The following is a 126,766-nucleotide window of genomic DNA, read 5'->3' on the forward strand; positions in this document are numbered from 1 at the left end:
GCAAAGGAGAAATGCTCACTAACAGTGACGTAAACAAATTTGTACACAAACATTTGAAAAAAATAACCTTTTTGGAACATTCCTGGGATTTTTTATTTACGCTCATGAAACATGGGACCAACACTTTACATGTTGCATTTATATTTTTGTACACACTATATATACAAAAGTATGTGGACAGCCCTTCAAATGAGTGGATTCGGCTATTTCGGCCACACCAGTTGCTGACAGGTATCAAATCTAGTACACAGCCATGTAATCTCCATAGACAAACATTGGCAGTAGAGTGGCCTTACTGAAGAGCTCAGTGAATTTCAACGTGGCACCGTTATAGCTGTCCCGGTAACTGTAAGTGCTGCTATTGTGAAGTGGAAATGTGCAGGAGCAACAACGGCTCAGCCGCGAAGTGGTAAGCTACACAAGCTTACAAAATGGGACTGCAGAGTTCTGAAGCGCATAGCACGTAAAGTCTGTCCTCGGTTGCCACATTCACTACTGAGTTCCAAAATGCCTCTGGAAGCAACGTCAGCACAATAACTGTTCGTCGGGAGCTTCATGAAATGGGTTTCCATGGCCAAACAGCCGCACAAAAGCATAAGATCACCATGCGCAATGCCAAGTATCGGCTGGAGTGGTGTAAAGCTCGTTGCCATTGGACTCAGAGCAGTGGAAACCCGTTCTCTGGAATGATGAATCACACTTCACCATCTGACAGTCCAACGGGTGAATCTGGGTTTGGTGGATGCCTGGAGAATGCTACCTGCCCCAATGTGTAGTGCCAACTATAAAGTTGGATGAGGAATAATGATCTGGGGCTGTTTTTCATGGTTCGGGCTAAGCTCTTAGTTCCAGTGAAGGGAACTCTTAACGCTACAGCATACAATGACATTCTAGACAATTCTGTGCTTCCAACTTTGTGGCAAAGGTTTGGGGAAGGTCCTTTCCTGTTTCAGCATGACAACACCCCATGCACAAAGTGAGGTCCATACAGAAATGGTTTGTTGAGATCGGTGTGGAAATACTTGAGTGGCCTGCACAGAGCCCTGACCTCAATCCAATCGAACAGGTTTCGGATGAATTGGAACACAGACTGAGAGCCAAGCCTAATCGCCCAAAATCAGTGCCCGACCTCACTAATACTCTTGTGGCTGGATGGAAGCAAGTCCCCGCAGCAATGCTCCAACATCTAGTGGAAAGCCTTCCCAGAAGAGTAGAGGCTGTTATAGCAGGAAAGGGGGGACCAACTCCATATTAATGCCCATTATTTTGTAATGAGATATTCACATACTTTTGTAGTGTAGTGTGTGTATTTATATATACAATTTGATTTGTCACGTGCCCGAATACAACAGGTAGACCTTACAGACCTTACAGTGAAATGCTTACTTACAAGCCCTAAACCAACAATGCAGTTAAAAAATAAAAGTAACAAATAATTAAAGTGCAGCAGTAAAATAACAATAGCGAGGCCATATATAGGGGGTACAGAGTCAATGTGCGGGGGTACCGGTTAGTCGATGTAATTGAGGTAATATGTAAACTCAGCAAAAAAAGAAACGTCCTCTCACTGTCAACTGCGTTTATTTTCAGCAAACCTGACGTTTATTTTCAGCAAATGTGTAAAATATTTGTATGAACATAAGACTCAACAACTGAGACATAAACTGAACAAGTTCCACAGACATGTGCCTAACAGAAATGGAATAATGGGTCCCTGAACAAAGGGAGGGTCAAAATCAAAAGTAACAGTCAGTATCTGGTGTGGCCACCTGTTGCATTAAGTACTGCAGTGCATCTCCTCCTCATGGACTGCACCAGATTTGCCAGTTCTTGCTGTGAGATGATACCCCACTCTTCCACCAAGGCACCTACAAGTTCCCAGACATGGCCCTAGCCCTCACCCTCCGATCCAACATGTCCCAGACATGTGCCAAGGCTCTTTGCTGGCCATGGCAGAACACCGACATTCCTGTCTTGCAGGAAATTATGCTCAGAACGAGCAGTATGGCTGGTGGCATTGTCATGCCGGAGGGACATGTCAGAATGAGCCTGCAGGAAGGGTACCACATGAGGGAGGAAGATTTCTTCCCTGTAACTCACAGCGTTGAGATTGCCTGCAATGACAACAAGCTCAGTCCGATGATGCTGTGACACACCGCCCCAGACCATGACAGACCCTCCACCTCCAAATCGATCCCACTCCATAGTACAGGCCTTGGTGTAACGATCATTCCTTTGACAATAAATGCGAATCCGACCATCACCCCTGGTGAGACAAAACCGAGACTCGTCAGTGAAGAGCACTTTTTGCCAGTCCTGTCTGGTCCAGCGATGGTGGGTTTGTGCCCATAGGCAACGTTGTTGCCAGTAATGTCTGGTGAGGACCTGCCTACCTCTATCAGTCCAGCCTCTATCAGCCTATTGCGGACAGACTGAGCACTGATGGAGGGATTGTGCGTTCCTGGTGTAACTCAGGCAGTTGTTGTTGCCATCATGTACCTGTCCCGCAGGTGTGATGTTCAGATGTACCGATCCTGTGCAGGTGTTGTTACACGTGGTCTACAACTGCGAGGATGATCAGCGGTCTATCCTGTCTCCCTGTAACTCTGTCTTAGGCGACTCACAGTACGGACATTGCAATTTATTGCACTGGCCACATCTGCAGTCCTCATGCCTCCTTGCAGCATGCCTAAGGCACGTTCACGCAGATGAGAAGGGACCCTGGGCATCTTGTTTTTGTGTTTTTCAGAGTCAGTAGAAAGGCCTCTTTAGTGTCCTAAGTTTTCATAACTGTGACCTTAATTGCCTACCGTCTGTAAGCTGTTAGTGTCTTAACGACCGTTCCACAGGTGCATGTTCATTAATTGTTTATGGTTCATTGAACAAGCATGGGAAACAGTGTTTAAACTGTTTACATTGGATTTTACAAATTATCTTTGAAAGACAGGGTCCTGAAAAAGGGATGTTTCTTTTTTTGCTGAGTTTACATGTAGGTAGAATTATTAAAGTGACTATGCATAGATAGTAACAGAGTAGCAGCAGCGTAAAAGAGGGGTGGCAATCCAAATAGTCTGGGTAGCCATTTGAGTAGATGTTCAGGAGTCTTATGGCTTCGGGGTAGAAGCTGTTTAGAAGCGTCTTGGACCTAGACTTGGCGCTCCGGTACCTCTTGCCGTGCAGTAGCAGAGGACAGTCTATGACTTGGGAGCGAGGAAGTCTTTGACAATTTTTAGGGCCTTCCTCTGACACCTGGTATAGAGGTCCTGGATGACAGGAAACTTGGTCCCAGTGATGTACTGGGCCGTACACACTAGCTCTCAACCTGCTCCACTACAGCCCCGACGATTAGAATGGGGGAGTGCTCGGTCCTCGTTTTCCTTTAGTCCACAATCATCTCCTTTGTCTTGCTCACATTGAAGAGGTTGTTGTCCTGGCACCACTGCCAGGTCTTTGACCTCCTCGCTATAGGCTCTCATTAATATTGGTGATCAGGCCTACCACTGTTGTGTCATCGGCAAACTTATTGATAGTGTTGAAGTCGTGTCGTGTGTGTGTGTGTGTGTGTGTGTGTGTGTGTGTGTGTGTGTGTGTGTGTGTGTGTGTGTGTGTGTGTGCGCGCGCATGCGCACGCATGTATTTGTGAATAATGGGTTGAGGAAGGTGATGATATAGGTTTTAATTGAAGAATACATCTATCTTCACCTGGCTTGTAACTTTACCACTCTCCAAAAGACAACATTTGTACACCAACATGTAAACCATTGTCTCTCTTTCACATGCAGAGGTATGCTTAGGAAAGGCCCCAGTTGGATTGTAATGTAAATAGTGGTAGAGTGTTTTTATATTTGAGAGAAGAACTGGTGGTAACATGCCAGTATTATATGCAACTTATGTGCAGCTCCATTTGAACATGTGAAACCCATCTTTCAACACTCTCAACTCTTTTCTGTAACCATTAGGATATTACAAAAATAATAATATCTGTTACATCTTGGAATCTGTCATTTATGTACTTTTTGAAATGGGAATATGTTTTATTCAAATTGTAAAATGAACTCAAGCTAAGTATGAGTGACATTGAACCTGGGCGAAATGAAAATACATGTATGTGTATTAGTACAGCATGCAAGAACATTTTTTTTCAAGGTTTGAGATTATGCCATTGTAATAATAATAATGCATTTATGTTAATAATAAACACAGAGCAATATTCGCTGCAGATAATGGAAGAGAACCAGAGAGAAAAACCACATAGTCATCTGATTTGGTTGTTTGACAGCTCCTGTGCTTCTCAAAGCCAAGAAGCTGGAAGAAGTACATCATCTTCCAAATCAGAGAGGACATTATGTATGTGTTTTATTGTGATTTAGCTAATGTTATATCTACAGCCATGTTGCCGTCCTGTAAAGAGACAACAGTAGGGTGTTCTATCCATGTGAAATACACTAGTTGAGATATATAACGTGATGTCATACATCATTATGTGTATGTTTAATGTTTAATCTTGCAGTATCTTCTACTAGCGGTCCTCACTGCCTCTCTGTCTGTCTTTATGGTTGACTGTGCAACCTGGACTCATGGGTAGACGTAACATAGTAAATGCTATTACAAAACACTTGATTAGTGTGATAAGTTACGTTTCGTACGGTATGTGGTAATTTGTGGATGTCCATTATCCAATCCATATGACATGTTAAGAATTACAATTCGTATTCGTACGATATGTTACGAATATGCAGTTTGTACGTATTGCGAATGCCAATTGTTGTGGCTAATGTTAACTAGGTGGCTAACATTAACTAGGTGGCTAACATTAGCTAGGCAAGGGGTTAGGAATGTTAAAGGGTTAAGGTTAGCTAACATGCTACTTATTTGCAACGCCCGACCATCCACCCCGACCAACCGCCCTACTTTCATACGTAACCTTCTGTCATATGTAACCATACCAAACTTAACATATCATACTAATTTGGGTATCCCGAATTTACATCTACTATGTTACGTCTATTCTATGAGACCAGGCTGGACTTAGACTTTCTCTGCCATCACCTTAAAACTGTTGCACTTTTTTCTATTGTCCTTGTATTTGATGTGAGAGGAAGGGCTTGTTTTGGCTCTTGAAGTATAATCCATGGTACAGTAAATATAGTTAGTTAGCCCTAATACTCAGAAGTTATCCTCATGTTTCAATATGCATTATGTACAGTCAGATGATTTATATTTCAATAAATGATTTAATAGTGTCTCTTGTCTGGAAATCTGTTTTCCTTTCTTTCCTTTAGTATCTGTTTGTCACACACACACACACACACACACACACACACACACACACACACACACACACACACACACACACACACACACACACACACACACACACACACACACACACAGTTCATCAAAGCAAATTCCTCCTTTGGTCGTCTTTCCTTCCAGTTCTCTGCTGCCCATGACTGGAACGAATTGCAAAAATCTCTGAAGCTGGAGACTCACATCTCCCTCACTAGCTTTAAGCACCAGCTGTCAGAGCAGCTTACAGATCACTGCACCTGTACATAGCACATCTGTAAACAGCCCATCTATCTACCTACCTCATCCCCATACTGGTATTTATTTATTTATCTCCTTTGCACCCCAGTATCTCTACCTGCACATTCACCTTCTGCCGATCTACCATTCCAGTGTTTAATTGCTATATTGTAATTACTTCACCACCATGGCCTATTTATTTCCTTAACTTTCCTCATTTGCACTCACTGTATATAGACTTTTTGTTTTCTTTTGTTCTACTGTATTATTGACTGTATGTTTTGTTTATTCCATGTGTAACTCTGTGTTGTTGTATGTGTCGAATTGCTATGCTTTATCTTGGCCAGGTCGCAGTTGCAAATGAGAACTTGTTCTCAACTAGCTTACCTGGTTAAATAAAGGTGAAATAAATGTAAAAAATAAATACATTCCATGGTAAAAAATGGTGGTTAAACTAAACATTTTAATAGAGAGATTGGTATTATAGTTTGGTAGGTAGGAGAAGGGGTCAGAGGTTAGTTTCCCTGGAAGACATCACTTCTGATTTTCGAAGGCTTTGACCAGGGTTAGTGCTATCCGGGATTCTTGGGACGTCCCTACTCTTCACAGTACGTGTACGTACGCCCACGACCACAAGCAAATGGCTCGCTTGTTGGTGTGCTCGCAGTATATAGCAACAAGTTCAGTTGTGCATCAAGAATTCAGCATAGCAAGTGTGTATGTAGGTCTGGTTATTAAATGGGTAAATAGTTTAACACATTCTCCATTTCATGAATTTATTCACAGGCAAATAGGTATATGCTCTAAACCACTCTGGTGACAAACAAATATTGTTGCCCTGTCTACAATCGTCCACATGCCTGGGAATACCCATTCAACTAAGTTAAAAACATTTTGAAAATGTAAAAAAACCAATGTATTATCAGCTAGCTAGCTAGTGCAGGCTAACTCAAATGAGCTGCTAAGGTAGCTACAGTTGAAGTCGGAAGTTTACATACACCTTAGCCAAATACATTTCAACTCAGTTTTTCACAATTCCTGACATTTAATCCAATTAAAATTCCCTGTTTTAGGTCAGTTAGGATCACCACTTCATTTTAAGAATGTGAAATGTCAGAAAAATAGTAAAGAAAATGATTTATTTCAGCTTTTATTTCTTGCATCACATTCCCAGTGGGTCAGAAGTTTACGTACACTCAATTAGTATTTGGTATCATAGCCTTTAAATAGTTTAACTTGGGTCAAATGTTACAGTTAGCCTTCCAAAAGCTTCCCACAGTAAATTGGGTGAATTTTGGCTAATTCCTCATGACAGAGCAGGTGTAACTGAGTCAGGTGTGTAGGCCTCCTTGCTCGCACACGCTTTTTCAGTTCTGCCCACAAATGTTTTATGGGATTGAGGTCAGGGCTTTGCGATGGCTACTCCAATACCTTGACTTGGTTGTCCTTAAGCCATTTTGCCACAACTTTGGAAGTGTGCTTGGGGTCATTGTCAGTTTGGAATACCCGTTTGCGACCAAGCTTTAACTTCCTGACTGATGCCTTGAGATGTTGCTTCAATATATCCACATAGTTTTTCTACTTCATGATGCCATCTATTTTGTGAAGTGCACCAGTCCCTCCTGCAGCGAAGCACCCCCACAACATGATCTTGCCACCCCCATGCTTCATGGTTGGGATGGTGTTCTTCGGCTTGCAAGCCTCACCCTTTTTCCTCCAAAGATAAAGATGGTCATTATGGCCAAACAGTTCTGTTTTTGTTTAATCAGACCAGAGGACATTTCTCCAAAAAGTTTGATCTTTGTCATAATGTGCAGTTGCAAACCGTAGTCTGGCTTTTTTTTATGACGGTTTTGGAGCAGTGTCTTCTTCCTTGCTGAGCGGCCTTTCAGGTCATGTCAATATGGGACTCGTTTTATTGTGGATATAGATACTTTTGTACCTGTTTCCTCCAGCATATTCGCAAGGTCCTTTGCTGTTGATCTGGGATTGATTTACACTTTTCTCACCAAAGTACGTTCATCTCTAGGAGACAGAACGCGTCTCCTTTCTGAGCGGTATGACGGCTGCGTGGTCCCAAGGTGTTTATACGTGCGTACTATTGTTAGTACATATGAACGTGGTACCTTCAAGCGTTTGGAAATTGCTCCCAAGAATGAACCAGACTTGTGGAGGTCTTCAATTTTTTTTCTGAGGTCTTGACTGATTTCTTTTGATTTTCCCATGATGTCAAGCAAAGAGGCACTGAGTTTGAAGGTTGGCCTTGAAACACATCCACAGGTACACCTCCAATTGACTCAAATTATGTCAATTAGCCTATCAGAAGCTTCTAAAGCCATGACATCATTTTCTGGAATTGTCCAAGCTGTTTAAAGGCACAGTCAACTTAGTGTATGTAAACGTTTGACCCACTGGAATTGTGATACAGTGAATTATAAGTGAAATAATCTGTCTGTAAACAATTGTTGTAAAAATCAGTTGTGTCATGCACAAAGTAGATGTCCTAACTGACTTGCCAAAACTATAGTTTGTTAACAAGAAATGTGTGGAGTAGTTGAAAAGTTTTAATGACTCCAACCTAAGTGTATGTAAACTTCCGACTTCAACTGTAGCTAGCTATCTAGCCAACTTTACATACTGTATACTGTACTCCTGGTTTCAATGATGTTTCTAGAGACAATATCTCTCTCTTCATCACTCAATACCTAGGTTTACCTCCACTGTATTCACATCCTACCTTACCTTTGTCTGTACATTATACCTTGATGCTATTTTATCGCCCCCAGAAACCTCCTTTTACTCTCTGTTCCAGACGTTCTAAACGACCAATTCTTATTGCTTTTAGCCGCACCCTTATTCTACTCCTACTCTGTTCCTCTGGCGATGTAGAGGTGAATCCAGGCCCTGCAGTGCCTAGCTCCACTCCTATTCCCCAGGCGCTCTCTTTTGACGACTTCTGTAACCGTAATAGCCTTGGTTTCATGCATGTTAACATTAGAAGCCTCCTCCCTAAGTTTGTTCTATTCACTGCTTTAGCACACTTTGCCAACCCGGATGTTCTAGCTGTGTCTGAATCCTGGCTTAGGAAGACCACCAAAAATTCAGACATTTTAATTCCAAACTACAACATTTTCAGACAAGATAGAACTGCCAAAGGGGGCGGTGTTGCAATCTACTGCAAAGATAGCCTGCAGAGTTCTGTCCTACTATCCAGGTCTGTACCCAAACAATTTGAACTTCTACTTTTAAAAATCCACCTCTCTAAAAACAAGTCTCTCACCGTTGCCGCCTGCTATAGACCACCCTCTGCCCCCAGCTGTGCTCTGGACACCATATGTGAACTGATTGCCCCCCATCTATCTTCAGAGCTTGTGCTGCTAGGCGACCTAAACTGGAACATGCTTAACACCCCAGCCATCCTACAATCTAAACTTGATGCCCTCAACCTCACACAAATTATCAATGAACCTACCAGGTACCTCCCCAAAGCCTTAAACACGGGCACCCTCATAGATATCATCCTAACCAACTTGCCCTCTAAATACACCTCTGCTGTTTTCAACCAAGATCTCAGCGATCACTGCCTCATTGCCTGCATCTGTAATGGGTCAGCGGTCAAACGACCTCCACTCATCACTGTAAAACGCTCCCTGAAACACTTCAGCGAGCAGGCCTTTCTAATCGACCTGGCTGGGGTATCCTGGAAGGATCTCATCCCGTCAGTAGAGGATGCCTGGATATTTTTTTTAAATGCCTTCCTAACCATCTTAAATAAATATGCCCCATTCAAGAAATTTAGAACCAGGAACAGATATAGCCCTTGGTTCTCCCCAGACCTGACTGCCCTTAACCAACACAAAAACATCCTATGGCGTTCTGCATTAGCATCGAACAGCCCCCGTGATATGCAGCTGTTCAGGGAAGCTAGAAACCATTATACACAGGCAGTTAGAAAAGCCAAGGCTAGCTTTTTCAAGCAGAAATTTGCTTCCTGCAACACTAACTCAAAAAAGTTCTGGGACACTGTAAAGTCCATGGAGAATAAGAACACTTCCTCCCAGCTGCCCACTGCACTGAAGATAGGAAACACTGTCACCACTGATAAATCCACCATAATTGAGAATTTCAATAAGCATTTTTCTACGGCTGGCCATGCTTTCCACCTGGCTACTCCTACCCCGGTCAACAGCACTGCACCCCCCACAACAACTCGCCCAAGCCTTCCCCATTTCTCCTTCTCCCAAATCTGCACAGCTGATGTTCTGAATGAGCTGCAAAATCTGGACCCCTACAAATCAGCCGGGCTAGACAATCTGGACACTTTCTTTCTAAAATTATCTGCCAAAATTGTTGCCACCCCTATGACTAGCCTGTTCAACCTCTCTTTCGTGTCGTCTGAGATTCCCAAAGATTGGAAAGCAGCTGCGGTCATCCCCCTCTTCAAAGGGGGTGACACTCTTGACCCAAACTGCTACAGACCTATATCTATCCTACCATGCCTTTCTAAGGTCTTCGAAAGCCAAGTCAACAAACAGATTACCGACCATTTCGAATCTCACCATACCTTCTCTGCTATGCAATCTGGTTTCAGAGCTGGTCATGGGTGCACCTCAGCCACGCTCAAGGTCCTAAATGATATCTTAACCGCCATCGATAAGAAACATTACTGTGCAGCCGTATTCATTGATCTGGCCAAGGCTTTCGACTCTGTCAATCACCACATCCTCATCGGCAGACTCGACAGCCTTGGTTTCTCAAATGATTGCCTCGCCTGGTTCACCAACTACTTCTCTGATAGAGTTCAGTGTGTCAAATCGGAGGGTCTGCTGTCCGGACCTCTGGCAGTCTCTATGGGGGTGCCACAGGGTTCAATTCTTGGACCGACTCTCTTCTCTGTATACATCAATGAGGTCGCTCTTGCTGCTGGTGAGTCTCTGATCCACCTCTACGCAGACAACACCATTCTGTATACTTCTGGCCCTTCTTTGGACACTGTGTTAACAACCCTCCAGGCAAGCTTCAATGCCATACAACTCTCCTTCCGTGGCCTCCAATTGCTCTTAAATACAAGTAAAACTAAATGCATGCTCTTCAACCGATCGCTACCTGTACCTACCCGCCTGTCCAACATTACTACTCTGGACGGCTCTGACTTAGAATACGTGGACAACTACAAATACTTAGGTGTCTGGTTAGACTGTAAACTCTCCTTCCAGACCCATATCAAACATCTCCAATCCAAAGTTAAATCTAGAATTGGCTTCCTATTTTGCAACAAAGCATCCTTCACTCATGCTGCCAAACATACCCTTGTAAAACTGACCATCCTACCAATCCTCGACTTTGGCGATGTCATTTACAAAATAGCCTCCAATACCCTACTCAACAAATTGGATGCAGTCTATCACAGTGCAATCCGTTTTGTCACCAAAGCCTCATATACTACCCACCATTGCGACCTGTACGCCCTCGTTGGCTGGCCCTCGCTTCATACTCGTAGCCAAACCCACTGGCTCCATGTCATCTACAAGACCCTGCTAGGTAAAGTCCCCCCTTATCTCAGCTCGCTGGTCACCATTGCATCTCCCACCTGTAGCACACGCTCCAGCAGGTATATCTCTCTAGTCACCCCCAAAACCAATTCTTTCTTTGGCCGCCTCTCCTTCCAGTTCTCTGCTGCCAATGACTGGAACGAACTACAAAAATCTCTGAAACTGGAAACACTTATCTCCCTCACTAGCTTTAAGCATCAACTGTCAGAGCAGCTCACAGATTACTGCACCTGTACATAGCCCACCTATAATTTAGCCCAAACAACTACCTTTTTCCCTACTGTATTTTATTTATTTATTTATTTTGCTCCTTTGCACACCATTATTTTTATTTCTCCTTTGCACATTCTCCCATTGCAAATCTACCATTCCAGTGTTTTACTTGCTATATTGTATTTACTTTGCCACCATGGCCTTTTTGCCTTTACCTCCCTTATCTCACCTCATTTGCTCACATCGTATATAGACTTGTTTATACTGTATTATTGAATGTATGTTTGTTTTACTCCATGTGTAACTCTGTGTCGTTGTATGTGTCGAACTGCTTTGCTTTATCTTGGCCAGGTCGCAATTGTAAATGAGAACTTGTTCTCAACTTGCCTACCTGGTTAAATAAAGGTGAAATAAAAAATAATAATAAAATAGCTAGTTAGCTAAGTGAATTAAATATGACCAGCTACCTAACTAAATATTAACTAGCTAAACACAAACTCAAAATGCATGTGTAGGTAGCTAGCGAACAACCATGTAAACGGGTGAAAGGATAGCAGCTCCAGCTGTTAAAGAAGGAAGAGAGTAGGCTATTCTGATATGGCAGGTACTTTTGTGTAGTTCAAAATTAAATTAAATCAACATAAGTGTTATATGTTGCATGACCGGATACTACAGGTGTAGACCTTTACAGTGAAATGCTTACTTACAAGCCCTTAATTAACAATGCAGTTTAAGAAAAAAAGTGTTAAAGTATTTACTAAATAACTGAAGTAAAAAATAAAAAATAAGAAAAATAGAAAATAACAAATAATTAAGGAGCAATAAAATAACAATAGCTAGGCTATATACAGGGGGTACCGGTACAGAGTCAATGTGTGGGGGCACCGGTTAGTCGAGGTAATTGAGGTAATATGTACATGTAGGTTGAGGTAAAGTGACTATGCATGGTTAATAAATGGAGAGCAGCAGTAGAGTAAGAATGGGGGGTGGGGTGGGGATAATGCAAATAGTCTGGGAAACCATTTGACTAGCTGTTCATGAGACTTATGGCTTGGGGGTAGAAGCTGTTAAGAAGCATTTTGGATCTAGACTTGGTGCTCCGGTACCACTTGCCGTGCTGTAGCAGGGAGAAAAGTCAATGACAATTTTTGGGCCTTCCTCTGACACCGCCTGGTATAGAGGTCCTGGATGGCATGAAAATTAGCCCCAGTGATGTACTGGGCCGTAAGCACTACGCTCTGTAGTGCCTTGCGGTTGGAGGCCGAGCAGTTGCCTTACCATGCAGTGATGCAACCAGTCAGGATGCTCTCGATGGTGCAGCTGTATAATTTTTTGAGGATCTGAGGACCCATGCCAAATCTTTTCTGTCTGCTAAGGGTGACTAGGCATTGTCATGCCCTCTTCACAACTGTCTTGGTGTGTTTGGACATGATAGTTTGGTGGTGATGTGGACACCAAGGAACTTGAAGCTCTCAACCTGCTCGACAATAGCCTCGTCGATGAGAACGGAGGCATGCACAGTCCTCCTTTTTTTGTAGTCCACAATCATCTCCTTTGTTTTGATCACGTTGAGGGAGAGGTTGTTGTCCTGGCACCCCACTGCCAGTTCTCTGACCTCCTCCCTGTAGGCTGTCTCATCATTGTCGGTGATCATGCCTACCACTGGTGTGTCGCCGGCAAACTTAATGATGGTGTTGGAGTCGTGCTTGGCCATGTAGTAATGGGTCAACAGGGAGTACAGGAGGGGACTGAGCATGCACCCCTGAGGTGCCCCTGTGTTGAGGATCAGCGTGGCAGAAGTGTTGATACCAACCCTTACCACCCTGCGGCAACCCGTCAGGAAGTCCAGGATCCAGTTGCAGAGGGAGGTGTCTAGTCCGAGGGTCCTTAGCTTAGGGATGAACTTTGAGGGCGCTATGGTGTTGAACGCTGAGATGGAGTCAATGAATAGCATTCTCACAAAGGTGTTCCTTTTGTCCAGGTGGGAAAGGGCAGTGTGGAGTGCAATAGAGATTGCATCATCTGTGGATCTGTTGAGGCGGTAAGCAAGTTGGAGTGGGTCTAGGGTTTCTGGGATAATGGTGTTAATGTGAGCCATGACCAGCCTTTCAAGCACTTCATGGCTACAGATGTGAGTGTTAGGGGTCGGTAGTCATTTAGGCAGGTTACCTAAGTGTTCTTGGGCACAGAGATGATGGTGGTCTGCTTGAAATGTCAGTGAAGACACTTGCCAGTTGGTCAGCGCATGCACGGAGTACACGTCTTGGTGATCCGTCTGGCCCTGTGGCCTTGTGAATGTTGACCTGTTTAAAGGTCTTACTCTCATCGGCTACGTAGAGCGTGATCACACAGTTGTCCGGTACAGCTGATGCTCTCAGGCATGCTTCAGTGTTGCTTGCCTCTAAGCAAGCATACTGTACAAGTTATTTAGCTCGTATGGTAGGCTTGTGTCACTGGGCAGCTCGCGGCTGTGTTTCACTTTGTAGTCCTTAATAGTTTGCAAGCCCTGCCACATCCGACCAGCATCGGAGCCGGTGTACTACGATTCAATCTTAGTCCTGTATTGATGCTTTGCCTGTTTGATGGTTAGTTGGAGGGCATAGTGGGATTTCTTATAAACGTCCGGGTTAGAGTCCCGCTCTGCGGATGTTGCCTGTAATCCATGGCTTTTGGTTTGTGCATATATGTACGGTCACTGTGGGGACGACGTCATTGATGCACTTATTGATGAAGTCAGTGACTGATGTGGTGTACACCTCAATGCCATCGGAAGAATCCCGGAACATATTTCAGTCTGTGCTCGTAAAACAGTCCTGTAGCTTAACATCTGCATCCTCAGACCACTTTCTTATTGAGCGAATCACTGGTACTTTCTGCTTTAGTTTTTGCTTGTAAGCAGGAATCAGGAGAATAGAGTTATGGTCAGATTTGCCAAAGGGAGGGTCGAGGGAGAGCTTTGTACATGTCTCTGTGTGTGGAGTAAAGGTGTTCTAGAGTTTTTTTCTTCTGGTTGCACATTTAACATGCTAGTAGAAATGAGGTAAAACAGATTTAAGTTTACCTGCAATAAAGTCCGCTGCCACCAGGAGCACGTTGGTTTGTGGTGGTGAATAGAAAGCTACGAAAAATATAGATTAAAACTCTCTTGGTAAATAGTGTGGTCTTCAGCTTATCATGAGATACTCTACCTCAGGCGAGCAAAACCTTGAGACTTCCTTAATATATGATTTCATTCACCAGCTGTTATTTAACAATAGACACAGACCGCCACTACTTGTCTTACCGGAGGCAGCTGTTCTATCTTGCCGATGGGCCAAAAACCCTGCCAGCTGTATGTTAGCCATGTCGTCAATCAGCCACGACTCGGTGAAACATAAGACATTACAGTTTTTAATGTCCCGTTGGTAGGATAGTCTTGATTAGATCTCATCCATTTTGTTATCCAATGATTGCATGTTCGCTAATAGGACTGATGGTAGAGGGGGATTACTCACTCGCCATCGGATCCTTACAAAGCACCACGACTTACATCCCCGATATCTCCGTCTCCTTTTCATGCGATTTGGGCATTGTCGGGTGTCTGAAGTAAATATTTTGCGTCTGACTAAAGAAAAAAATCTTTGTCCAGTGTGAGGTGAGTAATCGCTGTCCTGATATTCAGAAGCTCTTTTTGGTCATAAGAGACGGTGGCAGAAACATTATGTACAAAATCAGTTACAAATAATGCGAAAACCCCCGCACAATAGCACAATTGGTTAAGAGCCCTTAAAACGGCATCCATTTCCTCTGGTGCCATATATAGTGTATATAGTGTTCCAGTCCCTTGAAAGAAAAACTGAGGACAAAGATAATAGCAACACATTCAGTGCTGTTTAATTATAATTAAGCCTGTATCTTGTGATATTTTCTGTCCTCAAATACAGAGAGATGTGACAGCCTGTCTGCAGATGAAGAGGTCCCAATGAAGAGCAGTGGGTTTAAGTCCTGGTCATGGGGACTCAAAGGGGTGTACATTTTATTTTATGCCTTAGCACTACACATCTGATTCAAGTGATCAGATACACATCATTAAGCTTCAGGTGGTATTCATGTATTCACTTGTGATGTCACAACCTACACATTCACATATGCGTGCACATGCATCTATAGTGGGGCAAAAAAGTATTTAGTCAGCCACCAATTGTGCAAGTTCTCCCACTTAAAAAGTTGAGAGAGGCCTGTAATTTTCATCATAGGTACACTTCAACTATGACAGACAAAATGAGAAAAAAAAATCCAGAAATCACATTGCAGGTTTTTTTATGAATTTATTTGCAAATTATGGTGGAAAATAAGTATTTGGTCACCTACAAACAGGCAAGATTTCTGGCTCTCACAGACCTGTAACTTCTTCTTTAAGAGGCTCCTCTGTCCTCCACTCGTTACCTGTATTAATGGCACCTGTTTGAACTTGTTATCAGTATAAAAGACACCTGTCCACAACCTCAAACAGTCACACTCCAAACTCCACAGAAGATGATAGCCTTTTCTCAGGAGTCCCAAAACATGAAATAACACAAATTACAATTTCCTACTCATGTTTAAACACCCATTAAGCTAGCTAATGTTAGCTAGTCAGCTAGCTTTCTAAATAGTGCTTTTTATAAATTTAAATGTATGTATAATTGTTTGTCTCTACATTAACTAACATATTCCTCTCAACTTTACAGTTTTTTGCATAATTCGTTATGACATTACAATTACTTACATATGTTACCATCCTAGTATTTTTCTCAGCCATCTTTGCTGAAGAAAGTCTCCCTTGTTGGGTCGCATAGCGTCAAATTCGTCATAGGATCCACTCGATATGATTGGTCATTGCCCAGCGTTCGGCGCTGGTTATTTGCATAAAGTTTGGAAATGCTGAACTTTTTCAGAGCCTCCCACGCCACGTTCGCACCGCCCAACGGTCCCTGCCCACTCCGCTTCTCACTGCTTTCCTTCTATTGAAAATTAAAGGTGTCCCCTGCTAATGTACACTAAAATGGGAAGCGATGTTTCACGTTGCGATGCTGCCCCTACTTTGCACGGGTCAAAACGTATCACCGTTTTACATTTCTACTTCAATGGGATGACATCCCAAGGATCCCACATATACTTTTCCATTTACCAGCTACTTATTCTTTGTTTTCTAACTCAACTTTGAATTTTATTTTGTTTTATCAGGAAACGCCCCGCTTCATCTACTAGTCAGTTTGTAAACTTGTCGCGTTTAGCCTACCAAAGTACATTACAGTGCATTTGGAAAGTATTCACACCCCTTCCCTTCCAGCTTTATTCTAAAACGGATTAAACAAATAAAAATCCTCATGAATCTACACACACTTCCGTAATGACAAAGTGAAAACAGGTTTTTAGAAATATTTTCAAATGTATTAAAACTGTAAAACAGAAATATCTTATTTACATAAGTATTCAGACCCTATACGATAAGACTCGAAATTGAGCTCAGGTGCATGCTGTTTCCATTGATCATCCTTGAGCTGTTTCTACAACTTGATTGGAGTCCACCTGTGGTAAATTCAATTGACTGGACATGATTTGGAAAGGCACACACCAGTCTATATAAGGTCCACAGTTGACAGCGCATGTCAGAGCAAAAACAAAGCCATGAGGTTGAAGGAGATTGTCCGTAGACCTCTGAGACAGGATTGTGTCGAGGCACAGATCTTGGGAAGGGTACCAAAAAATGTCTGATTATGGAACCACCAAGACTCTTCCTAGAGCTGATCGCCCAGCCAAACTGAGCAATCAGGGGAGAAGGGCCTTGGTCAGGTAGGTGACCAAGAACCTGATGGTCACTCTGACAGAGCTCGCAAGTTTATCTGTGGAAATGGGAGAACCTTCCAGAAGGACAACCATCTATGCAGCACTCCACCTATCAGGCCTTTATGATACAGTGGTCAAACGAAAGCCGCTCCTCAGTATAAGGTACATGACAATTCCCACTTGGAGTTTGCCAAAAGGCACCTAAAGGACTCTCGGACCATGAGAAACAATACTCTCTGGTCTGATGAAACCAAGATTGAACTCTTTGGCCTGAATGCCAAGTGTCACATCTGGTGGATACCTGGCACCGTCTGTACGGTGAAGCATGGTGGTGTTAGCATCATGCTGTGGGAATGTTTTTAAACTGCAGGGACTGGGAGACTAGTTAAGATCGAGGGAAAGATGAACGAAGTAAAAATACAGAGAGATCTTTGATGAAAACCTGCTCCAGAGTGCTCAGGACATCAGACTGGGGCAAAGGTTCACCTTCCAACATGACAATGACACTAAGCACACAGCCAAGACAACGCAGGAGTGGCTTCGGGACAAGTCTTTGAATGTCCTTGAGTGGCCCAGCCAGAGCCCGGACTTGATCCCGATCGAACATCTCTGGAGAGACGTGAAAATAGCTGTGCAGCAACGTTCCCATCCAACCTGACAGAGCTTGAGATGATCTGCAGAGAAGAATGGGAGAAACTCCCCAAAAACAGGTGTGCCAAGCTTGTAGTGTCATACCAAGAAGACTCGAGGCTGTAATTGCTGCCAAATGTGCTTCAACAAAGTACTGAGTAAAGGGTCTGAATACTTATGTAAATGTGATATTTCAGTAATAAAAACTAAAAACCTGTTTTTGCTTTGTCATTATGGGGTATTGTGTGTAGATTGATGAGGAATTTTTTTTATTTATACAATTTTAGAATAAGGCTGTAACGTAACAAAATGTGGAAAAGGTCAAGGGGTCTGACTACTTTCCTAATGCACTGTATATATACAAAATTATGTGGAAACCCCTTCAAATTAGTCTTATTTGGCTATTTCAGCCACAGTCGTTGCAAAAAGTGTATAAAATCGACCATACAGCCATGCAATCTCCATAAACAATAAATAAACATTGGCAGTAGAATGGCCTTACTGAAGATCTCATTGACTTTCAACGAGGCACCGTCTTAGGATACCACCTTTCCAATAAGTCAGTTTGTAAATTTCTACCCTGCTAGAGCTGCCCCGGTCAACTATAAGTGCTGTTATTGTGAAGTGGAAAGTTTAGGAGAAACAATGTCTCAGCCTGCTAAGTGGTAGGCCACACAACCTCACAGAACAGGAGAGTAGAGTGCTGTAGAGCATACAAAATGATCTTGCAACACACTACTGTGTTCCGAACTGCCTCTGGAAGCAATGTCAGCACAAGAACTGTTCTTCAGCAAAATAATTGTTTACTGGGATTTTCATGAAATGGGTTTTAATGGCCGAGCAGCCGCACACAAGCCGCTGGAGTGGTGTAAAGCTTTCTGCCATTGGACTCTGGAGTGATGAATCATGCTTCACCATCTAGCAGTCCGATGGACGAATGCGGGTTTGGCGAGTGCCAGGAGAAGCTACTTTCCCAAATGCATAGTACCAACTGTAAAGTTTGGTGGAAGAGGATTAATGGTCTGGGGTTGTTTTTCATGGTTCGGGCTAGGCCCTTTAGTTCCACTGAAGGGAAATCTTAATGCTAAAACATACAATGACGGTCTAGACGATTTTGTACTTCCAACTCTATGGCAACAGTTTGGGGAAGGCCCTTTCTTGTTTCAGCATGACAATGCCCCCGTGCACAAAGTGAGGTCCATAAAGAAATTGTTTGTCAAGATCGGTGTGGAAGAACTTGACTGGCCTGCACAGAGCCCTGACCTCAACGCCATCGAACACCTTCAGGATGAAATGGAACACCGACTGTGAGCCAGGCCTACTCGCCCAACATCAGAGCCCAACCTCACTAATGCTAGTCCAAATGTTCCAACATCTTGTGGAAAGCCTTCCCAGAAGAGTGGAGGCTGTTAGAAAAACAAAGGGGGGACCAACTCCATATTAATGCCCATGATTTCGTAATGAGATGTTCGATGAGCAGGTGTCCACATACTCTTACATGTAGTGTAAGATCTTACCACTCGAGGAGATTGGATCATTAGAACATGGACATTGGATGGAACCATTTTCCTGCAGCGGTAATTAGGCCTACAGCTGCCTGTATGGAATTATTGCTATGTTTTAATCTTTGCTGCTAATAAGCATTTACACACATTTATGAACATTAGCAATCCCAACTGTGCTAGGATGGCTATCAGAAACTTTTGACTAGGTTAGCCACATATGGTTAGCGACTACAAAAGTAAGAACTGTATGCTTTCCAATAGAGAATGATAGATGTCTCTAGTGGCCTAAAGTCTGTTTTAGCATGGGCAACACCATTTTAAAGTAGTAAAAGTAGTCGCCTGGGTGGGGATTCCTATGGGTTGAAGCCTCAATGACGCTGCCCATGCTGTCACAGATGCTATAATGGCACAGATATAAAGATGAGTCCTCTATCTATCTCTATGATGCTCTCCATACCTGTGCATGCTACTTCCTGGTCACCTCACCTGTCTGGAGGCGAAAGTAAAACACACATGTTTAGGCGAGGTGCTGGCTAGCTGAGTAGAACACTTGAAAAAGAAGAAGGAGAGCTGCACATTCTAGGAGCTCAGAGGTAATTATTGAATAACCTAATAACCAACGTTTCGACAGACAAGCTGTCTTCATCAGGATATAATGACAAACACTGCTATGTTTAGACCGAAGGCAGCAAGGGTCTTTAAATTCGAGATCCAGGCAGCCTCTCATTTTAACAATACATTGTCAAGGTCACCCCCTCGATGCTGATTTAACAAAGGGACGAAATAGAGTGGTTCGCTTCCATCTTACCTGTCTGCCTTGTACAAATGACCAGTGACTCATGACCCAACAGTGCCCTATAGTTTACAAATTCAGTGGACTACAAAAAAACAAACTACAGACCAGCTTACACAACATGACGACCAACCAAACCATACTACGACCTACCAAACCATACTACATGAACCTTGCCGCAAAACATAAAAATAAAAAATACCCCTATTCACTTTGTACAACCAAGTCTCAAATCTTAGAACATAATGCTGGTGTATCTGACATTGGTTATTGATGTAGTGTTGTCACTCCACTTCATATGACCGCCATGACACAATTTCATAAACAGAATACACTGAATACAGTCTCAGATAAGGCATCTAGGGAGCATGATAGTTTCCCCATACAAGGATAACATCCAGTAGGTAAGTTCATTCAGATGATGTATCTGTCATTATAAATGCACATTTTTAATTTTCATTATTGTTTAGCTGCCAAAATGATATTTTCAACAATCGGCATGAATTGTTTTTTTTTTAGAATGTGTGAATAACAAGTAAATCCACCAGAGGGCGGTATTACATAAGTCATTCTTAGATACAAAAAGCACTTCCAGTTTTATGCTTGAGAAACGGGGATCTTTTATATATTTGCTCAGTTTTTAAACCTACAATTCATAAAATGACTTTAAGTCACACATACGTTTGTTGTGTGTTTAATGTGTGTGTGGTACACATTGTTTACCCCAAAAAATAAATGTTGAAAAAGTATTTTTGGTTAACTTTTGAACATCTGAAATATACTTTGCCCAAATGTACTTTACTCCATAATGTTTACATGTTGTGAAGTCTCAGGTGCTAAAGCTTTGGAGCAATAGTTGTGAGCATGGCTGGAATTATCTGTGGGAGTTAGGGGTCTGCCCCCCCCCCTAGCGTACCTCCTTGCCCGTCCAAATAAAATATTGAAATATTGATCATTTGTTTGACCGAGACGTGATAGAAAGACAGAAAGACGCATCAATCTCAGATAAAGTATCAGAGCGAGGAAAACAGTGCCCCTCTGTCTCCGTATGGGTAGTCAGACGATGTGTCTGATCTGTCTGGACAAAAATAGTGTGGCATGTCATACTATTTCTGTCCAGACAGCATCAGATACATGGGTTACATATAGTAAGACAGAGGGGCGCTGTTTTCCTCGCTCTGATGCTTCATCAAATCAAACCTAAGTTTATTTCTCACGTGCGCCGAATACAACAGATGTAGACCTTACAGTGAAATGCTTACTTACAGGCTCTAACCAATAGTGACCAAAAATTAGGTGGAAACTGAGCTGCACTTCCTAACCTCCTGCCAAATGTATGACCATATTAGAGACGCATATTTCCATCAGATTACACAGATCCACAAAGAATTCGAAAACAAACCCAAAATTGATGAACTCCCATATCTACTGGGTGAAATACCAGTGCGACATAACAGCAGCACGATTTGAACTGTTGCCACAAGAAAAGGGCAACCAGGGAAGAACTAACACCATTGTAAATTCAACCCATATTTATGTTTATTTATTTTCTCTTTTGTATTTTAACTACTATCACATTGTTAAAACTCTCTATATAGACATAATATGATATTTGAAATGTCTTTATTCTTTTGGAACTTCTGTGAGTGTAATGTTTACTGTTCATTTTGATTGTTTATTTCACTTTTGTTTATTATCTACTTTATTTGCTTTGGCAATGTTAACATATGTTTCCCATGTCAATAAAGCCCTTGAATTGAATTGAATAGTTTCAGAAGAGAGGAAGAGACGAATTGAGAGGGATCATTCTCACCAAAATATGCAGACCTAAACTTGTCGCTTGCCTTCCCGCATTTGGGACAACAACTCCCATTGTTAGGGCGGATACATGAACATCTCGTCATTATATACAGATCTCTGGTTTCAGTGCACATGCGAATTGTAAAAAAAATCTTGGCTTGTGCACAGTGCACTGTTCTGATGCTGGCTTCCCCTAAAGTAAATTGATGTTTTGACAAAATTATAGAATTACCCCTGTCTAAATCAAATAAATCGAAATACTTCACCACAGAACATGACTTAGCCGCAGAGGAAAACATTTGTGGATTGTTTCAAATTACAAGTGTGTAGGCCTATGCCTATTTCATTGGGAAGCCCACAATTTGGGCAGCATGCGTGGCAATAGGCCTAGCTGACTATTGAGTTGTGGCTGTCACTGAAAAGCGTAAAAAATATGTAGAAAGATAATGTCCCTTGAGTATAACTCCAGAATGCGCTCAGCATTCTTACGCATTTGTTACTTCATTGTGTGAATTGCTTGACCTTTGTTTATTTTCATCAGTTCCCCATTTCATAGTTTGTCACCAGTAGGCCTAGTAAATGTACCAGTATTCCCCTTTTTTAGTTACATTAATTTATTTTAATGCATGTATTAATTACAGTAATTTACCATTCTCATTCGCAGAGTGGAAACATTGTTTGCAGAGTTAACAACCTGCTACACTTGTTAGAAATAAGTCATAACTATCATTTACAAGTTTTGTACACGTTTTAATTGTCTTTTGTTTGGAGTGCTCAATGCGAGCAATGAGCATGTCTGGTTTCTCTGTCCTGAAAATATGTTTTTTTATTTAACCTTTAACTAGGCAAGTGTAACGGCCGTTGGTGGAAGAAGGTGAGGACCAAGGTGCAGCGTGGTACGTGTTCATCTTTTTATTTGGAACTGAACACTGAATACAAAAAACAACAAATAGAACAACCGAAACAGTTATGTCTGGTGCAGACACACAAAAACAGAAAACAACTACCCACAAAAACAGGTGGGAACAGGCTACCTAAGTACAGTTTACAGAAGAGTATAGAGTGCAGTGATGTGTCCTATAAGGAGCATCAGTGGCAAATCTGATGGCCGAATGGAAAAGACCATCTAGCCGCTCGAGAGCACCCTTACCTGCCGATCTATAGATTACGTCTCTACGTAATTTAGCATGGGTAGGATGGTCATCTGAATCAGGGTTAGTTTGGCAGCTGTGGTTACAGAGGAGCGATTACGATAGAGGAAACCATGTCTAGATTTAACCTTAGCCTGCAGCTTTGATATGTGCTGAGAGAAGGACAGTGTACTGTCTAGCCATACTCCCAAGTACTTGTATGAGGTGACTACCTCAAGCTCTAAACCCTCAGAGGTAGTAATCACACCGGTGGAGAGAGGGGCATTCTTCTTACCAAACCACAACCTTTGTTTTGGAGGTGTTCAGACAAGGTTAAGGGCAGAGAAAGCTTGTTGGACACTAAGAAAGCTTTGTTGTAGAGCGTTTCAGGGAGGGGCCAGCTGTGTATAAGGCTGTATCATCTGCATATAAATAGATGAGAGAGATTCCCACTGCTTGAGCTATGCTATTGATGTAAATTGAGAAGAGCGTGGGGCCTAGGATCAAGCCTTGGGGTACTCCCTTGGTGACAGGCAGTGGCTGAGACAGCAGATGTTCTGACTTTATAGACTGCGCTCTTTGAGAGAGGTAATTAGCAAACCAGGCCAAAGACCCCTTAGAGACACAAATACTCCTCAGCCGGCCTACAAGAATGGAATGGTCTACCGTATCAAAAGCTTTGGCCAAGTCAATAAAATAGCAGCACAACATTGCTTTGAATCAACGGCAATGATGACATCATTTAGGAGCTTTAAGGTTGAGGTGACACATCCATAACCTGAGCGGAAACCAGTTGATTATTGACACGTTTTTCCAACACTTTTGATTAACAGGGCAAAATAGCAATTGTCCTACAACAGTTAGGATCAGCTTGATCTCCCCCTTGAAATAAAGGACTCACCATGGCTGCCTTCCAAGCAATGAAAACCTCCACAGAGAGGAGAGACAGGTTAAAAAGGTCAGAGATACGCTTGGTGATGATAGGGGCAGCAACCTTAAAGAAGAAAGGGTCTAAACCATCTGAACCAGATGCTTTTTTGGGGTCAAGTTTAAGGAGCTCCTTTAGCACCTCGGACTCAGTGACCACCTGCAGGGAGAAACTTTGTGGCAGGCCATGGGAAAAAGAGGGGGGAGCATCAGGGATAGTCACATTAGGATGGAAGATGAGGAAATATTGGACGGGCAAGGAGGCATGGCAGAGTCAAATAGGAATCTTGACTAAAGTACTCAGTCTTGTGCTCCTTGTCAGTGCACTTATTTTTAATTTGCCTGAACGAGAGCCAGTCAGTCTGAGTATGCGTCTGCCGAGCAATTTTCCAGATGGAATTATTGAGGTGGAGTACCTCTGCCAGATCATGATCGAACCAGGGGCTGAACCTGTTGTTAATATTTGTTTAATTTATGGGCGGGTATTTGTTAACGATACCACTGAAAATATCAATAAGAAGATCCAAGAGTCTTCGACAGAGGGGATCAAGCTTATTCTATTCCAATTTACAGAGGCCAGATCATGAAGGAAGGCTTGCTCATTCAAGTTTTTTAGCAAGCGTCTATGACAAGTCAGGAAAGGTTGTTTCACTGAGTAGCCATCACGAACACAGGCTGTAAAACAGTGATCACTAAGGTCATTACAGAAAACAACAGACTGATACCTATCAGGATTATTTGTAAAGATAGGGAGGGGAGTCCCATTGCTTTAGGATTTGGTCAGGTGGTTTAAACATGTCTCAGTTTCGGGTTACCTAGCAGGACAAATTCAGACTTAGTGTAAGGGGCCAGGAGAGAGTTTAGGGCATTTAGGGCACAGGCTGGTGCTGATGGTGGCCGATAACACCCAACAACAGTCAACAAAGAGTTATTTGAAAATGTTATGCGTAAAACCAGCAAATCAAATTGTTTGGGGACAGACTTGGTGGAGACAACCGAGCACTGAAGGTTTTCCTTGGTAAAGATTGCCACTCCACCACCTTTGGAAGATCTGGCTTGCCGAAAAAGGTTATAACCAGTGTCATGTCTTTGGCTATGCCGGATTAAGTGATATGACATGCTATTCTATAAAATACTTTCTCTGTAATTAATATCACCTGATTGAGCTAATCATGTAAATGTAATTAACTAGAAAGTCGGGGCACCACAAAATAATATTTATAGAGCTGTTATCTTCCGACTAAACTCTTAAAGACCTAGTGATATTTTACATCAATATTAATCGTCACCTTATTTCAGTCTCAACCAAGAATTTCAACTTTCAGATATCTTCAAGAACGATGGCTAACAAGTTGAATCAGCAATACAAAAATGGGTTTAATTATTTATTTACTAGATACCTAACTAATCACACAGAATTATATATACACAGAATGAATCATACCTTGATGACAAATTATGTCATAAAGGAAATCGTCCCTTCCGGACGGAACTGATATGACAGCTGGTTGCCCAAAGAAAAGGGGGTTGGGCTTGAGTGAAAGAGTGGGAAGACTGAAGAACAAAGGGAGAAGCGATGCCTCTATTGTAAATACAGTATCTTATGCATTCTAAATTACCGCCCATTTGGAAAAGGAAAATGCAATAAATATTTACTCTGAGCTGCGTTTCAATAGGTTGGTGGTAGATGGAAGGCCGTGTTGCCCAACAGAGTCCTTTGTCCTTTGAAAAGTGTCTCTGGTGGTGAACGGGATACGTTGTAGTGTCGTCGTTGTGTGGTAGACGGGATACTCTGTCTGTCCTTTCCTAGCCCTTGTTTTTAGCTGCTGTTGCTAACTCAACGGCTAGGAGCTATCACTTCTGTAGTTCAAAGTTCATACCATTCGCAAACAAAGCTCACGCTGAGGTTGGCTTTGTTCTGTAGTTATTATCTGAACCATTGTGACATTGGATCGTCATCCTAATGTACCCGGAACAGTTGACATGTTAGTCCTTTAAATGTATGGACTGTCGTCCTCACATCCTCAGAACAGGAGGTTACATTTTTGTCAAGGCTTTATATAGTTTATATAGTTTACAGCCCATGTCTCTTCACAGGGGCCGGTCACTGTTTGAGCAGAGCCCTAACATTATGAAAACCCAAATCTCTCATTTGGAAGCTAAAATTACATTTAATCTTTTCACCAATAATTTTATATTCAAACATTTAAATTGAACAACAATTCCATGTGAATCCAATAACTACAATGTGCAGACTTTCCACTGTAGAGTTTGTCATCCTATCATTGATGAGAATGTCTCAGATGACAACCGAACTGACATCATATTCATTAAGTACCACCCCATATGTTCAACTGGTCGGATTACCAGAATAGGGTTCGTTTCCCCCCAACTTCGGATGTTCCCAGAATCTCTATATTAACCAAGGGATTTTCAAATGTCACATCAGTAGGTTAGAGAGAGGAAAAAGGGGGGAGAGGTATTTATGACTGTCATAAACCTACACCTAGGCCAACGTCATGACACCAGAAAGGTTAACATCAGTGTTCAAAACACTCTTCATGCCTCAGTAATGACCAACACATATGGATTGTAGCTGTGAACCCACACTTTCAATTGATAAATTTTAGGTAATAAGCTTCTGATGTTAACGTGCAGAAAACCCAGGCTTTTACAAGAGTAGAAATCAGTGATGCAGATATCAGAGCACAAATCAGAATTAGGGTTAGCAACAGTAGATGGGCCAGAGTGTACACACACATTTCCAGATATAATCAGCAGTAATACAATCAGGGCACGGCAGAGGACAGGGAGAGCTCTGCAGAGTTGATTTACAACATTTGAATGTGCATTAGATGGCAACAAGATCATATTGTACAGAAATGTTTTCAGGTAACATGAATACAAACCGGTAAAGAGATGGTTAGAATAGGATGGGAGGCCAAGAGTCCATGTAACCAGAGTCCCGATTTTGTTAACAAACATAGACTGTCCCACGATTGGGTAAACAAGCAAGTTCATAGTCAACAAAGCACTTTAGGAGTCATGAGGCAAATTGCATAAAGCACAAGCGAAAAATATAACAACCTGGGGCTAGCCATTGTAAGTTCAGTCACTCGCCTCAACAGTGCATGTGTACTGGCGGCGAGCGGAAGCTCGGGAGAGAGGGGGAGTGTGGCGGGGGTACCTATACCAGACGGGGAGAAAGGCCAGGGCAGACGATGAACAGGTCGCAAGGTGGAATCCAAGCAGCAGTGCAGCAGGCAATGGGAGTAGGTGTCACACCCACTTGGGAGAAGCTTTTTTCGGGAGGCATATTCCTTGTAGAAAATCCCGTCGGAGGCCCATCCACCTGATTAGTTCTGGTGCTGGCCCTGGTTGTGAGGTTCACTAATAGTTCATTGTTCACAAGCACAGCAATCAGTTTGTTAGGCATCCATTTATCAGTGAATATCTGGGTCAATGTGAAAAAGACTGAATGCTAAGTTTCCGGGAATGGGTCCAGAGAGATAAGTTGTCTGAGCCGGTAGATTCCGGAGAGTGAGGTGTCTGTGTTTTTCTCATGGAGTCTGCAAAGTGCTCTGCTCGAGGTAAGGCCAAGCAACGCAAAACTCACCTCTAGGGCTCGGCGATATGGCCTAAAAATGATATCTTGATTTTCTCAAAATTGTATTTGTCACATGCACCGAATACAACATGCGTAGACTTGACCATGACATTCTTACTTGTGAGTCCTTTCACAACAATGCATATATATTGTGGCTATATATAAGAAGTACCGGTTCCTGAGTCAATATGCAAGGGTATTTAAATTAATATGTGCATGTAGGTAGAGGTAAAAGTGACTAGAGAATCAGTGTTACAGGCTTTTCCATTTGTATTTCGAGGTTGGACATTAGCATGTGGGGCAAATCGATTGGTGTCACCTCGTTAGTCAGTATGCTACACCTTTGTTGGTTTGTCATCTCGTTAGTCATCTGTGCTGGCCCAGTGCTCCAGTTGACTGGAGAGATGTGGAGGGTTAACACCTTTAGTTGACTCTCCCTATTTGATTTCTTGACAAACAATACTTTACCTGATCTTCTCTGTTTTCGTTTTGCTCCACCACTTTGGTTTGCTTCCTGTCTTGAAAGGGATAGCCCCCTTTTTAAAGGGATAGGGATAGCCCCTTTTTTTCAAGTTTCACCTATAATGACATACCCAAATCTAACTGCCTGTAGCTCAGGCCCTGAAGCAAGGATATGCATATTCAAATCAAATCAAATGTATTTATATAGCCCTTCTTACGTCAGCTGATATATCAAAGTGCTGTACAGAAACCCAGCCCAAAACCCCAAACAGCAAGCAATGCAGGTGTAGAAGCACGGTGGCTAGGAAAAACTCCCTAGAAAGGCCATAACCTAGGAAGAAACCTAGAGAGGAACCAGGCTGAGGGGTGGCCAGTCCTCTTCTGGCTGTGCCGTGTGGTGATTATAACAGAACATGGCCAAGATGTTCAACTGTTCATAAATGACCAGCATGATCAAATAATAATAATAATCACAGTAGTTGTCGAGGGTGCAACAAGTCAGCACCTCAGGAGTAAATGTCAGTTGTCTTTTCGTAGCTGATCATTCAGAGTATATCTACCGCTCCTGCTGTCTCTAGAGAGTTGAAAACAGCAGGTCTGGGACAGGTAGCACGTCCGGTGAACAGGTCAGGGTTCCATAGCCGCAGGCAGAACAGTTGAAACTGGAGCAGCAGCACAGCCAGGTGGACTGGGGACAGCAAGGAGTCATCATGCCAGGTAGTCCTGAGGCATGGTCCTAGGGCTCAGGTCCTCCGAGAGAAAGAAAGAAAGAAAGAAAGAAAGAAAGAAAGAAAGAAAGAAAGAAAGAAAGAAAGAAAGAAAGAAAGAAAGAAAGAAAGAAAGAAAGAAAGAAAGAAAGAAAGAGGGAAAGAAAGAAAGAAAGAAAGAAAGAAAGAAAGAGGGAAAGAAAGAAAGAAAGAAGGTTTGGCTTTTTCAAGAGAGGCTTCATTACTGCCACTTTTAGTGAGTTTGGTACACATCCGGTGGATAGAGAGCCGTTTATTATGTTCAACATAGGAGGGCCAAGCACAGGAAGCAGCTCTTTCAGTAGTTTAGTTGGAATAGGGTCCAGTATGCAGCTTGAAAGTTTAGAGGCCGTGATTATTTTCATAATTGTGTCCAGAGATATAGTACTAAAACACTTGAGTGTCTTCCTTGATCCTAGGTCCTGGCAGAGATGTTCAGACTCAGGACAACTGAGCTTTGGAGGAATACGCAGATTTAAAGAGGAGTCGGTAATTTGCTTTCTAATGATCATGATCCTTTCCTCAAAGACGTTCATTAATTTATTACTGCTGAAGTGAAAGCCAAGGTATTTTCTGTATACCAGGGAGCTAGTTTCTTATGATAATTTTTTTTAGTTTTTAGGGGTGCAACTGCATCTAGGGTATTGTGCAAGGTTAAATTGACTTCCTCAGTTAGGTGGTTAACTGATTTTTGTCCTCTGACGTCCTTGGGTTGTCTGAAAATTTATAGCACGACTTTTGATGCTCCTTGGTTGGGGTCTGAGCAGATTATTTGTTGCGATTGCAAACGTAATAAAATGGTGGTCCGATAGTCCAGGATTATGAGGAAAAACATTAAGATCCACAACATTTATTCCATGGGACAAAACTAGGTCCAGAGAATGACTGTGGCAGTGAGTAGGTCCAGAGACATGTTGGACAAAATGATAGCTCCGAAAGCCTTTTGAAGTGGGTCTGTGGACTTTTCCATGTGAATATTAAAATCAACAAAAATGTGAATATTATCTGCTAGGACTACAAGGTCTTGGTACCATTTGAAAGGAAACACTTTGACATTTGTGGAAATGTGAATTGAATGTAGGAGAATATAACACAATAGATCTGGTAGAAGAAAATACAAAGAAAAAAACAACCGTTTTTTTTCAACCACAATTATTTAAATGCAACAGAAAGGTCACAGTTCTAGCCATCTCTCTGGTTGTAATTCCGATGGAATTGATGGCAGCAGTGTATGTGAAAAGTTGCAGACGGATAATTTGAAGTATGAGCGAACTACATGACATTTAGTGTGAAGTCACCTAGGTACATTTGGGCAAATCGTAAAGGAGACATTTGCATTCATGTTACATTTTTCTGCAAGAATATCGTCAATCTGTATACTTGGACTTTTATTTAGCTTTGTCCACAAGGAAAAGGCATGCTGTCGCACAAGGTTAGTAGCTACATTTTATGACAGATACAGAGTTTCCGGATACTCCAGTAAAGCTCAGGTCATTGGCTATCTAGCTAGCTTTGTTTGACCCCGATTGGTCATTCAAGTCATTCAAGTGAAGACGGCTTGCCATGAAGCGTGCCATGAAGGCTTCGCTCTCTGACCAAATTTGGTGTCCTATAGGATATACTACACCCCTAAAGATATAGTGAAGTCTGGTTACATTCTAGGATCTCTGAGGAATACATACGAATGTGATTTGACCAGGTTGAAACAACGTTTAGGGTTAGATTTTCACAGATTCCTTTGCTATTTGAACGAGTGGAAATACAAAATTGATCGTGCATGTTATATGGACCTATTTAGGATATGTTAAAGGATTTTATATAACAAAACAACACTTTGTGTTATCTCTGGGACACTTTGGATTATAAATCAGAGCAAGAATTCAGAATGTAGGTACACATTTCACCTTCAGCTGTGAATTTATCAAACCTCTCTCTCCTCAAACAATAGCATGCCATTTTTTCACAGTAATAGCTACTGTAAATTGGACAGTGCAGATATATTAATAAGTATTTAAGCTTTCAGCCGACATAAGACACTTACAGTTGAAATCGGAAGTTTACATACACTTAGGTTGGAATCATTAAAAGTCGTTTTTCAACCACTCCACAAATTTCTCGTTAACAAACTATAGTCCGTTAGGACATCTACTTTGTGCATGAGACAAGTAATTTTTCCAACAATTGTTTTCAAACAGATTATTTCCACTTATAACTCACTGTATCACAATTCCAGTGGGTCAGAAGTTTACATACACTAAGTTGACTGGGCCTTCAAACAGCTTGGAAAATTCCCAAAAATTAAGTCATGGCTTTGGAAGCTTCTGATAGGCTAAATAACATAATTTGAGTCAATTGGAGGTGTACCTGTGGATGTTGTCACGTTCTAACCATCGTTCTTGTGTGTTTTCCTTGTTTTAGTGTTGGTCAGGACGTGAGTTGGGTGGGTATTCTATGTTGTTTGTCTATTTCTATGTTTGGCCTGATATGGTTCTCAATCAGAGGCAGGTGTTAGTTATTGTCTCTGATTGGGAACCATATTTAGGTAGCCTGTTTTGTGTTGGGTTTTGTGGGTGGTTGTCTCCTGTGTCAGTGTTTGTACCACACAGGACTGTTTCGGGTTTTCATGTTTTGTAGTCTATTTCTTGTATAGTTTCGTTATTAAAAGAACCATGAATTATAACCACGCTGCGTCTTGGTCCGATCCCTGCTACACCTCTTCTTAAGAGGAAGAAGAGAACCGTTACAGATGTATTTCAAGGCCTACCTCCAAATTCAGTGCCTCTTAACTTGACATCATGGGAAAATCAAAAGAAATCAGCCAAGATCTCAGAAAAAAAATGTGGACCTCCACAAGTCTGGTTCATCCTTTCATCCCATTCCAAATGACTGAAGGTACCACGTTCATCTGTACAACAATAGTACATAAGTATAAACACCATTGGACCACGCAGCCATCATACCGCTATTGAAGGAGACGTGTCCTGTCTCCTAGAGATGAACATACTTTGGTGCGAGAAGTACAAATCAATCCCAGAACAACAGCAAAGGACCATGTGAAGATGTTGGAGGAAACGGGTACAAAGGTATCTAAATCCACAGTAAAACGAGTCCTATATCAACATAATATCAACTACAGTTTGCAACTGAACATGTGGACAAAGATCTAACTTTTTTGGAGAAATGTCCTCTAGTCTGATGAAATAAAATAGAACTGTTTGGCCATAATTCCCATTGTTATGTTTGGAGGAAAAAGGGGGAGGCTTGCAAGCCGAAGAACACCATCCCAACCGTGAAGCACAGGGGTGGCATCATCATGTTGTGGGGGTGCTTTGCTGCAGGAGGGACTGGTGCACTTCACAAAATAGATGACATCATGAGGTAGGAAAATTATGTGGATATATTGAAGCAACATCTCAAGACATCAGTCAGGAAGTTAAAGCTTGGTCGCAAATGGGTCTTCCAAATGGACAATGACCCCAGGCATACTTCCAAAGTTGTTGCAAAATGGCTCAAGGACAATAACATCATGGTATTGGAGTGGCCATCACAAAGTCCTGACCTCAATCCCATATAATATTTGTGGGGCAGAACTGAAAAAGCGTGTGCGAGCAAGGAGGCCTACAAACCTGACTCAGTTACACCAACTCTGTCATGAGGAATGGGCCAAATTTCACCCAACTTATTGTGGGAAGCTTGTGGAAAGCTACCCAAAACATTTGACCCAAGTTAAACAATTTAAAGTTATTATTATTCTGAAATTTCACATTCTCAAAATAAAGTGGTGATCTTAACTGACATAAGACAGGGAATTTTTACTAGGATCAAATTTCAGGAATTGTAAAAAACTGAGTTTAAATGTATTTGGCTCAGGTGTATGCGAACTTCCGACTTCAACTGTATATGTACCGACATTTGTTGTTTCTCTAAAATCTGCGATCGTGAAACAAGGTGCTGCATGATTTACAATTGTCCCGTTGACTATCCCTATTTAAGTTTGGTGTGGGTTTTCTTTTGTTTGCCTCGTAGTGGGTAAATGTAGTAGCCACTCATGGTGGGTGTCTTTTAGGTCCCAGTTGTTGTTACTATGCAACTTTCAGTGGACATCCCCTTGAGTGTCTTGTAGAACCCCTCCTATAACCCCACCTGTTTGGCTTTGGTTGTCTTCATGACTCTTTGTTAGTTCCCCTTTTGTTTGAGCGACATTTTCGGTTTTCTTGCTGGGGAATGTAACATTAGGATAGATAAACAGAGTAGCACCATGCATTTGGAGAGTGTGAAAGTGTATGTATGTACAATATGTGTGTGTGTGTGTGTGTGTAGTGTAAATATGCATGTGTGTTTTATGTGTGTGAGCGCATGTAGTGTGTGTGTCTGTTTTTTGTGTGAGCGTATGTATTGTGTTTGTGGTGTAAGTGTCAGTGTAAGTACACTATGTGTGTGGGTAGAATCCAGTGAGTGTGCATAGTCAGTGTAAGCGAGTCAATGCAATAGTCCGATAGCCATTTTGATGAACTGTTCAGCAGAAGAATGAGGTGTTTGCAGACTCCATGAGAAAAAAACAAAGTGCTCTGCTTGAGGTAAGGCAAGGCAATGAAAAACTTACCTCTTAAGCACCAACTCATTTCTACAGGGTGTGTTTATCCAGGAATAATTGCTGACATACACAGTCATGCCCACACATAACAGGATTAGGCGATTCCACCCTATCACAGAGGTACAGACAGTACATTCCCAGTAACTGTTATCAATAACACACCCTAAAATTCAGTAACACACCAGGCCCCAGGCCCCCCTCTCTGATTCCCACTCTGACTATCCTCTCAGTGAGGAGGATGGGCAGGATCAGGCCACTACCATCTCTACTCCTCCATCCCTGGCTCTGTCTGAACTTGCCAACGGCTGATTACCTGACGACTCACCTTGAATTTAATTACGCTGCTCTTTCGATCGCTACATACATTAGGTCTGAATCTGCCATCCTATACGTTTTTTTGTGTGACTTTAAAATAAGGGCCGTTGTACACAGGGCTGTGGCGGTCATGACATTTGGTCAGCTGGTGATTGTCAAGCAAATAACTGCCGGTCTCATGGTAATTGACTTTTAATTATAAAAACACATTTAGTATCTCCTGGCTTCCATACATAGCCTATGTTCCGAAGCCACTGATGCAGACCTTTGGAACATCTACATTTTAAAAAGTCTAACAAAACCAATGTAAGCCCCTGGGCTGAATATAATAATTATAATTCCCTCTTTCTTCACTGTGTGCTGAAGCACCTCTCACTCACATGGCTCTGTCACGTGGTCTTTCTCAAAGTGAAGACAGACACATCCGGACTCAACTGAGCGCGTCCTTATCCAATTCCGAGGCGCATATTGAAGATATTGGAAGAACTGTCCACATTTACTTTTCGTCAGCCAACAATATGAGTTGGCCTAACGAACAGCAAAAGCACTAGCCTATGTCAATCTACTATCCCCCATAGTAAAACAGCTTACCTGTTCTATTCTGTGCGAGAAATAAATATTCCAAACATAGTCTGGGACAGTTGTGGGATGTGATAGATCCCAAATTAATACAACCACTAGCATCAAAAAACCTGTTTTAAGCAATGAGCCTGATGCAACAGATGAGAACGTTTAGCTTAAAATGTGGATAAACTATTAGGTGAATGTTCCATTAGCAGGAAAACATAATTCTCAAAAGTGACCACAAATGTGATTATGCATGTAATGCTTTTATTATAAAGGTGCATTTTTATGGTGTATATCATCTTCCCCAACTCACGCGCTGCTTATGTACAGTGCCTTGCGAAAGTATTCGGCCCCCTTGAACTTTGCGACCTTTTGCCACATTTCAGGCTTCAAACATAAAGATATAAAACTGTATTTTTTTGTGAAGAATCAACAACAAGTGGGACACAATCATGAAGTGGAACGACATTTATTGGATATTTCAAACTTTTTTAACAAATCAAAAACTGAAAAATTGGGCGTGCAAAATTATTCAGCCCCTTTACTTTCAGTGCAGCAAACTCTCTCCAGAAGTTCAGTGAGGATATCTGAATGATCCAATGTTGACCTAAATGACTAATGATGATAAATACAATCCACCTGTGTGTAATCAAGTCTCCGTATAAATGCACCTGCACTGTGATAGTCTCAGAGGTCCGTTAAAAGCGCAGAGAGCATCATGAAGAACAAGGAACACACCAGGCAGGTCCGAGATACTGTTGTGAAGAAGTTTAAAGCCGGATTTGGATACAAAAAGATTTCCCAAGCTTTAAACATCCCAAGGAGCACTGTGCAAGCGATAATATTGAAATGGAAGGAGTATCAGACCACTGCAAATCTACCAAGACCTGGCCGTCCCTCTAAACTTTCAGCTCATACAAGGAAAAGACTGATCAGAGATGCAGCCAAGAGGCCCATGATCACTCTGGATGAACTGCAGAGATCTACAGCTGAGGTGGGAGACTCTGTCCATAGGACAACAATCAGTCGTATATTGCACAAATCTGGCCTTTATGGAAGAGTGGCAAGAAGAAAGCCATTTCTTAAAGATATCCATAAAAAGTGTTGTTTAAAGTTTGCCACAAGCCACCTGGGAGACACACTAAACATGTGGAAGAAGGTGCTCTGGTCAGATGAAACCAAAATTGAACTTTTTGGCAACAATGCAAAACATTAAACATTAAAAGCAACACAGCTGAACACACCATCCCCACTGTCAAACATGGTGGTGGCAGCATCATGGTTTGGGCCTGCTTTTCTTCAGCAGGGACAGGGAAGATGGTTAAAATTGATGGGAAGATGGATGGAGCCAAATACAGGACCATTCTGGAAGAAAACCTGATGGAGTCTGCAAAAGACCTGAGACTGGGATGGAGATTTGTCTTCCAACAAGACAATGATCCAAAACATAAAGCAAAATCTACAATGGAATGGTTCAAAAATAAACATATCCAGATGTTAGAATGGCCAAGTCAAAGTCCAGACCTGAATCCAATCGAGAATCTGTGGAAAGAACTGAAAACTGCTGTTCACAAATGCTCTCCATCCAACCTCACTGAGCTCGAGCTGTTTTGCAAGGAGTGATGGGAAAAAATGTCAGTCTCTCGATGTGCAAAATAGTCTGGGTAGCCATTTGATTAGATGTTCAGGAGTCTTATGGCTTGGGGGTAGAAGCATCTTGGACCTAGACTTGGCGCTCCAGTACCGCTTGCCATGCGGTAGCGGAGAGAACAGTCTATGACTAGGGTGGCTGGAGTCTTTGACAATTTTTAGGGCCTTCCTCTGACACGCCTGGTATAGAGGTCCTGCAGGGCAGGAAGCTTTGCCCCAGTGATGTACTGGGTCGTACGCATTACCCTCTGTAGTGCAGTTGCCATACCAGACAGTGATACAACCAGTCAGGATGCTCTTGATGTTGCAGCTGTAGAACCTTTTGAGGATCTGAGGACCCCTGTCCAATAGTATATTATAATATATACAGTCTCCTGAGGAGGAAATACATTTAGTTGTGACCTCTTCATGACTCTCTTGGTGTGCTTGGACCAAGTTTGTTGGTGATGTGGACACCAGGGATCTTGAAGCTTTCAACCTGCTCCACTACAGCCCCGTTGATGAGAATGGGGGTGTGCTCAGTCCTCTTTTTCCTGTAGTCCACAATCATCTCCTTTCTCTTGATCCCATTGAGGGAGAGGTTGTTGTCCTGGCACCACACGGCCAGGTCTCTGACCTCCTCGCTATAGGCGGTCTTGTCCTTGACGATGATCAGGCCTACCACTGTTGAGTCACTGTTGAGTCATAATGATGGTGTTGGAGTCATGCATGGCCGTGCATTCATGAGTGAACCATGAGGACAGGAGGGGACTGAGCATGCACTCCTGAGGGGCCCCTGTGTTGAGGATCAGCATAGCGCATGTGTTGTTACTGACCCTTACCACCTGGGGGCGGCCCGTCAGGAAGTCCTTGATCCAGTTGCAGTGGGAGGTGTTTAGTCCCAGGGTCCATAGCTTATTGATGAGCTTTGATGGCAGTATGGTGTTGCTGAGTGTGTGGAGTAAAGGTGGTCCAGAGTTTTTTTTAGTGAGCAAAACCTCGAGATTTCCTTAGATATCGTGCACCAGCTGTTATTCACCAATATACATAGTCCCCCGCCCCTCGTCTTACCAGACACCAATATTATATTCTGCCGATACAGAGTATAACCAGCCAGCTGTATGTTGATAATATCATTGTTCAGCCACAACTCCTTGAAGCATAAGATACTACAATTTTGAATGTCCCATTGGTAGTTTAATCTTCCGCGTAGGTCATCGATTTTATTTCCAAAGATTGCATGTTTGCTAGCAGAATGGATGGAAATGGGGGTTTATTCGATCGCCTACGAATTCTCAGAATGCAGCCCGCCCGCCGGCCCCTTTTTCTCTGCCTTTTCTTCACGCAAATTACGGGGATCTGGGCCTCTTCCCAGGAAAGCAGTATGTCTGTCATGACTTCTGCCGAAGTCGTTGCCTCTCCTTATTCGGGCGGTGCTTGGCGGTCGATGTCACCGGTCTTCTAGCCATCCTTGATCCATTTTTCATTTTCCATTGGTTTTGTCTTGTCTTCCCACACACCTGTTTTCAATCCAACTCATTACCTGTTGTGTATTTAACCCTCTGTTTCCCCTCATGTCTTTGTCAGAGATTGTTTTATTGTCAGTGTAGTTTTATGTTGTATAGGTGCGCGCCGGGTCCTCTTACCCATGTTTGTTTATGTCTGTACATTTTAGTGTTATGGAGCATGTTACGTGGTCAGTTATTAAAAGACTCAATTTACACCCCATTTTGACTCTCCTGCGCCTGACTTCCCTGCCACCTATACACACGACGCTGACAATGTAATTCACGTCGGGCTCGTCGGACTCGTCATTTTTGGTCATAAGAGAAAAGTAACATTGTGAACAAAATACGTTTTCAAAAATAAGTTACAAACAATGCAATGAAACAAACAAAAAAACACAATTGGATAGAAACCTTCTTCTCTGCCTTCTTCTCCGCCAGCCTTCTTCTCCGGCGCCATAGCATGTGGTCAATATAACTATTTGTTCAGCAGTTTTGAAATGTACAGTATTTTCCCTGTACACCATGTCAGAACCGTATAATAAATAAAGGGGGCATATAAAGCAGACAATGAAAGCTCTTACAATATTCAGTGATTACATTTCTCTAAAACAGGCTATAGGCTACATGTGCACCACCAAGTCAGAACAGTAGGCTAAGTTATGAGGGGGAAAGGGACCAAATAATTAGAGTGAGGTACATGAGCTTCTGACAGCTTACTACACAACATACACTTAGTATTACTTTCTTAGCTACAGTATACATATCTCCCTGGCATATTATATAAATGTATTGTATGCTGCTGCATAAATGTTGGACTCACCTTGTTGTGCTGTACTAACTTGAACAGGAAGGTTGTGTGGTGCTCCTTGTGGGCAAGTTTTGTCATCAAACTCTAGCATTTTCTGGATTTATGGTGCTTTCAAGACAACTGGGAACTGTGAAAAAACAAGGTCGAATCATGACTTCAGTGATCTTCAGGTCGGAGCTCTAGAAAGAGGCAAGAGTTACTAACTTGGAATTCAAAGTTGGATGAGAGTTCAAAATGTATTTTCCCAGTCGGAGCTCATTTTTCCCCAGGTTCCCAGTTGTCTTGAACTCACTGAAGTCTGAGATTTCCCAGTTCCGAGTTTCCTGTTATTTTGAACACGGCAGAAGTCGTTAGATTGACAGGATGGCCAATGCATTCTGGCCTATTGTGTTGAATGTTTGTCCTTTTAAGCTTGGAAAAGAGACCCTTAAACCCAGACTTGGACCACACACCTACATCACTGAATAGCAGGCTAGTGATTGCTTTGCAACACTTACAGTTAGCCACTGATTCCTTCCAAACCACTCATTGTTGAATTTGCGATTTACAACTTGTTGTATAATGTTTATGTCTGATGGCCGATGAGCACCGACACATTTTATTTATAATTTCTCTTCATATGACAAGGATTGAAAAGGATTTGCCAGTAGATTTTCGCCACGATTCATGAAGGTGACTGCTTGTCTAGCTTACATTGGTTGCAAACTGATGTGACAGGTATTAATGCCAAAATGACTGCAAAACAGGCAAACAAATAAATAAATATTATATACACACTACCGTTCAAAAGTTTGGGGTCACTTAGAAATGTCCTTGTTTTTGAAAGAAAAGCGCATTTGATAGGCCAGCATCCCAGAGTCGCCTCTTCACTGTTGACGTTGGGACTTGTCTTTTGCTGGCACTACTTAATGAAGCTGCCAGTTAAGGACTTGTAATGTGTCTGTTTCTCAAAATAGACACTCTAATGTACTTTTCCTTTTGCTCAGTTGTGCACTGGGGCCTCCAACTCTTTCTATTCTGGTAAGAGACACAGCGTTGTTCGAGATCTTCAATTTGTTGGCAATTTCTCACATGGAATAGCCTTCATTTCTCAGAACAAGAATAGACTGACAAGAATCAGAAGAAAGTACTTTGTTTCTGGACATTTTGAGCCTGTAATCAAACCCACAAATGCTGATGCTCCAGATACCCAACTAGTCTCAAGAAGGCAAGTTTTATTGTCGTCACGTTCTGACCTTAGTTCCTTTGTTTTGTCTTTGTTTTAGTATGGTCAGGGCGTGAGTTGGGGTGGGCAGTCTGTTTGTTTTTCTATGTTGGTATTTTAGTTTGGCCTGGTATGGTTCTCAATCAGAGGCTGGTGTCGTTACTTGTCTCTGTTTGAGAATCATACTTAGGTAGCCTTTTTCCACCTGTGTTTCGTGGGTGTTTATTTCCTTCACCTTACGGGACTGTTCGTTTGTCGTTTTGTTCAGTGTTCAGTTATTTTATTAAAAACATGAACACTTACCACGCTGTGGTCCTCACCTTCTTCCACTGATGATGTCCGTTACAATTATATATATTTTGTAACCTTTATTTATCTTGGCAAGTAAGTTAAGAACAAATTCTTAGTTACAATGATGGCCTGGGTTAATTGCCTTGTTCAGGGGCAGAACAACAGATTTTTACCTTGTCAGCTCAGGGATTCGATCTAGCAACCTTTCCGTTACTGACCCAATGCTCTAACCACTAGGCTACCTGCCGCTCCAATTGCTTCTTTAATTATTGCTTTATTATATTGCTTCTTTAATCAGAACAACAGTTTTCAGCTGTGCTAACATCATTGCAAAAGGGTTTTCTAATGATCAATGAGCCTTTAAAAACGATAAACTTGGATTAGCTAACACGACGTGCCATTGGAACACAGGAGTGATGGTTGCTGATAATGGGCCTCTGTACGCCTATGTAGATATTCCATAAAAAATCAGATGTTTGTCACGCCCTGACCTGAGAGAGCCTTTTTATGTCTCTATTTTGGTTTGGTCAGGGTGTGATTTTGGTGGTTATTCTATGTTCTGATTTTCTATGTTTTCTATTTCTTTGTGTTTGGCCGGGTTCTCAATCAGGGACAGCTGTCTATCGTTGTCCCTGATTGGGAATCATACATAGGCAGCCTTTTTCCCTGTTGGTTTTGTGGGAAGTTATCTTTGTTAGTGGCACTAATGCCCTGTTAAGCTTCATAGTCATTTTGTTATTTGTTGGCAACATTTATCTTAAATAAAAATAAATGTATGCTCACCACTTTGGTCTACTTCCCATGACGACGGTGACACCGCTTCCAGCTACAGTAGTCATTTACAACATTAACAAAGTTATTTGAATAATAATAATTGTAATAATAATAATAAATGTCCTTGTTAATAAACAAGGACAATTCTAAGTCACCTCAAACTTTTGAATATGTATATATTATAAAATTATTGTGATTTTTTTTTAGCTACACAGGTGAGGCTATGCCCTGACTGACAGGTCACCACTGTACAGGCCTATGAGCTAGGCTACAGGAAGTGTGTGTCTACGATTTGCAAAAGTCTGCAAAAAAACTAAATGCGCTGTTTGCCTTAAGCTGGGGATCATTCAAAAGTGATAATATATCATTCCTACATCACACTATTCTTGATATAATCTTGTCTTTACATATACTAAATAATATACATGTATGTGTGAAATTTGTTTTGATTTAGATTGGACCATTATCATGCACCATTGCATGTCATCTATGCACTTAAATAGCGAATGGAGGACACATTTTCCGTGGTTAATTTTCATGGCAGTGTAACTGGTGTGAAATGGCTAGCTAGTTAGCAGGGTGCGCGCTAATAGCGTTTCAATCGGTGATGTCACTCGCTCTGAGACCTTGAGGTAGTTGTTTCCCTTGCTCTGTAAGGCGCGCAGCTTTTGTGGAGCGATAGGTAACAATGCCTCGTGGGAGACAATTGTTGATGTGTGCAGAGGTGCAGAGGTTTGAACCCAGGTTGGGGCGAACAGAGGGACGGAAGCAACACTGTTACATTGCTGATGTTGACCCGGATCACTGGTTGCTGCGGAAAAGGAGAAGTTTTTTTATTTTTTATTTATTTTTTATTTCACCTTTATATTAAGCTAGTTGAGAACAAGTTCTCATTTGCAACTGCAACCTGGCCAAGATAAAGCATAGCAATTTGACACAAACAACAACACAGAGTTACACATGGAATAAACAAAACATACAGTCAATAATACAGTAGAACAAAAGAAAACAAAAAGTCTATACACAGTGAGTGCAAATGAGGTAAATTAAGGAAATAAATAGGCCATGGTGGCGAAGTAATTACAATATAGCAATTAAACACTGGAATGGTAGATCGGCAGAAGGTGAATGTGCAAGTAGAGATACTGGTGTGCAAAGGAGCAAGATAAGGTTGAACAGGCTAGTAATAGGGGTTGCAACAATTTCGGCAGATAATTTTAGAAAAAGAGGGTCCAGATTGTCTAGCCCAGCTGATTTGTATGGGTCCAGATTATGCAGCTCTTTCAGAACATCAGCTGTCTGGATTTGGGTGAAGAAGAAATGGTGGGGGCTTTGGCGGGTTGCTGTGGAGTGTGCCGGGCAGTTGACTAGTGTAGGGGTAGCCAGGTGGAAAGCATGGCCAGCCGCAGCTGGGAGGAGGTGCTCTTATTCTCCATGGATTTTAGTGTCCCAGAACTTTTTGGAGTTAGTACTACAGGATGCCAATTTCTGTTTGAAAAAGCTAGCCTTAGCTTTTCTAACTGCCTGTGTATATTTGTTCCTAACTTCCCTGAAAAGTTGCAAATCACAAGGGCTATTCGATGCTAATGCAGAACGCCACAGGATGTTTTTGTGCTGGTCAAGGGCAGACAGGTCTGGAGTGAACCAAGGACTATATCTATTCCTAGTTCTACATTTTCTGAGTGGGGCAAACTTATTTAAGATGGTAAGGAAGGTACTTTTAAAGAATAGCCAGGCATCATCTACTGCCGGGATGAGGTCAATGTCATTCCAGGATACCCCGGCCAGGTTGATGAGAAAGGCCTGCTCGCAGAAGTGTTTTAGGGAGCGTTCAACAGTGTTGAGGTTTGGTCGCAGACCCATTACGAATGCAGGCAATGAGGCAGTGATCGCTGAGATCAGCAGAGGTGTATTTGGAGGGCGAGTTAGTTAGGATGACATCTATGAGGGTGCCCGTGTTTACTGATTTGGGGTTGTACCTGGTAGGTTCATTTATAATTTGTGTGAGATTGAAGGCATCAAGTTAAGATTGTAGGATGGCCGGGGTGTTAAGCATGTCCCAGTTTAGGTCACCTAGTAGCACGAGCTCAGAAGATAGATGGGGGAAATCAATTCACATATGGTATCGAGGGCACAGCTGGGGGCAGAGGTAGGTCTATAGCAAGCGGCACCAGTGAGAGACTTGTTTCTGGAAAGGTTAATTTTTAGAAGTAGAAGCTCGAATTGTTTGGGTACAGACTTGGATAGTAATACAGAACTCTGCAGGCTATATTTGCAGTAGATTGCAACACCGCCCCCTTTGGCAGTTCTATCTTGGCGGGAAATGTTATAGTTAGCGATGGAGATTTCAGGGTTTTTGGTGGTTTTCCTAAGCCAGGATTCAGACACGGCTAAGACATCTGAGTTGGCAGAGTGTGCCAAAGCAGTTAGTAAAACAAACTTAGGGAGTAGGATTCTAATGTTAAATGGAAGACGTTTGGAACCACCAAGACTCCTTCTAGAGCTAGTCACCCAGCAAAATTAAACAATCACGGGAGAAGGGCCTTGGTCAGTGAGGTCACCAAGAACCCAATGGTCACTCTGACATAGCTCCAGAGTGCCTTTGTGGAGATGGGAGAACTTTGCAGAGGGACAACCATCTCTGCAGCACTCCACCAATCAGGCCTTTATGGTAGAGTTGCTAGACGGAAGCCACTCTTCAGTATAAGGCACATGACAGCCTGCTTGGAGTTTGCCAAAAGGCACCTAAAGGACTCTCTGATCTGATGAAACCAAGTTTGAACTCTTTGGCCTGAAGGCCAAGCGTCACGTCTAGAGGAAACCTGGCACCATCCCTATGGTAAAGCATGGTGGTGGCAGCATGCAGTGGGGAAGGTTTTCAACGGCAGGGAATGGGAGACTAGTCAGGATCAAGGGAAAGATGAACGAAGCAAAATACAGAGAGATACTTGATGAAAACCTGCTCCATTGCGATCAGGACATTAGACTGGGGCAAAGGTTCACCTTCCAACAGGACATCGACCCTGTGCTCTCAGCCAAAACAGAGCAGGAGTGGCTTCAGGACAAGCCTCTGAATTTCCTTGAGTGGCCCAGCCAGAGCACGGACTTGAACTCGATCTAACATGTCTGGAGAGACCTGAAAATCATCTCCCACAATGCATTTGCATGGCCTAAAGTTTGAAACTAAATACAAGACCCTCATCTTTACCATAACAAATAGCCTAATATCTTTGGCATCGCTCCGGCCAAACTGACGTTTCTTCTTCACGATGAGTCTGGATTTGCCTCCCTCCCTTTCGATTTCTAGAATTCTAACACATTTGTACCGTTCTGATTGGCCCCAGAAACCGATGGGTTGGGTGGGTTGGGCCAGAGCTGGCCTATCTGATGACGTTTCCAATTTTGATACCCTGATTGTTTAGATTTGCTAAAGAGAGACGATCCAATCGCTGATGAATTTGTTTTGTACAACTAGGGCTTTTACGGTGACCGTACTACCGCCACACCATCGGTTGCGAGTCATGAAGGCAGTCAAATTCCATTTGACAGTTTAGTCACCGTTTTTAGGCCTCTCCAAGCTCTGATGCTGCTGATGGTCATTAGTAGCCTACCAAACTTGCTAACTGCCTGGTACGTCACACTCTATTGTCCCTCTAATCACTTTGACATCAAAGCAAATGAAATCAAAAATCTAATCAAACATTTAATGAGAACCCATAAGCTCATGTTGTGCAACATTTCTAGACGATATGCAATTGTGTGAGAAACAGAGTGATGGCCTCTATCTAAAAGAGAAGGATCCCAACACTTTCTATAAGTTAGGCCTACTATTTTCATTTTACAACTTCACTAATATTAAGCTCATTGCTTCTCTTTACAACTGGAGTATAGTCTACCAGGCTCGTGTAACAGTGTTGCTTCTGTGCCTCCCACGAAGCAACATTACCCAAAACGCTCCCCAAAATCCACGGCCCTTGCAGAGCAAGGGAAACAACTACTTCAAGGTCTCAGAGCGAGTGACGTCACCGATTAAAATGCTATTAGCAAGCACCCCGCTAACTAGCTAACCATTTCACACCGCTTACACTCACCCCCCTTCCAATCCATAATGGCGTAGCAGTCAGACATCTTTGTCCTGTCGTGTCCGTTGTATATATCGTTTTACAACTTTTTCTTCGCATATCTTTTAAAAATATTTTGCTAAACCTCAACTTCTAAATACTCTTCTGCATCCTGCCTCACCCAATGTGGCGTGGATCTGTTTTTTCCTCAAAAGTATTTATATTTACTTCGGATCTGGAATACCTCAACTGAATCTAGCTAGCTAACTAGCTCCCAGCTATCAGTCAGCAAACCATTGCTAGCGGTCATCAGCGAACCTTTAGCTCGGAAAGCTCTCACCAGTTCGAACAACAGAACTCTAACCAGAGCATAACAGACCTATTATTTATTTATTTGATCCCCCCCCCCCCCCATATCCCCGGATTCCTGCCACAAACTGAACATTTTCATCTGGATCTTTGCAACTAGCTAACCGCAATCCCGGGTGACTACTTCTGGATAGCGTTTCCATCCCGGAGCAAGCACCAATTAGCCTGAAGCTAGCCCGGCCAGGGCTCCTGGGCTACAATATCCGGACCCCTTCTACTGCCGGTATGGGGCACGGAACCCTGCCGATCCTCTACGACTGGAATACCGACATAATCTGCCCGAGGATTCCAACAGGCCCCTCAGGCTCGACGCCCGCTGAAGGCCCATTCTTCTAACCTGCTAGGCCTGCTAGCTACCTAGAGCTACTTGGAACCCTACTAACTCCACGACTGGTCTATCGACGTCACTGCACGAAGTGGCAAAAACAGACTTACCCCCATCGCGACGTCCCCCAAAGGCTAACTTGCTAGCCTCTGCTAACTGCTTGCTTGCTAACCCGGTCTGCTAACTGCTAGCTTGCCTGCCCATTCTGCTAACTGCTAGGGCCTCTAGCTAACTGCTAGGGCCTCTAGCCTCTAGCCCTGCTCAATATGCCTTAACCAACCATGTTGTTCCACCTCCTACATATGCGATGACATCACCTGGTTTAAACATCTCTAGAGACTATATCTCTCTCTTCATTACTCAATGCCTAGGTTTACCTCCAATGTACTCACATCCTACCTTACCTTTGTCTGTACACTATGCCTTGAATCTGTGCTATTGTGCCCAGAAACCTACTCATTTTACTCATTATTCAGAAACGTGCTAGACGGCCAGTTCGTATAGCCTTTAGCCGTGCCCTTATCCTACTTCTCCTATGTTCCTCTGATGATGTGGAGGTTAATCCAGGTCCAGGTCCCACTCCCCAGGTGCTCTCATTTGTTGACTTCTGTAACTGTAAAAGCCTTGGTTTCTTGCATGTTAAGAATGGTGGAGTCCACTGTGTTCTTGGGGACCTTCAATGCTGCATACATTTGTTGGTACCATTCCCCAGATCTGTGCATTGACACATTTTCGGGTCTTCCTATATTATTAGAAGAAGACTTTAATAATGCTGTCCCCAACCCCTGTCACATGTCAAATGGATCCTCTCCCACAGATATGAATATCAAAAGTTTTAACAGATAGATATGTGGGTCAGTGGGATCTATCTGATGTGTGGAGACTGACACTCTGGGGAGAGGGATTATACATTTTATTCCAACCCCCATAATTGATTCCTTTTGGTCCTCAAGATATTTTAAGTAACACCTCCGAGGCTAAGATACGTCTTACTCTCTGATCATGCTCTCATCGCTCTCTTTTACCTACTCTAACAACCTTCCCAGAAGTAGTAGATTGAAGCTAAATTGATTGAGATTAAATCTAAATTCATTGAACTCAATGATAAGACTGAATCATTTTTCAAAACAAATGCAGCAAATATTAACTCATGTCCTACTGTCTGGGAGGCCTATAAAGCAACCTGTCATGGGCTGGATCATCAGTCATGCCACTCAACAGAAAAAACTAAGGTTAAAAATATTTGAATAATTAACAGAGCTTTTGACTGTTATTGAAAGGCAACATCAAGCCAATCCTAATAATAGAGAAATCTATTCTAATCTCATTAAAGCTTAAATGGAACTGGGGGATTTACTGAACAAAAAAAACGTTTAAAAAAAATGTATACTCCTGGAACTATGATTTAGGAGACAAAGCTGTTAAAATACTAGCTCATAGATATAAAAAAAACAAGCAACCTCACATCTCATCGCTGCTATTTCATCCACTAATAAGAATATATTCACAGATCCAAGTGGGATCAACAGTAGATTTAAGGACTACTATGCACACCTACACAGTATATAAAACATTAGGAACACCTGCTCTTTCCATGACATAGACTGGCTAGGTGAATCCAGGGGAAAGCTATGATCCCTTATTGATGTCACTTGTTGATATTTAAGAATGATATTTAAACCTTGTGACAATTGAGACATGGATTATGTATGTGTGCCATTCAGAGGGTGAACGGACATGACAACGGTTTGAGTGTATCAAGAATTCCAGCACTGCTGGGTTTTTCATGCTCAACAGTTTCCCGTGTGTATCAAGAATGGTCCACCACCCAAAGAACATCCAGCCAACTTGACACAACTGTTGGAACCATTGGAATAATCTTGGGCCAGCACCCTGTGGAGCGCTTTCAACACCTTGAAGTCCATGCCCCGACGAATTGAGGCTGTTCTGAGCGCAAAATAAAGTGCAACTCAAGCTGAATACAGTCCACCACCTATAAATGTGGATTATTTTGTCCAAACTGACATTAGATGACAGACACATTATAGGGAGATATATGCATTGAGGGGATTACCGAAGCAATTCAATCACTTACTAGTAATAAATCCCCATGTGATGAAGTCTTCTATGTTTTATAAAGACTTTAATAAAATTCTTATTGAGATACTTCCAGATCAACTACTCAAGGTATACCTTGAGGCGAAAGAGAGACCAAAACCAGGACCAATTCAACTTTTAAATGTGAATAATCAAATATTTGGGAAGATATTAGCTGGAAGATAATAGATGATAAAATGTTACACAAACCAATCCACAAACACCAAACTGTCTTTGTAAAAAAATAGACAAGTAGCAGACAACATGAGGAAACTCATGCACAGTCTTTTTTTACGCCAGAGGCAGTTTCCTTGGATGTGGAGAAGGCATTCAACTGCATAGAATGGTCATATTTGTTTCGAACACTCTCAGAGTTTGGGCTCCCGAGTGTCGCAGTGGTCTAAGGAACTGCAACTCAGTGCAAGAGGTGTCACTACAGTCCCTGATTCTAATCCACGCCCATAGGGCGGTGCACAATTGGCCCAGCCTTGTCCGGGTTTGGCCAGGGTAGTCCGTTATTGTAAATAAGAATTTGTTCTTAACTGACTTGCCTAGTTAAATAAAACGAGTTTGGTTTAGGGGCAAACTTTATTAAGAATATATAACTTTTATACAAGTCACCAACAGCCAAAATCTGCGCTAATGGTCTGATGTCAGATGCCTTCACCCTCCACAGAGGAACACGCAGAGGGTGCGTTCTCTCACCTTTGTGCTTCATTCTGTCTTTAGAACCCTTAGCCTGCTTACTTAGAGATGATAAAAGGATACAAGGAATTAAGATTGATAAAGAGACGGTCAAACTAAGCCTCTATGCAGATGGCATACTGCTATCCATGGGCGATTCCATGCCAGGACAGCCCTAAAATACATATTGTTTAGAACATTAAACTGTTGGAACAAAGATATGTTGTTTCGAACAAGGACATATTGTTTGAAACAATGTACTCTACAAGTACATCCAATTTCCAGAGTAGGCTCTCTGCTCATTTTGAAGTTATAATACATTTGATGAGCACCACCAACACAGTGAATGGGAAAATGGATTCATAGGTAACTCCCTTTGCTGGTGATTTGCTGAATGCGCAATCCTAAAGGAGGGCTATGATTGGTTAATAACCATCCTATAATGTACATTTCTATGTATAAATTGGGTCATATCTTCAAAAGTACTACAGAGCCCAAATTTGACATGTTTGATGAGTATATTGATTCAAACAATATGTCTAAAAATAAGCTAAAGAAAAAATATGCTTTTGAGATATTCATATTTTTTATGTTGAATAAATTAACGTGTTTTTTTTTTACATTTCTGAATCTAGACATACTCCATATTTTAGAGCACACTATACAGAGTATAATGACACCAATATGTTATCTGTATCAGGTATGGTTCAAGTATCATAGTGTCTTGTATAGGTCTAAAAAGGATCTAAAATTGCCACTTTCATCATGATGTAAAAATAAAACAAATGGAAAAAGCATGTCAAACACCATTCCTCCCAATGAAGTTAGTATCTGAGAATTGCCAAAACAATCTGAGATACCAAAAATATTTCCGGTCTTTTTGGCGTGGAATTGCCTCCATGTTTCCCTCTTTCCCCCAGGTCTTCCAGTCTAGTTCACCGCTGATGCTAAACTGCTCAGATAACAGTCAGTGAGTTTCTTACTGACATAAAATGACAAATACAGGCAGATGGTCACTCATCAGTCACTGACACACATGCTTGGCCATGCAGAGCTCTATTTTTAAAAGATTTGCACTGAAACCATTCTCTAGTTTAACTGGGGGGATGGGACCCCTGAGGGCATAACTGACAAACTGCTCACCCCAGAAGGGGTGTAGGCATCCTGGGAGCTTCTCAACGGAGTCTGGACTGTTCCTTTCATCTGTGTCACTGCTGCGCATGTTGCAGTTTGTTAAGGAACAGTAGTATATCTCATCGTTGCATACTAGAAAAACCTTGACTCGGATTCCCCCATGTTTGCTGGGAGCGTGACAGATTTTTTCCCAGGGTGTGTGCGTGTGCTCGCACGCCATAGTCATGTGCTCTCTCTGAGTTGAGCTGTAGCCCGTAGATGCCACTCCTTTGCTCATGTGATTAGCGAGGGTGAGGAAAGCCTGAGGGTTGAAGGTTGAGGGTGGATGCTTGCTCCTCTTGCAACTCAGATGCGCTGAAAGAAGCTTTCTATACCGTGCAAACTTAGATGCCTGCTCAAACATATTCTAAATATTTATTTCTAGGGAATCGATTTTTATTTCTAGGAAATGTATTGATGTGTATGGAAAGCCATTGAAACCCAAAACCCATGCATTCTGTGTCCTTCTAGCACAGGGTTTGGTTAAAGGGAAAAGGGATTGTTCACACAAACCAAACTTGGTTCTGAAGATGAGGTTTAATCCTTTGCCCTGATCTGGCACCTTGATCTGGGCAGCAGTGCCAGCCATGCAGCAGCTTAGTGATCTAGCTCTGGGCCAGCCACAGGCTGAGAATAAGCTGTGCTTGGGCCAGGTGCTCCTCTCATCCACATCCTTTCTTCTCATCCCCCGAGGATACAAATGTCAAACTATCTCTCTTTTCAGTTCCTTCCAGGTCCACTGCCTTCTTCTCAACCCTCAGAGAAACAACATGGCTACCATTACCTGACAGTAAAACCCATTGGTCCTGGTAGTCCTTTCAGGCCTGACAATTTCTCTTCTCTCTGACACCGTGGAGCAGAACAGTAGTGTGTGTGTATCAAACACTGTGACTGTGTAGTCACAGTACAGAAAACATTCAGACAAACACATCAACCTGTTCTTCCCTCCTGTCATGCTTAACAAAAGAAAATGTTACTAAACCTAGTCTAGACTTGTTTGCTAGCAAATACCAAAACTAGGCAAGTCATTGTATGTGATGAATGGGAATTATTCAAAGATGAATTATTCTCATACATTAAGGAGGAAATAGTTGGTGCTGCTTTTAAACTTTTAACCAATAGACCAGAGCTTAAATATACACAATGTACAATTAAATGAAGGATGGAATATGAGCCATTGTAAGCTGTAATGGATTGTGTCCATTCTCTTTACAGAGCACAATGACAGTTTTACTACTACAAACCTGCTGTCTGTTTTTGTTTTGCTGTGAGAACTGTGGTACCACTATACAGAGAGGTATAACTGTGAAATGAGACATGTTATTGTGCAGGGGCATATACAATGCAGGGAAATGGCACTTGCTATTTAAACTTCATGCATACTTTCACTCTATCTTCCATTTTAATGCTGCTCTAAAGTACAATCACATATTGTATTGACATTTGAAAGGCTGGTGAAATAATGTGAAAATGTACTTTTCTGTCATGTGAGGTTAGTCACAATCACAGACAATGATTCACATTGTGAATAAATGGATGAAATGCATCAGTTTGAGGGAAATCCAGGCAATAAGTGAACACTAACACAGACTCTGCGGCTGTCAACAGGCTAACATATGGTTCTAGGGTAAGATAACACCTATTCTTTCTCCAAAGTCAAAGTTTGAGAGTTTTAATTTGGAAGAGAGGGAGATAAGTGTAGTGAGAGAGGAAGATAAAGAGTTAGAGATAATTGCAGTGAGAGAGAGGTATTGATAGAAGGAGAGAGAGAGAGGGTGTGTGTTGGGATTGTGTATGAGCCTGTGTGTTGGTGTTTTTCTGGCGTTCATCCGGTTTGGCTGACTATTGGATCCGTGAGTAGGCAGCTTTTCAGCATGGATCCCTGCAACCAACCAAGCAGGTCTTGATCTCTTTGTGCTCCACATGTTGATTACCATAGGCAAACACAATCGTCCAAATGCTGTAGTTCGGCCCTGCTCCGCTTGCTGTTCTCCAAGCACCAAGTCACTATACTGTACTGATCTTGCCAAACACCTTCTCTGCACAACCAATAAACCAATATGATATATCCCAAGGGAGTTACCTAAAGCTTGTGTAGTTTTAATTGTATTCTGTGACATGATCTGACTGTTATTATACAGTAATGTTAGATGGTTCAGTAATTTATAGTCTGTATAAATGTAGGACGTTGAGTTGTATAATGTAGACTTTTATAGAAGTGTATTTGTGTGGATAATGATTTGATACCGTGATAAAGCAGAGGATCCTACTGAGCAGAGACTAATAGATTCCCCTTCTGTTTCAGATGTTAGGCTGATGTTGGTATCAGTTACAGTGAAACTGTTGCCATGAAAGATTCACCATGTCCACAGATTGTGTGTTCATCATTTGATTCTGAGAACAAATCTCTTGGTTTATCGCTGTTTCAGATTTATTTCAGTCAAGCCACACGATTTAGTGTGTTTTTATTTTCGTACTGTAATTTGATCCAAGTTTAAACTACAATGTGTCAACCAGACCTGGGTTCAAATACATGTGTATTTGATTATTTATTATTGAAATACTTATTTTCTGTGTATTTGAGTATTTTCAGAAAATGTGGCCCGAATAGACTACTTCTATTGGAAGTACTTGAAAGTATTTTAAAATAATTTCCTATAAATAGCCTACTATTTTAAAGTATTTTCAAATACTTATTTCAAATACTATTTTGAAATACCTGGATTAAATGCATGGGTGTGTATTTGAGTCAGTGTATTGGAGTATTTTCAAGTACATGACAATACAAATGTATTTCCAAATAAAACATATTGAAATTCTTACATGAAAAGGTATGTGAAAGTAATTGAGGTATTTGAGATAGCATTTGAACCCAGGTCTGGTGTCAACAAAGGTATGACCCAAGAGATTGCTGAAGCAAAAATAACCCTCCAGGTCAGATTTATTTTTGCTTACACATTCTCATTTACATCAAATCTAATCATATTTGTCATATACACAGTTTACAGCAGGTATAAAATGTACAGTGAAATGCTTGTGTGCTAGCTCCCTCAACATTGCAGTTCAATAATCAATATTAATAATAGAGTCAAAGAGAGAGGAGAGGAGGCAGTATGCCTAGTAATAGTCTGATATGTACACAGTACACTCTTGTAAAAATGGGTCCCAAAGGGTTTCTTCGGCTGTCCACATAGTAGAACCCTTTCTGGTTTGAGGTAGAACCCTTTTTCGTTCCAGGTAGAACTCTTTTGGGTTCCATGTAGAACCCTCTGTGGAAAGGGGTTCTACATGGATCTCAAACGGGTTCTACCTAGTACCTAAAGGGTTCTACCTTGAACCAAAAAGGTTTCTTCAAAGGGTTCTTCTGTGGGGACAGCCGAAGAACCCTTTCAAGTTCTAGATAGCACATTTTTTTCTAAGAGTGTGGGATATACAATATAGATAATTAATGTGCTATGTCAAGTATAACTGTATTTACAAATATAAAGTGAGTAGTGTCTTGGTCGCGCAGCTGAATAAATAGTATATAATAGAATAGCAGGGCAGACTGTGTGCTTGTGTGTGTTTGTTTATGGGTGGTTGTGTGTGTGCTTGTGTGTAAGGGTTGGATGAGTAGTCAGAGCAAATAATCTCTAAGGTCCAGATAATCTCTAATGTGCAAATAGTTACTAAGGTGCAGGTCTGTGGAGAGAGACAGCTAGGGTTAGCAGTTCAGCACTGATGGCCTGGTGGTAGAAGCTGTCTTGGAGCCTGTTGGTCCGAGACCTGGTGGTCCAATGCCGCATGCCAGATGGTAACCGAGTGAACAGTCCGTGGCTCGAGTGACTGGAGTCCTTCACGATTTTCCAGGCCTTCCTCAAACACCACCTGGGAGCTCCCCTCAATGATGTATTGGGCCGCACGCACCACCCTCAGTAGAGCCTTGTGGTTGAGGGCAGTGCAGTTGCCGTACCAGGCAGTGATGTATCCAGTCACGATGCTCTCGATGGTTCAGCTGTATAACTTTTTGAGGATCTGAGGGCCCATGACAAATGTTTTCAGTTGCCTGATGTTGAAGAGGCACCTGTTGCATCTTCTTCACCATGGTGTCTGTGTGATTTGTCAATGTCAGGTCCTCTGTGCACACCATGCAACCTGAAGCTTCTGACCATCTCCACAATGACTAGGATTTAGGTAACAAAAACATACCTTTGTGTATCAACAAAGGTATGGCCAGAGGGAGGGTGCCTGTGGGGGTTCCTTCAGGGCAGATTTCATGCTTTCTTAGTTTATTTTTGCTTACATATTCTTATTTACAACAATGACTAGGATAGGTTCTTACTTACAACAATGACTAGGATTTAAACTTTTAACCAGCTCATCCTTCTCATGATATCACCACCAACTTCCAGTTAGTGCTGAGTAGTGTGAAAGCACCAACAACATACAACTTCTTCCCCTTTCAATGTCAACCTTTTTCAATCACATCACCATAAACACCTTTTCATCCCAGCTAAAAAGGACCTGCCTGGGAAACTCAAGCTATGACCCCTGTATGATATAATCCATCAGAAGTTCACCATGGTCCAGAGTACAGTTCTATAGAGGCAGACCTCACTCCTACTTACTTCCCCTCTCTCATGGCAGTCAGACGTGTTAATTACTGCTCATCAGGCCCATGCTGACAGGTTTACGACAGATCACAAACACTTCATTCTGTTGTGTAAAGATGTGGACGGGGTCATGTGGGGTCTATAAAACCAGAGGAAATGCCGGCACACAATCCTCCCTGTTGCAGTGGCACCTTGTAAACAGAAATCGTAATAGTCCCTCATTTTGCAGTTATAAGGTCAAATCAAATCAAATCCAATTGATTTGTCACATACACATGGTTAGCAGATGTTAATGTGAGTGTAGCGAAATGCTTGTGCTTCTAGTTCCGACAATGCAGTAATAACAAACGAGTAATCTAACCTAACAATTCCAAAACTACTACCTTATACACACAAGTGTAAATGGATAAAGAATATGTACATAAAGATATATGAATGAGTGATGGTACAGAACGGCATAGGCAAGATGCAGTATATGGTATCGAGTGCAGTATATACATATGATATAGGGTATGTAAACAAAAGTGGCATAGTTTAAAGTGGCTAGTGATACATGTATTACTTAAAGATGTAGTAGATGATATAGAGTCTCAAGGGATGCTGTTACCATAGTTAGCTTGTGGCTGGAAATGGAACATAGAACTAATGAGACTGGGCTCTGCTCTACCCTCTGAATGGTTCATACTGGGATAGTGGTGCCCATGGTTCAGTCCTCTTTTTTTGTCACAGCGATATCCACTTTCTCTCTGTCTGTCAGTGGTGATTCTCTGAACCTCCATCACCTTGGGCCGGATGAATCCATCTACTACCTCTCACACATGGTCCCCTCCTTTTGTACAGTTCTCTTTTATGTCATCTGAATTCGAGAGGAGGGATCCTGACCAACCAACCAGATAGACCTCCAGCCAATGACACTGATAAAACATCCCTCCCTTCCCCTCTGCATTTACCTGACATACTATATTAACCACCCCATAAAAGGTCCCGAACAGTCATTTTGATTCCCATGTAAAATAAACTTTTGAGTGACTAAAATATCACCCATAACATTGTTTGGGAATAGAAACTCAATTTTGGGGGGAAAAAACACTAGGAAGTTTGAAAAGACAGGCTGAATGGTGGGGAGCTTATATTATTAAGCTTGCCTTGATTGACAGCTCTCTGAAACGCCTATGTCAAGAAACTTGGATACAGGCAAGTTGGTTAGGACATCTACTTTGTGCATGACACAAGTAATTTTTCCAACAACTGTTTACAGACAGATTATTTCACTTATAATTCATTGTCTTACAATTCCAGTGGGTTAGAAGTTTACATACACTAAGTTGACTGTGCCTTTTAAACAGCTTAGAAAATTCCAGAAAATTAGGTCATGGCTTTAGAAGCTTCTGATAGTCTAATTGACATCATTTGAGTCAATTGGAGGTTTACCTGTGGATGTATTTCAAGGTCTACCTTTAAACTCAGTGCCTTTTTTTGCTTGACATCATAGGAAAATCAAAAGAAATCATCCAAGACCTCAGAAGAAAAATTGTAGACCTCCACAAGTCTGGTTCATCCTTGGGAGCAATTTCCAAACGCCTGAAGGTACCAGGTACATTTGTACAAACAATAGGACGCAAGTATAAACACCATGGGACCACGCAGCCGTCATACCACTCAGAAAGGAAACGCGTTCTGTTTCCTAGAGATGAACGTACTTTGGTGCGAAAAGTGCAAAAAAATCCCAGATCAACAGCAAAGGACCTTGTGAAGATGCTGGAGGAAACGGGTACAAAAGTATCTATATCCACAGTAAAACGAGTCCTATATCGACATAACCTGAAAAGCAGCAGCAGAGAAGAAGCCACTTTTCCAAAATCGCCATAAAAAAAGCCAGACTATGGTTTGCAACTGCACACGTGGACAAAGATCGTAATTTTTGGAGAATGTCCTCTAGTCTGATGAAACAAAAATAGAACTGTTTGGACATAATGACCATCATTACAGTGGGGCAAAAAAGTATTTAGTCAGCCACCAATTGTGCAAGTTCTCCCACTTAAAAAGATGAGAGAGGCCTGTAATTTTCATCATAGGTACACTTCAACTATGACAGACAAAATGAGAAAAAAAATCCAGAAAATCACATTGTAGGATTTTATATGAATTCATTTGAAAATTATGGTGGAAAATAAGTATTTGGTCACCTACAAACAAGCAAGATTTCTGGCTCTCACAGACCTGTAACTTCTTCTTTAAGAGGCTCCTCTGTCCTCCACTCGTTACCTGTATTAATGGCACCTGTTTGAACTTGTTATCAGTATAAAAGACACATGTCCACAACCTCAAACAGTCACACTCCAATCTCCACTATGGCCAAGACAAAGAGCTGTCAAAGGACACCACAAACAAAATTGTAGACCTGCACCAGGCTGGGAAGACTGAATCTGCAATAGGTAAGCAGCTTGGTTTGAAGAAATCAACTGTGGGAGCAATTATTAGGAAATGGAAGACATACAAGACCACTGAAAATCTCCCTTGAACTGGGGCTCCACGCAAGAACTCACCCCGTGGGGTCAAAATGATCACAAGAACGATGAGCAAAAATCCCAGAACCACACGGGGGGACCTAGTGAATGAGCTGCAGAGGTGGGACCAAAGTAACAAAGCCTATCATCAGTAACACACTACGCCGCCAGGGACTCAAATCCTGCAGTGCCAGACGTGTCCCCCTGCTTAAGCCAGTACATGTCCAAGCCCGTCTGAAGTTTGCTAGAGAGCATTTGGATGATCCAGAAGAAGATTGGGAGAATGTCATATGGTCAGATGAAACCAAAATATAACTTTTTGGTAAGAACTCAACTCGTCGTGTTTGGAGGACAAAGAATGCTGAGTTGCATCCAAAGAACACCATACCTACTGTGAAGTATGGGGGTGGAAACATTATGCTTTGGGGCTGTTTTTCTGCAAAGGGACCAGGACGACTGATCCGTGTTTGAGGAAAGAATGAATGGGGCCATGTATCATGAGATTTTGAGTGAAAACCTCCTTCCATCAGCAAGGGCATTGAAGATGAAACGTGGCTGGGTCTTTCAGCATGATCCCAAACACACCACCCAGGCAACGAAGGAGTGGCTTCGTAAGAAGCATTTCAAGGTCCTGGAGTGGCCTAGCCAGTCTCCAGATCTCAACCCCATAGAAAATCTTTGGAGGGAGTTGAAAGTCCATGTTGTCCTGCAACAGCCTCAAAACATCACTGCTCTAGAGGAGATCTGCATGGAGGAATGGGCCAAAATACCAGCAACACTGTGTGAAATCCTTGTGAAGACTTACAGAAAATGTTTGACCTCTGTCATTGCCAACAAAGGGTATATAACAAAATATTGAGAAACTTTTGTTATTGACCAAATACTTATTTTCCACCATAATTTGCAAATAAATGCATTAAAAATCCTACAAAGTTGAAGTGTACCTATGATGAAAATTACAGGCCTCTCTCATTTTTTTTAAGGGGGACAACTTGCACAATTGGTGGCTGACTAAATACTTTTTTGCCTCACTGTATGTTTGAAGGACAAAGGGGGAGTCTTGCAAGCCGAAGAACACCATCCCAACCGTGAAGCACGGGGGTGGCAGCATCATGTTGTGGGGGTGCTTTGCTGCAGGAGGGACTGGTGCACTTCACAAAATAGATGGCATGATGAGGATGGAAAACTATGTGGATATATTGAAGCAACATCTCAAGGCATCAGTCAGGAAGTTAAAGCTTGGTCGCAAATGGGTCTTCCAAATGGACAATGACCCCAGGCATACTTCCAAAGTTGTGGCAAAATGGCGTAAGGACAATCCCTGATCTCAATCCTATATAAAATTTATGGGCAGAACTGAAAAAGCATGTGCGAGCAAGGAGGCCTACAAACCTGACTCAGTTACACCAGCTCTGTCAGGAGGAATGGGCCAAATTTCACCGGATTTATTGTGGGAAACTTGTGGAATGCTACCCGAAACGTTTAACCCAAGTTAAACAATTTAAAGACAATGCTACCAAATACTAATTGAGTGTATGTAAACTTCTGACCCACTGGGAATGTGATGAAATAAATAAATAAATCATTCTCTCTACTATTATTCTGACATGCCACATTCTTAAAATAAAGTGGTGATCCTAACTGACCTAAGACAGGGAATTTTGTCAGGAATTGTGAAAACTAAGTTTAAATGTATTTGGCGAAGGTGTATGTAAACTTCCGACTTCAGCTGTCAGTTACGGCCTCCCGGGTGGCGCAGTGGTTAAGGGCGCTGTACTGCAGCGCCAGCTGTGCTATCAGAGTCCCTGGGTACGCGCCCAGGCTCTGACATAACCGGCCGCGACCCGGAGGTCCGTGGGGCGACGCACAATTGGCCTAGCGTCGTCCAGGTTAGGGAGGGATTGGTCAGTAGGGATGTCCTTGTCTCATCGCGCACCAGTGACTCCTGTGGTGGGCCGGGCGCAGTGCACAGTGTTTCCTCCGACACATTTGTGCTGCTGGCTTCCGGGTTGGATGAGCGCTGTGTTAAGAAGCAGTGCAGCTTGGTTGGGTTGTGTATCGGAGGACGCATGACTTTCAACCTTCGTCTCTCCCGAGCCCGTACGGGAGTTGTAGCGATGAGACAAGATAGTAGCTACTACAACAATTGGATCCCACGAAAAAGGTTTTTTTTTTTTTTTTTTTTTAAACTGTCAGTTACTTTGCCATAGATGAATAGTATTTGCTGACACGTTGGCACCAGTAGAGCAAACACTCCTTCACCGATTTGGATTACAAGGCAGTACCTATTTAAATTACTTAAATGAAGTAAGAGAATATCATGTTATCATTGGTCTATTAAAATTACAGTTGGTCTATTAAAATTACAGTTAGGGTGATCCCTATCCACCTATCCGTATTTGATGGGGGGGGACCAATCATTTTATGATAAAACTTTATCAATGAAGAAGCAACAGTCCTTTTCCGTATTAGTATTTGGTAGCAATTCCTTTAAATTGTTTAACTTGGGTCAAATGTTTCGGGAAGCATTTCACAAGCTTCCCACAATAAGTTGAAATTTGGCCCATTCCTCCTGACAGAGCGGGTGTAACTGAGTCATGTTTGTAGGCCTCCTTGCTCGCATATGCATACGCTTTCAGTTCTGCCCACAAATAATTTATAGGCTTGAGGTCAGGGCTTTGTGATGGCCACTCCAATACCAGCCATTTTACCACAACTTTGGAAGTATGCTTGGGGTCATTGTCCATTTGGAAGACCCATTTGCGACCAAGATTTAACTTCCTGACTCATGTCTTGAGATGTTGCTTCAATATATCCATAATAATTTTCCATCCTCATTATGTTATCTATTTTGTGAAATACAAGAGTCCCTCCTGCAACAAAGCACCCCCATGACATGATACTACCACCCCCGTGCTTCACGGTTGGGATGGTGTTCTTCAGCTTGCAAGACTCCCCCTTTTCCCTCCAAACATAACGATGGTCATTATGGCCAAACAGTTCTATTTTTGTTTCATCAGACCAGAGGACATTTCTCCAAAAAGTATGATCTTTGTCCCCATGTGCAGTTGTAAACTGTAGTCTGGCTTTTATGGTGGTTTGGAGTAGTGGCTTCTTCCTTGCTGAGCGGCCTTTCAGGTTATGTTTATATTGGACTTGTTTTACTGTGGAATTAGATATTTTTGTACCTGCTTCCTCCAGCCTCTTCACAAGGTCCTTTGCTGTTGTTCTGGGATTGATTTGCATTCATCTCTCCTCCCTGAGCGGTATGATGGCTGCTTGATCCCATGGTGTTTATACTTGTATACTATTGTTTGTACAGATGAATGTGGTACCTACAGATGTTTGGAAATTGCTCCCAAGGATGAACCCGACTTGTGGATGTCTTGTGGAGGTCTTGGCTGATTTCTTTTGATTTTCCCATGATGTAAAGCAAAGAGGCACTGAGTTTGAAGGTAGGCCTTGAAATACATCCACAGGTACACCTCCAATTGACTCAAATTATGTCAATTAGCCTATCAGAAGCTTCTAACGGCATGACATCATTTTCTGGAATTTTACAAGCTGTTTAAAGGTCACAGTCAACTTAGTGTATATAAACTTCTGACCCACTGGAATTGTGATACAGTGAATTATAAGTGAAATAATCGGTCTGTAAACAATTGTTGGGAAAATTACCTTTGTCATGCACAAAGTAGATGTCCTAACCGACTTGCCAAAGCTATAGTTTGTTAACAAGTTATTTGTGAAGTTGTTGAAAAATGAGTTTTATTGACTCCAACCTAAGTGTCTGTAAACTTCCGACTTCAACTGTAGGTGTTCCTTTTGGCCAGGTGGGAAAGGGTAGTGTGGATTGCATTAGAGGTTGCTTAATTTGTGAATCAGTTGGGGCGTTATGTAAATTGTAATTAGTCAAGGGTTTCTGGTGTCACGGTGTTGATGTGAGCCTGACCAGTCTTTCAAAACACTTCATGGCTACAGACATGCGTGCTACGGGTTGCTAGTCATTTAGGAAGGTTACCTTGGTGTTCTTTGGCACAGTGACTATGGTGGTCTGCTTGAAACATGTTGGTATTTCATACTCGGTCAGCAAAAGGTTGAAAATGTCAGTGACACATCCTGGTAATCCCTGGCCCTGCGACCTTGTGAATATTGACCTTGTAAATATTGGTCTTACATCGGCTATTGAGAGCGTGATCACACAGTTGTCCGGAACAACTGTTGCTCTCATGCATGCTTCAGTGTTGCTGGCCTTGAAGCAAGCATAGAAGTAATTTAGCTCGTCTGGTAGGCTCGTGTCACTGGGCAGTTCGCGCCTGTGCTTTCCTTTGTAGTCTGTAAAAGTTTGCAAGCCCTGCCACATCTGACGAGCGTTGGAGCCGGTGTAGTACGATTCAATCTTAGTCCTGTATTGATCCCTGAACATATTCCAGTCTGTGCTAGCGAAAAAATACTGTAGCTTAGCATATGGGTCATCTGACCACTTCCGTATTGATCGAGTCACTGGTACTTCCTGCTTTAGTTTTTGCTTGCAAGCCACAATCAGGAGGATAGTGTTATTGTCCGATTTGCCAAATGGAGGGCAAGGAAGAGCTTTGCACATGTCTCTGTGTGTGTAGTAAAGGTGGGTTTTTCCCCAAGTTTTTTCCGTCTGGATGCACATGTAACATCATGGTAGAAATGAGGTAAAACGGATGTAAGTTTTCCTGCATTAAAGTCACTAGGAACGCAGCTTCAGGATGAGCATTTTCTTGTTTGCTTATGGCTTTATACAGCTCACTGAATGTACAGATCATTGAATGTGAAACAGACAGCTACGGAAAATATAGATGAAAACTCTATTGGTAAATAGTGTGGTCTACAACTTATGAGATACTCTACCTCAGGCGAGCAAAACCCTGACTTCCTTAATATTCGATTTTGTGCACCAGCTGTTATTTACAAATAGACACAGACTGCCACCACCCCTTGTCTTACCAGAGGCAGCTGTTCTATCTTGCCAATTTATTGAACACCCAGCCAGCTGTATGTTATCCATGTCGTCGTTCAGCCAAGACTCTAAGATTTTAATGTCCCGTTGGTAGGATTGTCTTGATCAGATCTCATCCAATTTATTATCCAATGATTGCACATTGCCTAATAGGACTGGTGGTAGAGGCGGATTACCCACTTACTGTCGGATCCTTACAAGGCACTCTGACATATGTCCCCAATATCTCTGTCTCTTTTTCTTGCGACTGACAAGGATGTGGGCCTTGTTCAGTGTCTGAAGTAAATCCTTTGCATCCTACTCGTTAATGAAAAAAGTGATTTGTCCAGTACAAAGGTGAGTAATCGCTGTCCTGATATCCAGAAGCTCTTTTCTGTCATAAGAGATGGTGTTAGAAACATTATGCACAAATGAAGTTACAAATAACACGAAAAAACACACAATAGCTCAATTGGTTAGGACCCCGTAAAATGGCAGCCATCTTTTCTGGCGTCATGGTTAGCTAGAACTAGTTCTACTGTACTGTTGCAGCTATAAGCACTTCACTGCACCTGCTATAAACACCTGAAAATCTGTATAAGCGAGCAATAATATTTTTACTTGATAAAAATGTTGAGGCTTGACTTAATTAAGGTATTAGCAATTAAGCATGTTGGCTTCGAAGTACTGCATCTCTCTTCCCATAACAAAAGTGATTACCTGGAACTAAAACTCTGGGCCATTACATCAAAGCCACAAAATTGGTCTAGATTAGAAGAGGTTTGAAGTAAATACTGAGATAATGATAACCAACTTGAATGCCCATGCAAACTAATGGCTATCACTGTTCTGCTTCATGATTTGGCTGCTCTAGCAACGAAGGAGTTACCTGGGCAATCTCAACTGCAGTTAGTTACCAGAGCTTAAAAACAGTAGTAGCACCAGTCATATGAATAGCACATATAAGCATTAAAAATAAGGAAATTAAAAATGTGGGATAGATTATGAAAAACAATAATGTTTTAGCTTTTTGTTTTAGGTGTTAAAATCCTTTACTGAAAAAAAGCAGGTGCAAACTTTGCACCTGGTGCAAAAGTTAGTAAATCTGGGCCATATGTGTCACTTGAACCTACAACAAAAATAATCAAGAACGTACATGGTTAATATGACTGTCTTGAGTATACCATGACCTAAGTTAAATAACATTTGGGATGTCCTCCATGGTTGCATAAGGTGTTTCTAGATGTAAAAAGTAGAGCACATGCCTAGTAGGTGTAAAAAGTAGGCATTTGCAAAGTATTTCAAGAAACTGGAAAACATACATCAAGCAAGTATTTTTATATTCTACAAGTATTATCAGATTTCTGTTTTGTACAGCTAATTAGAATGACAATCACAGGGAAAGGGACAGTGCAAAACCATCTCTTACAAATTCCAACTATTGAATCCTGCGAGATACTGTTCTTAATTATACAACTACCTTTCTTGCCAATGCAGAGATGCTGATAAAATGTGTCTACATTGGTCTACTAATACTAGTAATGTATTTGAAATGCTTGTTATTGTTGATGCCACACAACCCGCACCCTCCCCTGCCCACGAAAAACTTCTATAGATGCAGTTCAACACCTCAACACCACTTGTTGATCTTAGTACTTCCACAAAATACCCTGCTTCTTTGGGCGTTCAAGACATTCAGCTGCATGTCTTAAGCCTTTGCTCAACTACCGAGCAATCCGCAGCATTTAGATATGCGAGCTGTTCAGAGCAGACATTGGCACCGCACTGCAATATAGATGGAATTGTAATAATGCAACACCACTGGGTACTGTTTTCTGTCATGATGCAGTTATCCTTCCAAACAGGTAAGACATAATATTGGTCAACATTGTCTCTCTGCCAGCAGTTGTGGGGTTAGTTGTTGTTTTACATAAGTTTATTTTAAACATTTGGTGATTGATCACACTTCATGAACATGATCACCTTGGTCACTGTACTAAATAGATTTGTTGCCACATTTGTTCATGATTATTACTTTTGTTTTTTTGTGGGCTATAAATATGCCATTTCTATTCAGTTAAGAATTGTCTTGTATTTCTGTACAGTGGCGTGTGAAAGTATTCACCCCCTTGGCATTTTTCCTATTTTATTGCCTTACAACCTGGAATTAAAATAGATTTTTTTTTTGGGGGGGGGGTTGTGTCAATTGATTTACACAACTTGCCTCCCCCTTTGAAGATACAAAACTTGGGGTATGTCTCTATAAGCTTGGCACATCTAGCCAATGTGTTTCTGTCCATACTTCAAGGCAGCTCCTTCAAGTTGGATGGGTTCTGTTGGTGTACAGCAATATTTAAGTCATACCACAGATTCTCAATTGGATTGTGGTCTGGGCTTTGACTAGGCCATTCCCAGACATTTAAATGTTTCCCCTTAAACCACTCAAGTGTTGCTTTAACCTTATAATTAGGGTCATGGTCCTGCTGGACGGTGAATCTCCGTCCCAGTCTCAAATCTCTGGAAGACTGAAACAGGTTTCCCTCAAGAATTTCCCTGTATTTAGCGGCATACATCAATCCTTCAATTCTGACCAGTTTCCCAGTCCTTGCCGATGAAAAACATCCCCACGGCATGATGCTGCCACCACCATGCTTCACTGTGGGGATGTTGTTCTCGGGGTGATGGGAAGTGTTAGGTTTGCGCCAGACATAGCATTTTCCTTGATGGCCAAAAATCAACATTTTAGTCTCATCTGACCAGAGTACCTTCTTCCATATGTTTGGGGAGTCTCCCACATGTCCTTTAGTGAACACCAAACGTGTTTGCTTATTTTTTTCCTTTTTTTCTGGACACTCTTCTGTAAAGCCCAACTCTTTGGAGAGTGCAGCTTAACGTGGCCCTATGGACAGATACTCCAATCTCCGCTGTGGAGCTTTGCAGCTCCTTTAGGTTAATCTTTAGTCTCTTTGTTGCCTCTCTGATTAATACCCTCCTTGCCTGGTCCATGAGTTTTGGTGGGCAGCCCTCTCCTTTGCAGGCTTGTTGTGGAGCCATATTCTTTCCTTTTTTTTAATAATGGATTTAATGGTGCTCCGTGGGATGTTTAATGTTTCTGATATTTTTTTATAACCCAACCCTAATCTGTACTTCTCCACAACTTTGTCTCTGACCTGGGAGAGCTCCTTGATCTTCATGGTGCCGCTTGCTTGGTGGTGCCCCTTGCTTAATGGTTTTGCAGAATCTGGGGGTCTTTCGGAACAGGTGTATATATACTGATATCATGTGACACTTAGATTCCACACAGGTGGACTTTATTTAACTAATTATGTGACTTCTGAAGGTAATTGGTTGCACCAGATCTTATTTAGGGGCTTCATAGCAAAGGGGTGAATACATACACAGGCACCAGTTTTCTGTTTGTTATTTTTTAGAATTTTTTTGAAACAAGTTGTTTTTAAAATTTCACTTCACCAATTTGGACTATTTTCTGTGTGTCCATTACATGAAATTCAAATAAAAATCCATTTAAATTACAGGTTGTAATGCAGCAAAATAGGAAAATTGCCAAGGGGGATGGATACTTTAGCAAGGCACTGTATTGCACTTTGTGACATCGGATGATGTAAAAAGGGCTTTATAAATACATTTTATTGATTGATTGATATTGTAGCCTAGCCTACACATTTTTTTCAGCAGATTATAACTTTGTATAGTTTATACATCCTTCGGTGCATAGAGATTGCCTGTTGGTTACCCTGTACCTTGACATTTTGAGTTAATAACTGAAACCTAATGAGGAAATTGGATATTTGTGTGCTCAGCATCAGGTTGCGTTCATCTCAATAATTAATCTATTGGACCGGGCACAGCACGGAGACATTGGCAAAAAGTAAATTAACAGCGATTTATTCATGCACAGATTGATAAGTGACCTCGTTGTTGGCCTAACAAATTGTCTATGTCTAAAATACTTGTTAGACATTACAATTAGGAATCATTTTTCAATTAAAGAATGACACTTGTTGTGATCAACTATGTGATTTGGGAACGTTTGTTCAATAGCCTAGTAGGACTGTTTGTATAGGCTCTCTAACTGGTTTGTACTTTTCCCGAGAGCCTCGAGTTATTGGCGCAGATAAGGGCTGTTCTAGTCATATCTTGTCATCTAAGCAACTGTCATTATGGAAATGTCGAGGAATTCCTTAGAAGTATGCAAATCAGCAGTGTCATTTTCTAAGAGTTGGTTTTGCATAGACCTACTGTGGGCCTGTAGTGTTGTATAGATTTTTGTGACCATTAGCCTAGCCTATGCAGAGAGGCTTTTGTCATACATTGTTATGTCAACAAATGTTATTTCAACATTTGCATTCAAACTCAGTTTGTTAAACCTTGGAATGGTGTTTTCTGGTGTTAGGGCTTCATGTACCACGTTATTTAATCAATACAAATATTTAATTTGATGTGAATGTTTTGGGTCTTTGCCCATAACTTTGCACATTTTGATGTAAATGTTTGAGGACAGGGTTTTGCTCATTCTGGATTCTATTAGAATGACAATCACAGAGAAATGGACAGAGCAACAATTCTTACAATTCCAACTATTGAATCCTGCAAGATACTGTTCTTAATTATACAACTACCTTTGTTTTGCCATAGCAGAGATGCTGAAAAAATGTCTATATTGGTCTGCTAATACTAGTAAAGCCACTACTTTTGTGAAAAAAATATTTATAAAAAAACGATTCATTTCTATTTTTTCAGTGCTTCCTGCGGCTATTCTTCCAATGTAAAGTATTGCTCTGAAGTTCTGGCATGCATGGAATGTAATTGAAATGCTTGTAATCGTTGATGCCACACAACCCGCACCCTGCCCACGAACGACCTCTATAGACGAAGTTCAACACAACATCACCACCCGTTGATCCTAGTACTTCAACACAATTCCCTTATGCAATGTGCGTTTAAGACGTTCATCTGCATGTCTTAAGCCTTCACTCAACTGCGGAGCAATCCGCGGCATTTACAAGCGCGAGCTCTTCAGAGCAGACATTGGCACCGCACGCAATATAGATGGAATTGTAATAATGGAACACCACTGGGTACTGTTTTCTGTCTTGTTGCAGTTATCCTTCCAAACAGGTAAGACATAATATCGGTCAACATTGTCTCTCTGCCAACAGTTGTGGGGGTAGTTGTTTTACAGAAGTTTATTTTAACCACTTGGTGATTGATCACACTTCACGAACATGATCACCTTGGTCACTGTACTAAATAGATTTGTTGCCACTGTTTTGTTCATTATTATATATATTTTTTGTGTGGGCTATAAATATGCATTTTCTATTCAGTTAAGAATTGTATTGTAGCCTAGCATACACCTTTTTTCAGCAGATTAGAACTTTATCGTTCAGGATGTAGAGAGAGTCTGTTGGTTACCCTGTACCTTGACATTTTGAGTTAATCACTGAAACCTAATGAGGAAATTGGATATTTGTGCGCTCAGCATCAGGTTGCGTTCATCTCAATAATTAATCTAGTGGAGTGCACGGAGAAATTGGCAAAAAGTAAATTAACAGCGATTTTTTTCTGCACAGATTGATAAGTGACCTCGTTGTAGTCTAAAATACTTGTTAGACATTACAATTAGGAATAATTTTTCAATTAAATAATGACACTTGTTTTGATCAACTATATTATTTGGGAACGTTTGTTCAATAGCCTAGTAGGACTGTTTGTATAGGCTCGCTAAATGGCTTGTTATTTTCCAAGAGCCTCGAGTCATTGGCTCAGATAAGCGCTGTTCTAGTCATATCTTGTCATCTCAGCAATAACTGTCATTATGGAAATGTAGAGACATTTCTTAGAAGTAGGTAAATAAGCAGTGGCATTTTCTAAGAATTAGTTTTGCATAGACCTACTGTGGGTCTGCAGCGTTTTATGTAATTTTTGTGACCATTAGCCTAGCCTATAGAGAAACTTTTGTCATACATTTTCCAATCAACAATTTTTACATCAACATTTGCATAAAATCTCAGTTTTAATCCTTTTAATTGTGTTTTGGTGTTAAGGCTTCGTACCATATTACACGTTTTTTTTTAACATAACTTACAACATGCCTCACCAGTGAATTTAATGTCTCACCTATAATTACATGCCTCACCTATAGATTTCATTTAAGGCTTTATTGAGCAGTATTGAGTTGTCAATGGTAGGCGTAACTCTGCTTGTAATTGCTTACATGGTTGAATAATCAATCCAAACAACACCCACTTGAAATCAGGCAAAGGCAGATAAATAATGTCAGTTATCCTGTGAAGTGATGCTTCCTGAAATAGAGGAATGCTTTCTTCTATAGAGTGGAGTGCAGGGAATTTCCCTGCACAACTTGGTCAGAGCATTTCGTATTATTCTGTACGGAAATCCGAGACACTCCATTTATGATGATGATATGTTACTTTATGTATGGTTACATTAATCAAATCAAATCAAATGGTATTTGTCATATGCACCAAATACAACAGGTATGCTTACTTACTTACAAGCACTTAACCAACAATGCTTTAAGAAGTTTTAATAAAAACAAGTCTTAATCAAAGAACAGAAAATATAAGTAACAAATAATTAAACAGCACCAGTCAAATAACAATAGCGAGGCTATATACAGGGGGTACCGGTACAGAGTCAATGTGCGGGGCCACCGGTTAGTCGAGGTAATTGAGGTAATATGTACATGTAGTTAAAGTGACTATGCATAGATAATAAACAGAGAGTAGCAGCAGCGTAAAAGAGGGGCCTGAATAGCCCTTTGGTTAGCTGTTCAGGAGTCTTATAGCTTGGGGGTAGAAGCTGTTAAGAAGCCTTTTGGACCTAGACTTGGCGCTCCGGTACTGCTTGCCATGCGGAAGCAGTAAGAACAGTCCATGACGAGGGTGGCTGGAGTCTGACAATTTTTAGGGCCTTCCTCTGACACCGCCTGGTGTAGAGGCCATGGATGGCACAAATCTTGGCCCCAGTGAAGTACTGGGCCGTATGCACTACCCTCTGTAGTGCCTTGCAGTTAGATGCCGAGCAGTTGCCACAGCAGGCAGTGATTCAGCCCATCAGGATGTTCTCGATGGTGCAGCTGTAGAACCTTTTGAGGATCTGAGGACCCATGCCAAATCTTTTCAGTCTCCTGAGGGGGAATAGGTTTTGTTGTGCTCTATTCACAACTGACTTAGTGTGTTTGGACCATGATAGTTTGTGATGTGGACACCAAGGAACTTGAAGCTCTCAACCTGCTCCACTACAGCCCTGTCGATGAGAATGGGGGCATGCTCGGCCCTCCTTTTCCTTTAATCCACAACCAACTCCTTTTTCTTGATCACTTTGAGGGAGTGGTTGTTGTCCTGGCACTACACAGCCAGGTCTATGACCTCCCTATAGGCTGTCTCTTTTTTAAAATTCATGTTTTATTTCACCATTATTTAACAAGTTAGGCTAGTTGAGAACAAGTTCTCATTTGCAACTGTGACCTGGCCATGATAAAGCATAGCAGTTCGACACATACAACAACACAGAGTTACACATGGAATGAACAAAACATACAGTCAATAATACAGTAGAAAAAAACAGTCTATATACAGTTAGTGCAAATTAGGTCAAATAAGGGAGTTAAGGCAATAAATAGGCCATGGTGGCGAAGTAATTACAATATGGCAATTAAACACTGGAATGGTAGATGTGCAAAAGATGGATGTGCAAGTAGAGATACTGTGGTGCAAAATAAATAAATACAGTATGGGGATGAGGTAGATAGATGGGCTATGAACAGGAGCAGTGATCAGTGAGCTGCTCTGACAGCTGGTTCTTAAAGCTAGTGAGGGAGATGGGAATCTCATCAATGTCGGTGATCAGGCCTACCACTGCTGTGTCATTGGCAATCTTGATGATGGTGTTGGAGTCGTGCCTGGCCATGCAGTCATGAGTGAACAGGGATACAGGATGGGACTGAGCATACACCTCTGAGGGTGTTGAGGATCAGTGTGGCGAGATATGTTGGTACATACCCTTACCACCTGGTATCGGCCCGTCAAGAAGTCCAGGATCCAGTTGCAGAGGGAGGTGTTCAGTCCCAGGGTCCTTAGCTTAGTGATGAGCTTTGAGGGCAGTATGGTGTTGAACGCTGAGCTGTAGTCAATGAATAGCATTCTCAAGTAGGTGTTTCTTGAGTCCAGGTGGTAAAGGGCAGTGTTGAGTGCAATATAGATTGCATTGTTTGTGGATCTGTTGGGGCGGTATGCAAATTGGAGTGGGTCTAGGGTTTCTGGGAGAATGGTGTTGATGCGAGCCATTGCTTCACGGAAACATGGCTCACTCGAGACACGCTATCGAAGTCGGTACAGCCCGCTAGTTTCTTCACGCATCGCGCCGACAGAAACAAGCATCTTTCTGGTAAGAAGAGGGGCGGGGGAGGGGTATGCCTTATGATTAACGATTCGTGGTGTGATCATAACAAGTCCTTCTGTTCACCTGACTTAGAATTCCTCACAATCAAATGTCGACTGCATTATCTACCAAGAGAACTCTCTTCGATTATAATCACAGCCGCATATATTCCCCCCCCCACACCCCCAAGCAGACACGTCGACGGCCCTGAACTAACTTTATTTGACTCTATGTAAACTGGAAACCACATATCCTGAGGCTGCATTCGTTGTAGCTGGGGATTTAAAACATTTAAACGTGTTAACCCTCGCAAGGTTGCAGGCCCAGACGGCATCCCCAGCCGCATCCTCAGAGCATGCGCAGACCAGCTGGCTGGTATGTTTACGGACATATTCAATCAATCCTTATCCCAGTCTGCTGTTCCCACATGCTTCAAGAAGGCCACCATTGTTCCTGTTCCCAAGAAAGCTAAGGTAACTGAGCTAAACGACTACCGCCCCGTAGCACTCACTTCCGTCATCATGAAGTGCTTTGAGAGACTAGTCAAGGACCATATCACCTCCACCCTACCTGACACCCTAGACACACTCCAATTTGCTTACCGCCCCAATAGGTCCACAGACGACGCCATCGCAACCACACTGCACATTGCCCTAACCCATCTGGAGAAGAGGAATACCTATGTGAGGATGCTGTTCATTGACTACAGCTCAGCATTTAACACCATAGTACCCTCCAAACTCATCATCAAGCTCGAGACCCTGGGTCTTGACCCCGCCCTGTGCAACTGGGTACTGGACTTCCTGATGGGCCGCCCCCAGGTGGTGAGGGTAGGTAACATCTCCACCCCGCTGATCCTCAACACTGAGGCCCCACAAGGGTGCGTTCTGAGCCTTCTCCTGTACTCCCAGTTCACCCACGACTGCGTGGCCATGCATGCCTCCAACTCAATCATCAAGTTTGCAGACGACACTACAGTGGTAGGCTCGATTTCCAACAACGACAAGACGGCCTACAGGGAGGAGGTGAGGGCCCTCGGATTGTGGTGTCAGGAAAATAACCTCACACTCAACGTCAACAAAACAAAGGAGATGATCGTGGATTTCAGTAAACAGCAGAGGGAACACCCCCCCTATCCACATCGACCGGACAGTAGTGGATAGGGTAGTAAGTTTTAAGTTCCTCAGCGTACACATCACGGACAAACTGAATTGATCCACCCACACAGACAGTGTGTGTCGGGCTGTATCACCGCCTGGTACGGCAACTGCTATGGCAATTTTTAGGTTAGATTACTCGTTGGTTATTACTACTTGTCGGAACTAGAAGCACAAGCATTTCACTACACTCGCATTAACATCTGCTAACCATGTGTATGTGACAAATAAAATTTGATTTGACATTTTTTATTTGACCAGACTTTCATAGCACTTAATGGCTACCGACGTAAGTGCTACGGGTCGGTAGTAATTTAGACAGGTTGCCTTAGTGTTCTTGACCAAAAACTAATGTAGGGTGGATTGGTGGGCATATGCTGCGAATGTCTAGTAACCTAAAAGTTGCGAGTTCGAATTTCATCACGGTCAACTTTAGCATTTGAGCTAATTAGAACGTTTTTACCTACTTTACCTACCCTTTTAGCTAAAGCCTTCACCTAACCTTAACCATTTTAGCTAATCCTTCTACTTCCTTCTAACCCTAACCTTAATCCTTTAACCTAACTCCTGAACTTAACCTTAACCCTGACCCCTAACCCTAACCTCGCTAACAACATTAGCCACCTAGCTAGAATGCAATACATATCATTCATTTAGCAAATTTGTAACATATTGTACGTTTTTCTAATTAATAACATTAAAAACTTTTTGCAAATTCATTACATATTGCACTTTTTGCAAATTCGTAGCATACAGTGCCTTGCAAAAGTGTTAATCCCCCTTGGCTCTTTTCATATTTTGTTGCATTACAACCTGTCATTTAAAATTATTTTTATTGGTCCAAATTGGTTAAGTGAAATTATTATTATTTTTTTTTTCTTCAAGAAATTCAAAAAATATATAATTGGAAAAGTAGTGCATGCATATGTATTCACCCCCTTTGCTATGAAGACAATAAATAACATCTGGTGCAACCAATTACCTTCAGAAGTCACATAATTAGTTAGATTGCACACAGGTGGACTTTAAGTGTCACATGATCTCAGTATATGTACACCTGTTCTGAAAGGTCCCAGAGTCTGCAACACCATTAAGCAAGGGGCACCACCAAGCAAGCGACACCATGAAGACCAAGGAGCTCTCCTAACAGGTCAGGGACAAAGTTGTGGAGAAGTACAGATCAGGGTTGGGTTATCATCTTTTTAATTAGAAACATTTAACTTCCTGCGGAGCACCTTTTAAACCCATTGTTAAAAAATGGAAAGAATATGGCACCACAACAAACCTGCCAAGAGAGGCCCGCCCACCAAAACTCATGGAACAGGCAAGTAGGTCATTAATCAGAGCGGCAACAAAGAGACCAAAGATAACCCTGAAGGAGCTACAAAGCTCCACAGCGGAGATTGGAGTATCTGTCCATAGGACCACTTTAAGCCGTACACTCCACAGGGCTGGGCTTTACCGAAGAGTAGTCAGAAAAAAAGCCATTGCTTAAAGGAAAAAATAAGCGAACGCGTTTGGTGTTCGTCAAAAGGCATGTGGGAGACTCCCCAAACATATGGAAGGTACTCTGGTCAGATGAGACTAAAATGGAGCTTTATGGCCATCACGGAAAACGCTATGTCTGGCACAAACCCAACACCTCTCATCACCCCGAGATTCTGCCACCACCGTGCTGTGGGGATGTTTTTCATCGGAAGGGACTGGGAAACAAACTGGTCAGAATTGAAGGAATGATGGATGGCGCTAAATACAAGGAAATTCTTGAGGGGAAACCTGTTTCAGTCTTCCAGAGATTTGAGACTGGGACGGAGGTTCACCTTCCAGCAGGACAATGGCACTAAGCATACTGCTAAAGCAACACTCGAGTGATTTAAGAGGAAACATTTAAATGTCTTGGAATGGCCTAGTCAAAGCCCGGACCTCAAACTTCAATCCAATTGTACGCCAGCGGATCCCATCCAACTTGAAGGAGCTGGAGCAGTTTTGCCTTGAAGAATGGGCAAAAATCCCAGTGGCTAGATGTGCCAAGCATATAGAGCATACCCCAAGAGACTTGAAGCTGTATTTGCTGCAAAAGGTGGCTCTACAAAGTATTGACTTTGGGGAGTGAATAGATATGATTAGATACGTTTTTTGTTTTTTTGTGATATTCCTTGTTTGTTTCACAATAAAACATATTTTGCATCTTCAAAGTGGTAGGCAAGTTGTGTAAATCAAATGACACAACCCCCCCAAAAAATCTATTTTAATTCCAGGTTGTAAGGGAACAAAATAGGAAAAATGCCAAGGGGGTGAATACTTTCGCAAACCACTGTATCATACTAAATGGGTGATGGAAATCCACAAATTAACACATACAGTGGGGCAAAAAAGTATTTAATCAGCCACCAATTGTGCAAGTTCTCCCACTTAAAAAGATGAGAGAGGCCTGTAATTTTCATCATAGGTACACTTCAACTTTGACAGACAAAATCCAGAAAATCACATTGTAGGATATTTAATGAATTTATTTGCAAATGATGGTGAAAAATAAGTATTTGGTCAATAACAAAAGTTTATCTCAATACTTTGTTATATACCCTTTGTTGGCAATGACAGAGGTCAAACGTTTTCTGTAAGTCTTCACAAGGTTTTCACACACTGTTGCTGATATTTTGGCCCATTCCTCCATGCAGATCTCCTCTAGAGCAGTGACGTTTTGGGGCTGTTGCTGGGCAACACGGACTTTCAACTCCCTCCAAAGATTTTCTATGGGGTTGAGATCTGGAGACTGGCTAAGCCACTCCAGGACCTTGAAATGCTTCTTACGAAGCCACTCCTTCGTTGCCCGGGCGGTGTGTTTGGGATCATTGTCATGCTGAAAGACCCAGCCACGTTTCATCTTAAATGCCCTTGCTGATGGAAGGAGGTTTTCACTCAAAATCTCACGATACATGGCCCCATTCATTCTTTCCTTTACACGGATCAGTCGTCCTGGTCCCTTTGCAGAAAAACAGCCCCAAAGCATGATGTTTCCACCCCCATGCTTCACAGTAGGTATGGATGCAACTCAGCATTCTTTGTCCTACAAACACGACGAGTTTAGTTTTTACCAAAAAGTTATATTTTGGTTTCATCTGACCATATGACATTCTTCCAATCTTCTTCTGGATCATCCAAATGCTCTCTAGCAAACTTCAGACGGGCTTGGACATGTACTGGCTTAAGCAGGTGGACACGTCTGGCACTGCAGGATTTGAGTCCCTGGCGGCGTAGTGTGTTACTGATGGTAGGCTTTGTTACTTTGGTCCCAGCTCTCTGCAGGTCATTCACTAGGTCCCCCCGTGTGGTTCTGGGATTTTTGCTCACCGTTCTTGTGATCCTTTTGACCCCACGGGGTGAGATCTTGCGTTCAAGGGAGATTATCAGTGGTCTTGTATGTCTTCCATTTCCTAATAATTGCTCCCACAGTTGATTTCTTCAAACCAAGCTGCTTACCTATTGCAGATTCAGTCTTCCCAGCCTGGTGCAGGTCTACAATTTTTTTTCTGGTGTCCTTTGACAGCTCTTTGTCTTGGCCATAGTGGAGTTTGGAGTGTGACTGTTTGAGGTTGTGGACAGGTGTCTTTTTTATACTGTTCAAACAGGTGCCATTAATACAGGTAACGATACAGGTAACGAGTGGAGGACAGAGGAGCCTCTTAAAGAAGAAGTTACAGGTCTGTGAGAGCCAGAAATCTTGCTTGTTTGTAGGTGACCAAATACTTATTTTCCACCATAATTTGCAAATCAATTCATAAAAAATCCTACAATGTGATTTTCTGGATTTTTTTTCTTCTCATTTTGTCTGTCATAGTTGAAGTGTACCTATGATGAAAATTACAGGTCTCTCATCTTTTTAAGTGGGAGAACTTGCACAATTGGTGGCTGACTAAATACTTTTTTGCCCCACTGTACCATACGAAACGTGACAAACAATGCAATATGGGGTGTCTCAGATTTACAAACAGAATAATACAAAGTGCTCTGAGTCCAGGTTGTTCTGCATGGTGGGCTTTGGCTGGTTGGTTGTCTGTTAAAGAGAGCAGTGCACAGTACGTTGTACCTGGCGAGTCTTTGTCCTGGACGCAATGCCCAGGTAGGCCAGTTCTGCCTACATCTCTCCTGTGCAAGGGTTGTCTGCTCTGTAGTTTATTTTGTGTTGCCTGTGGGTGATTTATTTTTCACTCTTCTAAACCATATTCTGCCAAATTCTATTTAGGCTATACTCAAAGTGTTCTAGTTGACTATTTCATACCGTAACATTTCTGTCGGGTTGAGAGCCGAAGGGCACATATGGGATGGGAGATTACTTGTTTGGTGTTCAAGACAAAATCAATATGACACACCTCCCGTGCTGATATTGCTGCAGGTAGATTTCAAGTTGTGCCAAGAATTGTACATGGGGCATTGTTTTACATCTTTGCCAAAGCGATAAGTCACCTGTCATTTTTCAGTCATAAAATGATGTCAATATGTTGCTAGGAGTGCTATGATAATGATTTGTATTGATATCGAAGTCCATGCAAAACAAGCTCTGGGGGTCTTGTCTACCTGACCTCAGTGTTGACATACATTTCTAGCAGAGGAGGCTGGTAGGAGGCGCTATAGGAGGATGGGCTCATTGTAATGGCTGGAATGGAATAAATTAAATGAATGTTGTTTCCGTATCTTTGATGTGTTTGATACCGTTCTATTTATTCCCTTCCAGCCATTACAATGAGCCTATACTCCTATGTCTCCTCCCACCAGCCTCCTCTGATTTCTAGCTGACCATTACTGTTGAAGTACCTGCAGTGCCCTCTTTGCTGTTAATGATAGGCACTTGTACTTACTTATTTTACTCCATTCTGTTAAAGGTGTGCTATGTGTTATATGGCGCGGAGTGAGGACTGTGTCTTTTATGATTACGTTTTAAGTGACTATGTGCATGATATCCAGAGCCTGTTTGATCAATACTGTAATGACCATCCCAACCATGTTACTACAGGTAGCGCCAGACCCACCATCACCCCCAGAGGCCTCCACCTGGTCATTCCACTCAACATCCCCTTCAGCCTGCTTTGCCAGGGTGACCAGGTGGTGCAGTGGCAGCGGGAGGATCGCCCCAAACTGAGGGGCGAGGAGCGGACTAATGGGGCGTCCGTCCTGAAAATCCCCAGAGCTCAGCCTGGCCACATGGGCCGATACATCTGTCTGGAAGAGAAAACCGGAGAGCAGAGCTCTATCTACGTCTACGTCAAAGGTGTGTTTCTTTCTGAGTCAACATTCATAGCCCTGTTTGCCTGTGTGGGCATGTATGTGAGAGTTTTTATGTGTATAAGGCAATGGTTCTCATCCTGTTCCTGGGGACCCGAAGGGGTGCACATTTAGTTTTTGCCCCCTAACACCACACACCTGACTCAAGTCATCAAAGCCTGGTGATGAGTTGATGGTTTGAATCAGGTTTGTAGTGTTCGGGCAAAACAAAAACGTGCAACCCTTTGTGTCCCCAGACCACTGGTACAAGGGTGTGAGTGAGTGAGTGAAAAAGAGAGAAAGAGTGGGTGGGAGAAAGTGTGCATACGAGAAAGGTAAGCCTCAGAGAGGCTTGTGAACATTTATTTGAGGCAGAACAAGTGATCAAATATTTTTTTAGAGGGGCACTGTGTGTGGGTGTGTTCGTGCATGAAGGTGTTTACTGGATTGATAGGTATTTGGATCCGTCTTTGGATTGTGCCATGTCCATATGGCAGTGCATCTGGGCTCCTGAGTGGCGCAGCGGTCTAAGGCACTGCGTCTCAGTTCAAGATGCCTCAGTGCAAGAGGCATCACTACAGTCCCTGGTTTGTATCCAGGCTGTATCACATCCAGTCATGATTGGGAGTCCCATAGGGCGGCCCACAATTGGCCCAGTGTCTTCCGGGTTTTCCCGTGGTAGGCCGTCATTGTAAATAAGAATTTGTTCTTAACTAACTTGCCTAGTTAAATAAAGGTTATATTTAAAAAAAAAAAAAAACTGCTTATATCTTGGAAAGTGCCTACAGTGTATGTATGTGTGTCACTAATTGATTGATTATTGGCTAAAGATCAAACTGGATCTGTCCCCATGTTTGAATAACATAATTAGCACTCTCCTAATCTCTTCTCTCAGTACTATACATACAGCACATGTACTCTGGACATCGTTCCATATACCTGAGGCTGTTTTCATACCACACTGTTGATTTAAAGTCTTTTTTTTGGCAGATCCTGATAATGTCTTTAGAAAGACCATTGTGTTCAGTATCCTGACTCGTGCGGGAGACAGTGCCTCCATCCCCTGCCTAGCAACCGACCCGAGAGTGGTCAACCTGCGCCTGGAGCCATGCCATGGCGGTGCCCTCCCTAATGGTCTCCACTATGCTGCCAGCCTGGAGCGGGGCATGGTTATCTATGACACTAAGAAGGCCTTTGAGGGCTGTTACATCTGCACTGGCAGACTGAGCGGTGCCCTCGTTAAATCACACAGCTATGATCTGACTGTGCGACCAGGTAAAATAGCATTAACTGTGCGTGCATCTGTGCATGTAGGCACTAACACAATCACTCCTGTGTTTGTGTTCTGGGATGTGAAGTACTGTATCCGTGACATAGTTTATTTGATATTCTCACATGTTTTACTCAGTCCCAGATGTGCCCCCAGTGATTGAGTTGCGTGGGCCCAAGAGGGTGGTCCTGACGCGGGGCCAGAATCTCACCCTGACCTGCAGCACCACCAACGTCAATGGAGACATCAAGCTGAAGTGGGCCGCTCCGCCGGGCACGGTGAGAACCCTTTTCCCTCTCTCTGAGGGGTTGGCCAGGGAGGCTGGAGGGATACCTATAGGACAGCTCTCCAATAGACTGATTGGAAAATATATTTTTATTGAAATAGAGCAAAAGTTAAATGTCTTTTTTATATTTGCTAGAGAGTCCAAAATGCTCCAAGTCTGAAAAATCAGTATCTTGAGAAATTAGTGTGATGTTCAGTTGGCTGTGTGTGTGTGTTTACTGAGTCTCAGGGTCCTGAGGTGTGTGCATGTATGTGCGTGAGGTAAGCCCTCCTGTCCCCCTGCCCGGGGAGGGAAGGAATGCAGCCCAGACCAGACAGGGTTAATCTCTATAGATCTCTGGGTGTTGATTGACAGGATGCCGTGTGGGCTTCGTATCCACAGCAACCGGCAGTGGAGAATGGCTCACGCATCCTGACTGAGCCCATCACACACGTCCGCAGCGCTACACTCCAAGTCAACTTTGTCGGGACACAGGATTCTGGGAGATATCGATGTGAGGGTCAGAATGAGAAGGGGATCAGCTCTGAGTCAATCTGGCTGGACGTCTATGGTGAGTATATGGCATTGCAGTGCACTTCTGATCTATATTGAAATTCTCCATTTGAATGGGTTGTAAACATAAGTGGAAATGGAGTGGTTTTGTTAAGAAGAGTCAAAGGTATTTTCATGTGGGTGACTGTCAATGTGTCTTACCTGTGGGTTGTTGAATGTCTTCCAGATAGAGGTTTCATCAACCTGGCTCCGTCAGATAACAGTTCTGTGCGTGTGCGTGCTGGGGAGAGTCTGTCCCTGCATGTGGACATGGAGGCCTATCCCAAACCGCATACCTTCTCCTGGAGCTTCTCAGGCCAGCAGCTAAGGAACACCTCTGATCATGTCATCACCAAACAGAACCACCGACACAGGTACACACACACGCAAACAAACACACACACTCATCCACCAGGGTTTCCGTTAGGATAATTTGACGCAATTCCCCAAGAATGTTCAAGGGACCTTGACACAACGTTCCAAGAACATCCTGGGGATGTCCCCGGGACCAACCGGTAACAAACAGGCTGACCTCGGTCGTCAGTTGAACAATGTTTCCTCATTGGTGCGACTGGCTTCCGGGTTAAGTGACTGGTGTTAAGAAGTGTGGTTTCGCGGGTCATGTTTCGAAGGACGCATGACTCGACCTTCGCCTCCCGAGCCTGTTGGGGTGATGAGACAAGATTGAAATTGGTGAGAAAAAGAAGGTAAAATACCACCCAAAATTATATATAATAAAAATACACTGAGACAACTGGGACCATCACCTGACAAGAAGCTCCAGGGGACCATGACACAATCCCCCAAGAATGTTCAGGCGACCTTCACACAACGTCCCAAGAATGTCCTGGGGATGTCCGCGGGACCAACCGGTAACTAGACAAAGCCTCCAGGGGACCATGACTCAACATCCCAATAATGTCCTAAAAATGTCCCTGGGAATGTCCCTGGGACCAACCGGGAACTAGAAAAAACCTTCAGGGGACCATGACTCAACGTCCTACAAACCTGAGAACGTTTCATTGGGACCATCACGTGACATCCTAAGGACGAGTAAAATTAATGTCCTAAAAAGATCCTGACATGGTCCTCAATGACATCCTGGGAACTTCAAGGAAACTAAACAAAGGTCCCCCAAAGAATGTTCCATTGGGACTATTACACGATTTCCTGAGGACTAGTAAGATGAAAGTCCTGAGAATGTCCTAAAAAGGTCCTGACATGGTCCTCAATGACGTCATGTGAACTTACTGGGAACTAGACGAAGGTCCCCCAGAGAACATTCCCTTGGTACCATCAATTGACGTTCTTAGAACCTTCCCAGAACGTTAGTGGGATAACATAGTAGGAATGTTGCAGAATGTCATCTGGACGTCCCCTGTTTGCTGGGTAGGTCTATTGATGTAATAATATAAAGGAAGAGAGGTTTAGGCCTAGCCCCAGAGAGATAGAGATATGCCTGTGGCATGCTACAACACTGACATTAATTAATTTATACTTGTCTGATAGGTTTCTGTGTCTGTTATACAGATATAAGCGTACAGAAAGAGGCTAATTCGTAAATTGTCAATTTTAATATTTTTTTGAAAGATGAGCATCATATTTTTATATTATGGAGTCATTCTGGTAGCCCTAAAACATTCTTCCTCACCTCATTCAGCTGTCAGTCATTTGGAGCACCAGTGCGCACTGCCTTCATATCATAGACCTGCAGTATATGGGGTCTCTGAGGGGTCTTTGGCCTGGTTTACTAACTACCTCTCTCAAAGAGCACAGTGTATAAATTCAGAAAATCTGCTGTCTCAGCCACTGCGTGTCACCAAGGGAGTACCCCAAGGCTCGATCCTAGGCCCCACGCTCTTCTCAATTTACATCAACAGCATAGCTCAGGCAGTAGGAAGCTCTCTCATCCATTTATATGTAGATAATGCAGTCTTATACTCAGGTGGCGGCTCCCCGGATTTTGTGCTAAATGCTCTACAACAAAGCTTTATTAGTGTCCAACAAACTTTCTGAACACCTCCAAAACAAAGGTTGTGGTTTGGTAAGAAGAATGCCCCTCTCCCCACCGGTGTGATTACTACGTCTGAGGGTTTAGAGCTTGAGGTAGTCACTTCACACAAGTACTTGGGAATATGGCTAGACAGTACACTGTCCTTCTCTCAGCACATATCAAAGCTGCAGGCTAAGGTTAAATCTAGACATGGTTTCCTCTGTCGTAATCGCTCCTCTGTCACCACAGCTGTCAAACTAACCCTGATTCAGATGACCACCTTACTAGATTACGGAGACGTAGATCGGCAGATCGGCAGGTAAGGGTGCTCTCGAGTGGCTAGATATTCTTTACCATTCGGTCATCAGATTTGCCACTCATGCTCCTTATAGGACACATCACTGCACTCTATACTCCTCTGTAAACTGGTCATCTCTGTATACCCGTAGCAAGACCCACTGGTTGATGCTTATTTATAAAACCCTCTTAGGCCTCACTCCCCCCTATCTGTGATATCTACTGCAGCCCTCATCCTCCACATACAACACCAGTTCTGCCAATCACACTCTGTTTAATTCCCCAAAGCACACACATCCATGGGCCGCTCCTTTTTTCAGTTCGCTGCAGCTAGCGACTGGAACGAGCTGCTAAAAACACTCAAACTGGACAGTTTTATCTCAATCTCTTCATTCAAAGACTCAATCATGGACACTTACTGACAGTTGTGACTGCTTTGTGTGATGTATTGTTGTCTCTACCTTGCCCTTTGTGCTGTTGTCTGTGCCCAGTAATGTTTGTACCATGTTTTGTGCTGCTACCATGTTGTGTTGCTACCATGTTGTTGTTATGCTGTGTTGTTACCATGCTGTGTTGTCATGTGTTGCTGCCTTGCTATGTTGTTGTCTTAGGTCTCTCTTTATGTAGTGTTATGTTGTCTCTCGTCGTGATGTGTGTTTTGTTCTATATTTATATTAGATTTTTTTTTATTTTTAATCCCAGCACCCGTCTCCGCAGGAGGCCTTTTTGCCTTTTGGTAGGACGTCATTGTAAATAAGAATGTGTTATTAACTGACTTGCCTAGTTTAAATAAAAAAAATCAATAAAAATAATAGGCTATTAGCCACACCACACCAAATCTTCACAAACGTTTCTACATTTTATTAGGGTAATGTCAAAAGCAAGTCAAGCCATTTGTTTTTTGGGAAAATACAAACAGGATAAATTATATTGCGGTGAACACAACATTATAGTTGGAACTTATTTTGGCCAAAGAAACTGGCTCAACAAAATTAAACTATGCACTTACAAACTGGTTTAAACCTTCACGAAAGTTTTAAACAGGCTATATTGGAGCAATTACCAAGAAAGGCTAGTGCATACCATACCCAACAAATGACAGCAATAGGTTAATGAGATTTATTTTACAACATGCCTACTTATAACCCATCTTAAACAAAATACGGAGCACACAATTAAAAAGACAGATCGAACTTAATTTAGCCAATGAAAATGTCTCAAAAGAATTAAATAATAACACATTTTGCATATTTTAAATAACTGGTTTGGGTTAATAAATAGGTCTACAATAATAACAATGATCTTTTAAAAATAACAATAATGATAAATTATTATAAATACAAAAATATAAATGAATGAAAAATGTCTTCCTACCTGAAGAGTGTGTTGCACAGTAGCCTACATTTGTCTGCGCCAACATTCTTCTCATCTTTGTTCACTACAACATTAAAACTTTTCCATACGGAGGACTTTACCCTTGTAGCAGGGCTCCAGATGAACATTTTCCCCTGGTGGCACCAGCCTATGATTTGGTTTTACCCCCCAAAAATGGTGCCATCACACAATAGAAAAAAATAGTAGGCCTATCATCTTATAAAGTCATTCACAGTGTAATAGACTACAGAGATGGTATTTTTTATTTTACCTTTTATTTCACTAGGCAAGTCAGTTAAGAACAAATTCTTATTTTCAATGACGGCCTGGGAACAGTGGGTTAACTGCCTGTTCAGGTGCAGAACGACAGATTTGTACCTTGTCAGCTCGGGGATTTGAACTTATTGAAGAAATAAGTTGTGTAATTATCTTGTGATGTTGGGATTCAAAATATTTGAATGTGCAACCTAATCCAGTAATATGTCATGCATTGTGGGTAGACAATGATGCAATTGTTGTTATATTTTACTTTTCAAATAGAGCTCCAGAATTTTCAGATTTTTGTTGCTTGCATCCTTATGTGCTCTAATATCATAGGCTGATTTATTTGGGGCTAATTCACCACCTGAGTAAGTGGAAAATCAAAATACATTAGCGATATCACTAACTCTAAAGATAATACCCACTCATAGTAGCCATGTATTAATTTAACAGTACATTTAATGTGCAAAAAAATGTCCAATGAGGCCTATGCACTCCGAATGGCCAATGCACATTTCGCTAGCTCCATATCTGTAAAAATAGTTGCTATTGAGCTTATAATTGAAGAGTTGAGAAATAGAAAGTATACCTACAGAAAGCTGAGAACATCTTCTCTCCATCTGTGACAACAGTATAGCTGTGTTTTCCCAGCAACTGGATATTCAAATGTTATACAATTAGAACACTTTTCTTTCTCCCAGAGCATTTTTTTCCCCCCAGGAAAGGAGAGAGAGATAGAATGGCTCGCTGGACACAGAAACAGGCCCCAGCGAAACAGGGGCAGGCAGGCACACACTTTCATGACAGGAATCATGAGGATAATGAACTTTACTGTTTGACCTAATCATGTTTTTAACCTCCTAAAAAATATGTTTTTAGTGAGCTGAATTCATGTGCAACCCGGACCGACGCAACCAATCATTTTTTTTACTTGCACAACCTAGTCAAAGGGTCGCAAAATGCAACTAAATAGTCAGTCTGGAGCCCTGCCTTGAAGACTTTTCACTATAGGCGTACTCTCTAACTTTTGTTTTACTCAATGAAAAATGCCTCCATCTTCGCAATCAACATTAGGCTAGGCCAAGGTTCATCTCTCGCTTTCTTTCCTTCCTCAGCCGCAGGGCAACCCCGGAGAATTGGACGGAATAAAAATTTAAAAAATCTGCCAAAATCCGGCAATTACTGGCTAATGGGAACCCTGACACACACACACACACACACACACACAGAGTCTTGTACAGCTAACCTTGTGGGCACATACAATTCAGTCCCATTCAAAATCCTATTTTCCCTAACCTATACCCTAAACCTAACCCTAGCGCCTAACCTAATTCTAACACTAATTCTAACTTTAGCACTAAACCCCCTAGAAATAGCATTCGACATTGTAGGGACCAACAAAATGTCCCCAGTTGGTCAAATTTTCATTAGTTTACTATCATCGTGGTGACTTCGGGTCCCAACAAGTATAGATAAATATACACACACACACACAACAAAAAAAAAGTATAGTTAAACACGTCCACACACAAATACAGAACAACACACTCTCCTTGCCCTGGGCCTACCACATGATGAATATGTTCATTACACCCTCTCACTGAAATGTAACACCTTTGGTTCCTAACTGGCCCTGGGTCATTGAGAGATGATTACACTTTTATGCAACAGCCAGCCTTTCCCTGGCCCTGCTTTACCACACTCCAGAGCTGCCTGAGAAATTCAGTAAAAATGAATTAGTGCTTCTGGGCTTTTTGTGTGTGCTGTAATACTGTGCAGTTAAACTGTGGGGAAATAACCGTCTTTCTGGTGGTAAAGAATCATTGGGCAGTTGCTGAACCAAGCCTGGTACTGTGTTAATCATGAGGTGGTTTACTTAAATAAATCAGCTGCAATAACACCAGTTGTTTTTTTACATTTTGTGGTTGATTTAATCACCAGGTACAACAGTGAGCTCAGGCTGGTGCGTTTGAAAATGTCAGAGAGTGGGGTCTACACCTTTTATGCCTCCAATGGTGATGCAACAATCAATCAGTCATTTACCGTCTACGTTATCAGTAAGTCATGACATTATATTATCTTAAGGTGCCCTGGAGCCTCACATACATTATATTGGGAAATGTGCAGTCTGAGACTTCACTTCTGCATACTGTCAATATGATGCAATTGATCATTAACATGATGTGGCATTTACGACCAGATTTTCACAGACCATTTGGCGTATGTGTTAAAGCCCAACACCTCTTTCCCCCCCCCCCAACCATCAAAACTGCAGTAATCCAGAGCATAACGGTTGATTTATATGCTATATATACCCACCTGGCATCAACACTAACATGTTTGTGCTCAGGTAAACCAGAGATTGTATCTCATGATGGCCCAGTTGATGGACAGGTGCGATGTGTAGCTGAGGGATACCCTGCCCCACAGATCACCTGGTACTACTGTGAACAGCCTTATATGAGGTGAGATCACTGGGGTAACACACACACATACTCCCAATGATATGCTATGATTGGTCTGTGTTGATAGATCGAGGGAATTTAGAAATTCAACTGTAATGACTTAAAGGGATATTTCAGGATTTTGTCTATGAAGCCCGTTATCTACTTCCTCCGACGTTGCTCTTCATAATATTTCTATATATCTTAATTCCATTATTTTACTTTGTAGATTTGTGTGTATTGTTAGATAATACTGCACTGTTGGAGCTAGGAACACAACAATTTTGTTACACAATAATATCTGTTAAATATGTGAAAGCAACCATTAAAATTTGATTTGATTTGAGAAGACCTTAGTGAGAGGGTTTCAAAATGCTCTATTTGTCTTGACCTTCCCAGAGAATAAGCAGAAGTGGGATTGGACAGGTGTTATTTGTTGGTGGACTGAACTGATCAAGGTTTGGAGAGGTGATTTGTGATTGGTTTGTTGGCTTGGAATGAGATGAACGTTATGATTTGGGGATTGGACAGTATGTTCTCAGAAGTTATTTATAATGATGATGGCAACACCAATCCCAATGAGTCAGAGGCAATTGGCTAATCATTATCCAATCACTTTCAATTAGGATCAATTCAACTTAGCTGTCCAACTCAAACAAACATGCCTATAGTTACCCTTGCCATGTGTATTTTATTGTTTTGTATACTTAAGGTACTAGGTGATGGTATGAAATGTCTTTAGAATGCCTCGATGTTTAAAATCAGCCTTTATTGGCCCACACATCCAACTTTATTGGTACACACAAATAAATAGTCTCACACGCTCTATATATAAACTCCCAGTAATTTATACCCAGTAAACTGTGAGTTTCTATATTTTTATAGAGTGTGCGGCTCTCTTTATTTATTTTTTGATGGCTTGCAGTTTATTTGCCGTTAGTCAGCAGCTCCACACTAAATAATGTTCTCTGAATGTGCTCCAGCTCATGTTATTTATTAGACTATTAACACACACATACTGCACACACATACTGTACACACGTACACTGAAGAAGCTCTGAGATGTTCTTTAAGTGTGACTTGGCCTGTCAGTATGTGGAAAACAGCTGCTGTTCTTGGTACGGTGCTGTGAAATGTGGAGCCTTGCTTGGGGCACTCTCTACTTCTTCCAATCATTGTGCTCTACTTCAAACAACAGACTAATCCCCAGCCTTTTCCCTTTCAACATTATAGCTGTCATCATAATGTAACTTGATGATATTGGATAACACATGTTTTCACTTTGTGGACTTTGTGTACCTCTAAGGTGATGTTGTTTTAGCTGATGTGGAGGATCGTATGGGTTCCTTTAGTTTGCGCTGGAAGACTGGCATGGTTGGGGATGGATTGATTTAGCCTGGGACAGTGATGTTTTATCTGGGAACATTGATTTAAGACCAATGTATGTTCGTATGCGTCATGCCCCAGTGCTGTCCAAAGACTCTCTGTACCTGGCTGTTGTTTTGAAGGACACTTATGGTGAACACAGTTGGGGAAAGAAGGGATGGTTGACTCTAAATTACCTGCATTTCAATCCAAATTTCCTCACTTTTAAATGTCCATGATCTAATGTGAACCCTTAGTCTCCCGTTTGTATACTCAGTACATAACAGTACATTCATCCGTTTTACAATAACAACTGCTGTGTTTAGTGCCACATGAAACAATGGACTCAAAGCTACTGAAAACAACATCCAAATTCAGTCACACTAGTTTGGTAGACAGTTTGTCCCGTTGTCCCCCTCAGGTGCTCCCACCAGATGAACGCCACTCAGGAGGAGCAGGACATTGTCACAGTGACATTGTTGAGTCCTTCCTTTGGGAAGACGGAGGTGGAGAGCAGGCTGAACATTACCACAGGAAGATTCCACACGCTGGAGTGTGTGGCCACCGTGGAGGGAGAGCAGGACTTCACACTGTTCTCTATCAGTGGTGAGTTGTGGTGACACACACACACACACACACATACATACACACACATACAGTTACTGGGAAGGTGCTGTCTGTACCTCTGTGATAGGATTGAAGCTCATCATCCTGCTATGTGTGTGCTTGACTGTGTGTGTCAGCAATTATTCCTGGATAAACACATGCACGCACAACCGGTAAAAATGTGTTTTTTTTTTAAGAGGTGAATTTTGCATAGCCTTGCCTTGTCTCACCTTGAGCAGAGCACTTTGCAGACTCCATGAGAAAAACACAGACCCCTCACTCTCCGGAATCTACCGGCTCAGACAACTTATCTCTCTGGACCCATTCCCAGGAACTTATTAGCATTCAGTATTTTTCATATTAGCCCAGATATGCATTCATAAACCGATGTCTTCCTTACTAGCCGATAGCTGTGTTTTGTGAATGTGAACAATGGACTATTTGTGTACCTCACAACTGTTGGCCTAAAGAGGACTCTACTCTACATAAACCTGCCATAAGGTTCCTAGAGTACTAAAGTAACCCTCCTTCTCTCTCTCACTCACTCACTCACTCACTCACTCACTCACTCACTCACTCACACACACAGTATGTTGTGAAATCTGTGAATGTAATGTTTATAAAATTGTATAAACTCCCTTAATTTTTCTGGACCCCAGAAATAGTAGCTGCTGCTTTGGCAGCTGCTAATGTGGATCCATAATAAATACAAATACACAAGCAGTATACACAAGAGTCAGGAGTTATTGGCGGGGGGCTTGGGGGTGTTTATGTGGTCCTGGTGTCAGCTAGCCTGTCCGTGTGTTTTTAAATGTATGTGTTTGGTGTTAATCCCTAGGATAGCCCTATTTTGGGATTATAATTAAGTACAGTGTCAACAAACCTAGAGAGGACACAGTGACTGGACGGTGTCTGTGTTTGGTTGTCCCCCTACAGACTGGCTATCCCATTCAGGCCTCTCTCATTATATATATTTTATAGACAATACTTAATATGAAATATTCATGAATGAATGTCGTTAATGCAGTACTACATTACATGAACTACATTACTTTCCATCTGTAATTTGTACAGGTCACCAAGAACATTTCGGTCAGACAGCTCATTCCTTCTCCCATTATGTCTAACCTGAGGTGCAGAGTTACAGCTGTTTCTCTTTATGTGGATCAAGGTCGTTTAAGTTATACGCATCATCAACACTCACCCAAACCATTTCTCAATTTGGTTCATCTGAATGTTTACGAATTACTTGGATTTTGACATAGATCTTACCCATTGATAGAGGTTCAAGATTAAACACTCATATAGGCCTAGAGTCTCTTATGTAAACATAGGCAGAAGGACATACCACAAACATGTGTGATTTGTGATAATGTATCATCACTTACTGGCATAAATGGTCATCAGTGGTAGGGTATAGAGTACTTTTGGACCACAAATCCAGCTATCTAGAACATCCTGTTTATATACTGTGGGATGCGCTAGTGGAGTATGACGGCAGATGAAGCAAGAGTGAGAAGAGTTGTCTTGGCGTGGGTATGAAAATAAGATTGGTATGGTGTAGAGGAGGAGGGTTAGCTGCCTGGACACAGTGGGCATGTGGGTGGGCATTATGGACGAGGTGTGTGTGTAGCTGTGCTCCTGAGTGGCGCAGAGGTCTAAGGCACTGCATCACAGTGCAAGAGGCGTCCCTACAGTCCATGGTTCAAGTCGGCTGTGAATAATAATATTTTTTTCTTAACTGACTTGCCTAGTTAAATACAGGTTAAATAATTAAAAAGCCAGGCAATCTCCTCTCTGCAGAGCATGACAGACCTGGGGGAGCATGTGCCCAGGCTTTAGCGCTCCTCTCTGCAGAGCATGACCGACCTGGGGGAGCATGTGCCCAGGCTTTAGCGCTTCTCTCTGCAGAGCAGGACAGACCTGGGGGAGCATGTGCCCAGGCTTTAGCGCTCCTCTCTGCAGAGCAGGACAGACCTGGGGGAGCATGTGCTCAGGCTTTAGCGCTCCTCTCTGCAGAGCATAACAGACCTGGGGGAGCATGTGCCCAGGCTTTAGCGCTCCTCTCTGCAGAGCATGACAGACCTGGGAGAGCATGTGCCCAGGCTTTAGCGCTCCTCTCTGCAGAGCAGGACAGACCTGGAGGAGCATGTGCCCAGGCTTTAGCGCTCCTCTCTGCAGAGCATGACAGACCTGGGAGAGCATGTGCCCAGGCTTTAGCGCTCCTCTCTGCAGAGCAGGACAGACCTGGAGGAGCATGTGCCCAGGCTTTAGCGCTCCTCTCTGCAGAGCAGGACGGACCTGGGGGAGCATGTGCCCATGCTTTAGCGCTCCTCTCTGCAGAGCAGGACAGACCTGGGGGAGCATGTGCCCAGGCTTTAGCGCTCCTCTCTGCAGAGCATAACAGACCTGGGGGAGCATGTGCTCAGGCTTTAGCGCTCCTCTCTGCAGAGCATAACAGACCTGGGGGAGCATGTGCCCAGGCTTTAGCGCTCCTCTCTGCAGAGCATGACAGACCTGGGGGAGCATGTGCCCAGGCTTTAGCGCTCCTCTCTGCAGAGCAGGACAGACCTGGAGGAGCATGTGCCCAGGCTTTAGCGCTCCTCTCTGCAGAGCAGGACAGACCTGGGGGAGCATGTGCCCAGGCTTTAGCGCTCCTCTCTGCAGAGCAGGACAGACCTGGGGGAGCATGTGCCCAGGCTTTAGCGCTCCTCTCTGCAGAGCAGGACAGACCTGGGGGAGCATGTGCCCAGGCTTTAGCGCTTCTCTCTGCAGAGCATGACAGACCTGGGGGAGCATGTGCCCAGGCTTTAGCACTCCTCTCTGCAGAGCATAACAGACCTGGGGGAGTATGTGCCCAGGCTTTAGCGCTCCTCTCTGCAGAGCAGGACAGACCTGGAGGAGCATGTGCCCAGGCTTTAGCGCTCCTCTCTGCAGAGCAGGACAGACGCGTGGAGACGTGCAGGGAAGTCTGGTGCACAGTGGGAGTCCTGGCCGAGTGTTTAGACGCTGTGGGAATTTTGGACGCAGCCCTCCATGGACCCAGGGAGTTGTAGGGGAATAAAATAGGGATGGAGGGAGAGCTTTCAAAGCCACTAACAGGTTTACAGAGGATTAGTTCCTGCATACTCTGCATTCTCAGATGATTTGAAATGGAGAGAAAGCCTCTTATGGCTAAAGAGCTTATTACACCCCAGTGTACAGAGCTAGCAAAACAATAACACATCACAAACCGCTACACAAAGGAACAGAAGACTCATTATACAGATATACATAACAACAACAGCAGCAGCACCACCACATCATGCAGCACAGCATTAGTGCATGCTGCACAACTAGAATGGGAATTAAGGAATTGGGTAATAAATAGTATACAAAATACAGAAAACACAGTTTGATTCAAGTAATATGATCACCTTTGAGTGATCACTGAAAGACCACAATGTAGCACATATGATACTGCTCAGTGCTAAAGGCTAATATGTTGCCTAACATTTAAAACTGATTTCTGTCTATCAGTGTTCCTCACTGATATCTTTCTCTTTTATCTCTGTCTGTTATATACAGTGGGGCAAGAAAGTATTTAGTCAGCCACCAATTGTGAAAGTTCTCCCACTTAAAAAGATGAGACAGGCCTGTAATTTTCATCATAGGTACACTTCAACTATGACAGACTAGAAAATCACATTGTAGGATTTTTAATGAATTTATTTGCAAATTATGGTGGAAAAATAAGTATTTGGTCACCTACAAACAAGCAAGATTTCTGGCTCTCACAGACCTGTAACTTATTTTTTAAGAGGCTCCGCTGTCCTCCACTCGTTACTTGTATTAATGTCACCTGTTTGAACTTGTTATCAGTATAAAAGACACATGTCCACAACCTCAAACAGTCACACTCCAATCTCCACTATGGCCAAGACCAAAGAGCTGTCAAAGGACACCACAAACAAAATTGTAGACCTGCACCAGGCTGGGAAGACTGAATCTGCAATAGGTAAGCAGCTTGGTTTGAAGAAATCAACTGTGGGAGCAATTATTAGGAAATGGAAGACATACAAGACCACTGATAATCTTCCTTGAACTGGGGCTCCACGCAAGATCTCACCCCGTGGGGTCAAAAGGATCACAAGAACGGTGAGCAAAAATCCCAGAACCACACCTAGTGAATGACCTGCAGAGAGCTGGGACCAAAGTAACAAAGCCTACCATCAGTAACACACTACGCCGCCAGGGACTCAAATCCTGCAGTGCCAGATGTGTCCCCCTGCTTAAGCCAGTACATGTCCAGGCCCGTCTGAAGTTTGCTAGAGAGCATTTGGATGATCCAGAAGAAGATTGGAAGAATGTCATATGGTCAGATGAAACCAAAATATAATTTTTTGGGAAAAACTCAACTCGTTGTGTTTGGAGGACAAAGACTGCTGAGTTGCATCCAAAGAACACCATACCTACTGTGAAGCATGGGGGTGGAAACATCATGTTTTGGGGCTGTTTTTCTGCAAAGGGACCAGGACGACTGATCCGTGTAAAGGAAAGAATGAATGGGGCCATGTATCGTGAGATTTTGAGTGAAAACTTTTGTTATTGACCAAATACTTATTTTGCACCATAATTTGCAAATAAATTCATTAAAAATCCTACAATGTGATTTTCTGGATTTTTTTTCTCATTTTGTCTGTCATAGTTGAAGTGTACCTATGATGAAAATTACAGGCTTCTCATTTTTTTAAGTGGGAGAATTTGCACAATTGGTGGCTGACTAAATACTTTTTTGCCCCACTGTATCAATCTCCAACGTTACACTGATACTGTATGTCTCTCTCTGGTGTGTGTCCCTGCAGAGAGAACAGTTCCCCATGAGCTCTTCACACCTCTGCTGATTGGCATAGTGTCAGCCTCCGCCCTCCTCATCCTCATCCTCATAGTGCTCTTCTACAAGTACCTGCAGGTAACTACCCGAACTCACTACCTCTACTCAGGTAACTACCCAAACTCACCTCTTCTCATACATCACAGCCACTTCTACAAATGGTTACACACCTGTATAAACTTTGAAAATTACACACAGTAAGTCATAGGCAAAGATAAGGTACAGTAGCTCACCTTTAAAAATATATTTGCATTAACTCAGAGGTCAATAAACTTTATGCTGAAGTACCACGATTGATGTGAGTTTAATGGTGTCCTCTGTACTTATCCAAATATAACTCTGCTGGCCTCACAGAAACCCAAATACCAGATCCAGTGGAAAGTCATTGAAGGTATCCACGGAAACAACTATGTGTATATTGACCCTACCCAGCTCCCATACGATCACGAGTGGGAGTTCCCCCGGGACAAACTGCGTTTCGGTGAGTTCCTTTGCTATCAACACACTCAGAAAAAGCACTGGTAATCACCAAGCAGGGAGGATGCCCCAGACATCTTACAGTACTGTATGTATCATCTCTAATCCAGAACTGTATGATATACCATTTGTTTTAATATTATCTAGGTCTATTTTATGTGTTTCAATCGATAGCAGCAGGTGTTGAAATGAAGTGTATTTTGTTTTGCTATTTGGAGCCAGGCAATGTATCTTTGTTGTGACATCATACCTTATCCCCAGGGCCTGTCTCAAAATGATGGATTTACACTCTATTTGCTCACCAGTTGGTCACACTTTTACAATAGCCCTGAGCATACACTAACTGCATGATGTATTTAATGTAGATGCTTTCTTTAATAAAGAACACCAACCCCTCCCTCTAAGCAAACGCTCTGTTGACATTTTGGAGGGTTTTTTTTTCTCATCCGAACCACCCCAAACAGGATCCTGCATGTCCTGGTAACAGGTGGCGGAGACAGGATGTGGGAGAGGAACAGGATGGAGTAACATTGGTCTGTCTGTCTGTGTTTCCATGCAGGGAAAACTCTGGGCTCCGGAGCCTTTGGGAAGGTAGTGGAGGCTACTGCTTATGGAATGTCCAAAGCTGATACAGTGATGACAGTGGCGGTCAAAATGCTCAAACGTAAGACATCACAAATTATGATAAAAATGCTGATATAGCAATGAAAAGAGACACATTTTGGTGATAGATGTGTGTATTTTAAGGTGTCTGACTGATCAGACCTGGTCAGGTCACACTGTCAGAGAGAACCCCTGCCCTTAACTATGGGTGCTAAACACCCGGATATTTAACTAAATGTATTTGACTAGCTATTGACCGTGTGTGTGTGTGTTTGCATTGATGTACACAATACAGTGCATTCGGAAAGTATTCAAACCCCGTGACTTTTTCCACATTTTGTTACGTGAAAGCCTTATTCTAAAATGTATTAATTATTTTTTTCCCCCTCATCAATCTATACACAATACCCCATAATGACAAAGCAAAAACTGTTTTTTTTATAAATGTTTGCAAATTTCTTAAATAAAAATTGAAATACCTTATTTACATAAGTATTCAGACCCTTTGCTCAGGTGCATCCTGTTTCCATTAATCATCCTTGAGATGATCATTAATTGGAGTCCATCTGTGGTAAATCCAATTGATTGGACATGATTTGGAAAGCCACACACCTGTCTATATAAGGTCCCACAATTGACAGTGCATGTCAGAGAAGAAACCAAGCCTTGAAGTCAAAGGAATTGTCCATAGAGCTCCAAGGCACAGACCTGGGGAAGGGTCTGCAGCATTGAAGGTCCCTAAGAACACATTGGCCTCCATCATTCTTAAGTGGAAGAAGTTATGAACCACCAAGACTCTTCCGAGAGCTGGCCGCCCGGCCAAACTGAGCAATCAGGTGAGAAGGGCCTTGGTCAGGGAGATGACCAAGAACCAGATGGTCACTCTGACAGACCTCCAGAGTTCCTCTGAGAAGATGAGAGAACCTTCCGGAAGGTCAACAATCTCTGCAGCACTCTACCAATCAGGTCTTTATGATAGAGTGGCCAGACGAAGCCACTCCTCAGTAAAAGGTACATGACAGCCCACTTGGAGTTTGCCAAAAGGCACTAACTGACTTTCGGACCATGAGGAACAAGATTCTCTGGTCTGATTAAAACAATTTTGAACTCATTGGCCTGAATGCCAAGCATCACGTCTGGAGGAAACCTTGCACCATCTGTACGGTGAAGCATGGTGGTGGCAACATCATGCTTTTGGGATGTTTTTCAGCGGCAGGGACCAGGAGACTATTCAGCATCGAGAGAAAGATGATCAGAGCAAAGTACAGAGAGATCCTTGATAAAAACCTGCTCCCGAGCACTCAGCAACTCAGACTGGGGCGAAGGTTCACCTTCCAACAGGACAACGACCATAAGCACACAGCCAAGACAACACAGGAGTGGTTTTGGGACAAGTCTCTGAATGTCCTTGAGTGGCCCAACCAGAGCCCAGACTTGAACCAGATTGAACATCTCTAGAGAGCCCTGAAAATAGCTGTGCAGTGATGCTCCCCATCCAACCTGACAGAGCTTGAGAGGCTCTGCAGAGAAGAATGGGATAAACTCCCCAAATACAGGTGTGCCAAGCTTGTAACGTCATACTTAAGAAGACTCAAGGCTGTAATCACTGCCAAAGGTGCTTCAACAAAGTACTGAGTAAAGGGTCTGAATACTTACGTCAATGTGATATGTAAGTTTTTCTTTTTAATCAATTAGCCTAAATGTTCATTGTCATTTTTGGCTATTGTGTGTAAATTGATGATGGGAAAAAAATGTTTAAATAATGTTTAGAATAAGGCTATAACATAGCAAAATGTGGAAAAGTCAAGGGGTCTGAATAATTTCTGAATCCACCGTATATACAAAAGTATGTGGACACCCCTTCAAATTAGTAGATTCAGCTATTTCAGCCAGATATGGTTCAGACAAGTGTATAAAATCGAGCACACAGCCATACAATCTCCATAGACAAACAGTGGCAGTAGATTGACCTTACTGAAGAGCTCAGTGACTTTCAACGTGGCATGATCATTACTTGCCACCTTTCCAACAAGTAAGTTGGAAGCAACGTCAGCACAAAAACTGTTCGTTGGGAGCTTCATGAAATGGGTTTCCTTGGCCCAAGCAGACGCATGCAAGCCTAAGGTCACCATGCACAATGCCAAACATCGGATGGGGTGGTGTTGAGCTCGCCGCGATTGGACTCTGGAGCAGTGGAAACTCGTTCTCTGGAGTGATGAATCCTGCTTCACCATCTGGCAGTCCGACAAACTAATCTGTGTTTGGCAGATGCACGTAGAACGCTACCTGCTGAATGTATAGTGCCAACTGTAAAGTGTGGTGGAAGATGACTATTTTCATGGTTCGGGCTAGGCTCCTTGGTTCCGGTAAAGGGAAATCTTAACGCTACAACATACAATGACATTTCAGACGATTCTGTGCTTCCAACTTTGTGGCAACAGTTTGGGGAAGGCCCTTTCCTGTTTCAGCATGACAATGCCCCCGTGCACAAAGCAAGGTCCATACAGAAAAGGTTTATTGAGATCGGTGTGGAAGAACTTGACTGGCCTGCAAAGAGCCCTGACCTCAACCCCATCGAACACCTTTGGGATGAATTGGAACACTGACTGAGAGCCAGATCTCATCGCCCAACATCAGTACCCAACCTCATTCAATGCTCTTGTGGCTGAATGGAAGCAAGCCCCCGTTGCAATGTTCCAACATCTAGTGGAATGCCTTCCCAGAAGAGTCAAGGCTGTTATTCAGCAAAGGGGGGACCAACTCCATATTAATGTCCATGATTTTGGAATGAGATGTACAACGAGCAGGTGTCCACATTCTTTTGGTCATGTAGTTTATGTATGCTTGTTACAATAAACCAGCCAGAGGCCATACTTCCTGTGATGTTTTCTTTGATGATGACTTTGAAGCACTTTTAAATGATCATGTCCTGGTGGTGTTTCCACAGCCAGTGCCCATGCCACTGAGAAGGAGGCTCTGATGTCAGAGCTGAAAGTTCTCAGTTACCTGGGAAACCACATGAACATTGTCAACCTGCTGGGAGCCTGTACTGTTGGAGGTAAGGAGCAGCATGTCTAGAGGACTGTAGGGTTTATTCTCATTCTAATCTATTCTACTATCAATCTTGGAACTACAGTTGGCAGAGGTTTTTGAGATACAGTAATAATCGGAACAATCCTCCCTTTTATCACCAAGGATTGTATGACTTGTTGGCGAAATATCAGCCTTTCTAGAGTTTTCCCTATTAACACTATCAACTTTTCTCTTTACCGTAGCAATTGTGTTGAATCCACTCAATATTAGCCACTTTCAATGCAACATACAAAACAAACTATGCAAAATAATTTGTTGTCGGCACAACGCATCGAAGTATGATTCTTTTGCACATGACTCAGCCCATACTCAGCCAATACTCTACACAGACCGTTTCATCATTACCAATCAGAGCTGCAGTAGGCCTATATGCAAATAGACCATGGCCAAATATGGATATGTGCCATTTACTTTGAACTGGACTGAGTTTACAGCTGTCTTAGTGAGTAGATGCACTTGTTTTGAGATCATGCGAAGAGCTGGATGTAGCCACATGTGCACATTTTGTTCATATCCTTTGCTAGTTAGTGAGTTATTAGCCCAGTTATAGATCATTTGTAGTCAACAATAGGGGAGTGATTGCTTCCTACAAAACATGTACATTTCTAGACATCTTTGAAAATATTAAGAGGTAAAGAGCTGTTTTTGTTTTAAAGGGGTAGTTTTGTATTTTGAGACAGGCTTGAATAATCTAAGTAGCCAATTGGCAGATGGTAGCATATTTTTGTCTGATTCTCTGTAGTAATGGTATGGGAATAATAATGCATTTTATTTTGTAAAGTGGATTCTTGCATCAAACAACAAAACTACATTTTCAGTCACCTCCTTGTCTGAAGGACAAGTGGATAAAAAGGTTGATTTCAAGCCCTGCATGTTTTGTTTTTTTCTCATGGAATGTAAGCCTACATTGAACACCACACATTGGCTGCTACTGAAGGCTGAATGATAGAACAGCTATTTCCATGTTAAAATATTACGGGATGCATTTTCTCCGTAGTTTTCTATGGTAGGCCACTGGAATACCTGGTACGCCAACATTAGGATCAAATAGCCACAGTAGCCTACTTGGCCACAGTTAAAACTAACTTAAAGCAGGTACAGCCTCAGTGTTCAATGTAAACGCGTGCTGGAAGTTGCACAGAATTTCCACAACCTTCAAGTTTGCACTCAGCAGACCAGAAATCTGCTCAGAGCTCCCAAACAATTTGAGGGAACATTGCTTGTTGGGCGTAAGTATTGTTTACTATTCGTTGAATTAATGTTTATGATATAGGAGTGGTGCTCTTGCAACTTGTAGGAGTGGTGCTCCTGAAACTTGCTATACTTGTTTTGGTGTGTCTATATTTCAAGGTGTTTTGTTTGTCTTCTTTGTCTTTAGTGTGTTGTTTCTTGGTGGATGACATTCATGTGACTGACCATGGCTATTTGTCCCCTTGTCTTCAGGCCCAACCCTGGTGATCACAGAGTATTGCTGCTTCGGTGACCTCCTCAACTTTCTGAGGAGGAAGAGGGAGACGTTCTTTTGTGACACGTTAGGGGAGGACTGCTACTACAGGAATGTCATGCTGCAGAGGGAGACAGCTACAGCTGGGTCAGATGGGTCAGTGTGGACTCATTATGTTTACAAGGAGAGGGTGGTAGTTGGGTGGTATATACTGTAATTTTCACTGCACAGTTTATACTGTATATATGTACTGTTGCTTGTGTCATCTCACCTGCTCACAAAAGTAAATACCACTGCCGTTGTTCTCCCACCCATTGGAAAATTCCCCAATTTAACTAAGCATACAGTACTTTCATGGTCTATAAGGCAGGACACGTCTACACCAAACCGAATACTCTTTATTGTTATTGAGAAAAATACTTACAGTAAATATAAATGTCTCTGGAGATTCATAAATGTTTGTTGGGGAGTATTTCTTACGTAGTGTAATTGTAGTTATGTGTAGTATTTGATGGCGACTGAACTGACACCAGACTGCTTATTTCCTCCTTGCAGAGACAGCAGGAATGGCTACATGGATATGAGGCCTTCTGTCGCTGGTGTCCTGCCCAATGGCTTCTCCTCAGAGAAGAGAATCTCGATACGCAAACCAGGCAAGACATCCACTTTTATTTGAATTGATAATTATCACATATATCACTTGAGAAAGCTCATTTATACAGCCTGCAATGTGCAGTATCTCCCTCTATACATAGTTAAGCTTCCTTAATACACAATGTTGCTCCCTCTACGCACCTCTCGAATTATCTTGCTCTATCACTATGTTTCTCTCAGGTGGTTCCAGTAGTGAGCCTGATGTTGTGAGTGAGATGCTCCATGAGGACAGTCTCTCTCTGGACACTGAGGATCTGCTCAGCTTCTCCTATCAAGTGGCCAAAGGCATGGACTTCCTGGCTTCTAAAAATGTAAGCCCTTAATTTCCTCATAGAAGCTCTCCTCTCCTAATATAGCTCCTGAAAGCCCCACCACTAGCTATTCAGAAAACAGGTCTATTTTCACTCTGCAATTAAATCCAGCAAGTTAAATCCATGATGGTAGATAATGTCCAACCATTCTCTAAATATTTTCATTCTGTAAGTACTGTACATTCACGTAGACCAAGAAAAGCACTATTTCCACTGGTATTGTTTGTTCTATGTATCAGATTAAATTTAGACACACGCTAAGCCGTACACACACACACACATTAGTTCCATCTTCTTAATTTCCAAACAATGCTAGGATCACATTTCCATAGCTGGTCAACAGGTCCAGAATGCCTTTTGAGCATTCTGCTGAAAAATGTATAACCCATTGTGGCAAGCGGACACCAGACTACAGCCAGGCCCTGTATCAATCAGTGTGTGTGGAACAAATTTGGGGAAGAACATTTACTGTCACCATGTATTAGTAGTGTTTAAAACGTTTATGTTATCTTATGTTACCTTATGTTATCTTATTACATTACATCATGTTTTATTATTTGTGTGTGTTCAGTGCATCCACAGAGACCTGGCTGCCCGGAACATTCTGCTGACTCAGGGGCGAGTGGCAAAGATCTGTGACTTCGGCCTGGCCCGTGACATCACCACAGACTCCAACTATGTAGTCAAAGGCAATGTAAGTCTGGCCCATCGCTTACTACTGTTGAGCTCAATGTGATTTATAGACACGGCATAGATATTTTGCAGTGAAAACCATCAATGGAATAGTCAAGCACAGGCACAGCATTGATATAAAGCCTCTCAAAACCAGTGTCAGCCATGAGCCTGGGGGCATCATGGGCTAGTACTGTATGTTCCAATTCCATAGCATGTGAAGTACAGTATGTTATGTTATGTTATGTTCACTGAGTGTACAAAACATTAGGAACACCTGCTCTTTCCCTGACATAGATGAATTCAGGGCCAGCATCCCTATGGAATGCTTTAGATATTAGGAAGGTGTTCCTAAAGTTTTTTTACACTCAGTGTGTATCTGATGGATCTGACATTGTAATGTGCACTCTGACAGGTGTGTGATTAGGAATTCCTTTAAATGTCACTGAATTCTTTCAATTAAGCACATCATTAAGCACCTTAGGGGACTTTTAACCTACTCTTGAAACTAAGGAAATACAGTACCTCTCCTCTCATACAAGAACAAGCAATTTTGAACATTTCTAAACCAAAATTCAAGATGAATCAAAAGCATCTGCATTCATTATTTTCTCTCTCTAATTCTACACTCTTCACTGCTGTAGACAGCTGAAGTGATAGAGATGATGGATTACTTCAAAGATGTCAAGAGATTTGCTTTGATGCATTTTATGAATACATGAAGTGCATCTGACATATTAGACTGGCTGTGATGGTTTGTGTTCCATGCAGGCCCGCCTCCCAGTCAAGTGGATGTCTCCAGAGAGCATCTTTGAATGTGTGTACACATTTGAGAGTGACGTATGGTCCTATGGCATCTTGCTCTGGGAAATCTTCTCACTCGGTACGTACGTCCACGTTACCCTCTGTGTGTGTGTGTGTGTGTGTGTCCGTGTGTGCGAGTACCTGTCCGTGTGTGTTTTCATTATCTTATTTTCTTCATGGCCTACAGGAAGCAGTCCATATCCTGGGATGCTTGTGGACTCAAAGTTCTACAAAATGATTAAGGAAGGATATAGAATGGATGCACCAGAGTTTGCACCGAGTGAAATGTGAGTGCGTGTGCGTGTGTCTAAGTGTCTTGAGAAAGACGGTGTGTGCGTGGGTGTACTATACAGGGGTGCGATATGTGGGATTTAAGCAGATTGCATATTTAATGAATTTCACCATAAACTTCACCATGAAAGCTAAATTATTATTTAGTTTGTTATTAGACGTTAGCTTCATCTTCAGAAGAATAGACTTAGAGAAAAGCATGTAAAGTGTCACTTTGTAAGAGAGGGGGTAGAGTCAAGATAGGTAACAGGTGTATGTGCTTGGTGCCATGCCTGTGCTAAATATGTGTGTTGTGGTTTCAGGTATGAGATAATGAGGTCGTGCTGGGACTCGAACCCCTTTAAGAGACACTCCTTCAGCAAGGTGGTGGAGAGGATTGAACAACAGCTGTCAGACACCACAAAACACGTAGGTCACAGATCTCTTCTAACCTGCTTGTTTACACATGTTGACAGACTATGGATTTAAGGTATTCACATGAGTTTATTCTTATTTATTCTTGACATTTTTTTAAGTGCCAAAAGGTCCCACCTTGAGATTGTGCTGTATTTAATAGTAGCAAACAGTGCCTTGCAAATGTATTCACCCCCCCTTGGCGTTTTCCTATTTTCTTGCATTACAACCTGTAATTTAAATAGATCTTTATTTGTATTTCATGCAATGGACATACACAAAATAGTCCAAATTGGTGAAATGAAATGAAAAAAATAACGTGTTTTAAAAAAAATTTAACTGAAAAGTGCTGCGTGCATATGTCACCCCCTTTGGTAGGAAGCCCCCTAAATAAGATCTGGCACAACCAACTACCTTCCGAAGTTACATTAGTTAGATTGCACACAGGTGGACTTTATTTAAGTGTCACATGTTTTAATATACGCCTGTTCTGAAAGGCCCCAGAGACTGCAACACCACTAAGCAAGGGGTACCACCAAGCAAGCGGTACTCTCCAAACAGGTCAGGGACAAAGTTGTGGAGCAGTACAGATCAGGGTTGGTTATAAAAACATATCTGAAACTTTGAAAATCCCACGGAGCACCATTAAATCCGTTATTAAAAAATTGAAAGAATATGGCACCACAACAAACCTGCCAAGAGAGCACCGCCCACCAAAACTCATGGACCAGGCAAGGAGGGCATTAATCAGAGAGGAAGCAAAGAGACCAAAGATAACCCTGAAGGAGCTGCAAAGCTCCACAGCAGAGATTGGAGTATCTGTCCATAGGACCACTTTAAGCCATTCACTCTACAGGGCTGGGCTTTAAGGAAGAGTGGCAAGAAAAAAAATAAGCAACCATGTTTGGTGTTCGACAAAGGCATGTGGGAGACTCCCCAAACATATGGAAGAAGGTACTCTGGTCAGATGAGACTAATATTGCTTTTTGGCCATCAAGGAAAATGCTATGTCTGGTGCAAACCTAACACCTCTCCTCACCCCGAGAACACCATCCCCACAGTGAAGCATGGTGGTGGCAGCACCATGCTGTCGGGATGTTTTTCATCGGCAGGGACTGGGAAACTAGTCAGAATTGAAGGAATGATGGATGGCGCTAAATACAGGGAAATTCTTGAGGAAAACCTGTTTCAGTCTTCCAGAAATTTGAGACTGGGACGGAGGATCAACTTCCAGCAAGACAATGACCCTAATTATACTGCTAAAGCAACACTTGAGTGGTTTAAGGGGGAAACATTTAAATGTCTTGGAATGGCCTAGTCAAAGCCCAGACCTCAATCCAATTGAGAATTTGTGGTATGACTTAAAAATTGCTGTACATCAGCGGAACCATTAAAACTTGAAGGAGCTGGAGCAGTTTTGCCTTGAAGAATGGGCAAAACTCCCAGTGGCTAGATGTGCCAAGCTTAGAGAGGCATACCCCAAGAGAATTGCAGCTGTAATTGCTGCAAAAGGTGGCTCTACAAAGTATTGACTTGCTCAAGTTCTGTTTTTTGTCTTTATTTCATGTTTCACAATAAAACATATTTAGCATCTTCAAAGTGGTAGGCATGTTGTGTAAATCAAATGATACCAACCTTCCACAAATCTATTTTAATTCTAAGTTGTAAGGCAACAGAATAGGAAAAATGCCAAGGGGGTGAATACCTTCGCAAGCCACTGTACTATACAAATTCAATAAAATATTACCTGCCTTCATGTTTTAGTAATGTCCCACTGGGCACACACTGGTTGAATCGTTTCCACATAATTTCAATTATGTATTGTAGTAGTGTATTAATTTTATATGATGTACTGCTTTATATTTGTTTGATATGTAATGTAAGTGCGTTAATGTATTTTGACTCCAGGAAGAATAGCTGCTGCCTAGGCAGTAGCTAATTGGGATCCCTAATAAATACAAATATAATACAATGATATTACGTGGAACCGAGTTGATGTCTGTTGCCAGTGGCGTTAGCCTACTGCCCTAGCCTTTTGTAAGGCCACTCAGTGGTTGAAGAATGTGAGTCCTCTGACATTTGAAACCTGACAGAAGTGCTTTTAAAGTACCACCTAACAATCAGTCCCATCCGCTAAACACTGCTGACCAGTCATCTGTTAAGGCATTCCAGCATGTGTCACAGACTGTTAGGACTGATCTAGTTGTTTTGAGTTAATGAATTACCACAGGGCCACACTGTAAACCACTATGTGTTGTCATTACTCAACTTTTGATGAAACCTGTTGCACTTAATGTTGAAGTCGGAAGTTTACATACACCTTAGCCAAGTACATTTAAACTCAGTTTTTCCCAATTCCTGACATTTAATCGTAGTGAAACATCCCTGTTTTAGGTCAGTTAGGATCAGCACTTTATTTTAAGAATGTGGAATGTCAGAAGAATAGTAGAGAGAATGATTTACCTCAGCTTTAATTTCTTTCCTTCATCACATTCTCAGTGGGTCAGAAGTTTACATACATTCAATTAATATTTGGAGCATTGCCTTAAAATAGTTTAACTTTTGTCAAACGTTTCTCACACGCTTTTTCAGTTCTGACCACAAACGTTCTATAGGATTGAGGTCAGTACCTTGTGATGGCCACTCCAACACTTAGTTGTCATTGAGCCATTTTGCAACAACTTTGGAAGTATGCTTGGGGTCATTGTCCATTTGGAAGACCCATTTGCGACCAAGCTTGAACTTCCTGACTGATGTCTTGAGGTGTTGCTTCAATATATCCACATCATTTTCCATCTTCATGATGCCATCTATTTTGTGAAGTGCACCAGTCCCTCCTGCAGCAAAGCACCCTCACAACTTGATGCTGCCACCCCCGTGCTTCACGGTTGGGATGGTGTTCTTCGGCTTGCAAGCCTCCCCCTTTTTCCTTCAAACATAACGATGGTCATTATGGCCAAACAGTTCTATATTTGTTTCATCAGACCAGAGGACATTTCTCCAAAAAGTACGATCTTTGTCCCCATGTGCAGTTGCAAACTGTAGGCTGGCTTTTTTATTGTGGTTTTTGAGCAGTGGCTTCTTCCTTGCTGAGCGGCCTTTCAGATTATGTCGATATAGGACTCATATAGATCATTTTGTACCTGTTTCCTCCAGCATCTTCACAAGGTCCTTTGCTGTTGTTGTTCTGGGATTGATTTGCACTTTTCACACCAAAGTACTTTCATCTCTAGGAGACAGAACGCGTCTCCTTTCTGAGCGGTATGACGGCTGCGTGGTCCCATGGTGTTTATACTTGCGTACTATTGTTTGTACAGATGTACGTGGTACCTTCAGGCATTTGGAAATTGCTCCCAAGGATGGACCAGACTTGTGGAGGTCTACAATTTGTTTTCTGAAGTCTTGGCGGATTTCTTTTGATTTTCCCATGATGTCAAGCAAAGGGGCACTGAGTTTGAAGGTAGGCCTTAAAATACATCCACAGGTACACCTGTGCAGGCAGCGAACGGTTGAAAAGCATGCATTTGGTTTTACTAGCGTTTAAGAGCAGTTGGAAGACACGGAAGGAGTGTTGTATGGCATTGAAGCTCGTTTGGAGGTTAGATAGCACAGTGTCCAAGGAAGGGCCAGAAGTATACAGAATGGTGTCATCTGCGTAGAGGTGGATCAGGGAATTCAACTTACTACAAGTATTTAAGTAAAACGTGCCTGTGGGTTTACAGTCCACACAGTCCAAACAAAGTACAAAGAGCATGCCTGTGAGTTTCCCCACCCCAACTACCCAGGGCCACATGTTTAGGCTACCACCAGACTAGTCAGACTAGCAGTTAACACACAGAAATGTGTCAACCCTCAATTAACACACGCATCACACACATCACACGCCACACACACTTGCATGCACCCCACACACGCACACAAACACATGCAGTAGCCACTGAACATCTCATGACAGTTAGAACGTGATGAATAGGATTGATCACTTGTGACATAATCACCTCTTTCATTGTGTCATGATGACCTCTCTTCATGAAATCAGCTCACCTCTCACTTCTGAAACATGCCAGCGATTTAGCTAACACAGAGCAAGCCTTCTCTTCTCACGCCTTCCCCTTCAGACCAGAATGCTACACAGTCACCTTCTTTATTTAACCACGCTACATGTTTCTCACTCAGTAAGCAGAACTGCAATGAAAACACCCCTCCAGTATGAACTCTCTCTGTTTCTCTCTGTTTCTCCCTCTCTCTGTCTAGATCTATCTGAACTTCAGCTCCAAGTTTCCGGTTACAATGGGGCAACAGGTTACCAGCGTGGACCAGGGGACGCAGAATGCCAACATCGTTTGCCTCAACTCTGTGGGCAACAGCAACGCCTCCACTCAGCCCCTATTGGCCAGCGCCAGCGATGACATCTTTCTGGGGGAGATGGCCACTGGGCTCAGGGTCCACCAGGTGTAAGGCCCCACCCACGATGGCTGCCCCATAAAGTGCCTGTTCAGTGCCATCCCGAACACCCCACCACACCCTATTCCAATCATATATTGTGTCTAGCTATTAACCACCCCCTCCCAACCTTATGCCTAGCTGTTAGCCTCCCCTTTCAGACCGAGGTTTTAAAGAAGGATCCTCTCGAAACCTCTGCTCCTGGCCGCCTTAGGGGTTACCATTCCTAGATCATTACTGCATATACATTTTGATGTGCTGTTTGAAATGGACACTATAGTTTATAGCTCCATAGTAGTGCTATTTTCAGAGGACTTTCCTCAATGTTGCTGTTACTGTATCTTATATGTTTCATACAATGTTTTTGTTTTTCACATTTCCGTTGTCAATGTATTAAACTGAATTACTATGTTTTGTTTTAAATATATATTTTTTCTTAAACTAAATAATGTAGCATTTATAATGGTTAAAATACAACTATTGCTGGAGGTGAAAGTACTTGAAATGTAACATCTTTCCAGATGTAGGCATCATGTAATGAAGCTTTCAGTTGACCTTTTTTTCTGTTGCGTCTTTTAAAAAATGAATGTTAGTATTATTCCACAAGTTCAGTTTTGGTGATTATGTGAAGGAGAGACATTTCTAGGGCCAATGGCTGAAATTATATTCAGGAAGATAAGTCTCAAAACGTCTCAATCTAATGAACCAATAAGCATGGTACTATGACTGTTTATATGTGTATATATTGACCTTGTGTATGACTAGTAATAAGCCTATGATGTGAGAGGTAGCATTAGCTTAGATTCAGCAAAGGTTGCTTGCTGGAGAATCCTTGTAAATATGTAAATATGTTGCTTGTGTCGGCACCTCTTCTGTCTTTTACAGTATGTGACCCTTGTTTACATTTGTCATCAGACAGGTACTGCCATATCACTATGGGGTTTCTTTAGTATAAAAACTGTCACCAAAGATGGGTAAGGTTGAAACAGTGCGTGGTTAGGATGAGCATACTGTATAAGGGAAAAGGTGATTAGCCAGTGGATGCTTTCTACTCTTAAAGATGGTTAAAGAAGGCTTTCTGTTTTGAGACAAAAAGACAATGATGCTCGTTTCAAATGCCAATGTGAAGCTTGCAGAACAAACCAATAACTGTTCTGAGAAAAAGCCAATGGGAGGAATTCTGCTCAGATGAATAGCCAATTTGGTGTTAGATGTTAGAGCTGTCTAATCAAACAAGGTTGTGACATGTCTTATAGCTCCCTACAGTCCTGTGAGCAGTACCCTCAGTGCTCCCATCCCATCCATCAGTAGCTGATTTCTCAGCCTTCCCTCCGCTCTTTATGTCCGGCTGCTTCCTCTGACGGAAGTGTCATTTCCACCATCTCTCAGCCAGAGCTCTGTATCACTTCAGACTCCCATCACTAGGACTTCCCTCTTCCCACACTGAGATATTGTTATGAAGAGCACCTGGAAATGCACAGATGGAAAGTGTGTGCGTCTGTGTGTAGGTGCCACAGTATGAAATGTAGGACATTTACCCAACTCGCTTTTCAACCCTGTCTCCTTCCCAAAACTGGCTCTTTGTAAATATGTGTGTGAATACAATGTAATGTGGATGCTGTCTTAATGTTTTATTTTCTATTGATATGGTATATTTAATGCACACCTCTGATATTCTGTAATATAAAACATTTCCTACCACAAATAGATACACAGATACATCCATTAAATATATACTGTACGTCTTTTTTCTTTGGAGGTAAGCTGCTTGTTTTTCTGTTTTCTTGTGACAACTGTAGATGTCTTTGTTTGGATGTTGCTGTAGATTCGTTGTGTAGTGACATTTTCTCCTTGGCTAACCATCACATGGTCTTCTACAAGCAAGTCAAAACATTTGTTCTTTATTTTCAAATGCTTTTGTACAGCTTTGCCTTGAAAATCTAGTTTGTTTTCAGCCCCAAACAGGAACGCAATAGCAAATATTGTTCTAATTTGGCTAATTACAAGCAAGGACGAGTAGAGCTGTAGGGCAATGACTCACATCAATGCAATGCTCCTTCCCCATTCCCCCTTCTGTCACATGGAATTGGAGACCTCAAAATAGGTAATTACGCACTAATAACATAGTAGTTACATGTTTATCTGTGTCATTCATCACACTGTTAAAGAGAGCACAACCAAAATATTGTCTGATTATCCCTAACATCGTTACGCTGGAAAAGTTGATATAATATGATGCTTGTTTTCAAATTTTTAGGACATTTGTATATTTGTTGTGTATTTATTTTACAAGAGACAAAGTTGTTTGTTGTGCACATTTGCAATGTGTTGCTATCTCTTGTGTTACTGTAATATAAATAAAATAAACCCTTTAAATAGTTTTGTTAATCATGATTTGTATTAGTAATATGTGACTTTTTCATGTTATTATTTTCATGTGTGCAGTTTAGTAAGTTAAGACAATCCTGTCTTCTCCTTTGATTCAGTTTGATAATGTAGTGGAGTCATTTTATTTAGACATTTTGACATAGATTTGAGGGTCATATTGTCAGCCATCTGTGTCAAGCCTCTGAGCAGGTGATGCCTCAGGTCACTGTCAGTCTCCTCCCCATGGTAGTGTACAGTTATACTAGTCTACAGTCACTGACCGTATCTGTTTATAAAATCATGTTTCCTGCTCCAGAATTGTCAGGGTCTTTGGCTTGGGTCCAGCTTGGGACATCTGGCTGAAGGGGAACGCTGCCAGGACAGTGGCTTGTCCAGCAGGCCAGGCCGGTGGACAGACAGACGGAGTGCGTGTCACTGTGTGGGCTGAGCCCATTGTTCTAGCATCTACAGTATCTGATAAGAGGGACAGGAAATCCCACCATTGAAGCAGAATGGTTGGTTGAATACGTTTGTGAGACAGAGTGGTCGCTTACAGTAAAAAGCAGCTGAGAGAGGGAGAAGAATCTTTTCTGTAATATTTCATCACATTATTTGAAGATCATTGCGAGACTGAGACTGGACTTTTACAGCAAAAGCTACTTACACTTGTGCTACTGTACTGTTGGTCTAATATGAAATGTCCTGCAACAGGGTGATCAAATTAAGATCTTACATCTGTATATGGCCCAGTTGAGATTTTCATATGTTATTACTCTCCCAATACAGTCCGATTAGACGCAGTGTATTGAAAGCTTTTTTTCTTGCTCTATCCCTCTCCCATCTCACCCTCTGTCTCTCAGTAAGGTTTGAATTCTGTCCAGGTCCTCATTCCAGCACAATAGTCTCATTTTGTTTTCTAATAGCCTCTGGTAAATTATACTTCTGTCCAAGATGGAAAAACAAACACCCAATTGTATCATGGCAGTTCCATTGCTTTTTCTCTGGGATAATCTAGTTACAAGGGCCAAGTGCCAACACGATGCAATATGTAATTAATACACATGATATGGTGTGTGTGTGCATGTTTGCATTCGTACGAGTGTGCGTGCATGTGTTCATGCTTACATGTGTGTATTTGTGTGTACTCCTTTAAAACAATCCCCTGAATGTTGTGTTTAGTCTGTAGATTTTTCTGTGAAAGTATGGGGCTTTAATTGATTTTGTATATATTTTAGTGTTCTGCTCCTTTAGTTAAAGCTCCAGTTGCTGAACCTGTGGTGTAGCCAAATTAAGTAGCAGGGTTGACTAATTCATCTTAAATGACCTCCCTTATCCTACCTCATGTGCACATGCTGTATATAGACTTGTTCTACTCTATTATTGATTGTATGTTTGTTTATTTCATGTGTAACTCTGTGTTGTTGTATGTGTCGAACTGCTTTGCTTTATCTTGGCCAGGTCGCAGTTGCAAATGAGAACTTGTTCTCAACTAGCCTACCTTGTTAAATAAAGGTGATATAAAACATTTAAATATCAGCCATGAATCCCCTTGTGACAGGGGAATGAAGGCTTGTTGATTGCAACAGGGAGTGGCAATGGAATACAAGCTTCACAAAAAATATGATTTTGTTCAAACATTTCTAGCCTGTATATCAATGAGTAACAGTGTTGACGTGTTATGCTTGAACCACTACTCAGTTTTCCACCAGAAAATGGCAAAAAAAAGTAGAACCAGCTCATCTACTTTTACAGTGCCTTAAGAAAGTATTCAAACCCTTTGAATTTTTCCACATTTTGTTGTGTTACTGCCTGAATCTACTGGGTGACAAATTCACCTTTCAGCAGGACAATAACCTAAAACACCAAATATAAAAGACCAAATACACACGTTGCTTACCAAGAAGACAGCGAATGTTCCCGAGTGGCCGATTTAACTTATATCAGTTTGGCAAGACTTGAAAATGGCTGTCTAGCAATGATCAACAACAAACTTGACGAGGCTTGAAGATTTAAAAAAGAAAAATGCTTATAAGAAATTCCACTATACTCTGTGAAGACCCATTAAAGAGGCAACGCGTCAATACAGGACTAAGATTGAATCCTACTACACCAGTTCTGACGCTGTGGCAGGGCTTGCAAACTATTTTGGACTACAAAGGGAAGACCAGCTACGAGCTGCTCAATGACACAAGCCTACCAGGCGAGCTAAAGGACTTCTATGTGCACTTCAAAGCAAGCAACACTGAAGCATGCATGAGAGAAAAAGCTGTTCCGGACGACTGTAGCCGATGTAAGACGTTTAAACAGGTCAACATTCACAAGGTCACAGGGCCAGACAGATTATCAGGACCTGTACTCCGAGCATGCGCTGATAATTCTACACGTTTCAAACAGACCACCATAGTCCCTGTGCCCAAGAACATCAAGGTAACCTGCCTAAATGACTTCCAACACTCACGTCTGTAGCCATGAAGTACTTTGAAAGGCTGGTCATGGCTCACATCAACATCATCATCCCAGAAACACTAGACCCACTCCAATTTGCATACTGCCCCAACATATCCACAGATGATGTAATCTCTATTGCACTCCACACTGCCCTTTCCCACCTGGACAAAAGGAACACCTATGTGAGAATGCTATTCATTGACTACAGCTCAGAGTTCAAAACTATAGTGCCCTCAAAGCTCATAACTAAACTAAAGACCCTAATACTAAACACCTCCCTCTGCAACTGGATCATGGACTTTCTGACGGGCCACCACGAGGTGGTAAGGGTAGGTTACAATATATCTGCCACACTGGTCCTCAACACAGGGGCCCCTCAGGGGTGCGTGCTTAGACCCTCCGGTGCTCCCTGTTCACCCATGACTGTGTGGCCAAGCATAACTCTAACACAATCATTAAGTTTACAGACGACACAATGGTGGTAGGCCTGATCACCGACAATGATGAGACAGTCTATAGGGAGGAGGACAGAGACCTGGCAGTGGGGTGCCAGGACAACAACCTCACACTCAGCATGATTAAGAATAAGGAGATGCTTGTGGACTACCGGAAAAGAAGAGCCGAGCATACCCTGATTTTTATCGACGTGTCAGTGTCAGTGTATAATGTCTGTTTGTAACATATGTTAAAATGTGATCGTATTATAAGTTGTATTTTAATGTTTAAGGACTCCAAATGAGGACTAAAATAGATAATCACAAATCTAATCAAATCGACAGGGCTTTAGTGGAACAGGTTGAGACCTTCAAGTTCCTTGATATCCACGTCACAAACAAACTAACATGGTCCAAACACACCAAGACAGTTGTGAAGAGGGCACTAAAACGTTTATTCCCCCACAGGAGACTGAAAAGATTTGGCATGAGTCATCAGATTCTCAAAAGTTCTACAGCTGCACCATCGAGAGCATCCTGACTGGTTACATCACTGCCTGGTATGGCAATTGCTCGGCCTCTGACCGCAATGCTCTACAGAGGATAGTGCGTACGGCCCAGTACATCACTGGGGCCAAGCTTCCTGCCATCCAGGACCTCTATACCAGGCGGTGTCAGAGGAAGGCCCTAAAAACTGTCAAAGACTCCAGCCACCCTAGTCATAGACTATTCTCTCTGCTACCTCACAGCAAGCGGTACCGGAGCGTCAAGTCTAGGTCCAAAAGGCTTCTTAACAGCTTCTACCCCCAAGCCTTAAGACTGCTGCACATCTAATCAAATGACTACCACACACACACACACACACTTTTTCCCCCGCTGCTGCTACTGTTTATTATCTATGCATAGTCACTTTACCCCTACCTACATGTACATATTACCTCAATTACCTTGACTAAACTGTACCCCATCACATTGATTCGGTACCGGTACCCCCTGTATATAGCCTCGTTATTATTATTTTATTGTTGCTATTTTATTTATTTTTTCTCTAGTTTATTTTGTAAATATTTTCTTAACTCTTATTTTTCTTAAAACCTGCATTGTTGTTTAAGGGCATGTAAGTAAACATTTCACTAAGGTTTCACTAACATTTCACTACATTTCACTAAGGTTTCACCTGTTGTATTTGGTGCATGTGACAAATACAATTTGATTTGATTTGATTCTAAATATTGCACCGTACAATCCAGATGTGCTAAACTCTTACAGATTTACCCAGAAAGACTCACAGCTGTAATCACTGCCAAAGTTTATTCTAACGTGTTGACTCAGTGGTGTAAATACACATGTAAATGAGATATTTCTGTACTTAATTTTCAATACATTTGCTAAAATGTCTAAAAACATGTTTTCACTTTGCCATTATGTGGTATTGTGTGTAGATGATGGTGACAACTTGGAGAAATGTTGGGCTTAAGTGGGATGCTGAATCTTTGCAAATCTGTATTCAGATTTATTAAATTATCCTTGTTGTCCATATTAAAGGACACTTCATAAATATTGACAAATATGCACAAAATAAATATGCACAATTTCTACTTAAAATATCAAAGGGATGCAAAAGTCACTGCTGTCGTGGAATGACCTAACTGTCTCTGTATGATTGTATGAAAGCACAGCATTCTCTAGCATTCTCTATTTAGTATTTTGCCCCTCGGGGTCCCAGAATATTCTAGAGCACAATGACAGATTGGACATCACAGTAGATAATTATCTTTAACTCCCATACTTAAACAGGTGAGTCTCTATAGAGACTAGCTATAGTTGCCTGTGATAGGGACCTACTCCTTTCCAGTTTTCCATAGCCTGGGCCAGGTACATCATGTTGTCTCCAACGTGAAAAATCTCTGCCTGTACTCCACTTAAATTTACAGGTGACAACAAGTAAAGAGAATATTCTGCAATGTACATGTTGATTCTCTAATGTGTATCTTCTCTTATTTTTTGGTTGATCATTCTTGAGTTTTATCGGTTTAACTGTGAGTAGTGTAGAAGGGGCTAAATGTCACATATGGGTGTGTTTGTGGCTTACCACCATTTCCCTCTTTCACCCAGCTGCTCAGGAAGCATGTGCCCCTGTGTGTGTGGAGACTGTGTGGGGATGGGCAGTCGGCTTGGTGTGACCTGGGGGTGACACCACAGCCTGCCAGCCAGAAGCTCGAAGATATGGACACCGCAGCGGGGGTACAGGAGAGAGAAGGGTGAGGGGGGCACCAAGGAACAGGGGGCAGGGGAGTAGGCTTAATTTATCTAAGGTACACTGCACTTCCTCCTGTGGTAATCCGGACAGCTCCCTCCTTCCCTCAGCCCCCTAAGTGTACACACATAGACATTGGGAGGGCACAGGGTACACACAGTCCCAGTCTGGGAGGACCAAGAACAACAGTATATCAGTAAAGATAAAGAAATAAATGGGGAACACACTGAGGCTGTGGTGAAATTGGAATGCCTCTCTTCATCACATGTTTTCTCTCTGTGTTTTAGATTTAAATGTACGCTCATAAGAATGTCATCAAGACCTAATGGTTGAAAGTTGCACTATAAAGATCAAGTGATTGTGTTTTGTATGTTATTTAAGACATTGCTACTAAGTAAAATATGAAATAGTCATAATCATACTATTTTCAGTCATCATGAATAACCCTCATGTTGTTTCCAGGTGTAGGATTAGAAGTCCAGAGTGAGATGGATGACCTGGGAGGACTGGTTTTAGTTAACCCCTGGAAGCAGTGATGATAAGAGATATCGTCAGTTCATTGTGACAAGGTTAATATAACGTTGCCATCTGAACTTTGACCTCTCATCCCAGGCTTGACAGCTGGGTGTTCCGTCAAACTAGATCTGGGCCCCATGGGAACCTGGCTGGCTTTCCACACAGTCGGCTCATTTTCATGGACCTGAACCAAGCATTTGAGATTAGATTAAAGTGCGGTATGTGTTGAGAGAGATTGTGTTGACAGGCAGAATTCACACAAGGAATCCTTGTGTTGCTGAGTTTCACATCCATTTGCCAAAAGTATATTCATGTTTCTTATAAAAGGTGTGGCACACTTTGCTGCTGTCTTATTCTGTACATTATGTTAGCATTGGTGTGTAACTGAGGCCACCATTCCATCAGGAAAACATGTTCTGTACTATTTATTTCACATACTGTATGTATAATGTTCCGTGAGATTCATTAAATTACCATCAAACAACCGTGATATATATGCCTATGTTGTTTCTCAGTTGTCACACTAGCATTATTCAGTCAGCTGGCCAACATTAATATAGACATATGGAGCAAAAGTCTGTTTTGCTGAGAGCGTCAGCAGGAGCCTCTATATCAAACTAATATAAAATATTTTAAAGCAGCTGGTCACTTTTCATGTTTAGTGTATCATCAATCTTGAACTTATTTGTTATTTGGCATGGCCTGTATAAAGTGCTGGCTTGTTCATCTCAGTTATACTGTAAATAAAAGCCACTGCATGGGCACAGGGGAAGCACTTGTACCCTGTTCTCTTCATCACATTACCATCTCTTCCTAACATGGTGGTATAGAGAATGTATGACAGAGATGTTGTGTGCTACTGATAGCATTTGGTCATGTGTGTTTTCAACCCTCTGTACCGAATTCTCCAATGGGCATCTTAGGACCAGGTGAGCTGCTGAGAGCGGCTGACTGCAGTTTTCACTACCATTGAACAGGGATGTTTCTTCCTTTAAATTCCTAGGAACTACAGAGTGCAGGGTAAGCTGGCCTTGTTTTTGTTTTCTTGCTTATACAGCAGAATGAGAGTCCCTGCTGAAGGCTAGATCAGTAGACTTGGTTCTAGCAAGGGATTGTGTTTAGTGTGGGCACTACTAAGATTATGGATAACAGGTCTTCTCTTGCAAGTCCTACAACATTCTTTCCCAAGGTGTCGTTCTCAGGTTTGGCTTAAGTCTTAGTGGAAGGCTTCGCCATGGAACATTCCATTAGGTGTGGGTATATCACCTGTCCACTTATTAATGATTCAACGACAGGCATGAGAGGTCACGAAGGACAAGGTAGGAAGTTTCCAGTGAATTTTGGTATGGTGAACTTTACGCCGTGAGAAATCAAGAAATAAATGCATTTTTATACTTCATATCTATATAGGATTACAGTACCTGATAATGCTGGATAACCTTTCATATTTGTATGATCTCTGTATTATCTTGTATATTCTACTTTCCATCACACACATTTCAACTGTAAATCCTTTGGCTAAATTCATGCTGTGAAGGGGTGTCACTAACATGTGTTTTCACAGTACAATGGATTCAATAATGAGAGCACTGAGCTGTGGAATTCAAACAATCTCTTCCCGATGGGCCCTCTAACCCTCCACATATGGTACTATTGACAGTAGACACAGTGAGATGGACCCAGGGAGCATGTCTGACTGGGTGGTCAGGGGTTGAAGGAAAACCTGGGGTCTCATCCTGGCTGACCAGCAGGGACAGTCACACATAAGTGTAACCCAAAGCCCAGGATATGTAGAATAGTAGGTTGGAGGTTGGGTCAGTCAAGAGACATTATGGATCAGCTTGACTTGACCTGAAACTGAGAACACATTCATTTGTGGAGGGAACATGTTCCCTTTCAACTCAGAGAACATTGTGATTGATAAGCAAGGGATATAACATCACGCTACACCCTTCCCCTAGCTCCTTGACCCTAACCCTTCAATGCTCACAGATCTGATAGGGGCTGGATAGGTGAAAGCAATATAATATTAGCTCCACTAAGGAAGGGCTACGCGAAGACCATAACAGTACTGATTGCCCCATCCTCCTCCTTTTAGATCAGTGAACACATATGGAGTAGTGTCTAGGAGAAGGATCTAGGGACTGAAATAGAATCGGACCTACTGTTCTCTACTGTCATTTAGGTGTCAGTAGGATTAGTTACTTGATTCAGTCCATAGTGCAGAAGATCTGTGTTGTAGTGCGGTTGAATTTAAAGGTAACATCCGATTGAGCCAACATGCTGTATGCAGCGTTTACCGTGAATACAGACTCAGCGAATACAGAAACATTGCCTTTAGATTTCAATCGTGCTACAACGAGATCTTCTGCGGCATGGATTGAATCAGTTCACTTTTAGATTTCTGTCAGTGAAGTGAAATAAGCCAGATGTCTGTGAGCAGTAATGATCTGTCAGCACCCTGTCATTTTAGGTCTCACTCAGGAAAGTGCTCTTGTTTCGGTAGGAAGGTTCAGACACATCCAGTATCATGACACAAGGTGAGACCCAGATGCAGACACAGGAGGAAGATGATTGGAGTTTAAGATGTTCAATAAATCCAAAGGGACTAGGCAAGAGAATGGTCATGGAAAGGCAAAAGGTCAAAACCAGTTCAGGGGGTACCGAAGGGCAGGCAGCCTCGAGGTCAGTGCAGGCAGAATGGTCAGGCAGGCGGGCATGAAGTCCAGAAAACAGGCAAGGGTCAGAACCGGGAGGACTAACAAAAGGAGAATTGAAAAAGGAGTACGGGAAAAAACACGCTTGTTGACTTGATAAACATACAAGACAAACTGGCACACAGAGGCAGGAAACACAGGGATAAATATACTGGAGAAAACAAACAATACTTGGAGGGGGTGGAGACAATAACGAGGACAGGTGAAACTGATCAGGGTGTGACATCCAGATTAGTTTGTGCAACATGCCTCTCTTCCTCTCATAAAGATAGAAGTCAACATATTACTGTACTGAAACAGATGTGGCCTAAGCAACAAATGCTAGCTAACCCATGGGCATTGGGCAGGCTGTATGTTTTGACTGAACGCAACTGTGTGATCATTAATATTGACATGTGTCAGATGGGTCATTACCCTTTATTGTGGTGTAAATCTCTTTGGATGACAGGCAAATCATATTTTCGATAAATATTATACAGATCATATCTAGAAAGATTTGCATAAATTAGCCCTCTTTTTTGGTTGTATTGAAGGACTTCACTACTGAAGAGCTGTTTTGGCCCTCACTGTCTGACCCTCATTTATCCTGGGCCATGGGTTAAGGCTGCTAGTTAACCCCTGCCACTCAGAGAGAGTAGTCACTCAGACTAGCTCTGTTAGCTGTTGAACAACTGTGATCTCCTTTGTCCTGAGGACTATGCATCCCCTACAAGCCATTGTGTGTGTGTGTGCTAAACATAGACTCCCTTCATAACTGAATAATTACACACCCACTGAATCCATATTAGACAGTAATCAAGCCTTTGAAGAGCTTGTGTGGTGTCATCATCAGTCATGTGGCTGTGTGAGTGCATCAGTTACAGTGTTTTCCACTCCCACTAGCTTGTATACATTAATTCATTTTATGAGTGTCTTTCACTGTACTCTGGTTATTAAACAATGAATAACGAGACCTTTTCTATTTTATCCATGAGAGGTTACTGCAGCATAAAAACATAAAAGACAGCTCTCTTACCCACATTACCTACTGACTGCACAGACCTAAATCATGCTCTATTGCTCCTCCTAACTCCTCCCCAGTCATCTGATATGTCTGTCTTGCTCTTACCCCAAGGACATTGTACCTTTTTTAATTACACCCACTTGTTTAGTACTACAAGCAGGTTGATGATGGGGGGGTCAACATAATTAAAGTGGTATTTAGGACCTTGTCTGAACTCAGACCTAAAGTCAGTAAAGCATACTAATGGCCTGGTTGGTAGAACTGATGTTTGGATGAGGAAAATAGACAGGTGATTTAGCTGTCCCCATTACTATACTCTACGTCACTGCTCCTGGCATCTGCTGCTCAGTGTTTTTCCATGTCATGTTTGAGCTCTAGGCTGTCTTGGGATCACTCCCATATGTTTGGGGAGTCTTGTAGACCTAGCTAATAGTATTACAATTATCATATCTACAGTGCCTTCAGAAAGTATTCACAACTCTTGACTTTTTCCATATTTTCTTGTGTTAGAAGATGGGATTAAAATGGATTTAATTGTCATTTTTTTGTCAACGATTTACACAAAATACTCTAATGTCAAAGTGAACGATTAATCGTAAAATTTAAAGGATTATTGAAAAATAAAACGCTAATATACCTTGATTACATAAGTATTCAACCCCCTGAGTCAATTCATGGCAGAATCACATTTGGAATGATTACAGCTGTGAGTCTTTCTGGGTAAGTCTTTAAGAGCTTTGCACACCTGGATTGTACAATATTTGCACATATTCTATAAAAAATGATTCAAGCTCTGTCAAGTTGATTGTTGATCATTGCTAGACAGCCATTTAAATTTCTTACCATAGATTTTCAAGCCGATTTAAGTCAAAACTGTAACTAGGCCACTAAGGAACATTCAATGTCGTCTTAGTAAGCAACTCCGGTGTATATTTGGCCTTACTGTATGTTTTAGGTTATTGTTCTGCTGAAAGACGAATTTGTCTCCCAGTGTCTATTGGAAATCTGACTGAACCAGGTTTTCCTCCAGGGTTTTGCCTGTGCTTAGCTCTATTCTGTTTCTTTGTATTCTTAAAAACTCTTTAGTCCTTGCCAATGACAAGCTTACCCATAACATGATGCAGCCACCACCATGCTTGAAAATATGAAGAGTGGTACTCAGTGATGTGTTGTGTTGGATTTGCCCTAAACATAACGCTTTGTATTCAAGTCATAAAGTTCATCTTTATCACATTTTTTGCTATTACTGTACTTTAGTGCCTTATTGCAAACAGGATGCATGTATTTTCACTCTGTCATTTAGGTTAGTATTGTGGATTAACTACAATATTGTTGATCCATCCTCAGTTTTCTCCCATCCCAGTCATTAAACTCTGTAATCGTTTTAAAGTCACCATCGGCCTCATGCTGAAATCCCTAGCTGGTTTCCTTCCTCTCCGGCAACTGAGTTAAGAAGGACGCATTTATCTTTGTAGTGACTGGGTGTATTGATACACCATCCAAAGTCTAATTAATAAATCACCATGCTCAAAGGAATATTCAGTGTCTGCTGTTTTTTACCCATCTATCAATAGGTGCCCTTCTTTGCGAGGCATCTGAAAACCTCCCTGGTCTTTGTGGTTGAATCTGTGTTTGACATTCACTGCCCGACTCAGGGACCTTACAGATAATTGTATGTGTGGGGACAGGAAATGGCGTAGTCATTTAAAAATCATGTGAAACACTATTATTGCACATATCATTAAACGTTTTGTAAATGAAGGGTGCCTGGTCATTATGCAACTTATTATTTGACATGTTAAGCGCATTTTTACTCATTAACTTACAGTTGAAGTCGGAAGTTTACATACACCTTAGCCAAATACATTTAAACTCAGTTTTTCACAATTCCTGTCATTAATCCCAGTAAAAATTCCCTGTCTTAGGTCAGTTTGGATCACCACTTTATTTTAAGAATGTGAAATGTCAGAGTAATAGTAGTGAGAATGATTGATTTTGGCTTGCATTACTTTCAACACATTCCCAGTGTGTCAGAAGTTTACATACACTCATTTAGTATTTGGTAGTATTACCTTTAAATTGTTTCACTTGGGCCAGTCTTGCACAAGCTTCCCACAATAAGTTGGGTGAATTTTGGTGTAATGGGGTGCATGCTGGTGGCAGGGAAGTCAGGCGCAGGAGAACGAAATTGGTATAAATAGAGTTATTTAATAAATTCTAACAAACTCCGAAAACCAACGTACAAAATAAAGAAAGTGGGTAAAAATCCTTCGCACACTATAACATACTTGGCACCAATACATACAACAAACAATTCCCGACAAGGACATGGGGGAAACAGAGGGAAAATATACAACATGTAATTAGGGAATTGAAACCAGGTGAGTGCAAAAACAAGACAAAACAAATGGAACATGAAAAATGGATTGGCGATGGCTAGAAGACCGCTGACGTCGAACGCCGAACATGGCCCGAACAAGAAGAGGAACCGACTTCGCGAGAAGTCTTGACATTTGGCCCATTCCTCCTGACAGAGCTGGTATTATTGAGTCAGGTTTGTAGGCCTCCTTGCTCGCACACACTTTTTCAGTTCTGCTCACAAATTTTCTATAGGATTGAGGTCAGGGCTTTGTGATGGCCACTCTAATACCTTGATTTTGTTGTCCTTCATTTTGCCACAACTTTGGAAGTATGCTTGGGGACAATGTCCATTTGGAAGACCCATTTGCGACCAAGCTTGAACTTGAACTGATGCCTTGAGATGTTGCTTCAATATATCCACATAATTATCCTTCCTCATGGTACCATCTATTTTGTGGTGTTCACCAGTCCCTCCGGCAGTAAAGCACCCCAAAACTTGATGCTGCCACACCCGTGCTTCACGGTTGGGATGGGGTTCTTCGACTTGCAAGTCTCCCCCTTTTTCCTCCAAACATAACGATGGTCATTATAGCCAAACAGTTCTATATTTGTTTCATCAGACCAGAGGACATTTCTCCAAAAAGTATGATCTTTGTCCCCATGTGCAGTTGCAAACTGAAGTCTGGTTTTTCATGGCGGTTTTGGAGCAGTGGCTTCTTCCTTGCTGAGCGGCCTTTCAGGTTATGTCGATATAGGACTCGTTTTTACTGTGGATATAGATACTTTTGTACCTGTTTCCTCCAGCATCTTCACAAGAACCTTTGCTGTTGTTCTGGGATTGATTTTCACTTTTCGCACCAAAGTACATTCATCTCTAGGAGACAGAACGCGCCTCCTTCCTGAGCGGTATGACGGCTGCGTGGTCCCATGGTGTTTATACTTACGTACTATTGTTTGTATAGATGAACGTGGTACCTTCAGGCATTTGGAAATTGCTCCCAAGGATGAACCAGACTTGTGGAGGTCTACAATTTTATTCTGAGGTCTTGGCTGATTTCTTTTGATTTTTCCATGATGTCAAGCAAAGAGGTACTGAGTTTGAAGGTAGGCCTTGAAATACATCCACAGGTACACCTCCAATTGACTCAAATTATGTAAATTAGCATATCAGAAGCTTCTAAAGCCATGACATAATTTTCTGGAATTTTACAAGCTGTTGAATAGCACAGTCATCTTAGTGTATGTAAACTTCTGACCCACTGGAATTGTGATACAGTGAATTATAATTATAACAATTTTTGGAACAATTACTTGTGTCATGCACAAAGTAGATGTCCTAAGCGACTTGCCAAAACTATAGTTTGTCAACAAGAAATTTGTGGAGTGGTTGAGATACGAGTTTTAATGAGTCCAACCCAAGTGAATGTAAACTTCCGACTTCAACTGTATGTAGGCTTGCCAAAGCAAAGGGTTTGAATACTTATTGACTCAAGCATATCATTTTTAATTAATTCGTAAACATTTCTAAAAACATAATTCTAGTTTGACGTTATGGGGTATTGTGTGTAGGCCAGTGACACACAATCCATTTTAAATTCAAGCTGTAACAAGAAAATGTGGAAAAAGTCAAGGGGTGTGAAAACTTTCTGAAGGCACTGTATCTATTTATGTCAATGTTTACTTTCAGTTCTCTAGTCAGACCATGGTGCAGTGTTTATTTGCGTTCTAATGTAATAGTGCTTGAAAACTGCCTGGGGGTATCTGTTAAAGGTCATTGGTCATATGATGACCATTAGACATGTGATTTTTGACCTACAGTGACCCTTCTGCTTACAACAAAACACCCCATTCTCTTTCTTGGTCTATGTTTGGCCTCTTATTTCACATAAACACTATGACGCAGGTACATATAGTATAGTACACCATTGTGATAGAAATACAAATAAAATGTTATTGCTCCATTTGGTCACATGGTTAATAAATGTGTGAATCTAGGTTCCTCAATATTGTTTTCTCTCATTTTGTTGCTGTGGTCTTATCTTCATCTAAGCCACATAATCTTCCCCAAACACCACCTATAGTCTGAGACAAGGCAGGGTTGATATGATGTAGGCTACTGATAATGGGATCAATACTTATTTTTATGTTTGGACTAGAAAAGGGAACTGTAGTTGTTTTTGATGATTAATTGTCGCTGGGTGAGTACATTTGACAATGTGCTCTCCCGTCCATTGGACATTTTGTCTGCAGGAACTCGCTCTTTTTCACTCGGTCCACTCGTCCAAGTGCCGATGTATTTGTGGCATGATGTAAACAGTATGAATTTATGTCACTACCAAAGTCTAATGGTTTTAAATGACTGTTTTGTATTGTCTGGAAACTCACTTGTAGAATTAGCTTGCAGTAGGTCACTTAAAAAAGAGAAGCCGTGCATTCTTTCATGATGGTTTTTCCCAAATAGTAAACAAACATGCCCCATTCCGCAGGTTCAGAGTTAAAGGGCGGGATAATCCATGGTTTTCTTCTGAGCTGTCATGTATTATTCACGACCGTAATCTAGCCTGGGCTAAAGCAAGGAAATCATGTTCTGATGCTGATTGGCTTATTTTTGGGCAGTTACGAAACAAGTGTTATTTTCTTCTCAGGAAGACCAAGTCTGAATATTTTATGTCTGTTACCACTGATAACCTGAATGACCCTAGAAAGTTTTGGAAGACTATTAAGTCTATGTCTGGTAACAGTAATGTTAAGGATTTACTGTCATGTATTTTGAAGGACTCTATATATGCTATATATGACAAAACTGAAATGCTGAATTATTTCAATGAGCACTTTGTATCATCTGGTAGGCTGTTTGATTCAGTGTCCTCTGTCTCTGTACAACCCTGTGTGGATGAACCAGTGAGAGCTGGTCAAACTTTTTGCTTTTTGCCATTCTCAGTACAGGTGGTACATAAAGCACTGAAATCCTTAGATCAGAGAAATCCTGCAGGTCCTAATCTTTTGGATCCCTGCTTTTTAAATCTGGCAGCTGATTTCATAGCTGAACCACTTACATCTCTGTTCAATCTAACCCAGGAATGTAATGAAATTCCAAAGATCTGGAAATCAGCATTTGTCCTACCACTTTTAAAAGGGGGAGATCCAACTCTTTTAAATAATTATAGGCCAATCTCAAATCTGTCACCCCTGGTGAAAATACTTGAAATCCTTGTAAGTGAACAGCTAAAAGAGTTTTTATTTACTAACTCCATTTTATCAATGTACCAATCGGGCTTCAGGAAGAAGCATAGCACAATTACAGCAGCCATGAAGATTTTAAATGATATCACTGAAGCCATTGACTTTTTATTGATCTCTCTAAGGCTTTTGATACAGTTGATCATGCTATACTAAGGCAGAGATTGTCGAGTATAGGTCTTTCGGAGCATGCAGTTGCATGGTTTGCTAACTATCTGTCTGATAGAACTCAGTGCACTCAATTTGATGGGCTTATGTCTGTTAAATTGTCTGTCTTGAATGGTGTGCCCCAAGGCTCTGGACTTGGTCCTCTCTTATTCACTATTTATATAAATTATTTAGACAAAAATGTCCAATGCACAACTTCATGTTTATGCTGATGATACTGTTATTTACTGTTGTGCCTCGTCTCTTACAAAAGCTTTCCAGAATATGCAAACTGCTTTTTATACTGTTCAACATACCTTGTGTCAATTGAAGCTTATCCTCAATACTGACAAAACTAAACTAATGGTGTTTTCTAATGCAAGAAATAGACCTCTAAACCTTTCACCTATTACTACCTGTCAGGGCAAGGAGATGGAGGTTGTAACCTCATATAAATATCTTGGAATTTTAATTGATGACGGCCTCTCTTTTAAATTGCATATTCAACAACTTACAAAAAAATTGAAGCTGAAATCGGGATTTTATTTTAGGAATAAGGCCTGTTTTTCTTTTGAAGCCAGAAAGAGGCTAGTATCAGCTACATTTATGCCTTTACTAGACTATGGGGATATTTTATACATGAATGCTTCCGCTCAGTGTTTGCGATCAATTGACACTCTTTACCATGGCACTTTGAGATTTATTTTAAACTGCAAAACCCTTACGCACCACTGCACTTGGTATACCAGGGTTGGCTGGCCTTCTCTAGTCACTCGTAGACTCAGTCACTGGTATACTTTTATTTACAAAGCCATTTTGGTTTCACTACCCTCTTATTTGGGCATTTTATTGTTCAGAAATGTGGTGGGTACTGTCTTCATTCGCTGGACTTTATCCTGCTAATTGTTCCAAATGTCCGCACTGAATTTGGTAAAAGGGCTTCTATGTACTCTGCGCCATCATCTTGGAACACCTTACAAAATACTTTTAAACTGGAAGAACTTGTCCCGATTGATGTTTTTAAATCACTGATGAAGGATTTTGAGGCTGATTCCGTGACCTGTCAAAGTTTTTAATTTGCTGTTTTTTATGTTGTTATACTATATTACTTGTAGTTTTTCATGTTGTCTGTCATTTTTTGTAATGACTTGGTGCTGCCTATCTTGGCCAGGGCGCTCTTGAAAAATAGATTTTAATCTCAATGAGCCCTTCCTGGCTAACTAAAGGTTAAATAAAAAAATAAAAAAATATTAAAATAACCTTTGTGTGTGTGTGTGTGTGTGTGTGTGTGTGTGTTTGTGTGTGTGTGTGTGTGTGTGTGTGCTCACACAGGCACAAAGGTTATTTTAATATTATTATTTTTTACACACACACACACACACACACACACACACACACACACACACACACACACACACACACACACACACACACACACACACACACACACACACACACACACACACACACACACACACACACACATCCAACAGTTTGTTATCATACCCTACCTACTGTACATCTCTCTCAACCCAGTGTCAACCAAACATCCTGTTTGTCCATAATCTTAAGGGTAGGGATACCACGCTTCCTTCTCTCACAACCTACAGGATCATGTTAACACCAGCTAGACAAACACGCTCACGCGTTAACTTTACTGTAGGTGATGCTTTCCCTATTCACAGAGTAGTTTGAATAGCAGGTTAATCTCATGGGGATTTTGCCCAGGAACAATACCGATAAGACAAGTTCCATTATAATCTTGTTTTAGGCTTCAGGGGCCTGGCAGGGATAGGTTTTCCTAATCTCTCTGTGGAGAATTGTGTTGAAACAGCAAGTGTGGTGATGGTTTCTGAGCTGAGCATTGGACTTGGTGAGGGGTGTCAGGTGTTCAGGCTAGTTTTGTTTGGTTGTGCGTGGTGGCATTGGTACCAATGTGGTCTGTGTACTATAGGGGTTTATGTGGGTTTTCTCCACTATGGTGTCCCTATCACTGGAGACAAAGCAAAGAAATCCCAGGGACAGAGCAGAGAAAACACTGGGATGTCTGCAGCAGTGCTGGGAGGGAAAATTACTTCCACGTCTCTGGTGAGAGTCCTGATAAGCTGAGACGGTCGACTTCCTGTACAGCTGAGCCTCTTCAGCTACAACACACTCACTGGTGAATCATTCACCGAAAGACACACGCCGGAACACAAACACCGGAACACACACATGAAAAACTCTCTCTCATATCCACATATACACAAACACATAGATACTGGCAGAGGACAGGACACCTGTGTTTTACCTTGGTATTCTATTTGTCATTTGTTTTTCCGGAAGGAAGAGACCAACCCAATGTTGCGACGAGGCAGAAAAAACATCCTGAAGTTATCCAAATAAAGTTCCCTGACCTGCCGACCTCTCTGCCCCGGCCCCCTCCGCCTTCCCCTGTTTTCAATCTCAAACAGCTTAATAATGACATCATTAGACATTTTGTGAATGGAGAGTGCCTCGTCATTCAGTCTTATCAGCCCCAGCAGATTTCACCCCCGTCCGTAGGCCGAGGAGACACAATAACAGTGAGACAACACATCCTGTCCGCCTCAATGCATAATGGTTAATTGTGCAGTTAAATATTGTTTTGAATACAATATAATTGCTTTGGCATTATTCAATCCATTCCCTGATAACAGCTGGTGATAGCAGTCTTCGGTTCACAGAATGCAGCTTGGCTGGACATTCATTGTAGGGCATCATTCATATAGGTGTTTGTGTTCACACTATTATTGTGCTGTCTAACAGGGCTAGTTGGGATACCTGGTCACACTGTTGGGGGAAAGCAGATACATGCCAGGTACCCAAAATCAGTCCAAATGGCCCTTGTACAGTAATAATGATCAGGAAAAATTTGAGGGGCTCTTGGCTATATTGATTTTCAGTGCATAGTTTGATGAACAAGAGCCTTGTATCACAATTATCCACAAATTATTGCTAAAGTAAACTCTATACCAGAATCAACTAAATCTCAGGTGAACAATTTCAAATGATAAATTTTTACAGATACTTTTCAAACTCATTTCACTGCTGCTTGTGGAAAAGCTGACATATAAAGATATGGTTTCCTTGTGTTTTTTTTGGTAAAATCACATTGCTTCCAAATGTTGTGATTTGTGTATGTTTTCCATATTTCCTGAATGTTTCCTTGAAGTACTGTAATATGGGTCTTGTTCATTGTGATGTCCCGGTCAACTATGCTTGTCATTGGATCAAATCTACAGTTGAAGTCGGAAGTTTACATACATGTAGGGTGGAATCATTAAAACTTGTTTCTCAACCACTCCACAAAGTTCTTGTTAACAAACTATAGTTTTGGCAAGTTGGTTAGGACATCTACTTTGTGCATGACACAAGTCATTTTTCCAACAATTGTTGACAGACAGATTATTTCACTGATAACTCACTGAATCACAATTCCAGTGGGTCAGAAGTTTACATACACTAAATTGACTGTGCCTTTAAACAGCTTGGAAAACTCCAGAAAAGGATGGCATGGCTTTAGAAGCTTCTGAAATGCTATTTGACATGATTTGAGTCAACTGGAGGTGTACCTGTGGATGTATTTCAAGGCCTACCTTCAAACTCAGTGCATCTTTGCTTGACATCATGGGAAAATCAAAATAAATCAGCCAAGACCTCAGAAAAAACATTGTAGACCTCCATAAGTCTGGTTCATCCTTGGGAGCAATTTACAAATGCCTGAAAGTACCACGTACATCTGTACAAACAATAGTACGCAAGTATAAACACCATGGGACCACGCAGCCGTCATACCGCTCAGGAAGGAGGCGCGTTCTGTCTCCTAGAAATTAACGTACTTTGGTGCGAAAAGTGAAAATCAATCCCAGAACAACAGCATAGGACCTTGTGAAGATGCTGGAGGAAACGGGTACAAAATGATCTATATCCACAGTAAAAACAAGTCCTATATCGACATAACCTGAAAGGCAGCTCAGCAAGGAAGAAGCCACAACTCCAAAACCACCATAAAAAAAAGCCAGACTACGATTTGTAACTGCACATGGGGACAAAGATCATACTTTTTGGAGAAATGTCCTCTGGTCTGATGAAACAAAAAAATAACTGTTTGGCCATAATGACCATTGTTATGTTAGGAGGAAAAAGGGGGAGGTTTGCAAGCCGAGGAACACCATCCCAACTGTGAAGCACCGGGGTGGCAGCATCATGTTGTGAGGGTGCTTTGCTGCAGGAGGGACTGGTGCACTTCATAAAATAGATAGCATCATGAGGTAGGACAATTATGTGGATATATTGAAGCAACATCTCAAGACATCGGTCAGGAAGTTAAAGCTTGGTCGCAAATGAGTCTTCCAAATGGACAATGACTCCAAGCATTCTTCCAAAGTTGTGGCAAAATGGCTTAAGGACAACAAAATCAAGGTATTGTAGTGTCCATCACAAAGCCCTGTTCTCAATCCTAAAGAAAATTTGTGAGCAGAACTGAAAAAGCGTGTGCGAGCAAGGAGGCCTACAAACCTGACCCAGTTCCACCAGCTCTGTGAGGAGGAATGGGCCAAAATTCACCCAACTTATTGTTGGAAGGATGTGGAAGGCTACCCGAAACGTTTGACCCAAGTTAAACAATTTAAAGGCAATGCTAGCAAATACCAATTGAGTGTATGTAAACTTCTGACCCAATGGGAATGTGATGAAAGAAATAAAAGCTGAAATAAATAATTCTGACATTTCACATTCTTAAAATTAAGTGGTTATCCT

The 126,766-nt window shown here is 42.0% G+C and overlaps 1 protein-coding gene across 2 annotated transcripts; it reads left to right on the plus strand.

Annotated features, from left to right (window-relative positions):
• Nucleotides 1–66,055: 66,055 nt before the first annotated feature.
• On the plus strand, nt 66,056–106,875 carry LOC110524560 (mast/stem cell growth factor receptor Kit). 2 transcript variants are annotated; one of them, XM_036978396.1, is made up of 21 exons: nt 66,056–66,308; nt 75,765–76,019; nt 77,003–77,287; nt 77,421–77,560; nt 77,923–78,118; nt 78,287–78,473; nt 83,966–84,081; nt 84,375–84,489; nt 86,255–86,439; nt 91,284–91,390; nt 91,667–91,793; nt 92,349–92,453; nt 95,340–95,450; nt 96,929–97,085; nt 97,485–97,582; nt 97,764–97,894; nt 98,466–98,588; nt 99,338–99,449; nt 99,558–99,657; nt 99,964–100,069; nt 104,309–106,875. In XM_036978396.1, exons 1-21 carry the CDS (start codon nt 66,254–66,256, stop codon nt 104,510–104,512), a joined length of 3,015 nt encoding a protein of 1,004 aa, XP_036834291.1. In that variant the 5' UTR covers nt 66,056–66,253; the 3' UTR covers nt 104,513–106,875. The 2 variants fall into 2 exon arrangements, with proteins under 2 accessions (XP_036834291.1, XP_036834292.1); XM_036978397.1 differs by having other exon boundaries at nt 77,950–78,118.
• Nucleotides 106,876–126,766: the final 19,891 nt, after the last annotated feature.

This window comes from Oncorhynchus mykiss, chromosome 5 (assembly GCF_013265735.2).
Source record: "Oncorhynchus mykiss isolate Arlee chromosome 5, USDA_OmykA_1.1, whole genome shotgun sequence".
NCBI lineage: Eukaryota > Metazoa > Chordata > Actinopteri > Salmoniformes > Salmonidae > Oncorhynchus > Oncorhynchus mykiss.

Bases quoted from the DNA above. Each gene is read 5' to 3' on its own strand.
- LOC110524560 (XM_036978396.1), top strand. From the start codon at position 66,254: ATGGAACACCACTGGGTACTGTTTTCTGTCTTGTTGCAGTTATCCTTC. The intron at 66,309-75,764 runs GTAAGACATAAT...ATGTTACTACAG, and splicing joins GCAGTTATCCTTCCAAACAG to GTAGCGCCAGACCCACCATC. The intron at 97,895-98,465 runs GTAAGCCCTTAA...GTGTGTGTTCAG, and splicing joins ACTTCCTGGCTTCTAAAAAT to TGCATCCACAGAGACCTGGC.